Genomic DNA, 109,968 nt, shown 5'->3' with positions numbered 1-109,968 from the left:
GTATCTTATGAATAAAAAAAGAAATTATATTTTAATAGCGTTAAATTTTGTTAAATAGAATGAAAAACTATTATCATAAATAAATAAAGAATTTTGATGAAATTTGAAAATCTCCGAATCAATAAAACAATTAATTAGTAATATTTCAAAAACCCTTAAACTTATTATAGCAGTAGAATTTAAAAAAAAAATTAAAGTTCTCAAACATTTATTTGCCAATAACCATCCTTAAATCTTTGCTCATTCAAAAAAATAATATTCTTTACATAAATTGGAAACAAGTTTTGTTTTTTGACTAGAGATCCAAATTTAAATTATACCACTAAAATATTTTAATATTTAATTGTTCAGAAATAACAAGTTAATGTTCTTAAAAGAATAACCATCCTTAAATCTTTGTTCATTCAAAAAAATAATATTTTTTACATAAGTTGGAAACAAGTAAAATACATGTCAAAAGTTGAGAGAAACGGCGACAAAAATGGCGATTGCCAATAGAAGATGAATCTGTGTCAGTTTCAATTTTTTCTTTTGATTTTGGAAGATCGGAGGAAGGGTTATCATCAGGAGAGGGGGATCGGTTTGATTCTCAATGCGACGGTATATGGCGATTTGAATCTGGGGGAATCTTGGGGTTTTCAAATAATCTGGAGATATGGGGATCGTAAGGAAATTCCAATTTGGAATTTGAATGATTTTAGGCTGGCTAGCGAAAAACTTCTATCTTATTGGGATCTGCTGGCAGGGAAAAAGGAATTCGGGGATCTCGTCGTTATGGTAATTTTGTGGTTTCTGTACAATTATTTTTGGGTAGACTTTCAGCGAATTAATATTTTTCCTTTCTCATATGAGTTTGGTAATAGGAAATACGGGATGTGGATGTATGTAAAAGGGAGATTTGGGAGTATCTTAGAAGATCGTGATTTCTATGGATTTGGTGGAATTTCCAAAGTTACTGATCAATCTTTTCGATTGAGTGTTAGGGTGGATTATGGATACAAAATAATTTCGGTGGATCTCTTCGGTTTTAATAGATGCTCAATTTGGCTGAAGATTGATTTTTTGATATCAAAATGGATTGCAAATGATATTTTGGGGCATTTACAGCTTATGATTGATAGAAATATTGCTTGCTGGTTGTGTATATATAGAACACCTTACGAGCTTTTGTTAAGTCATATTCTCTGTTCACTCTTGACTTATATATCTTTATACTCTTGTTTTTTCTCTGGTTGTGTGAGGAGAATCATGTCTCAAGGACAATGGCTTGTGAAGTCTGGGGGCCAGAAGAAGCAGGCGCCAAGTGGGGGTTTGAAGATTTCGATCCCGAAGTTTGACAACTCCACGCTTATTACGGGGTATTCAAAGACTCTGATTGGCCGGTGCATGAATCCGCCGAAGCAGGAGATGAATGGATTGCTGTATCATCTCCCACGAATCTGGAATGTTGAAGAGAGGGTGGTGGGCGCAGACTTGGGTCTTGGAAGATTCCAGTTTGATTTTCAGGAAGAGGAGGATATCATTGAAGTGCTTAAGAAGGGGCCTTTTCATTTTGATAACTGGATGTTGTCTGTGGTGAGATGGGAACCTGTGGTGGAGGATAATTATCCTTCGAAGATTACTTTTTGGGTGAGGGCTATTGGAGTTCCTTTACACTTTTGGGCGGAACCGACTTTCAAGAGTATTGGTGATGCGTTGGGGGAGGTTCGTGGAGATGATGCGATTGATATTAATGATGGGAAGATTCGGGTGATTTTGGATGCGTTTAAGCCGCTGGTATTTTCTATCACTGTGGAGTTTCATAGTGGGGAGGAGACAGTGATTGCGTTGCGCTACGATCGTCTTCATGGCTTCTGCAGGACGTGCTCGAGCTTGAGACACGACCAATCAAGGTGTCCTACCACGAAAGGCGCAACGGAGGATGGTGATGTTGGTCCATCTGACAAGCCGGATCAAGGAGGGAAAGCGTTAAGCTATAAGGGGGCAGTGGAGTCTCAACATACGGAGAACACTTCTGGTGGAGAGAGTAGGAGGCAAAACCAGCAGGGGGCGGGAAAGCAGGATGTGAAAGGGAAAGGCATTGCTTATGAGGGAGGAAGACAAGGGGGGTAGCCAAATCGGGGCCAGGGAGAAGGTATAGAGAAAATGGGAGACCAACGGCGAGGTATGTTAGACAGGCTGGATATCTTCCACCTCACGAGCTGAATGATAGCTATGTTATGGCAACGAGTGGTATCAATGGGTTGAGGAATCAGGAGGTGGGAGGCCATCTGGATACTCAACAAAAATTAATGCTTGAGGCATTCAAGAGTGGGGCAAAGGGGGAGGTTTCAGAGTCTAAGGCCCGTAAAGCTTTACTGTTTGAGAGCGAAGTTCATGAGGAGGGACTTGCTGTAACATCAGGTGGGGATCCTGTAGAAACGGTTCAGAGGAGGGAAGAAGTTATGGAGAAGTCGGGATTCTCTAAGGAGGTGGCTACGGCAGAGACGGAAGGTATGGAGGGAAATAATTTTGTGGAGGGTTCAAATGCAGAGCAGGAAGGAATGCAGGTGCTGGAGATGGGAAACAAGGAAGAGGTGGTGTCGTCGGAGATGGTAGCAGGCCTGGATGAGGAAGATGGGCATTTGGAGTATGAGATGATGGAGGATGGTGTGGACGATGTGAGTTCTGAGCGAGAGGCGTCTGGTGATTTAAACTCCATGGATGTTGTGGAAGCTTCTCCGGTTGCTGAAAGTGAAGACTTAGTAGGAGAGAAAGAGCATCAGGTCCCAAAGAAGAAGAATGGGAAGATCACTGCTGCTGCCATGGGAGGAAACGCGAAGAAAAGATTGGTTCAGAGTCTCGTGTCTCCACGGAAGAAGGCAATGGCAAAACAAGGCAGTAAGGCGGGAGACAAGGGTCAAGTCCCCACCAGGAAGGCTTTGATTAAGCCGAAACCAGACCAGGATTAATTTCCTTGGTTTTTTTTCAATTAAGTTATGAATAAGTGTAGGGCTTTTGATATGAAGTTTCTGGTTTATTATATTTTGTTCTCTTGGTTTAAGTTGTCTCTGATAAAGTCAGGGAGTTGGAATAAAGGAGTTGGTTCCCGTTTTAATTTTCTTCGTCTATGTTGGAGTATAAAGTTTCATTTGGAAGTATGTATTTTTACTGTGGTTATGAGGTCAATAGGGTATCGGAGTAGCTTGGAACTGGTCTATAGGTGTTCGTATAGTTGTTTTTATGGTTTGTGGAAATGGTTAACGATGTGGATGCTGTTCTGGAATGGTTACTGGTCTAGTCCAGTTATAAGTTTGTTGGATGCTATTACAGGAATGGACAGTCAGGTTGTGGCTTGTGACTTGGGCTCAAAGCGGTACAATTTGTATGCAAAGTTGTGTAAGGAAAGAAGTTGGAAGAGTGGCTTTAATGTTTGGTTTTCCAGTTGGAAAATGTATATGATTTGGTCACGTTGTCATGCTGGGGACCGTTACTGGCTGTGTTGCGGACGTCACGAACATGCAGGTAGTAAGTATCGGGTTGAAGTAAATAGGAGCTTCAGTGTTGAGATCAGTTTATCTCTCTGGTTCAGTTGTATAAGTCAAGGCGATGATACAAATCTTTTGCTTATTGATGATAATGTGTTAATCTTTTGGACAGGTTTTTATTTTCATGAATATAAGTTCTATTCTTTTAATGGTTTCGGTGAGTTTATCAATTCTTTGTTTTTGAGGGACTGGGAGACTGGTGGAGCTGGAGTTTTGGATTTAGATTTTCGTGGATCACAATTGTTAATAAAGCAAGTGGCTGATGAAACTGGTTGTATGACTTATCCTTTAATTAATTGGTTTGGAAGGGACGTGTATTATGGATCTACAAAGGCTTTATTTTCTTGTTTTTTAAACACAAAATTCATCAAATGATTACACAAAAGGAAAAAGGGGGATGTACGTGGGATTTAGTTATGAAAGATCATCGTACATGGACACGATTTCTTGTAATGGATACAGTTATCGTGAGTAAGGTTTTTAAAAATTTATTAAAAATAATATAAGGACTTGGATATGAAAATATTGAGTTGGAATTGTAGAGGAATGGGGAGCAATTATACAATTAGTTATCTGAGGGATATATGGCATAAACATAAACCGGCGTTTCTTTTCTTATCAGAAACAAAACAACAGTTTGATTTTGTTCAGAATTTTCAATTTCATTTTGGGTATAAACACCTACATACGGTGGATCCTATTGGGAGAAGTGGAGGACTGGCTCTTTATTATGATCATGATTCACCGGTGTCTATTATTTATTCAAGTAATAGAATAATAGATATTGAAACCACATATAAAGGAAAAACAATTTTTATTTCTTTTGTATATGGGGACCCCGTTCAGGGTCTTCGAGACCACGTTTGGGAACGTCTTACTCGAATTGGGATAAATAGAGTGGACCCATGGTTTATTATTGGGGATCTAAATGAAATAAGAGGTAATCATGAGAAGGAAGGGGGGGTGTTACGACACACGTCCACTTTTGTCGATTTTAATAATATGATTGACAATTGTGGTTTTTTGGAATTTCCTGCTGTGGGAAATACTATGTCATGGAGTGGGACGAGGAACAAACAAACGGTAAAATGTAGATTAGACCGGGCTTTAGGGAACGTGGAATGGCACACCCTATTCCCGTCCGCATTTGTCGAGTATTTGGGAATGGTAGGCTCGGATCATAGGCCTATTGTGACGAATTTAGATGAGAAACAAGTAAGAACGAGAAGGCAATTTCGGTTTGATAAGAGATGGATTGGTATGGATGGGCTTATGGATTCCATTTCGAGAGGTTGGTCTACAGGAAGGCCAAGTCATAATTCGGGAGTGGTAGATAGAATTATCAACTGTAGACATGAAATTTCGGTTTGGAGGAAAAATAATCCACCATATGGGAAGGAAAAGATTAATTCTCTTCAGAAGGCTTTGGAGGACATTCAGTGTGATAATACCAAGACATATGAGGAGGTGCTAGAAGTTTCTAGGAAGTTAAAAGAAGCTTATAGGGATGAAGAATTATACTGGGAACAAAAAAGTCGAACGACTTGGCATGCAAAAGGGGATAGAAATACAAAATTCTATCACGCCCTAACTAAGCAGAGACGAATACAAAATAAAATTGTGGGTTTGCACAATAGTGGTGGTAATTGGGTAACATCAGAATCTGAGGTAGAAGGTGTTGCGATAGATTACTTTAATGACTTGTTCACAACGACATCACCTTCGGGCTATGAAGATTTTCTAAGTGAGGTGCCTACTTTGATTACAGAGGATCAAAACAGGTCTCTGACCTCTTGGGCATCAGAGGAGGAAGTGAAATCAGCTTTATTCATGATGCATCCTGAAAAAGCTCCAGGACCGGATGGAATGACGGCTTTATTTTTCCAACAATCCTGGTCGATTATTAGATCAGATATCACAAATATGGTTAACGAATTTTTTAGGACTGGATATTTGGAGGAGAGGATGAATATGACCAATATTTGCCTCATCCCAAAGACAGTGCGACCAAGTAGAATGACGGAATTGAGGCCAATTAGTTTATGTAATGTGGGTTATAAGATTATTTCGAAGGTGCTTTGCCAACGGCTGAAGAGGCTACTACCACAATTGGTATCAGAGACACAATCCGCTTTTGTTTCTGGGAGACTGATCTCCGATAATATATTAATTGCTCAGGAGATGTTTCATGGATTAAGAACGAATAATTCATGTAAGGAGAAATTTTTGGCTATAAAAACAGATATGAGCAAAGCATATGATAGGCTTGAATGGCCTTTTATTGAGGCGATGCTATTAAAGTTGGGTTTCGTACAAAGGTGGGTATCTCGGATAATGTCTTGTATTACGTCGGTAAAATACAAAATTGTGATTAATGGTCAACCAAAAGGACATATTATACCAAACCGAGGACTTCGTCAAGGTGATCCGTTATCACCTTATTTGTTTATTTTGTGTACTGAGGCATTAATAGCAAATATACGGAAAAAGGAAGAAAATAAATTATTGACGGGGTTAAAAATCGCGCGTGGTAGTCCGGCAATCACACACTTATTATTTGCGGATGATAGTCTCTTTTTTTGCAAAGCTAATAGGCAAGAATGTGAGACTATCATACAGATTTTGAAAGACTATGAGAGAGCATCGGGGCAACAAATTAACTTTCAGAAGTCTTCCATTCAGTTTGGTCATAAGGTACCGGATGTAGCACGTTTAGAGGTGCAACAGGTTTTGGGCATTACTACAATTGGTGGTATGGGAACATACTTGGGGATTCCCGAAAGTCTTGGTGGCTCTAAAACACAAGTATTTGGTTATCTTAATGAAAGGGTCAATAATAAGGTTAATAATTGGACTATTCGATTCATTACGAAAGGAGGAAAGGAAGTTTTAATTAAAGCAGTAGCATCCCCTATGCCAACTCATGTTATGTCCTGCTTTCGGTTACCAAAAACGGTTACGAAAAAAATTACCAGCACGGTTGCTCATTTTTGGTGGGGTGGTAGTGGTAATAAAAAAGGTATGCATTGGTTTGCATGGGATAAAATGTGCAAAGATAAACCGGACGGTGGTATTGGTTTTAGAGATATTCAAAATTTTAATACGGCATTATTAGCAAAACAACTATGGAGGTTAATCGATAAACCTGATTCTCTTTTTGCAAGAGTTTTTAAAGGAAGATACTATAGAAAATCTGATCCTTTGGATCCAATCAGATCATATTCTCCCTCATATGGGTGGAGAAGTATTACATCAGCTAGATCTCTGGTTAATAAAGGGCTAATCAAAAGAGTGGGAACTGGTTCAAGCATTTCAGTCTGGAATGATCCTTGGATCCCTGCTCCTCGCCCGAGGTCAGCAATACCAAAATGTTCGAATCAATATTTGAATCCATTACTTAAGGTGGAGGATTTAATAAATCCAGTCGATCTCTCTTGGAATCTGGATTTGCTCAAAGTATATATTCACCAGGACGATGTGGATATTATACGGAGTTTAGCTATTAGTCGTAACCCAAAACCAGATTCATATGGATGGCATTTTACGGACCATGGTCGATATACGGTTAAATCAGGTTATCGTACGGATAAATTATTTCCGGATATGGGATCTCATGATAGAGTTTTGGGACCAGATATTAAGCCACTGTTGGCTCACTCTTGGAAGCTTCAATGTTCATCAAAGCTGAAACATTTTGTTTGGCAGATACTTTCGGGTAGTCTACCGGTAACCAAGAATCTTCATTCACGAGGGATAAAATGTGATGTGAAATGTCAAATATGTGGTGCAGAGGAAGAATCTATTAATCATGTTCTGTTTGAGTGTCCATTAGCACTACAAACGTGGGCTTTATCTAATATTCCTTCATGCCCAGGTGTCTTTCCCACCCCGTCACTTTTCACAAATATGGACTATCTTTTCTGGCGGTTACCTAAGGAACCAGATTTGAATTATTTTCCATGGATATTGTGGTATATTTGGAAGAATAGAAACGCTAAAGTTTTTAAGAATCAGATAAAAACCCCTTTTGATATTCTTCGAATGGCGAAAATAGAAGGTGTTTTGTGGGCTGAAGCCCAGACAAAGGAACCTATAAACCGTGAATCTCTACATATTGCAGAGACCCATTTTCCATATGGAGTTAACAAGTGTTATATAGATGGAGCATGGAAGGAACATGATCTTTATACAGGGCAGGGATGGGTCTACAGAAAAGATGGATCAAATGATACTATGATGGGTGCAATGTCTATTCGCAGGAGTCTATCACCTTTACATGCTGAATGTGAAGCGTTGATATGGGCGATGGAGTGCATGAAGACCCTACAAATCTCAGAGGTGGTGTTTGCAACAGACTGTTCTCAATTGGTGAAGATGGTGTCTACACCAACAGAATGGCCGGCGTTCACTACACACATGGAGGAGTTTCTGCGATGTAAGGAATTCTTTCTCAACTTTACTATCCAGCATATACCAAGGGCGCAAAATACTCTGGCGGACAAGCTGGCACGAGGTGCTAGAACTTCGCCATCTGCTATGGTTTATGTTGACTCAGTTCCTCCGAGGTGGCTCTCGGATCAGGAATCTTCTTAGTTTCTTAGCCTTTTGTCGTAAAAAAAAAAAAAAAGTTGGAAACAAGTTTTGTTGGTTGAGCAGAAGGCACTCTTAGCTAAACCATAAAGGCAAAGCACAATTCTCACATAGAATTGCTTGCATTTGGTGACAACTGTATTCACAAAAGGCTCTCTGCATATGAAGCAAACAAGGGGAATGTATCTTTGTCTTCGTTGATGTTGTTTTCAGTACTCAGGTACTTACATTATCCTAATTTTCAACTCCTCCATAGTTTTATTTTCATTTCTAACTTTCTCTGCCTTTTTCCACTCTTTCTTTATCTTCATCCTGGTTTGTATCATTCCACACGGTCACGTGAGACTTACATCCACCCCCACCTCCGTATCCACATAATCGGTATCTTTGTAATCCTTGCAAATATCTGGTTAGTGATGAAAGGTTGAAGCCAGACACTTCTGCTGTCCCCTCTTCTCATCTGTATCTTCCTCTTTTTCTTCAAATAAATCTGCAGACGCCCTGTAGCTTGGCCAGTTCATTACATGGCTGTACTCTGTGGCTATCGCTGGCATATCTGCAGCTCTTGACCCCTCAGATCCCATGTTCCTCTGCTCTCTCGGAATCTTCTACATTTAGACATAGAGTTGTATGTATAAAGAGAATGTTTGAACATGTATGAAAAAAAGGAAAATACAATTGACCTTTGTAATGAGGATTATTCCCCTTGCCAGGGCTTTGGCTTACACAAAAAAGTGTGATCAAATAATTTTCGTATGAAAACTATAGATAACACCTGTACATATGAGTTTATAATATATATGCTTACTTTGTGGCCACTGAGCAACAATGTTCCATGTCAAAGAATTATGGATTTGTGCAATCGGCAACGAAAATATGAGTTGGGAAGAGGATGTGGATGACAGACATAACCTCAAATGTCTCTGGTGCGACTGCCTCGATCACCGAGCCAACTCAAAGGAGCGCGTTGAACAAACCCCTCCTTAACTCTCCTGCCGTGTGTCACTGTCGCAGAGCATCAGCTTCTCCTCCGCTAAGTTCACATGAACTGGAATTAGAACCAGAACGCCACGGGTACCATGGTTGTAAGGAAACTACAGACACACCATCCCTCAATTTTCAAATATATCTTAGAATGTAATCTTATAAACTGATACCTGAAAAATTACATCAAAAGTATTTTAAATATAATGGAACTGACTAAAATATTATAAATACACACAATAAGTCATAATAGACTTATCAAAGCAAATAATCATGGTGATCTAGAGTCCTAACGTCCACAAAAAATATAAAGAATACCAAAAACAAAAACAATCAATTAAAGAATTTTAACTGAGCTGGCAACATAGGACAAAGTAATTAACTGAATCATTATTTCTAAAGACTAAATTAGATAGATAGTTACAGATGTATCCAAACTCGATTTTCTAACAAAGCTAAGCGAGTAATTACATAGTTATGCTTATGGAGCTCCTTTAGCAACATATTCATAGCTAAAAGTGCATAGAAAAAAAGAGAGTATATGATCACTTACGTTAATTATTTCTTCAGTCATCAGATATTTATGCTACAATAGGCAAATCTCGTTCTGTTTCGGTGAAGCTTAGCTTACAACTCAGACCTCATCCGAATGATTTGCATCGTCTTCTTCTTCCCTTGATGAGCCATTACTTCTTGTAGGCCCATCAACCGAAGACGTTTCAGTTTTGGTGCCACTTACGGTATCGTTGCAAGACCAGATGAATCACATTACCGATTTTGTGTTTGTGTTGTTGGTTGGTGAGCGAGTGAGTGATTCATTGCTTTCACGGTGGCTGAAACACATGTACAAAGGAAAAAAATAAATAATCTGAATGTTAAAAAGAGAAGTGTGAGAGAGATAAAATCTTTAAACATGGAGAAAGACCTGAAGAAAAAGCATGGAGCTGCCTTGCACGATCATCGCAGCTTCCCAAAAAAGGCAAACATTTCTTTATATATATAGATATATAGATTTCAGGTTTAGAGGTAGTGAGATAAAGCGCTAACTTGAGGTGTAACAGGTTAGGCCCTAAGTGATGCTGCTACGATGGCGAGATAGTCAAAAGGTTAACAACTGGATGCAAACTACTTTGCGTCTCCATTTTCTTTAACAAATACTTCAAAGTATTTTATTGATTGCCAAACCTTAAATTTTTTTAATTGCTTTCGGTCTTTATATTCTGAAGGCCGACGCTGGATTTTGATATTCGTCTTTGTATCAATTTTTTTGTGCCTTGTCAATTATTTTAATATAATTTCAGATGCAAAAAAAGTATAGATCCACAAAGTATAGATCCACAATCCTACGTCATCTTTCTGAATCTTGTAATGAAACAATAATCAACAAACTCAAGCTTGCACGAGTTTCCACCTTATTTTGGTACAGTTTGGATTGATTGCGTCAATTGTATCTGGGCATCTCTCTTCTAGCCTACGGAAGTCAGTCTTAAGACTATAGCTGGATTTGCGGGTCGATCCGTCCCGCCTAGCCTGCAAACTTGCGGATTGATTCATTTTTTTCGAGTCAAAATTTCGATTCGCATGATCCATGAAGAAATAATTGTATATCCGCACCTGTCCCGTTTAGATTTGCGGGTAACCTACAGAACCCGTGAGTCATATAAATTTAAATAAAAAATATTTTAATTATATATTATTATTGTTTATTTAAAATAATTAATATTAAATATTTATAATTAAAATTATATAATTTTTATATTTATAGTTAAAATTATATAATCTTTTAATTTTATAATTAAAATTATATAATTTTTATATTTATAGTTAAAATTATATTATTTTTTAAATATTTTATATATTTTTTGAAATATTTTTTTTCTGTGAGTTGGCACGTATCCGCGATTCAAATTCAACCGATTCGCACCCGTCCTGCTTAAAACCGACTCGACCCTCTTTTGAATTGGCCATCCACACCGTCTCGCGGCGGATCAAACGGGGCTGGATCCGCGGATAAAGAGTTAAATTCCGAGCTCTACTCAAGACTCAGAAAACATCGAACCTATCTAATTTAATTCTTTTTAAAACCATAAACTTGTAGAAAAGAGAAAAATTTGCAATAATGATAAAGAGTTTCTTCAACTACTTCCCGTTAAATGGATCAGCCATTTGACTCATTTAAGAAGACAGCCATAAGTTAGATATCATCCTAACTGTCTCCATTTTTCAAATTAACATCTCAATATCCTCAACTCTCTCTCTCTCGTTAACGAACCAATTTCCCATACGTCTCTACTTTCTTCCTTCAACGTTTTAAACTAACAAACTTTTTATTATCATGATGTATCCTTTCTTTGTATCCTACTTTCTTTTTCGAGGGCTTTGTCATATTTTGTCATCCGATGTTTCATGGATCATCCAATTGATAGGAAGATTGAAAGTTTATTTTAAAACGATAACCAAGAACGTGACCTCTTATTTAATTTGAAGTGAACGTAATTATATTCACCATTTATTTTTGTTCGGTAACCAAAGATAACAAAACACACCCACGTAAAGAAATGATTATGGCCATGTGTTGTCCTTGCTTTGTCGAATGCATTAGTGGCATTTACTTTCTTTTTTGAAACATTAGTCGCACTTACATATATGACCGCTGACCTACTGAAAGAATTATATTTAGACAGCAAATTAACAACTGTACAATTGTCAAAAATAAACGTTTCTTTTTAAAGGCTTTAAAAATAAAAATTGTTATATAAATAATTAGTTGCAATGAACGAATCTATATTATTAAAACAAAAGTACATATTTTCAGCATTATCACGATTTTTTTTTTCAGAATCATTTTTCGTTTTTTTTTTTATTTTCTGTTGTTTTTAGTTTTTAGTAAGGCTTAAAGTTTTTTTTTAGTGAAATGAGAAAAATCTGCTAGGATCGTAAGTGGATGGCATGTTCTGGTTAGGTGGTTTCTTGTTTGAATTGGGACCGTTTTTCGCATTGTATTATTCTTTAGTGGATGTAACATCCTCCTTGTGGACTGCAAAGTATAAAGCTCAATGAAGGGCATCATCCAATGATATTGGTGCTCTCACTAACATCTCTTCTCTGAACCTAAGTGAGAACCATACTCCTTTCTTGAGGGCCGCAAAGGTTATTTTTTCGTTGAGGTCTGAGATTCGAGCTTTTATATCCTTGAACAGTGTGATGTACAACCTAAAAATTTGAATGGTGCTTACTTTAGGTTTCACAAATCCGTTTTTGAAGCTGCTGGTTTAATGAATACTGAGTATTGCTTTAGGATTGCGAATACAATTTGGGTAAAGTTAACAATGTAATTTCTTTTGAGTCTTGTGAACCACCCAAATGTCGGGTCGATTAAGTTATCGGTGAAGAAACATCAATAATTGACTTCTTTCTCTTTGTCAGTTAGATGAGCTCAAGAGACAGCTAGATGAGCTCAAGAGTCAGTTAGATGAGCTCAAGAGACAGCTAGGCAAAAAGCTTATGTGTTCCTAGAGTATTTTTGGGAACCAGATTTTCCTTATGTCATGCAGTCGTAGACTTTCTATTCAATTTGTGGAAGGAGTGCACCAGACTTCTTCTATGACGCGATCTATATCTGGAATAAATCTTGTCGCCATGTTTATGATGGCGTGGATTCTTGGTAACTAGTCATTATTCTTCTCAAACCTTGGAAAGCTTCAACATCAATCATACTTCTTGAGTCTACCCCTTCAGGTTTTGGGTCTGCAAAAACCAAAATTCATTATCCATAGCTCATGTTCTGTTTTGTTGTAATCTGGTTGTTTGATGTGGATGCGCAATTAGGATTCATGGGGTTACGTTTTCAGGAGCTCAAAAGCTCGGAAGTTCCCGTGTGGTCAGGTCATCCATCACTTAAGTTAAAAGGGGTTCGAACTGGCAGACTTCATGTTTGAGTTCTCTAGTTTGAATATCGACCAACATGTTTAATCTCAACTGCGATTGATTGTTCCATATCAAGGTGTTGTCCTAGATGCATGCTTCCTTGATCTCAAAGAGTACAAATCGGGAGTTGAGAAACTCAGAAGTCCTAAGATTCCCTGGGTAATTCAGCTGTTATCAAGGTGTGAGACTCGATTTTTTGCTTCAGGTCGGCTTCCTAAGTGTTCAAGTATTTTGGCTAGATGTGACGTGAGATTCTTTTCATTTTGTTATAAGGAACAAAGAATAGTTCGTTGAGCGAGCTCTTGGCTTTGAGATTCATCTATTACAATGGTATCACAACTCAATTATTTCTTCGAGGGTATGTGCCGTTGGCAAGGAAAATACTGATTCTTGATACCATGGTTTGAGGTCATCTCGTATTGGTCTGCCATTGTGGCAGAGAGCCCGAATAATCGGGGATCATAGAGGATTCTGAGATTTTAAAAGGGGTTGATCCATGTTGTAGTAAGCTCGTCCTGTTAGTTACATTTGATTCGGTTTGCTCTGTATCTGTGGGCAAGATATCAATTTTGTTTCTTATTTCAGATCTTATGAGATCGGCACCATTGATGCATGGTTTGGTTATACCGGAATCCGTAATAGAGAGATCTATTGTTGTGCTTACAAATCTTGGATCGGGTTTTTAGCAATGATGTGTTTTATTTATTGTCTTAATGGACGGCGCCAAATTGTAGATTTTAAAACCCACACTAGGTATTTGAAAGTGTTTGTATGTAAAATTTGGAAACAAAGAAATATGGCACAATCAAAACAAACAAAAAAAAATTTAAGCAAAAGCCTCGATTAAAAATATAAAATTCAACTTTTTGCTTTTTCTCTCCCAGACGACTTTCTCGAGAGCAGTCTTTACCCGATAGATCAGAGAATATTCCTTCCTAGAAACCTGCTTTAGTCCAGAAGTCAACAGAAAGTATTTTCGAATTCTTTCCCTCTTTTGGAATAACCACAGGGCAACTCGACGTTCTGGTCTATTACACATCGGGTTCTTCCCCCGACCATGGTCGGAGGGACCGCCGGAGACGCAACCTTGCCGTGGTACTCGTCCAATGGAGATTTCCAACCGGTCCGATCAATTCAAAGCTTCGCCCCTCACTGTAACGGACCTTCCCCCAGGCCCCAGCTCTGTTGAAGCTTGTCACTAAGCTTGCCAATACAACGAGGGGTTCCTCAAAACGGAGATTCGAAGATAGAAGCTCTGCTTAGAGCTTACTAGGTTCTTAAGGAGGTCCTGATATATACTCTTCTACCGCAAGCTAGTAGAAGATCTGGCATTTAAACCTCAACCACCAAGAAGTTATTGCTCTCAAGACTGATTCCACCAGCAACTATTTAAAGCCTTCAAAGCGGCTTCTCTAAAAAACTTTCTGAAACAGGGGTTCCTGTCTGCTAACGGAACTACCGTAACTATTACCGCGGTTCCACAACTCATTACAAAGAATGGCTGGTCGACTTAGGAGAGAGGAGAAAGGAAAAGAAATAGTTTCTGACCCCTCTCAAGCTCCAAGAACGGCTCGCATCAGAATCCAAGATCCGGATAATGCTGAACTCCTACAACGCCACTCTCTAACCCTCATAGGCCGTGTTACTAACAGGACGGCGCAACGAGTCTGGTCGCTGATTCCCTTTTTCACCGATCTCTGGAAGGCAAATACTAAACCGGTCGGATCTGAGCTAGGAAACGGAATGTTCCAGTTTCAGTTTGATAATGAAGAGGATCTGCTTACGGTCCTGGAAAAAAGACCATACTATTATGGAAGATGGATGGTGATTGTTCAGAGGTGGGAACCCACAGTCTCCAAAAATTTCCCATCTCTCCTGCCTTTTTGGATTAAGGTTCAAGGGATACCTGTTCACCTATGGACAGAGGAGACAATCCAGAAGCTTGGGGAAGACCTGGGCGTTTTTGAAAAGGCGGAAATCACCTCTACAACAGTAAGGATGAGAGTACAGATCAATGGTCTTCTCCCATTGATAAAGACTTCAGTTATCGAGTATGCGAATGGTGATGAAGTTACGGCGAGTTTTGTCTATGAAAAACTTGACAGACATTGCCTTAAATGCTACCGGTTGGATCATGACATAAAAGATTGCTTGGAGGCAAAGCATGAAGCAAGAGCTTCTAAAGCTCAGGATGCTAGCAGGGGAAATGAAGAGCAAGACAGAAGGGGATCACAACCTAAGCAGCAAGGGTCAGGGTCAAATATTTTCCACTTCTCAGCGCAGACTACAGAACACAGGGGAAGGCAAGACTTTAACCGGCGAGAACGCCAAATGGATGCAAGAGATGATTTGGAAGCTCGGCGTCGATCGCGATCCAGCCGAGATACCGTTTCTCGAAGGTACCTTAGCGAGGACCCTAATCGAGGAAGAGAAGATCACCACAGTCAAACTAGCCGTTCCTCCTACCATCGTGACACTAATCTACACCATCGTGAGGTTAATTCTGGACCACGAGACCTCCGAAGAGACTTATCGGATAGATATTTATCCAGGGAGCGCAGCTTGCAAGCCTCTAGACTTAGAGATAACTCAACATCTGCACGAGAAGAGCCAACCCCAAGGCAGTCAAGAAGCAATCAGAATAGGGGGATTCCCCTGGAAGAAATTCAAGCCTCGGTTCCAAAGGAGGTCTTTAATGCAGCAGTGGGAGAAGTTAGAGACGCCATGAGGCAATATACCCAATGCAACGACCCAACCGAGAGCGCTGCCCGCAGAGAACGTATGAGAAGGGCAGAGGAGGAAGGCGAAATGGAGGAGACAGCTGCACTTATGATTCAAGCAAAGATGACAGCCCCTACAGACACCGTGGAAAGCCCGGAGCAGCAACCTTCAGGGGAGAGAGTGCCAGCTACCCTCAGATTAGGACCCATTGCCCCACCTACACAAGAACCAGCTCCAAAGGTAACCAAAGAAGCAGGCAAGAGGAAGCCTGGAAAGCCACCGGGCAAACGTACAGTGCAAGGAAGTCCAAAGCTGCTCAGAGGATCCACTTCAAAAAAGAGGAAAACCCAAGATAAACCAACTGCCACCAGGAGAAAACTTAACCAGGACACTGCTCAAGGAAACCCGAAAAAATCAAAGGCCAAACCTTCCTCATCACGGGGTTCCAGAGGGGCGATAGGAAGAACAGAGTCTCAATCCAACTCGGAGGATCAGCCCATTTGCAATCTGATACCGGCGTCATCAAGACGGCGTAGGATGGATTTTCAAAATCCATCTACTCCCGTTCCTTAAAAGTGGCGAGCTGGAACTGTCAGGGGTTGGGGAATCCCCGGACAGTTCGACGTCTAAAAGAGATGAAGAGGGACATCTCTCCAGACATTCTATTCCTCATGGAAACTAAAAATCCCGACAGCTTTGTCGCAAAGAAGACGGACAAGCTGAAGTATGAAAACAGAGTTTTGGTACCGCCGGTGGGCCACGGGGCTGGGGGATTAGCGTTACTTTGGAAGCAGGAAATCAACCTTCAAATTATCTCTACTTCTGCAAACTGTATTGATACCTGTATTATCTTTGAAGGGAAAAAATTTTTCGCCTCCTTTGTTTACGGTGATACTGACAGAAACCAAAGAAAAGAATTGTGGGATCAATTGATCGACGTAAATGCGGCTCGAGAAGCACCCTGGTTTCTAACCGGTGACTTCAATGACCTACTCAACAATGCAGAAAAAGATGGAGGGGCGACTCGTTCTGAAGCTTCCTTTACAGACTTAAGAACTTTCTTCTCTGAAGGTGACCTATTTGATCTACAATACTCGGGAGATTTCCTGTCGTGGAGAGGGAAACGTGGGGATGATTTGGTTCGCTGTAGACTAGATCGCGCAGTAGCAAACAGTGATTGGGCTGAACTGTTCCCGACGGCAAGATCACTATATCTGGCCTTTGAAGGATCGGATCACAAACCATTACTATCCTGTTTTGAGCCAGAGAAGAGGAAGCGACGAGGCTTGTTCCGTTATGACCGACGGCTAAAGAACAACCCGGAAGTAAAAGACTTGGTAGCCAAGACATGGAAGAGTGGGTCTTTTAGAACTGTCAATGACAGAATCTCAGCAATGAGATCAGTCCTAATTGGATGGAGCAGGCAACAGGCCCTGAACAGTAGAGCCCGTATCGAAGAGAAGAAGTATCAACTGGATCAAGCACTATCGGATCCTGTTAATGATACAGAGCTGATAACAAAAGTGACGAAGGAACTTGATGATGCATATGCAGCCGAGGAGAGCTATTGGCAACAAAGGAGCAGGCAGCTTTGGCTAAGCCTAGGAGATAGAAACACCGGCTACTTTCACGCTGTGTCCAAGAACCGGAAACGAGTCAATGCCTTTTCGGTTATTGAGAACTCAGAAGGAGAACCGGTTTATCAAGAAGATCAAATTGGGAGAGTTATTGTAGACTACTTCCAGCGGCTGTTCACATCATTGGGAGGAGACAGAGAGGAAACAGTGATCTACGCCCTATCCCCTATGATCACGGCAGAGACAAACGAAGGTTTAATCCACATTCCGTCTGCACTGGAAATTAAGGAGGCAGTCTTCTCTGTTCACGCAGACAAAGCCCCGGGACCGGATGGCTTCTCGGCCAGCTTCTTTCATACGAATTGGGAAAACATAGGAGCGGAAATAGTCAAGGAAATCCAGGACTTTTTCGTGACGGACAAACTGCCTGACAAGATCAACGAAACCCATATCCGACTAATCCCGAAGATACAAAGCCCGAAGACGGTTGCTGAGTACAGGCCCATCGCTTTATGCAATGTCTACTACAAGATCATCTCCAAGATCTTGACCAAGAGGCTGCAGCCACTGTTATCGGGTATCATCTCAGAGAATCAGTCCGCCTTTGTCCCGGGCCGAGCAATATCGGACAATGTCCTCATCACCCATGAAGTCCTTCACTACCTAAAGACATCTAAGGCAGAGAAGAGAGTATCTATGGCGGTTAAAACCGATATGAGTAAAGCCTATGATAGGCTCGAATGGGACTTCATCAAATTGGTATTTCAGCGCCTCGGCTTTCATCCGAAGTGGATCAACTGGATCATGCAGTGTGTCTCTACAGTTACTTACTCCTTCCTCATTAACGGCTCGCCTAGAGGAAGAGTCACACCGAGTAGAGGTATCCGTCAAGGAGACCCTCTCTCACCATACATCTTCATTTTGTGTAGTGAGGTTCTCTCGGGTCTATGTAACAAAGCGCAAGAGGACGGAACCCTTAAAGGAGTCCGTGTAGCACGAGGGTGTCCTCGTCTCAACCATCTCCTCTTTGCCGACGACACAATGTTCTTCCTTCGAGCCAGCAAGGAAAGTGGAGAGGCCCTATGCCGGTTATTGAAGCGGTATGAAGAGGCTTCTGGACAGTCAATCAACACTGGAAAATCCTCGATCAATTTCTCTAGACACGCCCCGGTAGCTCTAAAGACGGCTGTCAAAGACGCTCTCTCGATCCAGAAAGAGGGAGGTATCGGAAAATATCTCGGGCTTCCAGAGCTGTTCGGAAGGAAAAAGAGAGATTTATTCTCATCAATAGTGGACCGCATAAAGCAAAAGGCCTGCGGGTGGTCAAACCGTTTCTTATCGACAGCCGGAAAGATGACTATGCTCACAAGTGTGTTATCCCCCATTCCGTCACACGCTATGTCTTGTTTTCAACTTCCGATATCTCTGTGTAAGAGAATTCAGTCAGCGTTAACACGCTTCTGGTGGGATACGAACATGGGAGACAAGAAGATGGCATGGATTGCTTGGTCTAAGCTGGTGCAACCCAAGGAAAATGGAGGTTTAAACTTCAGAGACATTCAGAGCTTTAATGAAGCGTTCCTTGCAAAGCTAAGCTGGAGGCTCATCAACCGCCCCGACTCCCTGCTTGGCCGAGTCTTGTTTGGGAAGTATTGCAACTCCGAAAGCTTCTTAGAATGTTCAGAGAAAACGGCAATCTCCCATGGATGGAGGGGGATCCTAATTGGTCGCGATATCATCATCAACTCTGCAGGCTGGGAAGTAGGCAACGGCTCCAGCATCAACATATGGGAAAAGCCATGGCTCAGTTGCTCCACACAGCTGAGACCTATGGGGCCACCACCAAGAGAATTCTCCCAGTTCACAGTGTCGGACCTCATGCTCCCGGACCGAAATGAGTGGGATACTGATATGATCCAGCGAGTGCTTCCTTTCGAAGAACAGAGGATCCTAGCCATTAAGCCAAGTTTAACCGGGGCTCCGGATAAACTCTCTTGGCTGAGCACGTATACAGGTGATTATTCGACAAAAACCGGATACAAAGCAGTCCTTTCATCTCGAAGTGTAGAGGATGCAGGGAGTTTAGAGGATGGCTCTTTCGACTGGAAGAAGAGTGTTTGGAAGCTTCAAACAACACCGAAGATCAAGTTGTTCATCTGGAAAGCTCTTCATGGAGCATTACCCGTTAGCGAAGCTCTCAAAGCCAGGGGGATCAACACCGATGGACAATGCAAACGATGTTATATGCCTGAATCTATTGATCATCTGCTCTTTCATTGCGCCTATGCTAGACAGGTCTGGGAATCAGCCCCTGTCTCCCCAAGCATTGAGTACAGTGGATCCATAGATTTAAGGAGCAGCTGGGTTAGCTTCTGCTCAAGGAAAAATTTGCCACCAACTGGAGTTTCTACAGGAGCTTTGGCTCCTTGGATCACATGGCAGCTATGGTTAGCTCGGAATAAGCTCGTATTTGAAGGGAAAATCATCACTGTGGAGGAAACTATTTCCAGAGCATCTGCCTGCGCCCAAGAATGGATCTCGTGCCAAGATCAGGTGAAAAATGCAAAGCAAGCAATACCAACTAGACCTCTCTTGCAACCGGATTGCGCCTTGGTGAGAACCGACGCGGCTTGGAGCGAAACTTTAAAAATTGCAGGGCTAGGCTGGACAACTAGACGCCAAGAGAGAGACTCTCCATTCGCGACCACAGTGCATCACGTGGAGTCTCCACTTGCAGCAGAAGGGTTGGCGATGAGGGAAGCTCTCCTGAAATGCAGAGAAATTGGCCTGTCAAAGCTCAGATGTGAATCGGATTCTGCTATCTTGATCAAAGCCATTAATTTGCGCTCCCCACTGGTTGGCTTGTATGGTATTTTAGCTGACATTTACTCTATTGCATCCTCCTTTGAATCCATTTCGTTTACCTGGATCTCGCGTGAGAGAAACAGTGTGGCGGATGGATTGGCAAAGAATGTTTTATCATCGGAGCTGACCATTATGGCAGCAACAAACTCTGTTTAAGTTCGTTTGATTTAATATAAGTCGTGTTTCAAAAAAAAAAAAAGAAATATGGCACAAACTCCTTAGAATAACAAGGATGTATAAAAGTTCAAGTTGGTAAAAATAGATAATATTGATGATACGTGAATTCGTCTCTTGTTTTAGAGATTTTATATGTCTTCTCATTTTTTTGGATATCTTCCAAAACAACTCGTTAAGAACTTTATGTAGTGCATCCCTAATCTTTAGGCTCAACACAAAACACCTTAATTGCCTTATTGGTCCCAAAAGTACAAGACATAAATTTTGCCCGTGTGTAGGATCCATATTTGGGATCGAGTGATCTCTTCTTGGAATTTCACCGAGAGCCATCCATCGAACGTTTCAATGCTTAATTTCGATGATTTTGATACGAGATCGATCGATCCACAGCCTAGCCTTTCACATAAATTTTCAGTTTAATTAAGAGTTTTTCGATTATTTCATTATTACGTATTCTGTTTCCTACACTGACACGTAACAATCATCCAGCAAAAAAAAATCAATATAACAGGAGTGATCCGGATATCAAAGTTGACAAATTGTCAACAGAAAAAAAGGTGCTCACCTAGCATAGTCCTTCCTTCACATACTACAAGATTGTAATAAATGCAAACATAAGATCCCAAACTACACCTTCTTTGAACGGAGGTATTAAGAGTGACATAACTCACTCCAACTACGACCAGTACAAGTAGTTGGCGACATTAACTACCTCTCACCTATCACCAAACCCAATCCAACCAATGTTACCATTACTCGCATATAACTACACAAACTCACATTTACATCTTTTTGCCAACACAACTCCTTATAAAAATATACCTTTCATCAACCACTAGATCTCACTCACAAAAACTTATCTCCAAAACAAAGAAGAAATGAGTAGGTCTACTGAACAAGATCTACTCTCTACCGAGATTGTTAACCGTGGGATCGAACCTTCCGGTCCAAACGCCGGTTCACCAACGTTCTCGGTCAGAGTCCGGAGACGTTTACCGGATTTTCTTCAATCCGTGAACTTGAAGTACGTGAAACTTGGTTATCACTACCTCATAAACCATGCGGTTTATTTGGCGACCATACCGGTTCTTGTACTTGTGTTTAGCGCCGAAGTTGGGAGTTTGAGCAGAGAAGAGATTTGGAAGAAGCTTTGGGATTATGATCTCGCAACCGTCATCGGATTCTTCGGTGTCTTTGTCTTGACCGTTTGCGTCTACTTCATGTCTCGTCCTCGATCTGTTTATCTCATTGACTTCGCTTGTTTCAAGCCTTCCGATGAACTTAAGGTACGTCTTCACGCATCAAACCTTGTCTTAAAGGAACTATCACGTGATATTATGATAACCGGTTTGACTTCTAATTTATTTTTGAAAACCCAAATTTATTTACAACCATATAATCAATCCATGAGTTCAATAGAAACCGGACTGGTAATATAATGAATCTGAACCAAACCATCAGTTCAGGTTATAACCGGTTTAGTTAGAGGGATGCTCTGAGACACCCAAAATGTTGAACCAAACCTTTTTTTTTCAGAACTTATCGATCTTGGTTAGGCTTTATCTAAAAACAAATCATTTAGCAGAATATTGACAAAACATACATGGGAAATACCAAATAAAACCGGTTTGGCATATATAAATACGAAGGCAAAACCGGACTGATAAATAAATGAGAATCTATTTCCGTTCCGGTTATCTCCGGTTTATATTTTGTTTTATTTTTTGGAAAAGTTAATATGTTTATTTTCCAAACTTGATTCCATACGTATTTGGTTTCAGGTGACAAGAGAAGAGTTCATAGATCTAGCTAGAAAATCAGGCAAGTTCGACGAAGAGATCCTCGGATTCAAGAAGAGGATCCTTCAAGCCTCAGGAATAGGCGATGAGACGTACGTCCCAAGATCAATCTCTTCGTCTGAAAACATAACAACGATGAAAGAAGGTCGTGAAGAAGCCTCGATGATGATATTCGGCGCACTCGACGAACTCTTCGAGAAGACACGTGTCAAACCGAAAGACGTAGGTGTCCTTGTGGTTAACTGCAGTATCTTTAACCCGACTCCGTCACTATCTGCCATGGTGATTAACCACTACAAGATGAGAGGGAACATACTAAGCTACAACCTCGGAGGGATGGGTTGCTCAGCGGGAATCATAGCCATTGATCTTGCTCGTGACATGCTTCAGTCTAACCCGAATAGTTACGCTGTTGTTGTGAGTACCGAGATGGTTGGGTATAACTGGTACGTGGGACGTGACAAGTCGATGGTTATACCTAACTGCTTCTTTAGGATGGGTTGCTCCGCCGTTATGCTCTCTAACCGCCGCCGTGACTTCCGCCATGCTAAGTACCGCCTTGAGCACATTGTCCGGACTCACAAGGCTGCTGACGACCGTAGCTTCAGGTTTTCATTTTATTTTATTTTTGTAGCCTGGAATTATTATTATTATTTTTGGATCAAAATAGCCTATTATTATTATTATTTTTCTAATATCAGGAGGTTATACGTTTTATTGCTAGATTTTTTTTTTTTAATGATCATAACGTAGTAAATTGCGTATGGTAACAGGAGTGTGTACCAGGAAGAAGATGAACAAGGATTCAAGGGATTAAAAATAAGCAGAGACCTAATGGAAGTTGGAGGTGAAGCTCTGAAGACCAACATCACTACCTTAGGCCCTCTCGTCCTTCCTTTCTCCGAGCAGCTTCTCTTCTTTGCCGCGTTGATCCGTAGAACTTTCTCACCCGCCGCCAAAACTACCACCACCACCTCCTCCTCAGCCACTGCCAAAATTAATGGAGCCAAGTCTTCCTCCTCCTCTGATCTGTCCAAGCCATACATCCCGGACTACAAGCTTGCCTTCGAGCATTTCTGCTTCCACGCGGCAAGCAAAGCGGTGCTTGAGGAGCTTCAGAAGAATCTAGGCTTGAGTGATGAGAACATGGAGGCTTCTAAAATGACTTTACACAGGTTTGGAAACACTTCCAGCAGTGGAATATGGTACGAGCTTGCTTACATGGAGGCCAAGGAGAGTGTCCGTAGAGGCGATAGGGTTTGGCAGATTGCTTTTGGGTCAGGTTTTAAGTGTAACAGTGTGGTTTGGAAGGCAATGAGGAAGGTGAAGAAGCCGGCGAGGAACAACCCTTGGGTGGATTGCATTGACCGTTACCCTGTCGCTCTCTGATCATTTATTTTTAAAAATTATTATTTCTTCTTAATTAAATCATCTATGATTTCTCTTCTTTGTTGTTGGATGATAGACGTTTGTTTGTTGGTCATTCGTACCTTAAGACTTCTATAAGAATGGATGGTTCAAGTCCAGTTCAGGTTCAATTTTTGTTTGTGTTGTATTCGGTAAACTTTGAAATTATACAACTCTCTTATTATTTCGTTAGAAAAGACAACATTAATGTGATTTCTTTGAACGTTCAAACTTCAAAATTGTTAAAACAATAATTTAACCCCCAACATTAAATGGTTAGCTGCGGATGAAGGAATTTATAAATGTTTTTAATGTTATAATCTACTAATGTGGTGTTATAATTAGTTTAGAATTTTATAGTGCATGACAAACACATTGAAATCCACACAACTACATTTTCCTGGCCATCAAAGAAGACTTCAGAAAGAGCTGATGCTAGACCGTTCAGAAAGAAAGAGCTTATGGTACTATAATGTCATTGAGATCTCCTATGAATAGCCTTGGTTTGTACTGGCACAATCCTGCTACAAATATATCAATTAGCTTTTGCCACGAGCATGCATGAACTCTAAGAGTGGATTAGTAAAATGTTTTACTGTCATCTTCAACATACATAATTACATTTTATAACAATGAAGCGAAGGGTTCCTAAAAAGTGAATCTTAACCTCTTCATTCCAAAAATGGTTAGTCCACGCCTGGGACGGATCCAGATATCCGGGAAATTTAGGGTATCTGGATCCGGATCCGTGGATTTAATATCCGGATCCGGATTCGTGGTTTTCGAATATCTAATTTCGGATATATGTCTTTATATTCTATTATCTGCGAATAGCTGAATCCGGATCCGTAAAAATAATTTAAAAAAATTAATTTATTTAAAAATACTAAAATTTTAAAAATAATACATAAATTAAATATTTATACAAGATTTATAAATATATATATATAGATATATGTCTATAATATTGTAAAAACTAAAACATAATATTATAAAATTAATTTATGTATAAATATTATTATATAAAATATAAATATTAATGAAATTTAAAATTTTAATATGTTTTAAAAGTTCGAATCCGGATTCAGTTTGGACGGATCTAAGATTTTACTATCCGGATTCGGATCCGGACATCCGGATATCCTATTTCCGGAGCGGAACCGGAACGGATCTCGGATCGAATCCGGATCTCGGATAATAAGTCCCAGACTTACCACCACTACTCCCACTAGAACTTATAACAAAAGAGTGGGAATGTCCTAGCTTCTTTTGTAGATTATAATATACCAATACTATCTACTTTTTTTAATTGTCCCAAGAAAAAATACTATCTACTTTTTAGCTTTTTACGAGCAAAATGATATCATGTTTATGAGTTTTTCTGATATTTTTAAAAGATTTGAAGTAGAAGTTGAGGTTGTGTTTTGTATCATAGTAGAAGTTGACGGTGCCATCATCGCTGAGCTGACCTTCGACCTTTTCTACTAGGTGCCACACATTGTGGCCCACACTTTTGGTAAAGTAAGTTTTATGCCCGCTGAATTTTGATGATCTAGGTTAAGCCTTTTTACTACCGAACACAACTTGTGATCTTTATCAAACTCTTGTTGTGCGCATATGCATGCACCGATCATGTATATTACTATATTTATTTTTGCCAAGCTCTGATCTTGCAAAGCTCTCTATATCTCGCCTTTAGAATCCGTTGGTTGATAAAAATTTTGATTGAGGTCGTTAGTTAATTCGTTAGATCTAGAATTGCCTAGCAAAGAAAGAAATTACTTATTTATTTATGTTACTATGTGCCAAAATTTATACATCACTGCAATAACTGCTGGGTATAAAATTAAGGATTCGATTGGTGAGCATTCTGTAAACAAAAGAAATGGATAGAAAAGGAACATAAATGAATAAAATTGTAGGAATGAAAAAACATCATTGCTCCTTCTCAAATTTAACAAAGAATATTATTTTTGTTCTTTATTTCTGTATAAAAAAATGAATGATAAGGAATGAAAAAAAAAATTATTTCTTGTGAATGGTTATTTTTTTTAAGAACGTTAGAGAATTTTTTTTTTTATGTTTTCTGGTCACCACATATCCAAATATGTCTTCGTACTTTTATTTTCCAATGGAACCCCAAGCAAAGCATAATGTAGTAAGGATATTTTGTAAGTATTGTAAACATATGGGGCCGAAAATATAATAACCAAAAAAGATTAAAGGGAAAGAAAATGTAGTTTGTTTTCTTTTATTTCCTTCTCTTGACTTCTCTAGATCGGTTCGTGTGCCCTGTCTGTCTCAGCTTCCCTCAACCATCAGGTTCGCTGATTCTCCGATTGTATTGTTTGATTTCATAGTTCAATTGTTCCTTTGCGATTTCATTTTAGTATCATATTTGTTTTGATTAAAATGAAGTATGTAATCTTGATTTTGGGAGAGGAATATGATTCACACAGGCAATAACTCATTTAAATGCATTCTTAACAGAGAAGAATGGGCCCTGGAGATAGTGAAGCAGTGGAATGCAAGTGTGGTATGCCTCTTTGCATCTGTGTTGTTGCTCCACCCAAAACCTCTAATCCACAGGTAATACAAATTTCAATGCATTGGAGTTGGGCTTATGGAGTGTTGTTCTCTGTTCTTGATTTAAGTTAATGCGAGAGAGAGAGAGAGAGAGAGTTTTCTTGCTTACTCTTCTTATATAATTTATGTTCCTCCCTTTTGGAACAACAGGCTACACGGGCTCCTCCTATGGCTCTTCCTCAGTCAGATCCCAAACCAAAGTCTGACACGTCAGCTAAAAGTAAAGGTTCCACTTCCAGCACCATTGCTAGGTCTGTTTGAATAATTTACTTAATAGTATTCATATTCGTTACAAAGTTTTCACATAAAGATTACTCCATAAGCTTTAGAAACTTGTAAGTACATTTTTGCATATAGATTTTACTTGATTAGTTGAATCAAATATGAAACTGAGTTGCTCTTGCATTTCATATTTTTATGAGTGATTAGTTGTGTGGAAAACTTGCATCCGGTTGTTTCTAGGATTAGAACATTCTGTTAAACTGATTTTTCTATATCTTTCTAGTAATTAAAGCTGTTGAAATTCGCAGACCAGACAAGCCCCAAAAAGAGTATGAAGTCAGTGGGGAGGTAACTATTTACATCTCATTCATGAGATAAATCATATTTTCCATCTCATCTAATTTGGCTGTAAAAAAGGGATTAAGAGAAGCAATTAAGAATGGTGACACTGCTGGTGTGAAAAAGCTTCTGAATGAGGTAATACTCATTGTCCAATTCAGCAACTGTGTGATAACGCACAAAATACAGAGAGACTAAAACTATTAAAAATTTCAGGGCGTGGATGCAAATTACCATGACAAGCAGGGAATGTCAGTGCTTCACCTGGTAATCTTCCTGCTCCTCTCTCTCTCTTTGCCACTTCTTTGCGTGGGTAATTACATAATGCTTTGCTTTCCACAGGCGGTTCTGTTCAACCAAACTGAAATTGCGTTGATGTTAATGGAACATGGAGCAAGCCTTGACTACAAAAATGCACAAGGTACCTCTTATGTGACACACGCTTGCCTTCATGACATGATAAACCATTTTGACTAGAGCATTTTTCTTTCCTTCCACATGGGAACAACTGCTTTTTGTTTTGCTCTAAGTATATTTAAATTGTTATCTGTCACCAGGAGAAACACCACTAGATTGTGCTCCTGCAACACTGCAATATAAGATGCGGGAAAAGATGAAGTCGGCTTAATATGAATTCAGGCAGAGTTACATATCTTTCCTCAAAAGTCTGTAAAGGGCAAATCAAGGGTCATGAATTTGCTTGTAAGACATCAATATTGACATTCTGTATGCAATTTCTCGTCTTCTGTGAACTTCGAAACGTCGGCTTCATCCACTCTTGTAAGTCTCTATGTGTTTATCCACTGGTTCATTGTTGTCAACAATTACAATATCGCAATATATACAGACAAACTCATCATCAATAGTTTTCAAGAAACAAGTGTAATCATAATGTAATTGGACAAATCTCAGACAAGTTAAGGTAGTACAGAACTTCACGAACCATTGCCTCGATTCTTATTTGAGCATAAAGGGGTTTTAGTTTTCATGATTGATATTTGTAAAATGGAAATTATATGTCAAAAACAAAAATCTTCCAAAATACCAAGTACAATATAACTAATCCGTGCAATTTTACTGCCACCTTTTGGAGATGTTGTAAATTAGAACTTGTAATCGTCACTCTTAAAGAAGGCCAGATTCTTGTAAGATAACAACACAAGATCAGCCAACGCAATCCACTCACTAATGAAAATTAAATAGAAAACTCATTGATTGAGATTCTACGAGAAAATCATAAGAACTTGGCTTATCAAATCTCCAAGGCTACTCCATCTGAAAGTAGAGAATATGCAAAGCCGAACTTGGTATCTCAGCGACCAAATCATTTTCATAAAACCAACGGTCAACGATGTTCCCAACAGGAGATTCCTTCGAATTCATAGCCCATCTGTCTACAAGCTTGAACCCAAACTTAGACGCAGCTGACAAGAGAGAAGGCTCATCAACCCTTCTGAAAACATGGCAAAGAATCAACGCTGGCTTCTCCTCCTCAACCTCTCCCACTTTCTGCAACATCAACTCCTTTGCAGTTTCAAACAAAGGTATAATGGCTTCAGCTACATAGGTAACATCTGTCCCAATGATAACTTCAAACCCTCCACAAGAAGCTAAACTTTTGATGCCTTCTATATGCTCTTTGTTTCCCCATTCAAGCACACCTGTTTTCAGTTTTCCAAGTAAAGAAGATTCGAGATTCGTTGTGATGTTCTCCGTTAGTAGTGCAAGTGCCTTTGTGTCTGCATCGGTAGCTACTACAAGGTTAGCTGATCTGGCGGCTACCATGGAGCAAATCCCTGTGCAGCCACAGCCTAGTTCCAACACCCGTTTTCCAGAAACAATGTTTGGGTTCCTGTCGAGAACAGAGGCCATGAACCGAGCTGACTCCCATAGCATCAACCCCGTAGATTTGCAAGTGTGTTGATATTCTTTGGACAAGAGTTTGATTTTGAAAGTAGAGTCCCTTAGCTTAAACTCGCTCATCTATTCATAGAAGAAAAAAGAGAGATGAACTTTACAAGTTTTGGACAAAATATGTGAAAAGGATGAGATATACTTAAAGTCTCTTTACCTCATGAGTAGAAGGGGAGGCTCCGAACATTTCCATTGCAAGACCATCTGATATGTCAATGTCGGTACTATCAACAACCTCTTTTCTCTCGTGCTCCTCAGATTGGTCCAGTTTGGTGCCGTTTGATAGACGGAAAGTAGCTTGGACCCAGCGACGATTCATGACCAGTTCTCGCGAACGATTCTCAACTTGTTTGCAGCAAACACCGATCTCTTCAACTTCAAAACCTTCTTCCCCAAACAGAGTTTCTAAGAACTCATTAGAGAAGTAGAATGCACGCTGCGTAGAGAGGTAAAAAATCATCACAGTTCTACCAAAAATAAATAATGCATACTTCAAAAGAGAAAAAGGAAAGAAAGAACTTACAGTGCCATCGCCTCTGACATAAAAGTTGTCGCTGATCTTCTGATCCTTCCCAGAAAACCTTTCCTGTTAAAACATACACTGAAACACATAAAAAACTGATTGTTCTTCTCAAAAGGCAAGCCAGACTACAAATTTAATATTCTCTTGTAACGTAACGTTCCAATGTTTATCCAATTTATGATGTATTGATCAGTGTTTTTGCTGAATTTCAATAAAACAACGATGGGAATAACTAAAAGGGATCAAACCTGAGCAAGATCACCAACAGCATAGTCACGGAAGAGTATACACCCATTTGGCTGAAAAACAAAAGAACAACAAGATGGTAAAGGAAGGGCATCTTCTCTGGGGATTAGAACAAATTTGATTGATACCTTAAGTACTCTCTTGATGTTCTGCAATACGAAAGGCATCTTCTCTGGGGATACCGCAGATAAAACAAATATCTGCTCAACACATGAGATGTAAATAGTTCATGATGAGAAAGGAAAATGCTCTAAGAAACAAAAAAAATAGTCAATCAATTAAGATATCTATAAAGAATATAAAATTCTAGCTAGTAAATAACACAGTAATATACTATATTTTTGTTATGAAATTACCATGGTCACAATGTCAACAGAAGATGGAGAAATATGCTTGTCAAGGTCATCCCCGGTCAAGTCGGAAGCAAATGCACACACGCGCGTCTCTGTGTATTCTTCATGAGCCTGAAGTTACATAACACTCTCTGATCAAGTTTCAACATATGCCAGTAAACAACAAAACTGTGAAGCATACGTCAAACCGTACACCATCTAATACGTTTAAAAGCTTACATCATTGACCTCACTAGCAAAGAGAAAAATCAATGAAAGAAAGGCAAAAACATAAAACGAAGAATGAAGACCGACCTTGACCAAGTCAACAGCGCGTGGCGAAAAATCACAAGCATAAACGAATATGTGTGGATATGTAGCAATCAACGGAAAGATGGTGTTTCCAGCTCCACAGCCAACCTGCAAATCAAGACCAGAATTACTCAGAATAATAGTTAATAAAACCTACTTAGATTAGGAACAGTTTGAGGATCTGTGAATTGTGATTACCTCAAGAATGACCTTTTCTCCACTAGCCTGAAAACAAAAAAAAAAAGAGAATAATACAAACTCAGGACTAGAATAGGTAATGGAGAAAGATACCCGAAGAATTGGTTTCACTACTCACAGAAAAATAGCTATTCCACTCCTTGTCCAAATAGTGCCGGTCTTTAAAAAACTGATAAAGAAGAAGAGAATGTCATGTAAACGACAGTAATATAACTTGCACAGTGAGCTCACACTCACGTTTCACAAAGCACCAACCAACTGCAGAAACTTTACGCAAGATCAGCTCAAAACATACAAACAAAGCAATGCCCTCAAACATATCAACAATCACCAGTTTCAGATCTTGAGAACCTTTAAATATCCACCACACATTCAAGAAACAAATGAATAAAGGGAAAATATATATGATCAAATATCCACCAAAATTAACCAATGTTGTAGTGTTATAGTACAAAACAATCTCTAGCTATTTAGTTCAGTTACATGTGAATTGAGATAGAAATGAACTATAAAAATAAAAATAAAAAAGGGGCTTACTCTATCTCCATGATGCTTGTAAAATATATCCCAATACTTTTTAGCATCTCTTTCATACTTGTCTGAGAGACAAGAAAACAGTTTAAATACAAGGAACAACAGTTTGCAAAGTCAGCTAAAGAGTTAAGCTTTGAGAAACCTCGCCAAAAGGGGGAAACACCAGCTTTAGAAGTCGGATAAATCTGCAGCTTTTGCTGCTCTTCTACGGTTTCAGTAGCAGAAGACATTATCACACACACCGTAATCTTCATAAGACCAAAACAAATCAATGATTTTAGTAAATTAGATTGCAAATTTGGAGAATCCAATCAGACAGAGCAGAAGAAAAAAATCAATAGTTGAGAACTGTAAATTTTACGGAAATATAGTTAGCGATGAACCGGACTTGAATGGTAATCTCCGACGGCGCACGGAGACGGAGTAGAAAAGATGCGATAGCGAGAAGGCGGAGAGATGCACAACGAGAAACGGAAACACTTTTCTTTTTTCTTACAGTTTTTTCAGTTATTGCATTTTGGCCCCTATTTTTAACATTTTCCAAATATGAAACCACTCATTTGTCTTTTAGTAGAGTTGCACCTCCTACCGTATGATGTGCAACTTCGTTATTTATTCAAAATTGATTTTCTAAAATGGAATTGAGTTTTACTACTATTCTATTTTACGATTAATAAATAAAAATATAATAAGGAATATGATTATTTCATTTTTTGGGTAAATCCACTTATTATTTCATTTTTCATTTTTTTTTTGCTAAAACAACTTATTATTTCATTTTTGAATAGAAAATAAAAGTAACAAACAGATTTTTTTTCTTCTTTTTAGAAGTAAGGTACATAGTTCATTACAAAGCCATAAGTTATCAAAACTTTGAAGACAAAAGCCAGGAGAAATACTAAATCATCTAGAAGACATTAAAGACGTCATATCATGCACCAACATTCAGTAAATCAGGCAAATCTACTCTAGCTCATATTTATCTTATTTGAAATATTTTCCATTCAACATCCAATTTTTCATAATTAGTTCATGAGTGATATCAGCATCTATCAAGCCACCAAAAAGATTTTTTCCAGGAAACTACCTTTTTTTTAGCAACTCCAGGAAATTACATATCTCCTAAAAATGTCCAGGTTCAAGAAGATTCAAGTTTCTTTTTTTTTGGCTCAAGCACAAAGCAAGTTTGACTGATAACTGTTTATTTTATATTTTTCATTTCCATGAACTTTATTTAATACTAAGTAACTAAATTATGTAAAAAAGCAAGTATTTGATAAATTTTAATAAACAAAGAATAATATTTCATTTATTGAAATAAGTATAAGATTTTAAAGTAGTATATGTGTTATTTAATGTTTACTCAACCCCTAAAGGCTAAAAGCCTAGGTAATCCAAATATTATTATACATAATTTCTGCGTTGATATAGATTTTATTGCCAATCCTACTATATAATAGCAGCTAAATTGTGGCTTTTTAAGCTATGCCACATAGGCACAAATATTCTCATCCAACCAAACTGCCATGTCATTCTGGACTGGGCTTGGATTTTAAAAAAATTTATCAGCTTTGCAGCCCTTTTGACCCATCGTGCAGCTGTCTCGATCCCGTTTCGCAGTCCAGCCCATTTGCCCAGCCCTTTGTCGATTCTATTTCATTCGCAGGCCCAGCCCATTTTTTATACATATAGCAAGTTTATTGTTCCATATATGATTCTTAGTATTTGAATATAACATATAACATATAAATCTAATAATATTAAAATATATTTTGTTTTTGTTAAGGGTAGTAGAACATCTGACCTGAAAACTGAAGAACTAAAATATAAAAAATGAAAATTATATGATATTCATAAAACTTTCCATCTGCTTTGTCTTAAAAAAAAAAATTACGTTACTAACATTGCATGATGTTACGTACAAACTTTTCTTAGCTTTTATTTTGTAGTTTTATGATAATTACAATAGTATACATAATGAGAATGAATAATATATATAGAAATTATGTCGTTAGTTATTGAAACTACTTTGAAAATTTTAAATATTTATTTTTTATTTTATACAATTTTAAATCTAAATCTCAAATCCCCACCCGTTAATTATAACCCTAAATAACCACATCACACTAAAATATTTCATTTTACTAAATTTAATAAGTAAAATGACACTAATACCCTAGATATATTAAAAACTACATTGAAAGTGGAATAAGCTTATATTGAAAATGGGTGCCCCTTTCATGCTTCTAAGGAATTTAAATCAAAAGAAAGGGTTATGCAATGGAACATGTCTGATTGTTCTTTACCTAGGTGAGCATGTTATTAGAGGTGAAATAGTTACAGGCTCTCATATTGAACATAAAGTGGACCTTCCAAGAATCATACTATCGGAATCAGTAACTAAACATCCATTCACCCTTGAAAGGCGGCAATTTCCAATCAGGCTATGTTACGCAATGACAATTAACAAAAGTTAGGGCCAGAGTTTGAAATGTGTCCTATTGTATTTGCCACAACCCGTTTTCATCCATGGACAGCTCTATGTTGGTCTTTACCGAGTTATTACCCAGTCAGACCTCAAAATTATACAAGGAAAAAATCAAAAGATAGGAAGGGTTAAAAACATAATCTACAAAGAAATATACAACGGTCTACCTCGCTCCCCTAAAAAATATTATTTTGCAACACAATTCACAACACAATCCAAAAATACTAAATTACTTTCTCTCTTTCCCAGAATCACGATCAGATGCTCACCCAGAGCAGATTCCTCGAAATCACGAACAAATTTCTATACCATAAGATGCAAGTAACCAGTAAGTCTGTCGACCAAAACTCTCCGAACTCAATAATGAATCTGTACTAACAAAATTCTTTTATAATAATAGGCCCGCTCGCCATAGAAAATGCCATCTCTACAAGACCATTCACAATATACTTCGCAGACATCCTCTACGTCTTATCTTATTTTTATTCCTTTTCGTTAGCTACCAAACTCTATTTCCTTTGGACAATTACTTATTTATACTGTCAAACTATTTAGTTTTGAACTGTGTGAACTGGATAACGTTCTCTTTGGATTGGAATGGATTGCGTTTACACAGGTACTAACATTTTATTAAATAATATTTGTTTTAAGCAATAAATATATAATACAATAATTTTTTGTAGATCCAAAATGGTACGTCTAACCATATGGGACAACGAGGCGGCTAATTTCAGGGAGTTAAATCGCATATCTACCAGGAAAAACCAAATCGTAATCATCACAAGTATCATTCCAAGGTTACATGAAGGTAATAAACTAAACAAAAAGTTTATGTCAAACTAAATGCTTACAAATATTACACTTTTACAGGAAAACTATCACTCACAACCACATCAGGATCGCACTTTTACTTTGACACCGACATTGATATCATACAACGCTTCTAAAAGACGAATAAACTGCTATCCTAAGCCTGATAGCAAACGACACCACTCAATACTCAAAAATACTCTTTTCTCCTATGAAATTTGATTGCTCAACACAATATATTATTCAAACTTACTTTTGTTTAGAAAAGAAAAACTGATCGCCGCATCACATTCAAACAAAAACTCTATGGTTAAATCTACGACACACAAAATTAACAAACACTTTCTTAAATTAAAAACTACTAATCAAAAATATAAATTTTCTTAATTTGAACATGTTATCCGCGACACCGAATCTAGTTCAGATAAGATTTGATAGAAACTACTAAATCCAGAAAAAGTAAACTGTAGACTAATAAATTGTCCTTTTCTTTTTCTTGGTCAAAATAAATTGTCCTTTTCTAAATAATAAATTCGGCGAAGCTACCATTGAATTACCCTGCGTCCCCTGTGGGTTCCCCTGTGTGGCCTCCTACTCCGTTTTCTATCATGTTTTTGTTATTTTGTTACGGAAAAGTAACAATACAATGGGTTAACAAACAAAATGAAATCTTCGTTCCTACAATATGATTTTAAAACTAATATGTTTTTCAGACGCACCATCTTTGAATCTTCTTCACTATAAGCTTTTTCTCATATTCAACAATTTGTAAAACAAAGACTCTACTTTTAGTCTTTTTTACCCCATTTAATACTCGTCAACTAACTACACACTACTACGCATATCCAACTTCGTATATATAGAGCTATTACTCTTCTACTTGGAAGTCGTATTCATTTTGTTTTCTCTAGAGTAGAAGATAGAGAGAGAGAGAACTTGACTTTTTTAGTCTTTGGTAACGAGTTTTCTTGTTCTTGGTGTATCTCTGCAATTCTTGAGGTACGTTAGATATCCTGATTATTAAAATTAATGTTTGCATCTTGCTTTGTCCATAGTGTTTGGATTTTTCTTAGTAAGTTCGTTGGAATGTCCGGATAAGATGATTTTATTTATCTCTATCGCTGGCACCAATAATTGAGTTGGTGATGATATTAGTGACCTCAGTAAAAAATAATATATTAAATGAAAGTTGTTGGTTGATTACTTTAGAGAAAGATTCGTTTGTCAACGTTTGATACTGATCTTGATTCGACTGCGTGCGTGCAGGTAATGGGGCTTTCTCTTTCACTTCTCGTGTCTGCTTGTAAAGAAGTTTTGTCAAACCAGTTCTTCAGTTTCAAGAACCCCGTCGAGAGTTTTCTTGGAGTCAGATCCTTCGGCTTGACATCAAGAACCAACAGTTTCAAGAGTGAGGCGCCGGAAAACTCTCCAAAGGCCGCCGGTATGGAGAGGTCACTGAGCTTCAACAGCTGGGAGATTCCAACAGAAGCCAAGACTGAGCCAACGACGAACCAGGCAGATGATCAAGTTGTCGACGTGAAGAAGCCTAAACGCAACAGTTTGAACGGACGAACCTGCGAGAGAATCCAAATAACGAAGCCCACGATTACTCCCCCTGAGCCTTTTGTGTTCTTCTCCCCAAGACCACTCGCGGAGCTTGACGCAGCTGCAACTACGCTACAGAAGGTGTACAAGAGTTACCGGACGAGAAGGAACCTAGCGGATTGCGCGGTTGTGGTTGAGGAGCTCTGGTGAGTCATTTGAGTTTAGAAATATTCTATCTGCATTATTTAGTAAGAATATTTGTTTTTATCTTAGCTTCAGTTAATAATGCGTTTCAAGTTGTTGATTTTTTTTTTTTTAATGTTTAAATAGGTGGAAGACTCTGGATTCTGCAGCTCTGAAACTGAGCTCGGTTTCCTTCTTTGAAGAGGAGAAACATGAAACAGCTGTTTCGAAGTGGGCACGAGCTAGAACACGAGCTGCTAAGGTTGGAAAAGGCTTGTCAAAAGATGAAAAAGCTCAGAAGTTAGCTCTTCAGCATTGGCTTGAAGCTGTAAGTCTCTACAAAAATATATCTGGAAATGAAACAAATCTTCAACCTTTTTTGGATTTAATCTAAAGTTGTGTCTTTTCTGCGTTTACAGATTGACCCACGCCATCGTTATGGACACAACTTGCACTTCTATTACGATGTCTGGTCAGCAAGCATGAGTGCACAACCATTCTTCTACTGGTCAGTCCTAGGCTATATAACACACTCTTTTTTTTTTATCTCTTTCTATAGTTATGGATATGTTCTAAACTATGTTTCCTATTACTTGAAACTAAAGGTTGGACGTTGGCGATGGAAAAGACGTGAATCTTGAACACCACCCAAGAAATGTTCTACAAAAACAATGCATTAAATATCTCGGACCTGTGAGTTCTTTTTTTCTTTCTCCTACAACTAAAAAGTACTCCAGCATACCTACTTTTTATCTAACTCATTCGTCAACTTGCAGATGGAGAGAGAAGCATACGAGGTGATAGTAGAGGATGGGAGACTAATGTACAAACAGAACATGACTCTGATCAGTTCAACAGAAGAATCCAAGACGATCTTCGTACTTAGCACCACTAGAACCTTGTACGTAGGTCAGAAGAAGAAAGGCGTTTTCCAGCACTCTAGTTTCTTATCTGGCGGCGCCACAACAGCTGCAGGAAGATTGGTCGCCCGCGACGGTGTCCTCGAGGCTATATGGCCGTACAGTGGACACTACCTACCAACAGAAGACAACTTCAAGGAGTTCATAAGTTTCCTGGAAGAGAACAATGTTGATCTCACCAATGTTAAGGTAAGGAAAACAAAATTTCTATCACATAATAAATGCTAAAATCTTAAGAATGATCACTAAGCTATAAATCTGAATGTAGAGGTGCACTGTGAATGAGGAATATTCGTCGTTCAAATACGAAGAAGAAACAAAAGAAGATGAAACAGAAAATAAACATGTGGAAACCAACATTACAGAGGACAAAGAAGAAGAAGAGAAAGAGACACAAAGACCGGTGTTCGAGCTGTCGAAGAGGCTATCTTGCAAATGGAACAGTGGAGTTGGTCCAAGAATTGGGTGTGTTAGAGATTATCCCATGGAGCTGCAGTCACAAGCATTTGAACAAGTCAGCTTGTCTCCTCGGATTTCGCCTGCTTCTGCACGTTTCCCCTCACCATACGGTCCAATTCCTTCACCAAGGCCTAGTCCTAGAGTAAGACTCTCTCCACGCTTAGCATACATGGGAATACCAAGCCCTAGAGTTCAGGTGAACTGCTAGGCTTTTGCTGTTAAATTGGTTCCACAATAAACGAGTCTTATGACTTTTAAGGTGTGAGAAAAGGCTTTATTAATTCTCACATCCTTTGTTCTTTAATTCATGTCAAATAAAAGTTTATTTCTTCTTAGCTCCCATTTTGTATTTGTAGTGGATCCTTTGGTTTGCTAAATCCGCAAGGCTGTAAATTGAAGTTCTTATTAGTAGAACTTTGTGTAATCTTTGACCTGAAGACTGAATTTATTATTTAAGAATGTTGATTAATAAGTTGACTCTCAACAGCTTTTTGTTTGATAAAGAGAATCTTCAGTGTTCCATCTGAGAAAATGATCAAATAACTAAACTGTTACATATATCCCAAAGTTTTGTTGTTTGAATATTAACAATAAAGATGTGAATCCATCAGTACATCCACCACCTGACGTGGACTTTTAATCTCTTTAATCGTCTTTGGTTCATGTTCTGGTCTAACTTCAATGTTGATGGCTGATTTAGGATTTAGGCTTTTCTTAAGTTGTTAGTAAGGTGTGACAACTATCTCAATCTTCTTCTAATATTGGTTTATTCTTGCAAAATTTTCTAATGTTAGTTTTTTTGGTCAAAAAGAGGTGATTTTCTTATGCAAAATAGAAAAAAAGATAAAAATGAATAAATTTTAGATAAGATTTCAAAATTTATTAGGAGAAAACAGTAGTTAATGACATAAATCATAATATTACTAGAATAATTCACCTTTCAACTTTGCTTTTGTTATATATCTAATTAGACACTCTATCTATCTTTTCCATCTAATTAACTAAAAAATATGCAGTATTTACACTAAAAATGCAGTATTTTAAAACAATTTCTTATGTGATAAACTAGGGTGTCAGTCTTGTTCATTTTACTCAAGTTCTAGTTAAATGCGTCATATGATTCATACAAATCACAAAATCCAAAAGGGCATTGCTTTTGAAAGAGAATGTGTTTTTCTTTACAATAGAAGATAATGTGTTCAAATCTGATTGGGACATTTTTGGGAGTTTAAATTTCGAATCCAATGATACAACAATAATAGCAATAAAACAAAACAGGGCATTACATGAGTCATGAGTCTTGTAGAAAAGAAAGAAGAATAAAAAGCCTAATCTATAAATAAATGAATACTATATATTATATATATATTGTGCCTTTTTATGGTATTTTTCTAATGCATGCAACTCTGGAGAAGGTACATAAGTGTGAAACACAATCAGAGACAAAAGCCTAAAGAGTCGAGCATACTTTAATTTTTAAAAATTAATAAACCTTTTCTCTTGTCCATTTTTGAAGTTTGTTCAAATTTCAAAAACGTCTCTTTAACCCACCACTCCCTCCATTACCACCACAAGCTCACGTTCTCCAATACACTCACTCTCTCTCTCTCTCTATCCCTCTCAGACTTTCTACTAAAAACCTGAAAAAATAAATCTCAGGTGTTGTTGTTTGTCTACGAATTCGAGCCAAAACCTTTTTTGCAATCTACGACTATAGATGGGTGCTTCAGGAAAATGGGTTAAGTCAATCATGGGTCTCAAGAAGCCAGAGAAAAATGAATCTGTAAGAAAGAGCTTAATTAACTGTTAGTTTTCCTCTCATAGAAAAGCTTAATTAAGAATATTTTGTTTGTTTACAGGAAAAGGGTAGTAGTGGAAAAAACAAGAAGTGGAAGCTATGGAGGAGTCCTTCAGGGGATTTAGCCTCGCCTTGGAAGGGAATCCGACACGGGCGGTCTGATTCGGTTTCTTACTCTGCAGCTGTTGCAACTGTGCTCAGGGCTCCTCCTAAAGACTTCAAAGCCGTTAGAGAAGAATGGGCTGCTATCAGAATCCAAACCGCTTTTCGTGGTTTCTTGGTGAGTTCAAAGCTTTGTGTTTATTAGAAATGATTTTTTTTTTTAAATTTGAATGTTTAATAGAATGTTACTGAGAGAACAATTAATTTTTGAGACTTTAGGATTTGATTTTGTTCGTTTTATCAGGCGAGAAGAGCGTTGAGGGCGTTGAAAGGGATAGTGAGGCTACAAGCTTTAGTGAGAGGGAGGCAAGTGAGGAAACAAGCTGCTGTGACTCTAAGGTGCATGCAAGCTCTGGTTCGAGTTCAGGCACGTGTGAGAGCTCGTCGCGTGAGGATGACTGTACAAGGACAAGCTGTTCAAAAGCTTTTAGATGAACACAGAAGCAAATCTGATCTCTTGAAAGAAGTCGAGGTCTTTGACTCTTTTTCATCCTTTTTTTTTTTTGAAAAAAAATGTTTAATTTGTTGTTTTTGAATTTGATAATATTCTCTCAGGAAGGTTGGTGCGATAGGAAAGGAACGGTCGATGATATAAAGACAAAGTTGCAGCAGAGACAAGATGGTGCTTTTAAGAGAGAACGCGCTTTGGCTTATGCTCTTGCTCAAAAGGTAACTAACTCTTTCAACTTTATTCATCTCATTTTTATGAATTTGAATTTTTGATTTTTTTTTTGTTGCAGCAATGGAGGTCGATTCCTAGCTCAAACCTTAAGACAAACAGTTCAATCTCCTATCTGAAAAGTCAAGAGTTTGATAAGAATAGTTGGGGGTGGAGTTGGTTGGAGCGTTGGATGGCTGCTCGGCCATGGGAGACTCGACTTATGGACGCTACGGATGCAGCCACGCCTCCTACTAAACACTTGAAGTCACCTGAGGTTGTTAAAGTTAGAAGAAACAATGTGACAACTCGGGTATCTGCAAAACCTCCTCCTCATATGTCATCATCGAGTTCTGGTTATGACTTCAATGTTAGTCCCGGTTCAACCACACCTGCTTCTGTAACCACTGGACTTGTTTCAGACAACTCTAGCAAGAACAAGCCGAGTTACATGAGTATGACTGAATCAACAAAGGCTAAGAGGAGGACTAACCATGTTATGAGGCAGTCCATGGATGAGTTTCAGTTTATGAACAACTCTGGATTGTTTACCGGGGACTTGAAGAGCAGCAGCCCTGTCTCCTCGGATCCTCCTTCCTATGTTACTAATTTCTCCAAACCTTTTGGTGTTTCTACACGAAGAGGTTAAATTGTTTGAGGAAAAGTTTCAACAGCTTGTTGTTGTCTTTTGTGTTGTGAGATAGTGTGCGTGTGTGTATGTTAATTCCTTCTTTCTTTCTCTTAAAACTACATTGGAGTTTTTGGTTACCATGAATTTAAATATTAAATTGATGTTTTCCTCTTAGTTTTTAAACATGAAACTCTCAGTTTTTATAATCAGTAATGTCAAGACAATAGGCTATGATTGTTTAGGACTTTGAATGCCAACACTTTTAAACTAATGAGTTCACAAAAATATTTAATGTGGATTTTATGGTTGTGGTTTTAGAAAGAAAAAAAACTAAAAACCACAAATTCTAGCTTTTATAAAAGGCTTATTTTGGTGTATATACAAAAAGTGGTCGGTAATTAGGCAGATGGTCATAAGTTTTTCATATTTGCAGATTTGGTAGGAGATTGATGGTGTAATGACAATAATATCCTTTTCATTGTGTGTAGAGATGGCAATTGGGTCTTCCCGTCCCGTCCCGTCCCGTCCCGCCGCGGTCTTCAGTTCAAACGGGTCTCAGCGGGACAGGCCCGCGCGGGATGCGGTCTTGTCGAGGGCTGACCAATCCCGCCCCGCATAGTACATGGGCTTTGCGGGTCTGCCCGCGGGATGTCGGTTCATCATACCCCCTGTTCGAAAACGCGCCGCCTAGGTCCGTAAAGTCGCCGGAAAAACGTTATACGGCCATCAAACGTGGCGATTTTGAGTAATTCGGTTAAGCAAAGATCTGCAACCAAAATCTTCATCCTGAAGTAATTGTCGTAACTGGTTCCTTAAATTGAAGGCAAGCAATCCAAATCTAATCTAGGTTCCATCCCAAATAGAATCATTTAACCGGATCACATAAACCATATATTTAGAAAATAAACTTAAGAACATGGAAAAAACGTTGTTTTCCCAAACAAAATCATAAATCCAAGATCTGCAACCAACAGTAGGGAGAAGCAAATGCCTAACAAGCTTCACTCTAAGAGGTACAGGCAGCAAACAGACCGAGCAAACTGTTGTTGTACAATTAAAAAGAGAAGACCTTGCAGCTGTTATGATGAAACAGAGACAGGTGGAGACGACAGATCTGATTCGCCGAACATGTCGGGAGGGTCAGAGGATCAGGAGGGTCGGGGGCAGGGATTCCACCAAACAGATCTAGAGGAAGAGCAGATGGCGGTGTTCAGGAAGTGGGGGAAGGAGCAACAATGATTCTGAAACTGGAGAAGTCACCATTAATCCCATGGAAGAAAGGAAGAGGAAGGAGAAGAGAGAGACGTAAGAGAGAGAGTTGGGTAGAGGTAGATATACAAGGGTACATTTGGGTTTATAGAATTTGCACAGTGACTTATCCATCTAGCTAATTATATTTTCTTTCATAGCCATCTAGTGCAAATTCCCTTTATAAAAAGCAAAGAAACATGAAGGAAAAACCAGAAGTTGAGGCTTTGAATGTTTTTAAGGACTTTGAGAGATTTAGATCATTACGAAGTCCTTAAAAACTTTGAAAGTCAAATCTCCAATCACAACATTAGAGCATGAGCAGCAGCGAACTGATGATTCCCGATTTCCAATGTTTTTTTTTATTATTTTAATTTTTTTTTCGTTTGACTTTAAAAAAAAATATATATATATATATATATATATATATATATAAACGAATCTATCGCGGGTTGCCACGTGTCGTGGGACCCGCGGAACAGTAACGAGACGGTATCACTCCGGCGAACCTGCACGAGCCGGTTCATTAAAATCTGATTATTTTAATATTTTTTCTTCTCAAAAATCGTGTGAACTTGATACTTCAATGCGGATGGTCTTAGAATCATTTGATGGCTCTGAGCTTAACACACCAATCTAGAAGCTGAGAATTACACCATAAATCAAGCTTGAAGTGGTTTCTCTATTTCAGGGGAATGTCTGAAAATGTAGAGATGAAGCAAGGTGAGCTTGAGCTCTTGCAGAGCACATAGCCTCCAAACACTTGTCAAGCCAAGAGCTTTTAAGCATTTGATTCTACTCTCTAAATTTAGTGGGCCGAAAGGAAAAGCCCACTAGATTTATATCACTTATGTCATTTACCAAAATCCTCCTCTCACGTGTATCTGTCCGGTTTCAAGACTAAAAAAATTGGTTTTTTTATTTCCGAACCTAAGAAAAGAGGTTCGTGTTCGATTTCCAAACATTCAATCACAACCAAGGTCGGGAAAAGGAGATTGATTGATTGATCGATCGATGGCTTGGAGGCGCATCATCACCAAGGTTCTTTTGGTTTTCCTCTCTTTTTTGGATTTGGTCAATTTTAGATCGGTTGTGTAACGGAGAAGCTGATGATCTTTTTGCAAACCCTAGAGCCCTTCGAAAACTTTCGTTGATGTGATTTGAAATTTAACCAAGAAAATGTCGAAAAGTGTAGTCTTGAGAACACATAAAGCAAAATCAGTTTCATCTTATTAATTATCTGTGACAGGTTTCGAGCCATGAACGGGAATTGAAAAGCTTACTTGTTAGAGCTTACCCTTCTCTTCCTAGAAGAGTTATTGGAGGTTTATTTTTCTTTTACTCAGCTTTTTTTTCTATTTTTCCAGAAGCATATATTGATATGTTAAATGTTTTTTTTTTTGTTTTGTTTATGTAGCTGCAGCAGGTGGTGGTGGTGGTGGAGCTTCTTCAAGGTTTCAATCGAGCTATGTTGGTAGCTTTGCTCGGAGAGTGCGTGAAAGAGATGAGTTTAACGAGGTTGCGCAACTCAGAGAACTGTTCCGCAGAAACGATCCTGAAGCAGTGATCAGAATATTCGAGAGCAGCCCTTCTATGCATTCCAATCCCTCTGCGCTCACCGAGTATATCAAGGCCTTGGTCAAAGTTGATAGGCTTGATAACAGTGAGCTCGTCCGAACATTGCAAAGAGGTGTGTGTATGCACTCTCTAAAGGACCCTAAGTTTCATATTGATTTCAATAACTAAAAGTTTAATGTTTTGTCTCTTAGGTATTGCTGGTGCTTCTCAGGAGCAAGAGAGTTTTGGAGACATTGCAGCATTTAGAAACTTAGGAAAAGGAACAAAAGATGGTGTTCTTGGAACTGCTGCTGCACCGATTCATACCATATCCACTGAAAGGAGTAGCTTCAAAGAACAGCTTTGGAGTACTTTCCGGACTATTGCTGTTGGTTTCTTGCTTATTTCTGGTGCTGGAGCACTTATCGAGGATCGAGGAATTGGCAAAGGTATTCATTTCTCTGACACAGTATCTGTTTTGGATGATTTTTTTCTCTAATTTAGCTGCGGTTTACATATGTTAGGACTCGGTCTGCATGAAGAAGTCCAACCTAGTATGGACTCAAACACCAAATTCGCCGATGTAAAGGGTGTTGATGAAGCAAAAGCTGAGCTAGAGGAGATTGTGCATTATCTCCGCGACCCCAAGGTTAATTTAATTCACACCTCTTCTTACTAATAAACATTCCAATGAAGTAACCATTTTCTCTCCTTTAATTACAGAGATTCACTCGTTTGGGAGGAAAGCTACCTAAGGGCGTGTTACTCGTTGGTCCTCCTGGCACAGGGAAGACAATGCTAGCAAGAGCCATCGCCGGAGAAGCTGGAGTGCCTTTCTTCTCCTGCAGTGGCAGCGAGTTTGAAGAGATGTTCGTTGGAGTCGGAGCCAGAAGGGTCAGAGATCTTTTCGCCGCTGGAAAGAAGTGCTCCCCTTGTATTATCTTTATTGACGAGATTGATGCTATTGGAGGAAGCCGTAACCCCAAGGACCAGCAGTACATGAAGATGACGTTGAACCAGCTTCTCGTCGAGCTGGATGGGTTTAAACAGAACGAAGGGATCATTGTGGTGGCTGCAACAAACTTCCCTGAGTCGTTGGATAAGGCATTGGTTAGACCTGGGAGGTTTGATCGCCATATTGTTGTGCCTAACCCTGATGTTGAAGGTCGTCGCCAGATTCTTGAGTCTCACATGTCTAAGGTAAACTTTAGATTATACTGGGCCAAGCCAAATGAAACATTCGCCTTAGCCTCCAAATTATGAATTTATTTAAATAAAAGTTCTTAAGAAATGTTTATGGCTCTTGTGTGTGTTTCAGGTACTTAAGGCTGAAGATGTTGATTTAATGATCATAGCAAGAGGAACACCTGGATTCTCCGGAGCTGACTTGGCCAATCTGGTCAACGTTGCAGCTCTGAAAGCTGCAATGGACGGTGCAAAGGACGTGACGATGTCTGACCTCGAGTTCGCCAAAGACAGAATCATGATGGGAAGCGAGAGAAAATCGGCAGTTATATCCGAGGAGTCAAGGAAACTGACTGCCTTCCACGAAGGCGGCCACGCCCTCGTGGCCATCCACACGGAAGGTGCTCTTCCAGTCCACAAAGCAACCATCGTGCCACGCGGTATGGCTCTCGGCATGGTCTCTCAGCTGCCGGATAAAGACGAGACCAGCATTTCTAGGAAACAGATGCTCGCTCGGCTCGATGTTTGCATGGGAGGAAGGGTCGCAGAAGAGTTGATTTTCGGGGAGAGCGAGGTGACTTCAGGGGCGTCTTCTGACCTCGAGCAGGCGACTAAGCTCGCACGAGCGATGGTTACTAAATTCGGCATGAGCAAAGAGGTTGGTCTCGTGGCGCATAACTATGATGACAATGGGAAGAGCATGAGCACGGAGACGAGGCTTCTCATCGAGAGGGAAGTGAAGCTTCTTTTGGAGAAGGCTTATAACAACGCGAGAAACATCCTCACGGTTTATAATAAAGAGCTGCATGCACTTGCGAACGCTTTGCTTCAGAACGAGACTATGTCTGGGAAGCAGATTAAAGAGTTGCTTGCGGATCTCAACTCTCCTCAGACTAAAAAGCGTCAAGAGGTTGCTGCGCAGCAGAGCCAGCCTGTTCCTCCTCCGTCAACTCCTAGCCCTGCTGCGTCTGCAGCCGCCGCGGCTGCAGCTGCTGCTTCTGCCGCCGCCTCGGCTGCTGCAACGGCCGCAACCAAAGGTAAAGACATGGCTCCTGTAGGGTCTTAAAAAAAATAAAGGTGTGTATGCTGGGGTTATTTTTACTGGGAATAAACTCTTTTATTTTGAGAGTATTTTAGAATCAGTGGAGGTTTGGCTGGTGAGAGATTAAGAATATTCAGTTTTTATTTTATCTTTACAAATGTCTTTTATCTCACACGGAATCTCGCTACAAAATGGTCTTTTGTGTTTACTCTCTCGTTCGTTTGTCTTAATGTATTTGGAACCTTGTGGGATGCTTCTTAGAAGTTTGGCTCGAACAGTTTCAGGTTACAACATAACTCTAAAGAACATACTTTTGTGAGACTTGTGTTTGCTGAAACAAAATAAGAAGTAATATCCATTGGTATCCATTAACTGCTGCTTCTTGTTCAAGGCCAGTCCTTGCAAGTATGGTGGTGGTATAAGCAAAGCAAAAGCAGCTAGCTTAGTTTAGTTTATATAATTCAGGCATACAGATATAGTTCGAAGTTTGTGTTCTTGTTTTATTCTGTTTCATAGTGTCGGTGTCAGAACTCAGAACTACTGTTCGATACACGCTTTCCTAACGAAGTTCATTAGCCAAGAGCGTACCACATATTTGGAACGAGATTACGTCGGATGAAGGATCCGTTGACCTGTTGGGACTTGGGAGGTTGTGAATAAGATATGTCATTTGGAAGATAAAATAGTGAAGGTGGGATGTATTTGAAATGGATGCAACATCTGTCAAGTTCAGGGCAGAGATGGTTAAGTCAGAGAGGCTGAGGTGATCCAAACAAAAATGGCTCGGACAGAGGTGTTTCAGACATAAAAGGGGGTTTTGAGAAAGGTGTTTAAGATGAATAGTTCTGAGAGGGGGGATTGCTCTACAAGTCTTATCAGAGGAAACAACTACAACGGTATAAACAAAGGGCTGGAAAACTTTATTCGGGTAAAAGAGGAAGATAGTTAGATTTTGGCTATCATATTGAATCCATAGTTAAGGAAAACAAGGCACTACTAGACATATCAAAAAGTCTATTTAAAGATTGGTCACTGTTGACGAATTATGAACACAACCACATGGGCCGTCTACGGATTGTGTGGAGCAGCAAGGTGCTGAATCCTCTATATATTAAAAGAGAAGCATTACAACATATTTTTGTAGCCACATGTCATCACCACAATCATTCTTAGAATCCTTAGAAAAATATGTTGGTCCATATAAATATATAATAAGCTTTTTATTAAACTAACCATAAATTAATCATAAATATTTTTCATTGTTTCCTTAAATAAAAATCACAGAATTATCTAATGTGGCTAAAGTATATATGACAATTAATGATTTTGAATAATAAAGATTTGATAAAAATTAGTCTATTCTCTATCATTTTTTAAAATTTTAACTTATTAAAATAAATTAAACAACCACATTAACTATATAATAAAAATTTAGATTTTTTCCTATATGTTATATTTTGAATTTTTAAAAACGAATATAAATGACTAAAGTTGTTAAAAAAACTCACATTGAAATTTTTTTGATCCATGGTTTAAAATTTATGTTATAACAAGATACAAATGATTAAGAAATTACATAAGTAGGAAATCTCATTTAATAAATATTATATATATATGTATATTAATATTTTTTTTAAATAAATTATATACCATATAAACTACATAAGTATTTTGAATTTGCTTTGAATTTTTTTGATAAACATTTTGAGCAATTATTAACAACTTAATATTTAGATTTTAAACTTTGCATTGAATGTTTTTAAAATTATAAATTACTAAAACTATTAAATATCCCACAAATTTTTTATTGTTATCATTGATTTAAAAAAATTGTTATAAATAAATACAAATGATCAAAAAAAATATGAGTATAAAATATTTTTTAACAGATGTCAATATTAAAAATGTACTATATAACTATGTTAATATCATTTAAACTTAATTTTATACCATGATTAATAAATTTTATTTAAGTATTTGTACCAATTTAATTATATACGTAATAGTTACTAAACTTTTAATTATACAATGTATATTTATTATTTAATAATATGTAAAAAATATATAATACTTAAAAATAATTTATATATAATGTTCATCCCGCGCAAGGCGCGGATCTTAACCTAGTTTGCTATTATAAAGAAATTCAGATTATAAAGAAAGTCATTCCGGATGAGATTAAGAAGATAATGATAAATCACCGGATCTGGATGGATACATTTTTGAAGTTCAACAAATATGTTTGGGATACTATTGGCTCTGAAGTTGTTATAGCAGTGCAGTCCTTCGAAAAAGGATTCTTACCAAAAAGGTGTCAACACAACTCTACTTGCTCTAGTTCCGAAAAGGAAATAGGCAAAATCAATGAAGGACTATAAACCTATCTCATGAGGTAATGTAATCTACAGGGTTATATCAAAGATCATAGCAAATTGTTTGAAAATGATTCTGCCAAAGTAAAAGAGGCTGCTCACTCTCCCCGGATCTGTTTCTTGTGGTTATGGACGTTCTGTCCAAGCTATTACTTGAATGAATCAACTAACATACAGAAATTATGTTACCACGCCCCCTTGTCGAAACATAGACTTTACCTATCTAAAATTTTGCTGATTATTTCATGGTCTTACCCGATGTTAAGTTGCGTTCTCTAAAAAAGTATAATGGCTGTGTTTGATGACTTTGAGAAAGCTTTGGATCTGCGAATAGATTTCAACGGTTTACTTGAGAGGAGTTTCTGAATCGATTGGAGATGGCTTGGGTCTCAATAGAGGTGCATTTACACACTTTGAAAGAGATGTGAACAGATGATGTTTTTCATTTGGAAGGGTAAGAGGATGTCTATAAAAAAAATACTTTCAGTACATGAGATACATGGAAACATATCAGACATGACAACACCAAGGTCAGTTAACTAGAGCTCGGAATCTGGTTCAGGCATAATACTCTTAAGTACGCAATTTTTTTTATTACCATTCCATTAAAAAAAATATATATTAACTGGAGCTAGGGAATCTGGTTCTTAACATTCGAAAAGGAAAAAAAAAGTGTTTTAGCTTAATAAACTTTTACTCCATCCATTTTAAAATAGACCTTGTTTATAAAAAAATTTGATGTTTCAATATAGATGATATTTTCAATGTAAATTTTACATTTATCAAAAACTAACAAACGATATTTTGTAGAATAATTAATAATTTTTAATGATATCTTTTTAAGTAAAAAGTGATTTTTTAATAGTTGTACACTACCTCAAAAGTTCATCCCCTATATATTAATAGAAAAACATTTAAAGTTATAATTTGTAGTTTGTACTAAATAAAAAAGTGTTCTGTTGAGTTGTCACGTAATTAGAATGTTAATTTTACTTACGTGGCGGCTTGAGAATCAATTAAAAATTTTGTTAGTCCAAAATTAAATTGTTAGGAAATATTATAAGTATGTCCATTATGGACCATTCATTTATCAAAATAAAATTATTATATACTCTTTACTTAAATAAAACATACGGAATTACCTAATGTGATTAATATATATATGTCAATTAATGATTTTAATTAATAAATATTTGCTAACAATCTATATACTTTATATTATTTTGTTTAATTATTTATTATTAAAATAAATTACACAACTATATTAATTATATAATAAAAATTTAGATTTTTTTGTATATGTTGTATTTTTATTTTTTCAAAACGAGTATAAATTACTAAAACTGTTAAATGTCTCACATAAACATTTGTGATCAAAGTTTAAATTTTTTTCTATAATAAGATACAATGATTATAAAATAATATGAATAAATAATTTTATTTTACTAGGTGTTTATGTTAATATATATATATATATACATATATATATTTCATATCGTTTAAATTAAACTATACATCATATGAAAATACATACTAAAATATATGCGTTGAACATATATTGAAAAGTTAATATTTTAATTTTGAAATCCTCATTGTTTTTTTTTAAATGATTATAAATTATTGAAACCACTAAACATTCCACATTAAAAAAAAATCATTGGTGTAAAATTTTGTTGCACAAATATGTAAATAATCATAAAATCATATGAGTAGAAGCCTCATGTAATAAATATCCATATTAAAAGTATACAATATATCTATGTTAATATCATTTAAATTTAATTATATATCATATACGATATATAAGATTTAATAAATATCCTTATTAAAAGTATACCCCTTAATTATATATCATATTCGATAGATAAGATTGATTGTCTTGATTTATTTACTCTAAAATGATTGCGAATAACAAGAGCGGTCGTTTGATTTATATGCACATGTCAATTTATTACATAACAATAACTGATTTCGTAGTTATTTAAAATATAATTATTATTTTATGCAGAAAAATTATATAAGTAATAAATATAAAATATTTATTCTGCACAAGGGGCGAATCTTATCCTAAGTATGTATCTCTTTAATAATATTAAATTTTAAATATTTTCTAAATCTCAGGCCAAAACAAAATAACAAAATTAGAATAAACTCAAAAATAAATATTTATATTGAGCAATATTCAAAATGAAAAAACGACACAAAATGAGAAAATATGGAAGATATATAGGATTGACACATGAACGTAAACTTTTCATAGTCATAATTAACTTTTAAATTGCTAAATCATAATATAAAACCGAGCTAGCATCGTTTTATTGTAAGTTTGTAACCAAATATTAGGTATGAGATTTTTGACCTAAATTATTATTAAAAATATAATAAGCTCATCAGTAAACAAATTATGTAATTAACACAAATGTTTTTAAAAAATTATTTAAGGGCCAAAAATATTAATTCGATGAAGAATATAAATTTTATTTTTATACCATATTTCATAAATAATTTTCATATAAATTTACTCTGCGCAAGGCCGCATGTCTTATATCATGTGTATAGATATAGTAAAAATGCCTAATACAAGTAAAACAATGATCAAAACTCCACGAGTCTCCGCCGCAATTGTCCTTTTTCGATGGGGGCAACCTCCTCGAGTCCATTGAGCTCCACATTGGTAGCAAAACGAATACCCACATCTATCCATTAACCGTGTTAATTTTCCGCGAAAATATAATCGAATTCCAAATTTCCAAAAAGATAATAACTATAATAAAAAGCTAGAGAATGCGATTCATATAAGTTGATGACGATACCTGCAAACTACATTGCTGCATCCATGATTTCGTTCGATCATGTGTTGGCATCTTCCACATTGACGCCACATTTTCTGATTGGCTAGTGCTTTGAGCTTTATATCATTCTCTGTAGGATTCGGACCCAGTCTCTTGTAATCTGCACATGACAAGTTACTATGCCATGCAACTCTGCAGTTGATGCAAAAGGGTTGATCGCATTTGATGCAACTTCTCATCGACTCAGATGATTTAGAGAGCTCGGTTTCCGACATGAAAGCCGAACACCTCGGGTTTGGGCAGTAAACTCTCTCCACAACGGGAATCGATTCCTCATTGATCCTTTGTTGCCACATCTCCCTTAGTTTAGGTGTCAGAAGATTGTAACAACTTGTAAGTGTAAGCTTAGACTTGCATTTAAAATGAGGACATCCCAATGCTCTTCCCTCCATCAGTCCCACGTTTATATATCGTCTCACACACTCGAAGCAGAACTGATGGCAACATAAAGCAACAGAAAACATCTGATGAGCTTCCAAGTCATCATCAAAGCAGATAGGGCAAGTCATCTTCTGAGCAAGAGGCATACTAATGCTGATTTCCGAAACTACAGTTTCCATTGCAAGTTTATAAGCAAACTTAGTTTGGTCTTCGGTCACCAGAACAGGGATACTAGATGTCAATTGCTGTCTGATGCGTTGCACATCACCCATTAGCAAGGCAATGTTATCTTGCTGCTCCGGCACGGATCTCCCCATGACCTAAGACATTCAACGTGAAACATATATATATATATTGAAAATAAATATATATATATTACAATATTGACGTAAAGACATGTGAAACCTTCCACGGCCAAGAAAAAAAAAAACTAACCAATTCGAAAATAGTTTGATAATCACAGTAGACTGAGATATGAGTGATCCCTAAACGCACAGCTTCAATTAGTCCTCGTCTCAATGCCATAAGCTCAGCCTCCAGAACTGTAGTGGCCGAGTCATGATGTGATCCCTTCATCTGAAACAACAGTTTGTTGTCTTTGTCGCAGATGGCAACTTCATATCCGGCCAAAACAGTAGTTGTTTCCTTCTTGATCAAGCCCTTGAAGTAAAGACGGCAGGATTCAGATGACTTTGGGTCATCTTCTCGTACTAAAGTGCCATCTTCCTCCATGTATTGTATCTGTTGCGAGTACTTTGTACTTCTTAGTGGGTCTGATTTATATATATAGAGCAGAGTTCCAATATAATTAGGATTAGAATGTCATCTGGATACTTTTCCTATTACGGTTCTACTTTACGAGATTCCCGAATTTAAAGGAAAATATTTTCCTCCTTGTTGAGATCATCGTTATCTTATAACCGTGTGTTTTTTTGGGTCTAATAAACATTATCTAGAAAACCTGATTATGTATAAAATTAATGAATGCAACAATTCAATATGTTCAAGGCTGCAATAACATGGGTAGAAGAGAAATATGAGAACATGTGACAACAAAATCCAAGTATGACATGAAGAATCCTAGATTAATTAATAATTTTCGATTTTTTTCAAAGTTCTCACCAATTTTTTTTCTAAGATTAGTTTAATGTCATTATGTGAAAAACCAAGTCAAATAATTAGTTTTTGTTTTTAAAATTTTAGTTTTTGGTTTTTAGATTTGCTTTTGATTTCTAGATTTTGGTTTTATAAAATCTTGATTGGTAATTTCTTAGTTTCATGCTTCATCTATATAATTATCTTTCAAAATTGACTTATAAATTAAGTTTTTAAAAGATAAAGTTATTAAAATAATAATTCAAGAGTCCTGTAAATAATACAAATCATCGATATCAAGATGTATTTTTGATGTTGTAAATAGTTAACTTTAAATCAACTAAATTAATTTTACTGAAACTTAAAAATATTATCAATAACATGATGTATTTTTGCATTTATATTACATATTAGATGCAAGGAAAATTATTATCTTTAATGATTCAGAGTATTATCATTCAGTTTTTTTTTCACAATATTAATATCATTAAATAAAAACAATTGTAAAAAAAAAAACAGTTATCGTTCGTTATTGTGATGAAACATGGATTTTGATTTTTATTTTAGAAATATGTATTTTTTTTTTCTAAAACTTTCTGTAAAATTTAGGGAATCAATTTCTCAGAACTTTTTCTTAACTATTAAAATTGTTTTATACCGTATTTATTTAATCAACTGGTGAAATAATACTTTCTCTGTTCATGAAAATATGATTTTCTAGATTTATTTTTTGTTCTAAAATTATAGATTTTCTAAAATTTTAAGATACTTTTAGTAGTTAATGTTGAAAAGTTGTATACTTTTAAAAAACATTAATTGAAAATATTTGAATTGGTTGAATTATATTAGTTGATATTTATTGAAAAATGTATAGTAAAATAAATAATAAATTTAATTGTAAAAAGTTAATTATTTTTTAAAAAATAAAATTCTTTTTCCAGGAACAGAGTGAATATTCAATTGTAGTTTTCTTCATTTATTTCGCCGGCTAGCTCCAGAATCTGATAACAATAAAACGTAGAGAATAATGCACAAGAAAGAAAGAAAAAACAACTGCACTGAACTGAACTGTACTTGGATGATCGACGGGGGAACCAAGAATGACGTTTTCATTATACAATATTAAAAAAAAAAAAAGAACCTTTCACGTTACATCAAACTGTGAACTCTCTCATCCACAATACAACAGACGAACTCTCTCAAACTCTCTCAAGTATACAACAACAATACACATCAAATGAAAAATTCCGATTTTTTTCCTTTTGTATACTAAAAAAAAAATAGAAAGTATTTAAAGAAAAATTAAAATGTCCAATTCCAGATCTTGATCCTGAGATCAACCTTACACTTGGACTTATCAGTGGACGCCATCGAAACGGCTTTACCTTTAGGCAAGCTCCCTCTAATCTCGCCGCAAGAAACTCTAATCCCAACTCTCTTGCTTTTCAATTTCCCCATTCTAATCTCCACCTTGGTGTCCATCACTATCTTCAGATCCAATCCACTCCTCCGCTTCAAATCCGATTTCAATCCCAATCCATCGCCGAAATCGAGCTCGCGAGCCTCCGTGGACGTCAGCACGACTCCTCTGAACGAAGTCAGATTCCTCTCTCCGCTCGAGAAAGCCGGAACCGTGCCGTTTCCGAGGAAGATCGCGTCCGGATCAGTCACGACGGAGAGTACCAACGGCTCGTAATCGAAGACGAACTGGGAGTTAGGGTTTTTGGTGATCAGCGTCAAGTTGAAGAGGGAGGAGAGGTGCGCGGCGGAGGAATCGGGGGACGCGGTGAGATTGAAGCGGTGGATTCGGAGCGAGGCGACGGTGAACGACGGCGGACGAGGCTGGTAGACGACGTAGAGTCCGATTGCGAGGAGAGAAGCGACGAGGAGGGTGATGAGGAGGATTAGGATCGACCAGAAGCAGCAGCAGCAGCAGATCCGGCGGTTGCTTGGCCGCTGCCACCGTCGTTGTTGTTGTTGACGGGGGTCGGAGTAGAGCTGTTGACGGATAGGCTGACGTGGCGGGAGGGGATTGGGTTTAGAGTTTGTTGATGATCCATTTGGGATCGGCGGAGGAGGAGGAGGAGCGGTGGATGGTGGCTTTGAAGATGGGAAATGGTTATCGTTTGGTGCCATGTGTTTGTATGTTTTGCTCAGTTGCTCATTTTGTTAGTTTTATTCTCACTCTCTCTCTCTTTTCCTTTTTTTTTTTGTTGTTTCCTTTTAAATTTCTGGTGACGGTTAGATCTGGAAGATGATGAAATCTAGATCCAGCGATATATTATATTTGATGATATTTTAGTATTATACTACTAATTTTTTTTCGTAAACCAAAAAAAAAAACAAAATATATACTATAGCATTTTAAAACCTTTTCTAGAGAATAATTAAGCCATTCTTCCTTTCTTAGTCTTATGCATATATATAAATGTTCACAATATATAAAAATTGATTTGTTTTATAAGTTAAGTATTTTATAATTTCTATTTATGAAAAATAAACCTTTTTAAGATAAATATGTGATTTTGCTTATAAAAAAATCTGAATGATCCACTTCTTCTGGAAAATATTGAATTACATTTTATTCTTCTCAATTGAATTATATTTGTTGTATGATTTAGTTGCACTTAGTATTTTTAATTATTATATATTTATAAAATATTTTCATAAGCTTATGTATACTGAGCTATTTGTTAGTTTCGGAAATAAATTAAAAAGTGTTTATTAATTCAAAGTTGCATGAGTGAACATAAATGATAATCTTTGCAAAATTAATGCACATATACAAATATTGAGAAGGTTAAATGTAATAATTTGTTAATATATCGTTTTCAGTTATTCATTAAGTTTAAGTAGTTCGTAATTTATACGTATGCATATTAAACAGAAGAATACTAATCTAAATTAATAATTTGTTGCTTACATCTGTTTTAGTATAATAATTTGGATCACTTCAATTACTCATTATTTATGTCGAGTTTCATGTATTAGCCTGAAATATTTCTTTCTGATCTAACTAGATTTAAAATAATTATTTTATTGCATTTAGTTTTATTCTTATTTTTAGACTTTTTTTATATTTTGATATATTTTAATTTCAAAGAGAATATTGGAAAAACCTAAAATGATAAATGGTACAGTATTGCATAAGCAAACATGACCCTTAATCTTATTATAAAGTCATGCATGAATGTGAATAAAAATATAAACATATTTCATTTTCTGAAAATAATGATTTTACATAATCAGTTTATACAAATATTATTTATATTAAAATATTATATTATCTTTTGAAAGAAGTATATTTTTTATTCAAAAATATGTTAGTATATATACACTAAATATATGTATATTAAAACTTAAAGATGTTTCCTTCTTTTATTGATATTCTTTTATTAAAATTAAAAAGAAAAGAACATTTAATTTCATCTTGTTATAAAACATATAACTTATAGACATTTCTTTTATTATTTATGTGATTTTATAAAAAAAAACTGAAAAGAAAAAAAAGTTCTAATTACAATAAATAAAAAGAAAACGATCATCATGAAAAAAACAAGATTGATCATTCATGCGCCACTCATGAACCATCTTTACAAACTAAAATCTATGAAGGACTCTTGACTAACTGGTTACTTTAGAGGAATTTTATTTTGAATTTTTTGATGTAAAAACATATCGAATGAATGAGAGACGACTTATTTAAAGAAGAGACAAGAAATTTTACATATTAACGCTGCATGCGAGCATGTTAGCAAAAATCTAGCGGAAATTTTGGGAGTTGAGCGTTAAAAAATTGGGAAAATTACATGTTTACCACTTTCATGGTATCACTTTTCATTTTTAGCACTACTAATGAGACATTTTCAAAAATACCTTCTTTATTAAGTGGTAAAAGACTCTTATGCCCTTGTTATTTATATATATAATTAATTATTATTTAAATAAAAAAAAAATTAAAAATAAAAAAATAAAAAAATGTGGAAGCACCGTAACCTATTGGTTAAAGTTTAAAGACTATATCATAATTGTAAAATCGTAATAAATCAGTGTTAAAAAAAAAATCTTTCATTTTTACCTTTTAATCTTTGGCTAAAAGGTAAAAATAATTTGGTCTAACAAACATCTTCGCCCTACATTCTCTGAAGCCCCAAAAGCCCCCGAGCCCAAGCCAAGTCAGCAACGCGGGTGTGGGGAGCCCATCTTTCTGCCAATACACACAGTATTTTGGTCACTTAAACTCAATATTGTGTTGTGTATAATTGTACTAGTTGAGAAGTTCTCCAACTTCCATTGTAATATTACTAAATATCTCATAAGCCCATCTGGCTATCCAATTATTTGGTCCAATAGTTCTTACTGGTCAGGTTTGAGCTGATTTAGAAGGGGAACTTGAAACCACTAAGCAGAGAAGCAAAGAGAATTTGGAGCAAGCTATTTTGACCGAGGGGGAAAAAAAAATTGGATACAGTGGGATATGAAAGAACTTAGACAAAAATCTTACGAGATGAAAATGAAGTTAAATCGAGAGAGGTATAATTTGAAAGTCTAAAGGAAAATGTAACTGGAATTTATGTCACATTAACGTTAATACTTTTGTGTAATTTATTCTTCTGTCTATTGTTCTCTTGCACAAAAAGTAATATTGGTATCGAACTCTTTAATAAAGGATGCTGCTATATAAACTGATTTATAAAACATAAACAATGGGGTTTAGACTTTAGAGAGGGTGGTTCTGGTAACATTTAGAAGTCTTCTCTCCATTTTCATAATGTTTCTTTTTTAACTAGGGAATAGAGTGATAACTAATTGCGTGAAAGACATTAAAAGTTGGGGACTAAAAAATTGTCAAATAGTTTAATTAATAAAACAGAAGTCTATCTGATGGATGGATTACAGTCACATAATATAAAAGAGATAATAATAGGTGGTGCCTAGAGTCTCAAACAAGATGCTGAGCCAGAGAAAGGATCTTGAGCTGCTTCTTGAGGCGCATCTCGTGCGGGACAGGACCAAACACTCGGGTACCAAGCGGTTGGTGAAAACCACCCGCATACCTTTTCTTTTTTTCCTTACCATTTTCATCTTTCTTTTTCTCCTTAATGCCCAAAATAACGATGGCGTTGTCGTCAAACCTCACTTGGCTTCCATCAACACGCCCTTTCTGCATAGCAGCACGCACAACCACACCGTACACGACGTTCCCTTTCTTCACTTTACCCTTTTGTATGGCATCTTTCCCTTTCTTTACATCGACTTTATGTGCAGCCTCTTTCACTGAACCGATGACGATATCGCCAAGTCTTGCTCCTTTCTTTCCCCTTAGAGATTGAATGCACGTCACCTCTTTTCCACCAGAGTTATCCACGACTTTGAGAGTAGTTCCCATTTGAATGAACGTCCTTTGTTGCTGCTGCCAAATTGGAAATCAATCATCAGGGGACACACAATTCACGGGGTTTTCTCTCGTTAATGCAAAATATATTGACCTGAGAAAGGATGCTTCCACTGGATGAACTCATCAAACCGGAGAAAGCATTGGTAAGACCTCCAAGCAGTGAACGTCCTGTTCACATTGTGGATCAATCATATCAAGACAACATGTTCAGCAAAAAGTTCGACTCTTTGATGTTCTAAGTTCTCAGAGATTGTTTTTTCTGAAACCGACAAACAACATATGTTCTAAAAGATCTTATTTTTTATTTTGCCGACCAAACTCAGAAGATCTAATGAACTATAAACTGTAGATTTTGTTTTTCTTGGAAGAAGTCAACTTTACGAGAAAAAAATAATAATTAAAAAACAATTATCGAATTAACGCGTTGGTCTGTAAAAAACGAAAGAGATGAGTACGTTTTTTTTTTTTACCTTTGGTGAGTCTGGAAGCTAAAGCTGCCGCCATTTCTGCAACTAGAGAGGTTTCAATCTAAGAGTGTGTGTACACACAATTGTGCTCTACTACTGCAACGAGCACCGTGAATCTAGGGTTCTCTCGTCACAACGATCACAGGTAGGCTTGTGCGTAATTGTGAAAGTGTCGTAGTGGTTATTGGGCTTTCCTAGAAATTAAGTGGGCTTTGCCTGTCCAGGTTTGAATCCTGGCGCTCAGGTTGTTTTCATTTTTTTAATTTACTCTTTACTCTAATTTCTGAAATAGAGATTATGGAAATTGTTTCTCTGAGATTTGTTTCTAAAAGGCAATCTTTTGTAAAAACATATAAAATCTTACAAGATAAGTACAGATGCATGATGCATCTTAGACATATTCATCTTATTATTGACGTGGAAGATATAATTGTCTACATAGACATCCAAATCCATTTAGAAATTATCTTACAAAGGTAAAATACTTATATGTTATATTTTAAACTGATACTATTTTATATGGTTTACACGACTGGTGATCAATATTATAATTTCTATGTTTTCAGCATATTTCTTTGTACTTTGATTTTTAGAAACAAACAAATACTTAAGTGTGGTAGAGTTATATTGCCTTTCAGTGTGAGTGAGAATGAATGCATTATCGTCACAATGAAAATCTAAAATATGTATATTATGATGGTGGTATATTATTTAATTCCCGGACGGTATTATTTATGTTGTAGTCATAGAAAACCTCAACACTTAGACATATTACAAGTTAATCCAAATTAGGTGGACCAGCTATTACAAGTTAATTGAATCAAATAGACAAAACTACAGCTGAAAGTGTACATCAAACAGACAAACAATGTGGTTTTTTATTCAACCTTTCACCAGAAAAAAACTATGTGGTATTTAAAACCGGTGAACTTTTAAAATTTACTTTCACTGACAATTACAATAATTTAAAACCGGTGAACTTTTTAATTCAAATTCAAATTTAAGGTAAAACATGATCAATACTTGATCTTCTATCAGACCAGAGAATTCCATTCCACTGATAAATTGTTATTGGGACTATCTAATTTATTTGGGAAGTGCGACTTTTCTCTACCGCTTCCATACATAATTGGTTAGACAGCTTTTGTTTCATTCAGATGTTAGCTTTTTGCGTGACATTTAATTTTTTTATAGCAGTTCTATAATAGTTGTAGCGATTGATTTTGAATCTCGTAGATAGTCATGTGAATGCATTCATTGCCCTCTTTCTTTTTATGCCAATAAATAAAAATTATTATTACATAGCAAAAAGATTGTCGTGTAAGAAAATTAACAAAAGAAGCATAAAAAGTGGAAAATAATTAGATTCGCAATCAGAAGCCACACTTCACCACCGTCACTACAGATCTAAAAGAACAAAAACCTCCCAGTTTATCTCAAAACCCGAACTTGCCCTTCCACCACCCTCAGATTTACGATAATGCCACTCTTCTCCCACCGCTTCACCACCGCATCTTCCACCGGCCCTGCAACTCCTTCCTACTACAGCAAACCCTCGAAGAGCCACAAACACAGCTCTTCCGCCTCTCGTGTCCACGTGGCTATCGTACTCTTCTCCCTCGTCTCTTTGTTCATCGGACTCGCCGGAACCATCTTCGCAATCACTTCCTCCGGAGGTCCTTCCTCCGTGTATCGATGCGGCGGATCTAAAGACACTTCACGAGTGTTCGGTTCAAGAAAACTCGGTGGGAACGGCGGCGTATTGCCGGAGAGACGAAAGGTTATAGGATTGGTTGGGATCCAAACTGGTTTCGATTCTGGTGATCGTCGTGCCGCTTTGAGAAGCACTTGGTTCCCTTCCGATCCTGATGCTCTTCTAAGGTAATCTTATTGGAATATAATACATTGCTTCGAGATTGTTAAGTAAATTCTGAAATGCTGGTTACATCTCCATCTTGTTTGGTAGATTGGTTGTGATGTAGTGTTTACCTCTTGAAGCTAAAAAAAAAGACAATATGTAAAACATGTCATGATGAGATTTTGTAACCTTTTGATGTCATTACGGTTACTTTAGCTATCAAGGTCTAAGTTTATGTGGAAAAAGTAAATGTTTAACCGGAAATTTCGGGTTAGATCAATGTTCAAGAAATTGCTTGGCGACGTTTTATAGGAGATTATTGATTAGACGGATGCCTAGACCTACTTTTCTTAGAAAAATTGTTTTGTTTTTAGCGCGATTTGTCGTCTAGACCGATTTTTAGAACACTGGGTTGGGTTAGATATTTAAAGACAATGAAGATTAATTGAGATTACTTTGCTTGACTCTATTTTTATCTGTTTATTTGGGATTTGAATCAAATATTGGTTTGTTTGTTGACTGGGAACTTAGGTTGGAACAGGCGACTGGATTAGCTTTTAGATTTGTGATTGGACGGTCAAAGGATGAAAAGAAGATGGCTGAGCTTGAAAAGGAGATAAAAGAACACAGAGATTTTGTGCTTCTTGATGATGTTGAGGAAGATTATCTACGACTTCCTTATAAAACGTAAATAAAAGAATCCCTCAGTCTACATTTCATCAATGACTCTCTGATTGGTTGATTCATTCATCTCTCCTCTCTTTATAGGTTGGCCTTCTTCAAAGCAGCTTTTAAACTCTTTGAAGCTGATTATTATGTCAAAGCCGACGACGACATTTACTTGAGACCAGATCGCCTTGGGACGCTTCTTGCCAAGGAAAGACTTCACTCACAGACGTACATTGGCTGCATGAAGAAAGGACCAGTTATAACTAATCCTAAACTCAAATGGTATTACTATTAGATAAGCCTTCTCTTCATTCTATGTGGAAGTTTATCAGCTTTTTTGTGACAGATATTGAATTTGTCAGGTACGAGAAACAGGGGAATTTGATTGGAAATGAATATTTCTTACATGCTTATGGACCGATGTACGTTCTTTCAGCCGAGATAGTGGCTTCACTTGCATCAGCTCGGAACGGCAGGTTCTACTAAATGCTTTCTTTTTTATTTATCTTATTCACACTTGCAGATTCTGATATACACAAATCTCTTTTTCCCTTTCAGCTTGAGGATGTTTAACAATGAAGATGTAACCATCGGATCTTGGATGCTTGCAATGGATGTACATCATGAGGACAACCGTGCTTTATGCGAGCCTCGTTGTTCCCCAAAGTCCATAGCAGTATGGGACATTCCCAAATGCTCAGGTAAACTTAAATATATGGTTTCTTTCTTCACTTAATAGGCTATTCTCACAAGAAACTAACGTTTTCTTCTAAAATCTTAAAGGGCTTTGTAACCCGGAGAGTCGGTTAAAGGAGCTTCACAATATGGAAATATGCTCCAAGAGTCCGACATTGCCTCCCGATGACTTGGACCAGTAGTTTGTGTTGCGAACAATTCTACAGAATATATGATCTCATAGTTCCAACATCCTTGGAGCTGTAAAGGGGGAAGATGACTTCATAGTTCTTACATTATCTGATTCTTGTTGTAGTTGTCTCATGTACCACATTTATATTGAAGTTATATATATATATAGACCAGATACCACAAGATTATTTTTCTGTAAAATTAGATTTATGGGGCCAGTGGTGTAGGCACTGGGAGATGATATAGTATTAATCATGTTTGATTTTGTAAAAGAGATCTCATTCAATGTATTATTTGTTTTGTTTTTGTGTCGTAGATTCATAGTAGTGTTCCACAGTTAGTATCTAGCGGGGAAACAACAACATAATTGAATGCTAAATTATGAGAACTACATCTTAATGTGAAAATTACTTTGAAAGACACTTTCTATCTTGTGTAACATAATAAGACATTTTTTTTTTGATATCTAAACACTTCTATAACTAATTTACAAATCAATCTTCTAAACATGAGGTATATTTGTCATTTTTAAAGTACTAATGGTTCATAGATTCATTCTTATAATTTATATAAATCAATGAATCGATTTAGAGCATCTCCAACCCCACTCTATTTTTTACTCTAAAATAGAGTTTAGAGTAAAAAATGCTCCAATGGTACTCTATTTCTCACTCTATAATAGAGTGAAAAATAGGTTTACTCCAAATATAAAGTAATTTGTTTTTTTTTTGTTCATCACTCTATTTTCTACTCTAAAATAAAGTACCATTGGAGCAAACTCAAACTCTATTATAGAGTTACTAGTTACTCTATTTTAGAGTAAAAAATAGAGTAAACCACTGGAGATGGTCTTATATACAAAGAAAAATCATTCGCTTCTTTTATCAAATTGTTGTGTTGATGATTTTGTGTTTTCATAGATGGAGCTATCAGAGCCATCCCAACATCTGTGGACGTCTTAGGGAATAATAGTTTTTTGGGCTCTTATTTATAAATAATACCAACATGTTAAAGATCTTTGTTTTAAAGAAAGCTAAATTTTGATCATTGCGACCACACAAATATTTTTTTATTCTAAGTATTTAATTTATGAGTGATCATATGTTTAATTGTTGGTAAACTATGTTGATCTTTCTAATCATTTTGGATGTTGAAACAATGAAATGATGTATTAGATAACTCATTTATCATTTGATACTTTTTACAAAATGGACTATTTCCTAATGTAATTGTTTATGAAACATACAATTTAATATGATTCGGTTTTAAATACATATTTTAAAGCCGGTTATGATATGCAATTTTTTTTTTGCTTTTATATAATTCACAAATTGATTTATATGCCAAATAGGTCTAACACTTATAAAAATACAATTATTTTTAAAAGTAAAAGAAAGGAAAATTAAAGTAGAAATAAAGTAAATTTGAAGTAAAACAAAGTAAAAAGAAAGGAAATCTAAAGTAGAAAATGTTTTTTTAGCACACTTTAGAATTTAATTTCTATATATTACTTTACAAATTTCATATTACTAATATACTAATTTAATTTGGAGTAAAGGCTGCAATAAGCGTGTGGGGATCCAACCATTGAACAAAGAGATGCTCAGCTTATCACAAATTTGGGTCACCTCAGGAAATTACGATAAGAAAGATCTACGATTAAAAAGTATTGTCTTGTATATATATAATGACTAATATATTTAAAATTTTCATTTTAGGTTTCACCAAATAGGTAGCAGGACAATAAACCAAGGCTTTTCATGTATTGAAACAGTATGTATGGTTTATAAGTTTTTTGTCTTTTTATGTCATTTATCTCATATCAAGAATAACATATATTTATTTACAAACTACACACTTCCATTATAATCACCTTAAATTTCCATATGCTAATATTTTTATTCTACATTAAATATAATTGGTTTAAGTTTTTTTAGTTCCTCTTTTAGCACAAATAAAATAAAGACCTTTTGTACATTGCAAATTACTTTATTTAAAGACTTGTAAAATATAAAATCATTTTAATTCAGTTCTGATTTTAAATATCAATAATCAAAAACTACAAAACATGATTTTGATAATTTTACTGATAACAATAATATCAATTATTATACGTACGGAGCAAATGTACAACCTAACCGGATGTTAGAATCTTTGGTTTTGGGGTTTGTACAAATCAATAACAACATGATAACTTGAGGTATCAGACTTCTATATCTGATTTCAAGGACAACCAATTTGAGATCACTATTTTATTTATTTATTTATTTATTTATAAGTTCATACTCTTTAAATAAATAAATTGTAGGATCGGAAAATTGAAAATTGGTAATTAAGTTTAGGATCCAACCATTCATTAGTTGGACATTGGTCCACTGAAATATTTTCAATATGCGGGTGAGGCCCAATGGAATGGTGAAGTAGTAGACTTGCATAGTTTTGGATGACACACAACAACATGTATGGGCATTTGCTAGATGAAGGTTTTGGCAAAGTTGACTACGTTCGCTGAAATTTTTTTAACTTTAACAGACATGGAGTGGTGAAGTAGTAGACTTGCATAGTTTACAATGACAGATATGTGCTCTAGTTATTTGCTAGACGAAGGATTTGTCAAAGTTGGCTACTTCCACAACCTAGAGATCGTAGACAATCACAACACTCTCCAGGCAGCTCAAGACATATGAGTAAAATCAATTAAGCAACCATGCGCAGAAAAATTTATTGGTAATATATGTTAGACAAAATTTGGTGAACAAAATCAAATGATCTACAATTGATATTTTATGCAAACATTTAATTTTAACTTAATTTTGAACTTCTTATTAGGATCAAGAGTTTTCTGCGCCATACGCATAAAAATAACTTTAAGTATAATATTCTTTCTATTTCAAAATAAAATTTTAGTTACATTGTGAAATTAATATTTTTCATATTTTTACTTTATCAGTTTGTAAAAATAAAATCATAAATGCATTTTAAAGTTTTGTTTCTTTTGATTTGGTTTAACAATTTCAACTTGATTTTATTTAAATTTCAATAGAGTCAAATTACAATTTATAAAAATATTTTTTTGAGCAACTTTATAAAAATAATTGTTAATTTAATTTATATTATATTATATTAATGATCATTTATTTTAAATATTTTTCTTATCACCTAGTTTTAAATATGTCTATTTTTAGATATACTAGAGATTTTTTCCGCGCTTCGCGCGGATTGTGTCTTATAAATTTATTTTATTTATAATATTATTTGTCGGTTTTTTTATTTTACATTAACTTCTTATTTTTCCAATGTTATTTTTTCTTAATTTAAATTTATATGTTTATAATTTTTCATTTTTCTTGTTGTAGATGAAGAATTATATTTTTTATTGATGGTTTTTTGTATGTGATATAAACTTTTTGATATTTTAAAATAATATTATATATAGTACGATTAACACATTAAAGAAGAGAAACATATTCAGGCACATTTTACACAGGTTTTATATGCATAATTTTAAACATTATATATGTATATATTATAAGTTTGAAACATGTAAATGTTTTCTGAAGCTAAATACTTGTTCTGAGTTTGCATAACTTATCGAAAGTTTTATCCCTTTTTAAATTCAAATCACAGAAAAAAATATTAAAAAATCAGTATAGATGGGTTTTTTTGGGCTTTTAAATCAACACTGAAAAATTACATGAATCAGATAACAACAGTTTTATAAACAACTGGATAAAATTTGACCGAGCCAAAGATTTTCACACAATATGTTCTTTCTTCTTCAAATTGCGAAGAGCCTATAGGCACAAGAAAAAAAATCACAATTTTTGTTTTCACTTATATAACATTTTTTCTCCTTTACACACGGAGTTTATTACACTGTTATAAGCAATGAAAAACTCTATTCATATAAGATTCACATCTATGCATTTTGACAAAGAAGAATTTTAGCCATCTTTAGTTTCAGAATGGACCAACTTCAGTCATATACACTATATTTTCTCTATGATTCAAATCTTATGATTTTAATATATGTGCAGATTTTCATATGAAAAAGCACGCACGTCATCTATCATTCAACCTATTACTTTTTTCAAAGTAAATACTATAATCCCCATTTGGTTAGCTCCACAAATTAATCTATTTGGATCAGTTTACTAAAAAATATAGATACTAATGTTAGAAAAGAATATAGACACTATCAACAACAAATATTGGCACAAGTTTAGATTTGCTGCTGAAGTTTGGATTTCTTCTCCGGCTGATCTACACTCTGTTGCAGCCTGGATCAATCAACCTCGCGTCAACGCAGATACGCATGCTACTCCAGTCATCAAGCTCTACTTTCAGTCAGCCATCTACCTGCTGTGGAAAGAGCGTAATGCTCGTGTGTTCACAGCTGTTTCCTCACCTTCATCAGTCATCTTTGCCTCTCTCGACCGTATGATGCGTGACTGTCTCCTCTCTTACCCGGTAAGTTTTTCTTTCTCTTCTTCTCTACTTCTTTTTATCTTTCTTGTATAAGACTTCCTTAAGGCTTTTTTTACCTTGAGTTGTTGTTGGTTGTTTTTGTTTCCTTGCTGTAATAAGTTGTTTAAAAACAATAGTGTAACCTTTCAAAAATTGATAATCTTAGCATCTTACCAAAAAAACAACAAACATTGACTTATTTATGTGAATATGTATTTTATTTTAAATCATTATAGTGGACGAAGAAAGCACCATAATTTATACAACAAATTTTCTTAGATTCACGTCATCATACTCACCATTTTACCATTTTAATTACATAATTTTACATGAGCTTCTTCACCTTTCCCGATTATTTTCTCTTTATTTATAACTACAATATAAAGTTATAAACTATATATATTATAAATTAATAATTTATTTACCCTTAAAGTTTAACGATTAAAAATAGAATATAATTCAATATAGATATATGATTCTATTAATAAATTAGTAGTTACAAATTTGAAATTTCTAGAAATATCAAAAGTTGTATGTTAGTTAATTATCTTATAAATGACATTTATTTTTAATTCTTTTTGGATGAGAATATTTTGGCTGAGGTGGATAGTCTCAAAAGCTTTGAATTTAGTCCCTTTTATATAGTAGGATAAATTCCAATAAGATAATATTCCTCTACCATGTACATAAATAATAATTTAAATATAATATGATTTTATTAAAAAAATAGTTTACGTTTGTACATTATTACTTGAATATTTTAACTTCATGGTATAGAATAAAATAAAACCATAAACGTATTATTTTGTAGTCTTCTTTCTTTTTTTTTTTTTTTTTTGGTAGGATGCAGGAGACAATGTCTCCTACTATTTATTCAAAACAATAAAACCCAATCACAGGCAAACTTGCCTAGTTCTTGACACACCATTACAATCATCCAAAAACACATGAGCAACAGGCTCTGGAATCACTTCAAAGTAATGCAAACCAAACGGTAAAGAAAACGCATAGTTAACTAACCCATATGCTAGATGATTAGCCTCCCTATACACGTGAGAAAATTTGACTAACCAGTCTCTTGATATGAAGCCATAGCACAAACGTACTAGGAAGGACAGAGGATGAGAATCTTGAATCCCTGTCTGAAGAAAGCCCACCACACACTCCGAGTCCACTTCCACCTCCATTCGTCGAAAGCCCCGATCCCATGCTATGCATAAACCATAGTACACTCCCCACAATTCTGCCAAAGGAGCTGAGCAAATGCCAATATTAATCGCAAATCCCCTTCTCCACGTACCATATTCATCACGCACCACCCCACCAGCAGTGGCCAGCCCCGGGTTCCCTCTAGCTGCTTCGTCCGTGTTCAACTTAACCCAATTACTTTCAGGTCGATGCCATGCAATTTGCTTCTCTACCCTTAACCCACCAGGAGAGTGAACACGCAGATTCTTATATGCAGCTAGTACTTCCTTGGCCTTGTCTCTCACAAATTCTACTCTGTCCCGACACTTCCCTACTTCACCAAACACATACCCACAACGCCACTTCCAACACCACCACACCGTAAGAGCAAATAGCGTTGGCCACTGGTCTCCACTAACTGAGTTACCACTCGCAAGGTTCTCATACAGCCATTCTAGTAGAGGTAATTCAAAGAACCGATGTCTCCTACTAGGGATAACAATTCTAAGCCACAAACCTGCAGCTGCCGGGCAGTCTCTCAGCACATGTAGGATTGTTTCATCTCCGTTTTTATACAACTGGCAGACACTGCTATCACTCAAGTGCCTCCGCTTCCGTTCCATGTTCGTCATGATGACTTGGTGAGACACCAGCCATAGAAAGACTCGGGTACGTTCTGGAACCGCAACTCAAGTGCCTCCGCTTCCGTTCCGTTCTGTAGTCTTCTTTCTTTTGATTTGGTTTAACTATTTTATTTTATTTAAATTTCAATAAAACTAAGATTAAATCTTATAAAAATAAAATTTTAATGCTAATTTATTTAAAATATACTATCTCTTATTGCCATGGTTTGTCGTAGTGAAATTTACTATATATATATACAAACGCGTGTGTATTTTTAAGACCTCACTCTTTACTTCTCCTTATCTCCGCCTCTTAGGGTTTCTATCGTCAACCATGGCCGACGAATCTCAATACTCCAACAAGCGCAAATACGAAGAGCAAACCGCTCCTCCTCCTCCTCCTCCGTCGACTCGTCGACCCACCGGCTTCTCCTCCGGTCCGATCCCATCCGCTTCTCCCGATCCCTCCGCCGTCCCCCCGCCGTCTTCCTACAACAGCGTCCCTCCTCCCATGGACGAGATCCAGATCGCCAAACAGAAGGCGCAGGAGATCGCCGCTCGTCTCCTCAACAGCGCCGACGCGAAGCGTCCCCGCGTCGATAACGCCTCCTCTTACGATTACGGCGGCGACAAGGGGTTTAGCTCTTCGTACTCTTCTGGTACGTTGAATCAATCTTCCTCTCATCCCTCTCTCTCTAATTGGATTTGATTTTGTGATCTGATCTTTGGTTTGCAGAGGGGAGGCAGATGTCGAACACGTCTTCGATACCTGTTTCGTACGGTAGCTTCACGGCGACTACGAAGAAGATTGATATTCCGAATATGAGAGTTGGAGTTATTATTGGTAAAGGTGGGGAGACGATTAAGTCTCTTCAGCTTCAGTCTGGAGCCAAGATTCAGGTTACGAGAGATATGGATGCTGACCCTAATGCTCCTACCAGGACTGTTGACCTTACCGGCACGCCGGATCAGATCTCTAGGGCTGAGGAGTTGATCAATGAAGTCCTTCAAGATGTATGACTACTATTACTACTTGTTTATTATTGTGATAGAAAAGTGATTACTAATGGTTAAATTTGTTCTTTTTCAGGCTGAGACAGGTGGCGGAGCAGGTTCAGGTGGAGGCGGCTCTCGTAGGATGGGTGGACAGCCGGGAGCTGATCAGTTTGTTATGAAGATTCCTAATAACAAGGTAGTTAGTGCTCTGGAGATTGAGATATTTATTGTAAGGTGTGTCTTGTTTTGTAACCCCACGAACTGCTCTAGGTTGGTTTGGTGATTGGTAAAGGAGGTGAGACAATCAAGTCTATGCAAGCTAATACTGGAGCTCGTATTCAGGTTTGTGAAACTGCCTCATATAAGCAAGCTTCTGTTTGTGTCCTGCAGTTGTTTAGAGCTGTTTTAATTGTTTGCAGGTTATTCCTTTGCATTTGCCCCCTGGAGACCCTACTCCAGAGAGAACTTTGCAGATTGATGGGACCACCGATCAGATTGAACATGCTAAGCAATTAGTTAATGAAATTCTCAGTGGCGAGGTATGTTTGATTGTTTTGTTTGCTATGGACTGTGTCTGGCTTCTGCAGTGTCTATTTTTCTACATATTGTGTTGTGATTGCATAATTTATTTGTCATCAGTTTTAGGATTATCTAGCATATTCCTTAATCCGTAAATGTTAAGCATGGGATATAATTCTAGGTGATGGGTGATATTGTTTAGACTAGTGTCACGTAGTAAATGAATGTATCAGCAGCTAAAGTACTCATTGTTCTCATATTCTTCTTATGCCTTCATTTCATGATAACTGCATCTACTATAAAGTCCGTAGTTCTTCTCTTCCGCTTATTTGCAGGGGAACGTTCACAATCTTGTGATTTTCTTGACTTGCAAAATGATAATTCATCTTGATAATCCTTACTTTCACCTTGTTACTGGAGTTGTAAGCGATTATATGTTGCTTCTTCCGCTGTTCATTGTTTTCCAGTACCTTCCTTCACTAATTTCTTACCACTGTTACTATCTTTCTTTTGACAGTTTTTATCGCCCTTTTCTTGCATCCACTTTTCAATTTAAATTTTAAGAATCCAAATGTACAATGTGCGTAGCATCGTTCTTTCTAACTTCCATTGTTACCAAGATATTTATACTCTCGGCATTCTCTTTTCAAATGATGTTTTCGTTACGGAGAATTCTGTTGTCTATGTTATGGTGTATATGCAGAGTGCAGACATACTGTGAGGTTGCTGGACAGTTTCAGTCTGACCTGCTGTGATAGTATTTATAAAATAGTTATCTATCTGATAATTTTTTTGGGTTTTAGGTTTGTATAATATATATTATATTCTTTTTGTTACACTGCGCCAACTCCGTTTTATCAATAATCAGTTCCGTTCAGGTGTAACATCTTGTTACAGTCATCAGGTTATCACCAAAGGTGGGCGACTAACCTTTGAAGACCTATTAGCCATTTTCTTGTGTCAAATATTTTGCTAACCTAGAATTCTTTGTATTCTGCTTGCCTCTAACTCTTCCTGGATTTGTTTTTAGTAGAACCATCTAGCCATAATGTACTATACCCATCCCATAGACTCTGCTAATACGTTTCCATGAGTATTTATATTGTTTAAACACTATTCTTTAGTCTGTGTTACATTATCTTGCTATGCAAAATTTGCCTTCAAGAATATAGGTTTCAGTTATATATATGTTGCGTTTATCTGCAAAAGCTTGTATAGTATTTGTGGTTTCTCTTGCACCTATTTTACCTCGGATAGGGAAAGGGATGGGCTTCTGCAGGAGTAACCCAATAAATTCACCAATCAGTACGGTATGTAGGCATCACCATACCCTTCTAGAGTATGATATGATCTTGGTTGATCCTGTATGTACAGATATTGGTAGATGACAACTGTGTAGGCCTCTCTTGATCTAGCATTTTTATCCGTTTATATGTCTCTGCATCTCTGTTCATGTGTTTTTACACTGTATTGTTGCCTCTCTTTTTTGCCTGAAGTTATCTATGATTATTTCATTGGTTTGTTTTATGCAGAACCGTATGAGAAATTCATCAATGGGTGGAGGCTATCAACAACAGGGTTATCAAGCCCGCCCACCATCAAGCTGGGCACCACCTAGTGGTCCGCCAGCACAGGCTGGTTATGGTTACATGCAACAGGGAGCATATCCGGGTCCACCTCAGTATGGTCAGTCACCTTACGGAAGTTACCCTCAACAAACTTCAGCTGGCTACCCTCAACAAGGTGATTATGATTATTACGGTCAGCAGCAGTCACAGGCACCAAACGCTGGGGGAAGCTCAGCTCCACCAACAGACCCGTACAGTTACTACCAGAATGCTTCTGGTTATGGCCAAGCTGGTCAGGGATACCAGCAAGATGGGTATGGAGGTTATAATGCCTCGCAGCAATCAGGATATGGCCAAGCTGGGTATGACCAGCAACAGGGTGGTTACGGCAGCACCGCGAACCCGGGTCAAGAGGAAGATACATCTCAAGCCGCTCCGGCATCGTCGGCTCCAACTGGTGAAGAGCCTACTCAAGGTAGCACTGGTCAAGCAGGGTATGGAGCTGCTCCGACTTCTCAAGCTGGTTACAGCAGCCTGCCACCAACGGCGTACAGTTCTGGATATGGAGCACCACCACCGGCTGGGAAACCACCGGCTTATGCTCAGAACCAGCAGTCTCCTGGTGCTCCTGGAAGCTATGGGTATGCACAACCAGCTGCATCGGGTTATGGACAGCCTCCAGCATATGGGTATGGCCAAGCACCTCAGGGATATGGGTCTTATGGAGGATACGCACAACCTCCTGCTGCTGGCGGTTACTCTTCTGATGGATCTGCTGGAACTACTGCCCCTGGTGGTGGTGGTGGTACGCCGGCTTCGCAGACTGCTCCACCTGCTGGACCGCCTAAGGCATCCCCAAAGAGTTGATGATGTTTATGGATAGATTCCACCTGTTATACAATACATGCTTCCCTTCTCTTTTTTTTTTTTTTTGGGTTTTTCTGAGGATTTCATAATGTTTGTTCTTGACGTTTTTAGTTTAAACTTTCCTTTTATGTTTGAGATAATGGTTTATGTTACTTTGGGTCCGCTGTCTACTTATAGTTGATTACACAAACTATTCCTTGTATCCAAATATACACTCTGAGCGAGTTTGTGTCTTGCAGTAGTATCTGCTTCACAAAACGTACATACATGTTCAACCGTAAAACTAGGTGATTTTCCGTTTTATAAATATTTATAAAACTATGATAATGAAATATTTGATTTATCTTTAGTTATACTTTTCATTCTTTTAGAGTTGTAAATATATTATAATTTACATATGTTTTAGGGAAAAATAGAAAACTAAAGAAACTGTGTATGTGGAATTAGAGCTGCATTAGCAAATATAACCTGGAAATTCTAAAAAGTTAAGCACATATATGAATATTTATAAAATAACTATATTATAGTATTAATTAATATTTCATTCTTATAGTTTTATAATAAATATATAAATTAAGTTAAAAATATGTTAAATAATAAATATTATTATATTTGTTATACATATAATCCTAGGTATAAAAATTCAGTTTGTTTTTTTTTTGTTTATTAATAAACATATTGAGTTGTAACAATTTCTCTAAATTAAACTACAATTGTTCTTCTGATTTATAGTTAGGCTAAAGTATGATTACTTTTGTTCATTTCATTTCATTATTCTTTGTACATTTGTAAATATACGTTTATAAAATTATGTAATTTGATAAGTGGTTTGGACTAAAACTAGGAGAAATAAAAAACTGAATTTTTTATCAGTCCAGAATTATATAAGTGAATCAAACTTACAAGTTACAACCTTTCTTATATAAATCAAAAGCCACTGAAAGCTTACAATGAAAGTAAAACGTAAAAGGAACAGAAATAAAAATGAGTAACTAATCGAAAGAAGAACCATACAACAATAATACGATAGATACAAGGGAATGTAGTCCACGATATGTCTTGGGTGAGATGATGCTTAGGCCTCACTTTTAAAGCCTTAATTGCTTAGGCCATCTTTAAATAAAGAAAGAAAAGTATTCATCTCGCTCTTCGTCGAGCACATTCCAATCTCCACACCACCACCTGACTCATCCCTCCTTACCAACATAGAGAATGATCCACTTCGGTCAATGGACACAAACTCGGTTTTAACAGGTCTGCCCCATCCAAAATCTGTCCCGTTTATCCCTAACCGGGTTGACCCAGCCACCGATCCGAACTGTTCACCCGGTTTAATTTTCTTCGTTCCCTCCACATAGTTCTCAAAGAGTGACTCTACCCCTTGCGAAGCCAAACCTTTGACTGAATCACTTAGAATCTCGACTGCTTTAACAAAGCCATCTTCTTTCAAAAACGCTCTCGCTTCGTATTGGAACCAACCTATAGGAAACACGCATGACCCAAAGTATGTAGCAGGAAGTGGCGGGTCTAACCGAGCCAACGAAGAAAGTAACGCGCTTTGGTAGATGATTTTAGGCATAAAATAAAATAGAGTTTACTCTTAATAAAAGTTCGAAAATATCTCGTCGGTTCAAGTAAAGAAAAATATTCCACTCTTGACAAGTCTCCGTAATTTTATTCGATACATATATGTTTGTTAATAATATAGGCCAAAGTTTATTGAGGAAACATAAGATGTGAAAAGACTAAAAGGAGTGTAAGTTGGAAGCAGATAATGTCTTCACTCAACTTGTGAGAAACCCCCACCAGTCTCAGCCTTTGTCCTACCAAAGAGACAGTGTTTGCGATCAAGTACGAAGATAAGAATATTTATATAAAAAAAGAGTAATGTGGTTGAGATTTAGGACTACTTGTGATCTGAAGGATTCGGTCTTATCTCATATACAATCGTTGCAACAACATCCCTTTTCAACTGTTAAGACCAGAGAAGCCAACCGTAAACAACTACCAATACCATATTAATAGTAGGCACTAGCAGCATTTTTTGAATCCACACTTACCTGGGTTGCTTCACCTTTAAAACCGATATAGCGTATTTGGGTTGTGTCACCTCCAAAACTCTCCGGGAAATGCAACGTGATGTTCCCAACACTCTGGAATTTCGAATACCTAATCACATTATTACACGGTTTCAACTGTAATCAGACCATATACACTTGTAACCAGTTGATGAAACAAAAAGCATTCAAAGGATAATGCTCAACTTCTTAAGATTCATTACATAAGTCTTCAGAGTCTATTACGACAGATGAAATGCGAAGTGAAAAATATACCTGGTTTGGTATTCTAATACTCCTTGCAAATTTTCAGCTAACTCCCATTCCTTCAAAGAACTCAAACATAAGTGCAAATGGTTTTTGGCATTTTGGTTAAGCAAAATAATACTCACAAGGGGGATGAATATACCTGAACGGCTTGCATGCTCTCAGCGTCTGAGAAGTCAATCCCTTCACGATTGATGAACCTACAATTTTGAGACATTAATTAACTATATAGTTTTCCCAAAACGAAGGAAAAGTATGCAGTATACATGAAATGTTTTGTGGAGTGCTATACACTTACACTCTCAACTTAGAAGGACTTGTACCATCAGGACCACCAACAATTGATATGCTCTTGATCTTGACGTCTGATGTAAATCTACAACATGGACAAAATTTGAGCTACACAACCCAAAAGTACTTAAAACTTTTAATCCTACCAAGTGAACAATCTAAATCAAAACCAAGAATATTCGTACAAACTTGAAGCTTGTGTGAATTAAAATAAATAAATGCCAGACTGAAGAGGAACAATGACTTACGGTACAAAGACAAGCAATTCAGGGTCTCCTTCGTTGCTCTCCAAATGCTCCTGTAACCAAAGACAAACACACACAATTTCATTCCCACATAAGCCCTATTAACAAAACAAGGGTAGATATAATAAGTACATAACTAAGGATCCTCCATCATCACCAAGGTTGATACAAGTTTGATGACTTATAGATAAGTTGGCTCTATAAGTTCTAACTTAATGGCTTATTATAAGCCTACAAGCCAAGATTTTTTTATTTTAACCTGAACTTCTCAAACTCACACGATCTTTAATGATATGTTTTGTTCATTAAAACCAATGTTCTTGAAGAAAAGATGCAAAACATAAAAGTTTGTTGTGAAGTACCCCAGAAGAGTGTAACCGCTGTTCCCATGCTTTGAAGACTGATTTAACACTTCCCGAGACAGATTCGTTCAGAGCAGACACCTGAAACCAAGTGATAGAGCATACGATTACATGATATATCATTCAGATACGAATCAATCGGAGGAGAGCGAAGAGAGGGAGAGAGAGACCTTGGGGAGATCGATGTGCTTGTAGAGTGACCAATCGGAGGAACACTCGTGATCCTCGCAGTTGTGATCATGCGTACACGACATTTGAGCAAATCGGCGAAGAAAATCAAATCAGAAAATTGGGGGAGACGAAGAAACTAGAACACCAGAGCCAGAGCGCGTGCGATGAAAAGAGGAACGAAACAATCAGAATTGAACCCCGAAACTCAGCGTTTTGATATATAGGGATAGGTTCAATAATTTTTGTGGTGCCTTAATTTTGATCTACTGTTAATTTTAGTCGAAACTAAAATTTAGAATAATACATTTAAAAACATTAAAATGATTTTTAATGTTAGAATAATACATATAAAGAAAAACTTCTAAAAAACTTTTATTAAATAATAAAAACATAAATATGTCTGTATTTATAATTGTACTAGATTTGATCTGCCCTGTATACAAGATATTTTTTTTATTTCTTTTTAGATGTGATTAAAATTATAAATTTAGAGAAAAAGATTAGGATAGCACCAAACCAAGTTTTTGTTCCCAAAGTAGCAAAAATAGGTTTCATTAAAGAGGTAAATATACACTTATACCCCTTGGGTTAATTAATCCAAACCTTAGGGTTTAGAGTTAAGGGGTGGGTTTTTGGAATTAGGGTTTAAAATTTTATAAAAAATAAATAAAAAAATAAAAATAAAAATTTTAAAAACAGTTTCAAAAAGTATTTTTAAATTATAAAAAGAAAATTTGAAAAAAAAATTAAAAAAAAAATTTCGAAAAAAAAATTTCAAAAAAAAATTATAAAAATTTCGAATCTGAAAACATATAATTTGAAACTATAAAAAAATTTTTTTTTCATTTTTTTCATTTTTTTTATTTTATTTATTTTTATTTATTTTTGTTTGTTTATTTAATTTTAAACCAAGGGTATTAGAGATATTTTACATTTTAATGAATGTCATTTTTGTGACTTTCTTCTTCTAATGTCATTTTTGAGACATAAACTTTAAAAGGTGCTATTATTGACAATTGCCCATAAATTTATTATGAATAAATTTATTTTAATATAATTTATCAATATTTTATAAACAGTTATCATTTTTATAAATTTGGTATTTGACAAATGTTATAAGTTATAAAACTGATATAATTAAAAGAGCATATCTTTGTAAAAAAGGTGGAATGAGGCGCCTCTTACCATTTCAGATGTTAATTTTTTTTTCTGTTTTTATCCTTCAAAAGTGGCAATTTTCTCTCTCTTGTTTCCGGCCACTTTATTCCTAGGAACGGCTCTGCATATATATACACATAAACCAGTTCATTGGACAGATGTTTCAGTGGGTTCTAAAAAAAGAAAAATAGTTTATAACAACTATTCAAGTCTTTAAATATTTGAATTTCATATAGTTAACATTTTTAAAATCGATTTTTAAACGGAACCTTATTTTGCTGAATCCAGTAAATGAGTGTTTTATATAATCTAGTACATAAACCGGTATTTTAAACAAAAACTCAACCTGGCATGCAGGGCCTTGCTTGATACTAAGAAGATCAAGTATTGGCTTTGAGGCCAACGAGAAGTATTTATTTTGGGGGGGGGGGGGGGGGGGCAACAATACACGAAGTTTCTCTCAAGTTTTGGTGGCAAAGACCAAGAATGTACTGTTTAGAAGTTCTGGGTTTGAATTTCATGGGAACACTTTTTAATATTTTTCATGTTTTATTTAGATCATGGGCCAAAATATTTTTTTGCTTCTGGGTCGGAAATTGTCAGGTCCGGCCCTGCTGGCATGAAAAGTTTAAATCGTGTTGGTGGAACCGCAGACTAGTATGAAAAGTTGTATCATTCATCTGTTTCGCAGACTAGTATTTTGGGGGGGGGGGCAACAATACACGAAGTTTCTCTCAAGTTTTGGTGGCAAAGACCAAGAATGTACTGTTTAGAAGTTCTGGGTTTGAATTTCATGGGAACACTTTTTAATATTTTTCATGTTTTATTTAGATCATGGGCCAAAATATTTTTTTGCTTCTGGGTCGGAAATTGTCATGTCCGGCCCTGCTGGCATGAAAAGTTTAAATCGTGTTGGTGGAACCGCAGACTAGTATGAAAAGTTGTATCATTCATCTGTTTCGCATTTTCGCATATGAAGATTAGATCATTGTCAAGTCCCTATTTAATGTCTTTGTTAAACTACCAAAAGCGAGGAAGAATTCAAATTTGATAAACGCTTGTTAGATAATAAGGAGATAGGACAAGTGATCTTTAAAAGATGGAATTTGTCAGATCTTTCATCTGATGCGAATATAATGACTTATATTTCGAGTTACTGTAGAGCTTTAAGTCAATAAAAAATTATATGAATTCAAAAAAGAAGATTCATATTTCTGAGTTGCCGCAGAACGTCGAGTCTACTACTGGAAGTTTGTGTTCTAATAATTTCAGGTAATATTAATTTTTATTGTGTTATGATGTTGTTAGGTTACATTAAAGTAGACAATACTCTACCTAAAGGATTAGGTATGAAGAGGAGAGAGGACTTCATGTATTTGTATTTTGTGTGAAAATATTGTCAGTATTTTATTGAACATGCTATAGAAGCAAGTATTGGAAAGACTATAAGTATGAATGGTGATCAATGAACGACAAAGAATAATGCATTCTTTGGGGGGGGGGGGGGGGCAACAATACACGAAGTTTCTCTCAAGTTTTGGTGGCAAAGACCAAGAATGTACTGTTTAGAAGTTCTGGGTTTGAATTTCATGGGAACACTTTTTAATATTTTTCATGTTTTATTTAGATCATGGGCCAAAATATTTTTTTGCTTCTGGGCCGGAAATTGTCAGGTCCGGCCCTGCTGGCATGAAAAGTTTAAATCGTGTTGGTGGAACCGCAGACTAGTATGAAAAGTTGTATCATTCATCTGTTTCGCATTTTCGCATATGAAGATTAGATCATTGTCCAGTCCCTATTTAATGTCTTTGTTAAACTACTAAAAGCGAGGAAGAATTCAAATTTGATAAACGCTTGTTAGATAATAAGGAGATAGGACAAGTGATCTTTAAAAGATGGAATTTGTCAGATCTTTCATCTGATGCGAATATAATGACTTATATTTTGAGTTACTGTAGAGCTTTAAGTCAATAAAAAATGATATGAATTCAAAAAAGAAGATTCATATTTCTGAGTTGCCGCAGAACGTCGAGTCTACTACTGGAAGTTTGTGTTCTAATAATTTCAGGTAATATTAATTTTTATTGTGTTATGATGTTGTTAGGTTACATTAAAGTAGACAATACTCTACCTAAAGGATTAGGTATGAAGAGGAGAGAGGACTTCATGTATTTGTATTTTGTGTGAAAATATTGTCAGTATTTTATTGAACATGCTATAGAAGCAAGTATTGGAAAGACTATAAGTATGAATGGTGATCAATGAACGACAAAGAATAATGCATTCGCTGACATTCCTAAAAAAAATCACCATTCACAAAGAATAAATTTTCCTTCTCATTCTTTTTCTTGTACATAAATAAAGAACAAAGTTATTCCTTGTTAAATATGGGATGGAACAACCATTACTTTTCATTCCTACAATTTTGTTTTTCTAAATTTCTTTCCTATTCGTTCCTTTTATTTGCAGAATGGTCCAGTCGGATCCTATGACCTATGTATATTGTTATGTTCTATGAGAGGAAAATTTAGATTTGAAAATATATTTACTATCTTAACATAAGGATACAGATGAAAGGTTGGACTATACTATATAGATCTATGAAATATTGTTTAGAACATAAAAAGTTCTTCTAAGTTTTGCTAAAACTCATTCTAAGGCTACAAAAGCCGTGTATAAAAGTAAAGTGTTAAAAATTCAGTAAAGTACAAAATATATTTAATACAAAATTAAAAGTTACTATTTTTTTTAAGTATCTTCAAAGATAAAGCAACACATATGACTTATAAAGAAAACACATACAAGCATAAACTATAACAAGAATGGCATTGGTTTATAAATGTCGAGGTGATCTCATCAAAGTGATCAAATGATTTTCTCTCTTTGGAACAAGGCCAAATCAAAATTGCCGACCAGAAAATTTTAAACTCAGTCGATTGAGTATGTGGATGAACCATGAGTTTATAATAATTACTGTACTAATATCAATAAATAATATTTTACAAACTGTGAATCGATAATAAACATGATCCAAAAAATGATTGAATAGAGATTAAGTTCACATAAAAAAATAAAAAAATATACTTCTTAACTCAAGATCAATAGAATTTCGTATTGATAACATTTTGTAACTTTTTTAAAAAAGAGAAAGAATTGGTGTATCTTATTAAATGAATAATGAATCCTTTGTATAGGAGTTAATAGTTTGGAAACTAACTATAACTTGGAGAATAAGTAAATATTGGAAAACAAGTATATCTAAGACTTTCCATCATATAACCGAAATAAACCATATATTTTATTGGTGTAAATGGAAAGAAATCTATATCATATAGATAGTTTAGTTAATTTTACATAATTGCGCTATAGATAGTTTCGTTCATTTTCCATAATACCTTATGGAAAAGTTCCTTAGCGATATATTGCTGCCGGTTTGTGCAAGTTAATCGTTTAAAACCTACTCGCAATTGCTTAAACCCTCTTGAACCCTACAATCAAGCATTAACTGCTCAAGATGTACCGCTCTGTCTGTACCATGTCCAGGTTCTATTGCAACTCGAGCGGTCTTGTTCCTCGATTTCTTGTTGTTTGTAACAATTCTGCCCCGAAGACTGCAACGCTGAGATACGTTTCATCTTCTAATCTGCGCTGTTCTTCTAAGACATCAACGCCCGCACCATCTGGCACTGCAAAAGATAAGATAACCCCGGTGGTGGACAACTTTTTGTTCTCTAGCATCTTTCAAGGTTGGATGAATGGACTTTTTCAACAAGAAAAAGAACAACCCGTTGTGAATGAAGCGAACAACACAACTCCTTCGGTTACTCATCAAGAGAAAGAAGAATCTTGTGTGGATGAGGCAAAAAACACAACTCCTTCGGTTACTCATGAAGAGAAAGAAGAATCTGTTGTGGATGTAGCAAAAAAGACAACTCCGTCGGTTAATCATAACGAGAAAGAAGAATCTAGTGTGGATGAAGCAAAAAAGACAACTCCTCCTTCTGCTATTGATTTAGCTCTTAACTCAGTGGTTAAGGTCTTCACCGTCTCTAGCAAGCCTAGACTTTTTCAACCATGGCAGATTAGTATGCAGAATGAATGCTCTGGCTCTGGTATTTACTAATTTATTTTTTATATATATTACAAAAACTCACATTAATTGATTAATACTTCTAACTGTAAACATGTAGTAATAGCTTGAGTTGGTTTGATACTTGGAATGGAATTGTTGTAGGATTTTTAATCTCGGGAAAGAAGATTATTACAAATGCGCATGTGGTGGATAATCACACATCAGTTAAAGTACAAAAGCACGGTTCAGCCACCATGTACAAAGCAAAAGTTCGAATGATTGGGCATGAATGTGATTTAGCCATCTTGGAGGTCGATAACGATGAGTTTTGGGAGGGAATGAAATTCTTGGAGCTTGGAGACGTACCCAAGCTGCAGGAAGAGGTGCACCTTGTTGGCTATCCTTGTGGTAATTGTTTCCTTTTAATATTAGATTATATAAATCTTTTTTTTTTTTTTGCTAAGAAATATATAAAATATTTCGAGAAGAAACTAGAAGATATAATAAAGGCAGGAAATTTATATAGAAGCACACAATCAAAGCTTTCAATAAGAAGTCCTTCTCTTATTAATCAAACTCACAACTCACAAATCACAATATCAAAAGTCACACATATGCATCTCAATATGCCTCAATATATATATGACTATCTAACTCCTAATCTTAATAGGATTAACACAAATTCATATTTTCCTAATCCTAATAGATATCCATAACTAGATAGGATTAGGTAGCTTCTTCTTCAAGCTACTTTCAAGCTGGATCCAACATTCTCCCGCCTAAGCTTGAACTCACTCTCGCACACGTCATGAACGCCAACTAGAGTCCTCATCTCGACAAACTTTGTTCTACCAAGCGACTTGGTAAGTATGTCAGCTCGTTGCTCAGTTCCTGGAACATGTTCAACTTCTACTTGATCATTTTCAACGCATTCTCTTATGAAGTGGAATCTCCTGTGTATATGTTTGCTTCGCCCATGAAACACCGGATTTTTTGTCAACGCAATTGCAGATTTATTATCCACTTTTATTGTCACCCGTTTGCAGTCTTCACCCATAACTTCACTAAACAATTCTTGAAGCCAAATTGCTTGTTTTGCAGCTTCCGTAGCAGCCATAAACTCAGCTTCACACGATGATAACGCGACAATCTCTTGTTTCTGTGAGCACCAGGTTATAGGGCTCTCACCAAGATAGAACACATGACCAGTGGTGCTCTTTCCATCATCAGCGTCGAGGTTATGCGAGGCATCACTATAGCCTATTAGCTTTACGTTCTTGCTGGCTTCAAAACGAAGCCCTAGAGAACAAGTTCCACGCAAGTACCTCAAAACTTGTTTCAGAGCTGCAGCATGAGACTCCTTGGGCTCTGCCATGTACCTGCTGAGAACTCCCACTGAATAAGAAAGATCGGGACGTGTATGCAACAAATATCTCAAGCATCCAATGTTCCTTCTGTATTTCTTTTCATCGACATTCTTCTCCTTAGAGGACTTGGACAAACTCACATTTATATCCATCGGTATGTGAGTCAAGTTACACGAACTCATACTGGTTTCCTCAAGTATTTTCATTGCATACTTCTCTTGACTCAAAACTATGTATCCTTCACATTGCTTCACCTCTATTCCCAAATAGTATGTCAATCTTCCAAGGTCACTCATCTCAAAGTTCTTTGACATCTCCTTTTTAAATTCTAATATCATCGCAAGTGATGACCCTGTTACTAATAAATCATCAACATAGACCACAATAATCAATAATCCTCGCTTTTCTTCCTTCCTGTATAGAGAGGGCTCCTTTGAACACTTAAGAAAATTCAAACCGCGCAGGATAGTATTGAGTTTTGCATTCCATGCCCTTGGTGCTTGTTTTAGGCCATAAAGTGCCTTCTTTAACTTATAAACCATCTTCTCCCTTCCTGCAATAACAAATCCTTCGGGTTGTGTAACAAACACTTCTTCTTTTAAATCTCCATGAAGAAAGGCTGTTTTCACATCAAGATGATGAACCTCCCAATTCCTTGCAGCTGCAAGTGCAATGATCAAACGTATGGTTTCAATTCGTGCTACTGGCGCAAAGACTTCGTCATAGTCTATACCATGCTTCTGAACATACCCTTTAGCCACCAACCGTGCCTTGTATTTGATGACACTTCCATCAGCGTTACGTTTTATCTTGAAAACCCACTTAAGGCCTATAGGTTTTACTCCAGACGGCACTTCAACCAGGTCCCATGTGTGGTTTGCTTCAATAGAAGCTATTTCATCTTTGCACGCATCGATCCAGACTTCCAATTCCTTAGCTTCTGTAAAATCCCATGGCTCTTCATTGATCATCATTAGTAACTGCTCACACTCTGTTTCCGCAAGTAGTATATAGTCATTAAGATAGGTTGGTGTTGTAGTTGATCTCGTTGATCTTCGCAACTGTGGCTGCACGTCTTCACCATCTTCTTCTTCATTACTTTTATCAGAATAAGCTTCTCCGGTAGCTGGGATCTCGTTCGTAGCTTCACCAGCTTCACTCGGCTCATCGTTCGATCCCTTTATCATCACAGAGAACTCCTCTGTTTCATCGTTTACCGTCTTATCCCAGTTCCATTCTTTCTCTTCCAAGAAACAAACGTCACGACTGACCACTATACGCTTGCTTGTGGTATCAAGAAGCCGGTAAGCCTTGGTTCCAGGTTCAGTTCCGAGGTGTACTAGTGCTCTCGACCTGTCATCAAGTTTCTTTCTTCCTATCGTATCAGTCCTCGCATAGCAGACGCATCCGAATACTCTAAGATGGCTGAGGTTTGGCTTCCGTGATTTAAGCACTTCGTATGGTGTTTTTCCGTCCAAAGACCTCGTTGCTACCCTGTTGATCAGGTAGGTAGCATGTCTTACAGCTTCTCCCCATAGATAGTTTGGTAGATTCATGTGTTTCAAGATACTTCTTGTCATCTCCAAGAGAGTTCGGTTTCGCCTTTCAACCACTCCATTCTGTTGAGGTGAATAGGGTGCCGTTAAATGTCTGTTGATGCCATGTTTATCACAGTAATGTTGAAACTCATGTGATGTGAACTCTCCCCCTCTATCCGTTCTGAAAGTTTTGATTTCTGTCTGAGTTTCTTGCGTAACAATCTTCCTGAAATTTTTGAATTTTTCAAATGATTCACTTTTCTCCTTTAGCAGCACTGTCCACATATAGCGTGAGTAGTCGTCGATAAGAACAAACACATAACGCTTCTTGGCCGGTGTAGACGGTGTGATCGGTCCGCATAGATCACCATGGACGAGTTCTAGAGGTTTTGAAGCTCGATATGTCGTTGATTTTGGGAATGAAGATCGAGCTTGTTTCCCGCGTAGGCACGTCGTACAGGTCTCTTTGTCGATGCTCAGCTTGGGAATACCTAGGACCAGTTCCTTGTTGATCATTAGCTTCATCGACTCTATGTTGACATGTCCGAGACGTGCGTGCCACGTAGACGAGACACTGGTTATTACTTGCAGACAACGGACCTGTTCAGCGTGTAAGGTCACTTTGTAGAGACGGTTGCTTGATCTTGTAGTCTTCAACATCAACTCTCCTGATCGATCAAACAACGAGAGAGTATTGTCTCGCATACAAACTTCACAGCCAGCCTCAGTCGCTTGTCCTAAACTAACGATATTACTCTTTAAGTTTGGTATGTAATATACGTTGTGAAGGATTTTCTTCTCTCCACCTCGGAATGTAAAACGTATGGAGCCTCTTCCTACTATATTGATCCGCGAGTCATCTCCAAATCTTACTTGGCCAGTAATGCTTTCATCAAGGTCTTGAAAGAATAGTCGGTTCCCACTCATGTGATTGCTTGCGCCATTGTCGAGATACCACGTGTTCTCCAGGTTAGTCTCAAAACTCTTTGGATTTACTTTCCTTTCATTTAGATATACTACTTCATTCATCATCAATTCATCAGCCTCATGTGTATCATCTTCCTTCTTCTCAATGGCTTCTTGGAGTTTCAACTCCTTGTCTGGACATTCTGATGCGTAATGACCAAGTTTATCGCACTTGAAACATGTAATATGAGAGATGTCTCTGTTCTGTCCCTGTCCTTGTTTGTACGCCTCTCTCTGTCTCTCAAAGTTACTGGAACGACCGCGACCTCGTCCTCTCCATGATGACCGTCCACCACGTCCTCTACCACGATTGTTTCCATAATTGTTGTTGTAACCTTCATAGTTTGATCCTGAGTTAGCCGCATACATTAATTTTTCTTGATCATCAAGTTTTTCTTCTTCCTCCGCGCATACTCTTTCTTCATAGGCCTTTAACCTGCCTACTATGTCTTCGAAACTTGTAGTGTTCAGGTCAAGGACTTGCTCGAGGGAAGCAACAATCTGGATATATTTATTCCTTGGCAAACTTTTAAGAAATTTCTTTACAAGTTTTGGTTCTTCTAGGATCTCTCCCAATGATGCTGATTTTGATGATATCTCAGATAATTTTCCAGCAAACATATCGATAGTGTCATCATCTTTCATCTTAATTCTATCAAATTCAGCCATTAGAGTTTGTAGTCTAGCTTCTCTTACTCTTTCAGCCCCAACATGTCTTGATTTTATTGCATCCCATACTCCTTTTGCTGTATCAATCTCCCCAACTTGTAAAATTAGAGCTTCTGGTATGGATTGGAACAGAAACGCGATTGCCATATTATTTTTCTTCTCATCTTTAGCTCCAGGATCTATTGTTTCCCAGACCTCACTAACCTTAAGAGCTATCTTCATTCTCATGGCCCATACAGTGTAATTTGAAGAAGTTAGCATAGGAAATTTAATGGAGGCAGGGCCGTTCTCTTTGTTGATCACTCCGGGTACGTCTTCTTTGCTTTCTGCCATGGTTGCTGTCGTAGTATCACAGTCGGATGATTTAATCGGATGGTTTTATATAAGGCTCTGATACCAAAATATAGAAGCACACAATCAAAGCTTTCAATAAGAAGTCCTTCTCTTATTAATCAAACTCACAACTCACAAATCACAATATCAAAAGTCACACATATGCATCTCAATATGCCTCAATATATATATGACTATCTAACTCCTAATCTTAATAGGATTAACACAAATTCATATTTTCCTAATCCTAATAGATATCCATAACTAGATAGGATTAGGTAGCTTCTTCTTCAAGCTACTTTCAAGCTGGATCCAACAATTTATGCGTGTAAGTTTACATGATTATGTTGCAGGTGGTGACAGTATATCCGTTACAAAAGGTGTTGTGTCGAGAGTTGAACTAAAAGAATATAGTCACAGCTCGACAGAGCTACTCACAATACAAATAGATGCAGCTATCAATTCTGGAAATAGTGGTGGTCCTGTATTTTTGGGAAACAAAGTGGCTGGTGTAGCATTTGAAGGTTTGTTCTGGTCCGATGGTATTGGGTGAGTCCAGTTGCAGATTTCAAGATTGAATTTATCTACAGTTTATTCCTAATAAGCATAACTATATTTCAAAAAAAAAAATTGTTTCTTGACCTTACAAATAAAAGGTCTAACTAACTATATTATTTTCACCTGCAGTTACATGATTCCAACTCCAGTAGTTAAGCACTTTTTAGACTGTGTTGAAGAAAAACATGTTAGTTTCGGCTCAATGAATATATCATATCAGACGATGGGGAATGCACAAATTCGTGACTATTTCAAGATGAGCAAAGATATGACAGGGATTCTTGTAAACGAAATAAACCCGCTGTCCGATGCTTACAACTTTCTGAAAAAGGATGATGTTATTCTCGCCATTGATGGTGTTCCTATAGGAAATGATAGTAAAGGTACTAGTATATTACATATATAATTTTTCTCCATTTTTCAATGTGTTTTACTGAACCTTCCCCATGTGCACAGTTCCGTTTCTTAACCAAGACACTGTAGATTTCAAGCATTTGGTCTCTATGAAGAAACCATCTGAAACAGCTCTAATTAAAGTATTAAGAGAGGGGAAAGAGTGTGAGTTCAATGTCGGTCTAAAACCTGTAAGTCTTCCTTCACATTTTAACAAAACAGTTTTGTGACATCTACTATAGTTTAATTGGTGGTTCACATTTTTAGACACTATCATGTGAACAAGGTTATGGATTATCTATTGTGCGCAGGTGAAACCGCTAGTTCCATTGCATAATTTTGACAAGATGCGAAGTTACTATGTATACGGAGGGTTTCTTTTTGTACCTCTATCTCAACCATACATTGATGGCTCTGATATGTGCGAGTGTTCTTCCAAAAAGATGCCCAAGAAAGCCAGTGAACAGATAGTAATCATTTCTCAGGTTTGTCCTTTTTATGCATCCCTTTTCTAAGCAAAGTATTTTACTGTAAAAAACATAACCTGTGAATGAGGATAACTTGAACTATAAGTAATGAGTTTTCAGTTATAATAAAGTTTTATTTCCTGCTATAGATCTTAGAGGATGACATCAATGCAGGATACGCCAGTTTTGAAGATTTACAGGTAATGTATTTATTGCTTACTCTTGCTCTTAAGTCAGACTAAAGCTTATTTCAAAACAGAAATTAAATCTTAGTTTGCTAGAAGAGTTCATCTGAATAAAAGTATAAATAAATACATTGGAAATGGAAACAGGTGAAGAAAGTGAATGGAATTGAAGTGGATAATCTGAAGCATCTATGTCAAGTCATAGAGGAGTGTAGCACCGGGTTTTTGAGGCTGGATTTGGAAAATGAAAAGGTTCTCATCCTCAACAATAAGTTGGCACGAAAAGCAAATTCTACGATCTTGAAAGAACTCAAAATACCGTCGGCCATGTCCGATGACCTTCAACCTAGACAGGTGAACAGGAGCCGCTTAGTTAGTCCTCGGCATAGCAAGAAAAATAATTAGTTTCCGGCCACTAAGTCAGCTTCAGCTGCAGCTTTATCCCTTCTAATGTAGTAGGATTTTATAATGTCATCAATAGAACAAAAATTGTTGACTTTTCATATTTTTTGTGTGCCAGTTTAAGTGACTTTTATATTATCTATATTCAATACTACAATTTTGAATGTTACTTGCTCTTCAACACTATATTATTTATTATAAATGTATACCAATGCTAGTATGTTTGATTCAACAATAATGCAACGTTATGAAAGGCACGCCGTCGCCATCTAAAAAGGTTATTATCAATACTGTATAGACGTGTCTCAGAAGTTGGTTCACATGAAGAACTTTGTTTTTAAATTTTTTTCTGTAAAATGGTTACATTCCAGTCCAAACCATTTTAAAATGACTATTTTTTAACAATGTTATTGTATATTTAATGTCGATATCAACAAAATTGTAATATCTGGTATAACAGCTGATATATGATTTCACCAAATAACTATATAAAGTGTATAATACTTTTTTAATATTTAATTATTTATTTGCACGGTAATATGAAACACATATGTTAATGTTTTGAACATGATTTTATAATTTCACATATTAATCAAAATACACCAAAAATATGCGGCAAATACAAAAAAAAAATAACGAAAATGTGAACAGAAGATTGGGAAAAAGTCATTGATATATACATGTGTTTCTCTGACGTTTCAAGGCTTGAAGAAGTTTACATTGTAAATACTTGGAGAATAACATGTATCACAATTTTCTACTTTTTAAGATACATATAGAGAAGTTGATCAAAAAAGAAAAAGATACATATAGTCAGTCGCAAACACAGATTACGAAAAGGACAAAGCTTAAGAGTGGTTAGAAAAGGAGTCGTAGTGTTTACGTTCTTCTTGTATCGACCGGAAAATCCTAGCAGCATTCTCACTCGCCAGCTTGGCGTTGTGCGGAACCACCTTGATCACTCTCGTCACCGCACCTCCATCTCTTGTTGTCTGAGTAACAGTTGTTCTCGTTGTTGTTGTGGTAGTCGTCATCATTTGCTCAGGCTCGTTGTTGTCATCATCATCAACCACTGAAAATGGCCGAAAGGAGTTCGTATCAGAGATCCCCTCTGGACCCCTTGGACTGCTTCCTGTGCTCCTTTGCCTGCTCTTTCTAGCCCGTGGATAAGATTTTGTTGGCTGTTGTTGTGAGATCGCTTCATTGACGGAGCTCTGTTGTTGGGTGTTCACAGGATGCACAAACTGATTCATTTGCTCACTGGGCTGCTGTTGTTGTTGATGGCCTGAACCGTAAGGGTTCATCATACCATAAGGAGGGAAGTAGCCATTGCCAACGCCCGGGTGAAACGGAGGTGGACCACCGCCCATGAAACTACCCATCATCATCGGTGCAGGCATAAAATGACCATAATAGCCTCCACAGACGGGCGGCCCTGGACCAGGGTGAGGCTTGTATATTAGTCCTTCGGAAGGAGACATTACAGGGATCAACCATTGCTGATTTCCTCCAGAGGGAGGAGGAGGATAGTAACATCCATTTACAGCTGTTGGTGGGTTGCTCGCAAAAGGCATGTAGTTGGACGGTTGATGCTGCTGACCTTGGTTTGACGACTTCCCGACTACGTTCTCAGCTGAGCATTCCATTTTATCTTGGTCAGTCTTCTCCGAGTCGCCCCTTCTGTGTTTGGTAACCTGTGGTAGAGGAGGAGGCTTTACTATAAATTCAGAGGGAAGAAGCTTCTTCACTGGAACATTTCCAAGATAACTGATCTCATCGAGCAAGACATCCGATGATGAAGCAATAAGTCTTTGAACCTTGATTATGGTGAAAACAAAGTACAGTTGCCTAGGTTTGCACAAAACAAATATTCATGAAACGTAGGAGAAGTTTTCTGAATGTGTTGTTTACCTTAATCAGCCTGTGCAACTCAAATAGCTGAACCGCAAATATTCTTTGTTGGCTGTTACGGAGAAACAAGGTCAGATCAAGAAGATGACCCATAAGAAAAGTTTCACAAAGAGAGATAGATATAGTTTTCGGTTGAACAGATAATAGAACAGTAGAATCGAAAAAAAGAAGCAAGAAGCCTCTAACCAACAATGATGAAAGCAAATCAATGCGTCAAAAAACACAGAGAAAGGCATAAATAATAGAAGAAGTAAAACTGAAGGCATTATGCAAGGGGTGGGTTTTACTGATACCTTACCATAGCGATAAGAATACACAGAACCTTAAAACCTGAGTAACAGAGTCTAAAATCCATAGAAAACTCCATAGTTTAGAACCTCGCTACTGTAGTTCTGCATTTTCATAAGACACATAACTAGCTTTTATGTATGGTTAACTAAAAATTTAGATCCCGAGGTCCTCAAAAGCAAGTTTCCCTACCTGGTTCAATCCCTTTGAATGACAAGAAGGGAAAAATGCCCAAGAAGACAGTGCAGAATAAAAGCAAATACCAAACCGAGACAGAGACATGTTCCAAAAGGCAGATACAAAGAAGATTCAGTCTAAATCCATGTACTGTCTCGGCGGGAACCTTGCACAATGTACGTCAACAGAGAATGTTCCCCCCTGCTAACACGATCCAATGCGTTAAATGCATGTTAAAATGTTACCGAGGTTTTTGACTAACATATTTTGGGAGGACTCTTCACTATTGAACCATCATTTCTCAATAAAAAATAAACCAAAATCATTTAAGCATTAAAAATCAGGTATGGCAGCAATCCATTGCATCGTTTAAGCATTCAAAGAAAAGCTGAGGAAGAGATGGTTAAAAAGAGCGCTGTGAACTAAAGGTATAGTGGAACTTACTTGGCAATAGCTTTCCTAGCTCTCCAGAAACGTTTTTGACCTATTACTCCCACAACTTCATCGGGAGAGACGTCTACGCTGGATATCGAATCATCAGAAACATCATCATTGTCCACGTCATTAGGATCGCCATGAGATTCAACTCCATCATCAGTTTCCATCACTCCAGTTTCATCACCATCTTGGTCTAACTCTAACCTACTACTTGTAGACTCTTGTCTCAACAAGGAAGCATTAACTCTTTCACAACCCGATGCTGACTTTTCAAGATCCATTCCATGCCTTTTGCTGCTACTACTACCCTTAGCCTGGTCTCCAAACAAAGTGGTGCGTTTTTCACCGTTTCTTCTACCAGGAGACTGAAATCTTGTTGAGCTATCATTATCATATACAGGAACCGCAAAATCATCTTCCTCTCTTAGCGTTTTCCTTTGATCACGACGACGATGTGCTGAAGTTGTCACATATTCCATGGAGGACATTTGGGTTACATGGCCAGAAGCTGAAGAATCAAGATGCTGGGAAGTCAAGTTTCTCTCCACACCACAAGGCTGCAGAATAAAAAGATAATTATTTCCAATGTCCCACATACACTATATAATCTTCTACTGAAACTATTCAGCATAACAAGAAGGTTATAGCTTTAAAAGATAATCATTCAGACCATCTCCAACAGAACTCTATTTTTTCATCTATAATTTACACTAAAATAGAGTAACTTCTATTATAGTATAAGCAAAAATTACACTAATATATTTTTTAGTTACTCTATTTTAGTTTAAATTATAGAAAAAAAAAATAGAATACTAGAAGTCCTCACACTACTATATTTTTTTCTGTCCGCAAACAAAAAACTGAAAGATGGTAATAAGACAGAGCAAGAAATTAAGATTTGCTGTAATCAATATATATTACTAAACTCAGCAGTACCTGGTTAGATGGTACAGGAGGAGGAGGAGGAAAGAGAGTGTTGGTGTGACGTGGCGAGGAACTATGATGATCAGTAAACCTGTGAGAAGGGATGGTGAGGTGCTCATAGAGAGCCATCTTGTTTCTAGGAGGAGCTCGAGGTCCTCCTCCTTTGTCTGCATCGTTCACATGAAGTCGAGGAAACATTGGTTCCAGTTTCTTCTCCTCCTCTTCTTTCCCTCTCTTCATCACCCCTCAAACCCCTAATAAAACCCCTCCCAGTAATATAATAAACCTCAGAATCCTATGAACTGAAAGAGCCCACCAAACCAGGCTCCACCGACTACGATTAGATCTCACCGATCAAAGAAAAAACTCAAACACCGACCTCAAGATGTATGAAGTATAGATGTAAAAAAAACGCAGAGGAGCAAAGGAACAAGATTCGAGAGAGAGAGGAAGACGAAGATGACTTGTGAGAGAGAGAGAGAGATAGGATACGATGAAGGGGAAAAGAAGAAGAAGAAGAAGAAGAAAATGGGGCCCAATGAGATCGAAGAACAAGATAACATTTCACAGCATAGTTTACTACTTGGAAAGTGCTCGACACCGAGGACCCGTTTTATGATTAAAAAACACCTTATAAAGTGTAAGAAATCTTGAAAGCTAATCTACTTTTTTTTTTTTTTTTTGGTAAATCATGTACAAGTTTCTTTCTCGTATTATATCACGAACAAAACTTAATTAAGACCTTTTCCAATCTATACCTATTTTTTTCATTATAATTCCCACAAAAATAAATTAACTCTATTATAAATTAAGTTTTGCTCCAATAATTTACTCTTTAATAGAGTTACCGAGTTATAGAGTGAAAAAATAAAATCCCTATATTTTCTCTTTTATAATATAGTACATTTATAATAGAATAAACCATTAAAACAAAACTTACTCTATAATAGAGTTATTATATTCTTATAGGAATTATAGTGGAAAAAATAGGTATTGGTTGGAGATATTCTAAGCAAATCTAATTTTCAGGTTTTTGAAATGGTTTCTCACAACTATCATTTTATCTCGCCTAGCTCATTTTAGCTTTGAAATTATTTAGTTATGTTTTACTGATTTCTCTCAATGTTTTCTACACCAGGATACACAAAGCAAAACAATCATCATTCTGGTGATCGGTGTGACATCCCGAAATCAATATTTTGATGCTTTTTCGAGATTGTCTGAATCAATTATAATGTAAGAGAAAGAATTGTAGGGACTTAGATTTATCTTGTTGAAAATAAAGTTAAGTTTTTAATATTTCTAATTATTAATTTAATAATTATAACATTGTAAACATAATATATATATTTCTTTGTATAATATTACTATCCGCGAGATAAATACCTAATATTAATGTATTTTTCATGATTTTTAAAAAAATATTAACTTAAAATTATAGTTTTAAGAATTATTTTTTAATTATATCGAAAGGGCCGGATCATTAGTTGGGCTTAGATTCAAGTAAAGCCCAGCCCAAATACCGTCCATTACCACCAAACCCGAATCCAATTTGGCGTTGACAGTGAATAAAAAACAAACAGGTGAGTCGCTTCGATGCTGTGATCGAAATGGCGTCGTCTTCTCCAACTCAGCGTACTCACGTCCCGATCCCTCCCGAGCCAGGTGCCTCTTTATTCCCTCCCCCTCCGATTCGCTTTCTCCTTTCCCTTGATCCTCCGATTCTCACTCTGCTTTCGAATCACCCCACCAACCAACCAAACCCTTCGCTACTGATTCTCCTTTCTGTTTCATCGTATCTCGATCTCCTTATACCTCCAAATGATTTCCCCGTTGATCAATTGATTGATTATCAAACCGATTAAATGTTAAAACGATACTTACTCTGTGATCGAAATGTAGCGCATACGTTTCTTGATTAGAACGATTTGATTAACAGTATCTCTGTTTGTTTAGCGATTTGTTTATTGTCATCCAACACTATTGCTCTACAGTGACTGACATGATTCATTTTTAACTATCCAGGAGGAGGAGGAAGGTCACTGACGCAAGATGCTAATGAGCCACCTGTTCCTATTCACATAGTGACAGAGCCTTTGCAACTCCCTGCTGATTTCTTAAACCCTTCTCCTGAAAAGAAGCTGGTCATTGGTTTTGACTGCGAGGGTGTTGACCTTTGCCGTCATGGCAAGCTTTGTATCATGCAGGTCTGACTCATAGAGACACCACATACTGTTTATTTTGTTCCATGTTGTTATATGATTGAGATTTTGTGTTTGGCAGATTGCATTCCCTAATGCGATATACCTGGTTGATGTCATCCAAGGTGGAGAGGTGCTTATGAAAGCGTGTAAGCCTGCACTCGAGTCTGCTTACATCACAAAAGTCATTCACGATTGCAAACGTGACAGTGAGGTGTCTCAACTTTTGACTTGTTGTTGTAGTACCTCGTGGGATATCTTTAGACTTCATCACAGCATGTCTTTTAACTATTATTTTGTTTTCCGTACTACAGGCCTTGTACTTTCAGTTTGGGATAAGGTTGCACAATGTTGTGGACACTCAAGTACGGTTTAACTCTCTTGCCTCTAGGCTATATTCTTGCCTTGGAAAAAACCTTGATCTTGTTTTTTTTTTTGCCTTCTACTACAGATTGCTTTTTCTCTGATAGAAGAACAAGAAGGCAGGAGGAGACCTCTAGATGATTACATATCGTTTGTTTCCCTCCTTGCTGATCCACGCTACTGCGGTACATTTTATTATTATCATGTTAGTTTTGTTTATGATTATCTTATTATTCTTGTTATGAGTATGGCTATACTGGTTTCAAACGAGCAAATGTTGAGACTGCTTTTCTGGAAGTTCTTGTTCTGGTCCATTACTTGCGCCTTGGAATAATGATAACAACACTTTGGTGGTGGTGAATAAATCCCTTTACTTTTCTTTTTTTCTTTTTGGTGTAGGCATATCTTATGAAGAGAAAGAAGAAGTTCGTGTGCTCATGCGGCAGGTTACATTTCTTCTGAATCCATTCTTGACTTTTAAATTCTAACTATGATTCCAGAATGGATAAATGAGTCCTTAAAATTTTCAAAATTTAGGACCCAAAGTTCTGGACATACAGGCCAATGACTGAGCTCATGATCCGTGCAGCCGCAGATGATGTCCGCTTCCTTCTGTATCTCTATCACAAAATGATGGGAAAACTGAACCAGCGGTCACTATGGCACCTGGCAGTTCGTGGTTCTTTGTACTGCAGGTGTCTCTGCTGCATGAATGATACTGATTTTGCTAATTGGCCAACTGTCCCGCCGCTTCCAGGTTTGTGTGCATATATGACCACTTCAGGATAAATTAGTTAATATGAAAATGGGTGAAGCTAGCTTCAATGGGTTTAACTGTTTCAGATAACTTGAAGATCGGAGATCAATGTCCTGAAGAAGAAATATTGTCAGTGCTTGATGTTCCACCAGGAAAGATGGGACGCGTGATTGGAAGGAAAGGAGCATCTATCCTCGCCATTAAGGAAGCTTGCAAGTAAGTATATACTCTCTCCTTCATGTTGTTGTAGCTCAAACTTGAACACCACATCTGGTCTCTATATAAGTGATGTTTTTTTCTGTGTCATGCAGTGCTGAAATTCTAATCGGAGGGGCAAAGGGTCCACCTGACAAGGTTAGCCTTAAGTCCTTTGGACATAAAATATGCTGCATTAAATGATAGAATTGGCGGAAACGAAAGATGTAATTAATGTGGGTTTTGGTGCAGATATTTGTGATTGGACCGGTGAAGGAGGTGCGTAAGGCGGAGGCGATACTGAGAGGAAGGATGATAGACTATTGAAGGGAGATGAGAGGGTCATCTCAAAAACCGATTGTGATAAAAACACTTGAAACCCTTTTTAAAACTTGGAACTCAATGGTTCGGATACTGAGTACGACCTGAGAGAATCCCTTCTCCAATAAAGTTACATCTATTACTGGAAACTATCCTTCCATTTTACCAAATTATCTGCAGTAAGTTTTGTCTCCTTTTCTCTTTCTAGACCGTCTAACACAAAGCAAATTATCGAAACTGAATCAAATCTAAACTCATCAACCGAATCAAAACCAAAATTTAACCATAACACTAGATTCTAACACGCATTAAGCGCAGTTTTTGTTTCTAGTTAAGTAATTTAATATTTAGACGACATTGGTGTTTTTGATCTGGCATTTTGAAATTTAAAAACTCAGATGTTAAGACTTTGACCTGAAATTCATTCGCTTGCAAATTTTTATTTTTGATCTGCAAACCCCTAACAAAAATTACACTATGAAGTTCATTATGCAAGGTCCAAAATTTATAACATTGTCATTATCTAACTTTTCTTCTACTAATGGGTCTGCTGAAGAATAAGAGTTATCGTTTACGTGTATGCAACAATGAAGTATCTGGATCCCATGCCCAGCAAACGCAGAACCGTTTTTTTTAAACTAACGCAGAACCGTTTTCTTGCTTTCTGCTCTGAATTTTCCAAGAGCTCCATTTGCAGTGGCTGCTATATCACTTGCTAGAGTTGGGAATCAGTCAGCTCTAGAAGAAAAAAAACGCACACACACACAAATGTTATTTTAGCGTTGAAACATAAAATAAATAGCTAGGACAGAGTTCTCACAATTGAAGACCGCAATTTAGTGAGTCTATGTCCAATTCTATATTGTTTGATTAGTACGATATTGTCCAATTTAGATTTATAGAGGTAAGCCATCATAGATTTACTTATTCTTTTTTAAAAGGCTTCATATTAATTAGAATTGGACATATATTTATAGATTAGTCACTTCTTATCTAAACTTTCGATGTGGAACTTAGATTGACATCTCTCAAAGACCTCTTCTCACACATGTTTTTGAAATCGACTCCAAATGGATCTTTGTAATAAAATATTATATAAGGTAGTGTTATTCAATCATGTTTTTAATAAAGTTTAAATCCAAACATAATTCACTGTTATTCGAATGATGATTATAAGTTTTATTTTAAAATCTAGTGTTATTCAATGAATTATTTAAATTCAGTTTTTAAAATCTAGAGTTATTCAGCTTTTAAGGATTTATTTTTTTGTATTTTAAATTGATTTCAAATCATTTTTTATAGAGTCTCGTGAATAAATGATTGAACTCAAAATCCAATGCATACTCCAGAGATTTTAAAATATATCGACTTAAACTTTCTTAGAATTTTAAAATTTGATAGACTACAAAACATTAATAATTGACTTTAAATCACTAATTGAATAAATAATTCATGAGCTGTACTACTTAGAAGTAGAATAACCAAATCACTTATTTTAATTTTATTTTTAGTAATGTTTATAGATAAAAAAAAAATCTAGTTAAAATATACTTATTGTACATTTTTAATTATGATAATTTGAAGGCATAATGTTTGAATCTGGAAACTTCTTTAAAATGGTATGTATTCGAATATAATTGGTGATCATTTGTTAATAGAACTAAAACTTTTACGATAGATAATACTAAAATAGGTTAAAGGCCTATTAAATATATATATATTTTTAAATGAAGGATTGTTATCTAGCATACATAAATTGTTTTTTTTTTTTGAGAAAGGGCTTAGCATACATAAGTTGTTTAGTGTGTATTATTGAATATTTTAATATCAATTACCACATATAGTTTTTTTTTTAAGTTTAAATTGATAAATTGTTATTTGTGTTATAACATGCCACACAAGAAATTACATGGATTGATTTTGTTATCAATAGATACTGCTATGATTAAATATTTGATTATGTTCGTTTAATGAATGATTTTGCATGGCAAAACGTACAAAAATAACTATACTTTTAGTGGTTTAAATTTACTGTTCTTATAAACAATTGATATGATTCGACTATTTTATTCAAAATTTAATTACTTTTATATTAGTGTTCTATAGTTTAGACAAAATATATTAAAAGACATAGTTTTAAAATTAGATTAGGGTATTGTACTACCATCCATCCAAGTGCTAAAAACGATAAAATGCGCGTCCAAGTCCCAAAATTGTGTAACTCTGGGCCTGATTAATAAAAAATGGTAAATTCAGTTCTGATGCAACTATGAATAGTGACAAAGATGGTTTAAGATCTTTCAACACTGTTGTCCACACAAAAAGAAAGATCTTTCAGCACTTAATATTTTTACTCTATAATAGTTCTGGTTAATAAAATTTAATATTATATCTTGTTGCATTAATATTTTTATTTAAAAGTTTTATCACTGCAGATTTAAAAGTACAATTGAATTTTATTTTAAGATTTTACTAAAACAATTTTTTTATAAACTTAGTAAATAGAAATAGGAATTATAATAATTTTTTTTATTTTATATCCAAATTAAATAAAAAATATATCTATTTATAGAATATGAAAAATGATAAATTTTGATATAAATAAAATTAAAATAAATTAAATTTATGATGGAAAAACTGACTCTTTATAATTGGGATGAAAAATTTATAACTATCAATAGCCAATAACATTACAAAACAAGTCTTTATTTTTGTTATCTAAAAGCCAGTTGAATTTATTCAACATAAATTTAATCTACTTAGATTTTAATTCATTATTCAACATAGCACTTAAGCAACTAATCTGTTTAATTTATTTTTTCAACAGATTCTCTGTAAATGGTATTAGTTAATTTACAGATTACTTCTTGTCAGATCCTTTCTAGATCATGTCTTTAAATTACTAGTAGACTAGTTGATTTTTTAGCATATATATATGATTGTTCATGTGTACATCCTCATCATTCTCATTACTCTCATTGTCATTTTATTTTAAATTTTATTCTTCTAATATCATTAAAATGACTAGACCCATCATTTGTGTTATTCTTATGGTCGTCTTTGTTTTAGGTGTGCTTTACACAAAATCTATTTAAAATCAAGTATTTTTCTCTTGTATTTTTTATTTAAAAAAAAAACTGAAATCATGTTTTAATATATTTATTTTAGGTATGGTGGCGAAGGAAACACAAGGAGAAAATATGTGTCATATAAATATATCTTATGGTAATGAAGGTTGTGAATCTATGGTGTGCAATTTTGATTGTGCTTCAAAGTGGAAGGGAATAGGCGAGTGTGTGAGTTCGAAAAGTCCAAACTGCATATGCGCTTATAGTTGCCCAAATTGATTTTCTTTGTTATCCATAGTCTATAATCAATCGCATTAATAAATTAATGAGTGGTAAAAATTGCAAAATTTGATTTGTCTTTTTTTTTTGAATGGATTCTAATTAAAATAATTTGGTGTGAACTTTAAACTGTTACATTTGAACATATATATAGAAGTTTGCACAAAATATATAATTTTGAATAATATCATTTGTCAATGTGTCGTATTATCTTCGAAAACTACCCTTAAATCTAATATTCAACAGCTTCGCTTTTTTGAACAAAGCATGCCATATTAATCTCAGTTAATTTAAAAGTAGGTTTGGAAAAAAATAGTCGACAGATGACAATCCCATCACGATCATGAGCCGATTGCCGGAAATAAAATGGTCATCGACTGAATTCTAAATAACCTGCAACATTAGCTCTTATTCATGTCTCATCCTTCGATCCTAGCCTCATCGTTTCCCTCTCATTCTCCATTGCATCCACCGTCCCACCAACTTCTCTAGCTAACTAACTGGCTCGCGAGTTATGTATTCTCTTAGTTTTGTTGTTTACTTCCAAAACGTCTGAATCTGAGTGTGCCTACAAAAGACTATATATCTCTTCTAAACTATCGATATATTGCTGTTCAAGTATTCATACGATAAATAAACATCATTGAATTATAGTATGTGTACATAAAGTAGTCATGAGTAATATAAGTTTGCAATTGAGATTACGTTTCCTATAATCTTACTATTGTTCCCCGTTAGTCCTTTTACAGTTTAAACTGGGACCGACCGTTTATCGAGGAATATCTGACAACAAGCCACGACATGTTTTCCATAAAAAAATTAGAGTCAATTTGCTCAATATACCTAATATGAAGCAAAATTAAGAAACTACCCTGACACACGTAAAACAATATTGAGATGTAGGAAGTGACTTTAGCTTTAATTTTCATCTACAATTTTAAATATTACCAATTATGCTTTATCTTGGTTTTTAAAGGTACAACCAAAAAATTAAAACTACAGCAAAAACACACAAAAAATGGTTGTAAACATCTTATTTTTTAAAGCCCCATTTTTTTAGTTGTAGTAAATTTTAAAACTACATCACTTAAAGCTAAATCAAAAATCCTACAGACAAAATGCTAAAGTAAATTTTTTATAGTTATAACCCAACCAATCACCCCTAATATTTCCTGTAGCAAAAATAACACAACTTGACTATATTATCCCTTGATTGATCACGTGACAATAAGTAAGAGAAAGATCCAACACCATCTTCATTATTTATCTTCTTCTTCATCTCTGACAATAGTAATCTCTTCTCTTACCATCGACATCATTAGCTTCTCCTCAAATTCACATCTCCCAATCTTTTTTTTCTCAATCCTTCAACAATGGCCGATTTTGTTACAATCACCGTCATACACACTTCTTCGCGTCGCTTCGTCATCGCCGCTGTCACAATAAATCATTTGACTCTGGATGTGCCATATACTCCAGTAAATCTTTGACTCAAAAAGAGGTGCCTCCCAAAAATATCTCCGCGTTATAGAACATCAATCTGAGATCGAACAAAATAATTTTCTCCAATCTATGGACTTGCCCACTAGATTTCTGAAGTTGAATATTAATGGATGAGTTGGAAATTGTGATTTCTAGAATTATCTTAGAAAATTGGCAACTGCAACTCATTCCAAGGAGAGAAAAGCACGGTACATTGAGGAACTTGGGCGTAACTACTAGTATGTTAACAAAAATGTTAAAGGCTACACTTTAACGTGAAATGATATATAAATTGTTAACCGATAACTTATCCATTTGAAAGTATGCTCCCAATGAATATATCAATGTATATTAACATACTACATGTTTTGTTAGCGAGTTATATTTTCGTATTACACGTTAACATTTTTTTCACATCTAACAAAGCATGTTTCAGTTAATGGAAGCTATCTTTTAACATTTTACCAACTATTTTATAAAGCGGCAACATCCTTTGTAACATCTAATCAAATATGTATCAACTAATACTTTGTAAGATCCTATCAACTATTTATTAGTTAGCGGCATCCACGATTTGGTAACATATAACCAAATTTGTATCAGCTCACAATGCTTAATTTGGAATGACTTTAAATTCCCCATACTGTTCAGCTTTGATCAAACCGCCAAGCGGTTACGGTATATAATCTTGTCGACAGAGAAACACTAATTGGAGCCATGGGCTGCTTTGAATGAATATATCTAGCCAAAAACAGATTCATGGTGGTGGAACGTTGAAGACAAGCTTTAGGCCGAATGCTATCCAACATCGATGTGACGAGGCTTGATGACTGTCTGAATCGGGATGATGTTCTTTCTGTTGGACCATGGAGGTTTCGTTTGTGATTTTCACAAAGGAGGTATGGGAAACGACGACGGCAATAGCATATGGACGAGCAAGAGATGACATCATATGAAGTTTTGTTTATACCTGAAGAAAGAGAGAATAAATCAATTACAGAGATGATAAATAGATGTAAAGTGGGGCTGAAATATTCAAGAAGACACGTGAGAGAGAGATAAAGAAAATGTTGAAAGAGGGCAAAATCGGATTATCAAATAATGAACAGTGTAAAATACAGTGAAGTGGTAGATAGTTAATTATGAATTATTGTAGGTATAGAGAGCCTAAATACTCAAAAAATTAACTGAATTTCCCGTGAGTTTGGCAAGTTTTTTTGGTGAGGTTTCAGTTAATTCTTCAGCTAAGTTGTGTGATACACGAAAATTGAACGAGCTACCGGTAGTTGATGTAATATTTGAGGTTTAATTCCAAATGACTATTCTTACACTTTGTTTCTATCATGAATTCAATATCAAGCTAAGACAAATCGACTTAAATAAAATAAAATAATTAAAATAAAGCAAGTAACATAGTTAGTTTGGTTTCAGATTATAAAAGATGCTAAGTCTAGGGTGAAGGATTAGGTGTCAAGCGATCATAAGCCAAATAACTATTCAAGGAACAATTTCAAACAAGTCTAGAACTCAAAATACACATATAGATCGATCCACTCTCGTGGCATCTCACCTTTTATCAAACAATTCTAACACCTAAACTGTCGTTTGGATTATAATACGAAGACAAACATTAAGTTCAAATTCGATTTTTTCACAAGTTTCCCTAATCTACTTTCGCTGGTTAGGAACAAGTTGTCCATTCATATTGTTTCTAACAACCTAAGCACTTTTGATGATTAGATCGATTAAACCTAGTTTCAAACACTAATGGTTAGTTAAATGTAGACAATAAGCGTAACCATGAATGGAGACAATCACAACAATAATCCTTATTTGTATTTAGCTCATGGATCTAAACACCCTAACACCCTAGACCTAACAATTAACTACTCAGCCATAAACAGAGAAACTACAAAGATAATAGATGAAGAAAACATGTCTGAATCAATAATAATAAGCAAAAAAGGTTTAGAAAACTTCTCCAAAAGATGTAGATATTCTTCTCCCTTAACAAGGTTACAAGTTTTTTCTCTCCAAAATCTCTCTAAAAAGTGGTGTAGTCTTTAAAAAAATAAGAAAATGAATTTTTGCATGTCTATGGCGGCCCATTAGAAAAAAGGAGATCCCTAGGTAAAATCCCAAAATATTGAGAGTTTTTTTAAAAATCTCGAGCAGCTAAAGCATGCACTCGGGTGATCTGCTCTGTTAGAACACCCACCAGGCTGCTCTATCCGGTTTTCAAACGAAAAAAAAAACTCCAATTCTGATTCTCTTCCTCATGTGTCTCTCCAAGAGCCTCTATACCTACTCCAGACCAGAATTGACTCAAAAAGATTTAGAAATACTTGATAAAGACTCAATAAAGACTCTAAAACAATTTAGAAAACATATATACAATGTGTCGAAAACACAACATATCAGTTTTTCGCCCGTTTCTCTTTTGTATTTCGTTTTTGGTTAGCCAGTCAGTCCGACCCGGTAAAGAAGAGATTGAATCGTTTCGTAAGGTTCGTCTAAAGAACAAAGTAAGACATAGCAAACAAAGTAAGACAGAGAAAACTGCTAAAGCTAAGTTCGCTAAAAACTAAATTTCTAAGTGTCAAGTTCGCTAAAACTAAGGCTTCGAATGGTGTAGTGGAAAATTAACAGTTCATCTGCACATATATTCTTCATGTATTAAAATCATTATTCAATTTGTTTGTTTTTCAAATTTATTTAGTAGGAGATCAGCACAAAGTTTAATATATATAAATATATATTATTATTTTTTGAAAAACGTAGATAGATTGCATACAACTTTTGTACACCATACATTTGATGATGTTCACATGTCTAAGTCTGTCCACAAATTTTCCTTACCAAAATCAGACGACCACTCATGCCCAATCATACACTACTGTATATATCATTTGATTTGAAGTATACACTTTGATTAGTTCTTTGAAAACTCGGGATCAGCTGGTTTATGAGGTATAAGGGGTAACATATGTGGAGACATGGAACCATTTGCTGTATTTTTCTGTCGATTTCGCAATGCTTTGGATACAGATCTCGACACATAGAGAGCTGATCCAAGATTGAATTGTGTTTATTAAGAAATCAGATTCATTTATCTGAGGCATATGTTTTTTTTCTTTTTAATTTTGTTAGATTAAAATTTATTTTTTATAAAACTACCTCCAATTGGTTAATAACAGGTTTTCAGGTTTTATCGGATTTTATCGGGTTTTATAGGATTTTTAATTAATGATCTACCAGTTGCACAATGCATCTGAGTAGGATATGAAATTACTACTTGAAACTCAAAACATAATAATAGAACACCTTTTAATTGATTATTTTCTAATAAATTAAATATAAATTCATGCAATTTTTATCAAAATGGTCAACAAAAAGATATATGCGCTTTGAAAAAGCGGATCAAAAATAGCAATAGCTTCTAAATCGTATTGAAACAAAAAAATGTGTAGATTGATGGTTAAAACTATGATACAATATATAGCAATAAAACTCATCTTCAATTTAAAAAAAATGTGTAGTTTGTCTCATTAAATAATTATTATACATCAATATTGTTAATTGTAGTATTGAATAATATTATTAGCTGTTGCTTATTAAGGTTCTTATATGTTTTCTCTCTTAATTAATTTACAGATTTTGTTTTTGTAACTGATTTTTTTTCTACAGTATCCCAACACCTTTTCAAAAACATAGACTTAGGATTCGACTGGTGACCATTCTGGAAACAAGAGGAACAAATAGAAAATGAACGTAAAGGAATAAAAACGAATGATTGTTCTTTCTCAATAACAAGGAATAATTTTGTTATTTATTTCTCTAAAAAAAGAATGGTAGGAAATGAGAAAAAAAATTTATTCATCATGAATTGTGATATTTTATACGAACGTTAAGTAATGCATTATTCCTCATCGTTCTCTAGTCATAATTCATAACCTTAGATTTACAGATTATTTCCTATCAGATCCTTTCCGATCATCTCTTAAATTACTAGTTGACTAGTTGATTTTTTAGCTAAATTAGATTTGAACATTTTCTAATATATAAATATGATTGTTAGTGTGTGCATTCTCATTACACTCTTTTGTCAAAAACATTCTCATTACACTCGTTGTCATTCTATTCTTCTAATATCATCAAAATGACTAGACCCATCATTTGTGTTATCCTTATGGTCGTCTTTGTTTTAGGTGTGCTTTACAAAAAATCTATATTAAAATCAAGTATTTTCTCTTGTATTTTATTTATATAAAAAAAACTGAAATCATGTTTGAATATATTTATTTTAGGTATGGTGGCGAAGGAAACACAAGGAGAAAAGACGTGTCATATAAATATATCTTACGGTAATGAAGATTGTGAATCTATGGCGTGCAATTTTGATTGTGCTTCAAAGTGGAAGGGAATAGGCGTGTGTGTGAGTACAGAAAGTCCAAACTGCATATGCGCTTATCGTTGCCCAAATTGATTTCCTTTGTTATACATAATCTTTCATCAATCACACTAATAAAGTAATGAGTATTAAAAATTTCAAAATTTGATTTGTCCTTTTTTTTATTATTTGAATGCGAGCTCTGATTAAAATAATTTGGTGTGAACTTTAAACTGCTACTACTTTTTAACGTATAGTATAAGTTTGCACAAAATATATAATTTTGAAAAATATCATTTTTATCATTGTGTGGTGTTTTCGAAAACTACAATTTAATCTAATTTTTAACAGCTACCACTTTTTTGAACAGATCATGAACATATTACTCTCAATTAATTTAAAATTAGGTTTGAAAACAAAATAGTCGAGAGATAACAATCCCATCACGATCATGAACAGCTTGCCGGAAATAAAATGGTCCTCGACGGAATTCTAAATGAGCTGCGACAGTTGCTAGTATTCATCTCATCCTTCGATTCCTAGCCTCATAGTTTCACCCTCATTCTCCATTGCATCCACAGTCCCCGCAACTTCTATGGCTAACTAAATGGCTCTCGATTTATGTATTCTTTCAGTTTTTGTTGTTTACTTCCAAAACGTCTGAATCTGAGTGTGCCTATAAAAGACTATATATCTCTTCTAAACTATCGATTTGTTCCTGTTTTATTCATATATAAATAAACATCATTGAATTATAGTATGTGTACATATAGTAGTCATTAGTCATGAGTAATATAAGTTTGCAATTAAGATTATGTTTCCTACAATCTTACTATTGTTCCCCGTTAGTCCTGTTACAGTTTAAATGGTGACCGTTTATCGTGGAATATCTGACAACAAGCCAAGACATGTTTTCCAGAAAATTTTTAAGTGAATTCCCGTGAGTTCTGCAAGTTTTTTGGTGAGGTTTCAGTGAAGTATTCAGCAAAGTTTGTCGCCCGTTTCTGTTTTGTATATCGGTTTGGTTACCTGGTTGACCCAGTTTGAGTTTGGTTGATTTGGTTTAATTGATTTACCCTCTTTGGTTTGCTTTTTATTTTGTTTCTTCCGAAACGATTATAATCTCATGTTTTCTTTTGAGTACGAGTTAACTCATTGCGAGTAACCGAAATGACATAGAAACAGCAATATGTGAAGTTCTCCATGGATGATTATATTCTTGTCCATACCTAAACAATATGTTCACATTTCCAAGTCTGTCCACAAATTTTCCTTACCAAAATCAGACGACCACTCATGCCCAATCATACACTACACTATATATCATTTTCTTTGAAGTATACACTTTAATTAGTTCTTTGAAAACTCAGGATCAGCTGGTTTATGAGGTATTGGGGGTAACATATGTGGAGATATGGAACAATTTGCTGCATTTTTTCGTCGATTTCGCAATGCTTTGGATACAAATCTCGACAAAGAGTGAGTTGCTCCAAGATTGAGTTGTGTTTATTAAGAAATCATATTCATTTATTTTAGGCCATGTGTTTGTTTCTTTTAAATTTTGTTAGATCCAGATCATTTTTAACAAATATTATCTCCAATTGGTTAATAGTAGATTTTTGGGTTTTTACCGGGTTCTATTAGTACCGGGTTATATACAAAACATCGGATCTATTGGTTTGACAATATGCGTCTGGGTCGGATATGAAATTGCTACTTGAAACTCAAAACATAATAATCTAACAACTTTCAATTATTAATTTTCTGATAAAAATTATAAATTCATGCAAATTTTATTAAAATAGTAGACAATAAAAAGATATCCGGGCTTTGAAAGAACTTATCAAAAGATAGCAGTAACTTCTAAATCAAATGGAAAGAAAAACATAGTTAATGATTATAACTATAATACAAACATATGAAAATAGAAACTCATTTTCAATTCAAAAAATACAATTCATATCGTTATTACATCTCAATAATGAGAAAATGATTCTTCAATATAAAAATATATAATATTAAATCATACATAACTTCTTAAATTTTTTTTTGAAAAATTGACAAAAACATTAAAACTAAATTGTTAATATTTAAAACAAAATAAAATAAAATATAGTTTTTAAATCAATTTTGAATCAATAAATGAAAAAAAAAAATTTACGCTTTCTAAGCACAAATCAAAATCTAGTCTTACATATTAGAAGTCATGACTTATTTCATATGTAATTTTTTTTATATGGACTATCCCTTAGAAAATTACTTTAATGAATTTTAAATACATATTTTAATTATTATAAAAAATCAAATAGATATTCCCATATTTTCTTTGAGTTACATCTGAATAAAATCTTTGCATGTCTTTTTATTTACGATATACTTCATTTTTCATCAAAGCAAAAAAATTAAAATACTTAATTACTTTCATATTTATTTAAAATATAAATGTACTTTCCTGTTTCAGTTAAACAAACCTTTTAAATATTTAATTAATTTCGTAATTATTTAAAATACAAATGTATATTCATTTTTGCTAAATTAAATATTTTAGGTATCTAACTAATTTTGTAATTATATTAAACTCATTACGATTTTGTATTAAATTTGTGATATTAATTTAGCATAATACTTTGTAGGAAAATAAAAATACCACATTCATAGTGCCATTTTTTATGTTTACATTAACTACTTTTACCCTCACTTTTAATGAAGGGTAAAAAATATTTATAACCCTATGGTTATCAAATCTAGACTTAGGGTTTAGAGTTAAGGGGTGAGGTAGGGTTTTTGAAATGTGAAATTTAGGATTCTAATAAATATATAAATAAATACTCAAAAATATTTAAATTTTTAAAAAATAGTTTCAAAATCATTTTTGATTTTCAAAAAGAAATTTTGAAAAAAAATTCGAAACAAATAATTTATTAAAAAGTTTGAATTTGAAAAAAGTATAATTCGAAACACATACAAAAATTTATAGTTTTAATTTATTTAAATAATTATTTGTATATATATAAAGAACAAGCGTATAAGATTCTTTTGCCACTTAATGAAAAATATATTTTTGAAAATGTCTCTTTAGTGATGGTAAACATGAATAATGGTACCAAAAAATGGTAGACATGAAAATTCCCTTATTTTTTTAATTATTTTTTTTTCTTAAACACTTTAGATTTGTTAATTTAGAATTTTTACCATACTGTTGAAAATATGCTATCAATATGAATGATCGGTCTACAAAAGCTATTTTGAAAATACATTTTGTTTTTGTTATTAAATATAGTGGTTGGTTTAATTTTATATTTCAATAATAGAAGTATATGATTGCTTTGTTAACGGAAATATAATCAAGCTTATTTTTTATAGAACATTTTCATATATTATTCATTAATGTAATTGTTTTGTTTTTTTTTATCTTGTGCAATTTTGAAAGTGCAATAGATAGTGTACCAATTTATTTCATTAACATAAATGACAGATAAATGATTGAAAAAATATATTTCATATGAATAGTTTTATTTTCAGTATGTTTATTATTAAATATAATATATATTAACGTGATGTAAGATAGATGTAGAATTCCAAATAAAAGTTTTTAACATTTAAATATTCATTGTATATAATTCAAGAGTTTTGGGATAGAAAATTCTAAATCATCAACAGACAACATAAGAAATCTCAAAAAACATAGATAGAAAAAAACAAGAAAATTCATGTTTGAAAAGACAAAAACAAACACAATGCATTACAATTTATGTTTTAATAAGTTAACCGAAGCAGACATTTAATAAATTACACTTATAGGTTATTCAGTCAAAAATAATAATTTATACAAATAATTCGATTTATTATGATCGAAACCTAAAAAATACAAGTATAATCTTAAGGAAACTAATATCTAAATTAATATTAAATTGAACAGAATTTATCGTAAATATCACATAATGTAAGGTTTTAGTTACTGTTCATATTTTAATAAGAGAGATATCACTAATAATTTGAAACATTAAATTGAATTACTGCATGCATACTATAAAATTGTTGTGTTTGAAAATATTATATTAAACTATTAGTAAAATGATAAATATTAATATTATACACCACTAACATGTAAATCAAATATTTATATGTATAAATGAAAAAATGCCAGCACGGTTTTGCGTAGCATTGCGATTTTTGTCCGGGCCGAACCGAGCCAAACCGAATTTTTTAGTTATCGGTTCGGTTTTGGTTTTGAGTTTGGTTTAGTTTGGTAGGATATTGAAAAATAATTCATTTTCGGTTCTGTTCGGTTTTTTATTTTCAAAAATAAAATAAAAAACCAAAAAAAAACCCTGAAAATAACTGAAAATATCCGAAAAACCAGACTGAATTTAACCAAAACCCCAAATATATCCGAATTTAACCGAAATAACCAAAAATATCCGATTTTTTTTTTGGAAAATTAGACCGGAATGAACTGAAAACAAAAAAAATGGTTATTTTTGGAAATAATTTTGAAAACCGAAATTAACTGATAACCGAACCGAACCAAAATTTAATTCGGTTAATTTCAGAATTGGTTTTCACAATTTTGGTTAACCAAAAACCGATGGTGCGGTTCGGTTTCGGAAAACCAAAATTGCAGACCTAGTTGCGCGGATCAAAATCTAGTATACTATTAAAACAAAATCATTATTCGTACCTAAATTTAACTTATCGTGTGATATTATCCAATTCAAACTCTTATATTCACTATGCATCATAATATGACTCCATCCAACTTACTTATTTAACTAAATATTAAAAAAATAACTAAAAAGTTGTTTCGTTCAAATTTTTCTAATATTTTAATCTAATAAAAGTCTACTATATATTTTTTTATAAAAACTAGAAATCCACGGTTTTTTTAAAGATATTAAATTTGGTAAATATATAAATAAGTAAATAATTTCGTTATTATTATTAAATAATTATTATATATCAATATTTAATTTTGACTCATTACATGATTATTATAGATCAATATTGTTATTCGTAGTTTTGAATAATATTATTAGCTGTTGCTTATTAATAAGGTTCTTATATGTAATGAGTCAATATTTAATTTTGACTCATTACAGATTATATCCTATCAGATCATTACAGATTATTATATCAATATTAAATAATTATTATATATCAATATTTAATTTTGACTCATTACAGACTATATCCTATCAGATCATTTTCCGATCATGTCCTAAATTACTAGTGGACTAGTTGACTTGTTGATATTTTAGCTAATTTGGATTTGAACATTTTTTAATATTATATATATACATATGATTGTTCATGTGTGCATTCTCATTACACTCTTTTGTCAAAAACATTCTCATTACACTCATTGTGATTTTATTTGTGATTTTGTTCTTCTAATATCATTAAAATGACTAGACCCATCATTTGTGTTATTCTTATGGTCGTCTTTGTTCTAGGTGTGCTTTACACAAAATCTATTTAAAATCAAGTATTTTCTCTTGTCTTTTATATTAAAAAACTGAAATAATGTTTTATATATTTATTTTAGGTATGGTGGCGAAGGAAACACAAGGAGAAAATACGTGTCATACAAATATATCTTATGGTAATGAAGGTTGTGAATCTATGGTATGCAGTTTAGACTGTGCTACAAATTGGAAGGGATTCGGCGAGTGTGTGAGTACAAAAAGTCCAAACTGCATATGCGCTTATCCTTGCCCAAATTGATTTTATTTGTTATCCATAATCTATCAACAATCACATTAATAAAATAATGAATAATAAAAATTGCAAAATTTGATTTATCTTTTTTTTGTTTGAATGCAAACTCTAATTAAAATAAGTTTATGTGAACTTTAAACTGCTACTTTTTAACAAATATTAGAAGTTTGCACAGAATATATAACTTTGAATAATATCATTTGTGTCATTGTGTGGTACTATTTTCGAAAGCTACCATTAATCTCATCTTCAACACCTACCACCAATTTTAAACAAATCATGACCATATCTATACAAAAAAA

The 109,968-nt window shown here is 35.6% G+C and overlaps 17 protein-coding genes and 2 long non-coding RNA genes across 24 annotated transcripts; 13 read left to right on the top strand and 6 right to left on the bottom strand.

The window, feature by feature from the left end:
- The first annotated feature begins 4,054 nt into the window (after positions 1-4,054).
- On the top strand, positions 4,055-8,591 carry LOC125608034. The gene has a single exon (XM_048777768.1). It carries the CDS (start codon positions 4,074-4,076, stop codon positions 8,118-8,120), a length of 4,047 nt encoding a protein of 1,348 aa, XP_048633725.1. The 5' UTR covers positions 4,055-4,073; the 3' UTR covers positions 8,121-8,591.
- A 2,353-nt stretch (positions 8,592-10,944) lies between these two features.
- LOC125608033 lies at positions 10,945-13,633 on the top strand. The gene is made up of 2 exons (XR_007339056.1): positions 10,945-12,839; positions 12,930-13,633. It is a non-coding gene; the product is annotated as an uncharacterized LOC125608033 (long non-coding RNA).
- Positions 13,634-16,377: 2,744 nt separating this feature from the next.
- LOC125608032 lies at positions 16,378-20,410 on the top strand. The gene has a single exon (XM_048777766.1). The coding sequence runs from the start codon at positions 16,385-16,387 to the stop codon at positions 20,345-20,347; it is 3,963 nt and encodes a 1,320-aa protein (XP_048633723.1). The 5' UTR covers positions 16,378-16,384; the 3' UTR covers positions 20,348-20,410.
- A 447-nt stretch (positions 20,411-20,857) lies between these two features.
- LOC106446788 (3-ketoacyl-CoA synthase 10) lies at positions 20,858-23,758 on the top strand. The gene is made up of 3 exons (XM_013888578.3): positions 20,858-21,654; positions 22,150-22,775; positions 22,941-23,758. The coding sequence occupies exons 1-3, from the start codon at positions 21,247-21,249 to the stop codon at positions 23,554-23,556; spliced, it is 1,650 nt and encodes a 549-aa protein (XP_013744032.2). The 5' UTR covers positions 20,858-21,246; the 3' UTR covers positions 23,557-23,758.
- Positions 23,759-25,708: 1,950 nt separating this feature from the next.
- On the top strand, positions 25,709-27,584 carry LOC106446790 (protein phosphatase 1 regulatory subunit 12A). 2 transcript variants are annotated; one of them, XM_013888581.3, is made up of 8 exons: positions 25,711-25,896; positions 26,065-26,163; positions 26,311-26,411; positions 26,691-26,730; positions 26,800-26,859; positions 26,938-26,988; positions 27,064-27,142; positions 27,279-27,584. In XM_013888581.3, the coding sequence occupies exons 2-8, from the start codon at positions 26,071-26,073 to the stop codon at positions 27,347-27,349; spliced, it is 495 nt and encodes a 164-aa protein (XP_013744035.2). In that variant the 5' UTR covers positions 25,711-25,896; positions 26,065-26,070; the 3' UTR covers positions 27,350-27,584. The 2 variants fall into 2 exon arrangements, with proteins under 2 accessions (XP_048633722.1, XP_013744035.2); XM_048777765.1 differs by having other exon boundaries at positions 25,709-25,896; positions 26,938-27,142.
- Positions 27,585-27,733: 149 nt separating this feature from the next.
- Positions 27,734-31,348, bottom strand: BNAA04G15360D. 2 transcript variants are annotated; one of them, XM_022718202.2, is made up of 12 exons: positions 31,169-31,348; positions 30,923-31,028; positions 30,784-30,845; positions 30,365-30,415; positions 30,247-30,273; positions 30,052-30,156; positions 29,761-29,868; positions 29,533-29,604; positions 29,407-29,457; positions 29,159-29,221; positions 28,793-29,071; positions 27,734-28,704 (listed from the first exon to the last, which is right to left on the bottom strand). In XM_022718202.2, the coding sequence occupies exons 2-12, from the start codon at positions 31,008-31,010 to the stop codon at positions 27,988-27,990; spliced, it is 1,623 nt and encodes a 540-aa protein (XP_022573923.2). In that variant the 5' UTR covers positions 31,011-31,028; positions 31,169-31,348; the 3' UTR covers positions 27,734-27,987. The 2 variants fall into 2 exon arrangements, with proteins under 2 accessions (XP_022573923.2, XP_022573922.2); XM_022718201.2 differs by having other exon boundaries at positions 31,142-31,303.
- Positions 31,349-34,729: 3,381 nt separating this feature from the next.
- Positions 34,730-37,664, top strand: LOC106446791 (IQ domain-containing protein IQM4). The gene is made up of 7 exons (XM_013888582.3): positions 34,730-35,077; positions 35,345-35,829; positions 35,954-36,134; positions 36,226-36,314; positions 36,412-36,499; positions 36,583-36,915; positions 36,995-37,664. Exons 2-7 carry the CDS (start codon positions 35,348-35,350, stop codon positions 37,391-37,393), a joined length of 1,572 nt encoding a protein of 523 aa, XP_013744036.2. The 5' UTR covers positions 34,730-35,077; positions 35,345-35,347; the 3' UTR covers positions 37,394-37,664.
- A 983-nt stretch (positions 37,665-38,647) lies between these two features.
- LOC106449981 (protein IQ-DOMAIN 6-like) lies at positions 38,648-40,617 on the top strand. The gene is made up of 5 exons (XM_013891636.3): positions 38,648-38,968; positions 39,045-39,263; positions 39,390-39,617; positions 39,701-39,814; positions 39,886-40,617. The coding sequence occupies exons 1-5, from the start codon at positions 38,903-38,905 to the stop codon at positions 40,450-40,452; spliced, it is 1,194 nt and encodes a 397-aa protein (XP_013747090.2). The 5' UTR covers positions 38,648-38,902; the 3' UTR covers positions 40,453-40,617.
- A 1,884-nt stretch (positions 40,618-42,501) lies between these two features.
- Positions 42,502-45,722, top strand: LOC106446792 (ATP-dependent zinc metalloprotease FTSH 4, mitochondrial). The gene is made up of 7 exons (XM_013888583.3): positions 42,502-42,723; positions 42,932-43,007; positions 43,100-43,372; positions 43,452-43,688; positions 43,764-43,888; positions 43,963-44,439; positions 44,558-45,722. Exons 1-7 carry the CDS (start codon positions 42,697-42,699, stop codon positions 45,488-45,490), a joined length of 2,148 nt encoding a protein of 715 aa, XP_013744037.2. The 5' UTR covers positions 42,502-42,696; the 3' UTR covers positions 45,491-45,722.
- A 4,159-nt stretch (positions 45,723-49,881) lies between these two features.
- Positions 49,882-52,462, bottom strand: LOC106448682 (E3 ubiquitin-protein ligase RSL1-like). The gene is made up of 3 exons (XM_013890536.3): positions 51,507-52,462; positions 50,652-51,391; positions 49,882-50,534 (listed from the first exon to the last, which is right to left on the bottom strand). Exons 1-3 carry the CDS (start codon positions 51,801-51,803, stop codon positions 50,381-50,383), a joined length of 1,191 nt encoding a protein of 396 aa, XP_013745990.2. The 5' UTR covers positions 51,804-52,462; the 3' UTR covers positions 49,882-50,380.
- A 1,006-nt stretch (positions 52,463-53,468) lies between these two features.
- On the bottom strand, positions 53,469-54,302 carry LOC106448683 (NDR1/HIN1-like protein 6). Its single transcript, XM_013890537.2, has one exon. It carries the CDS (start codon positions 54,300-54,302, stop codon positions 53,469-53,471), a length of 834 nt encoding a protein of 277 aa, XP_013745991.2.
- A 2,709-nt stretch (positions 54,303-57,011) lies between these two features.
- LOC106446793 (50S ribosomal protein HLL, mitochondrial-like) lies at positions 57,012-58,213 on the bottom strand. Of its 2 annotated transcripts, none has more exons than XM_013888584.3 (3): positions 58,035-58,213; positions 57,656-57,732; positions 57,012-57,579 (listed from the first exon to the last, which is right to left on the bottom strand). In XM_013888584.3, the coding sequence occupies exons 1-3, from the start codon at positions 58,066-58,068 to the stop codon at positions 57,109-57,111; spliced, it is 582 nt and encodes a 193-aa protein (XP_013744038.2). In that variant the 5' UTR covers positions 58,069-58,213; the 3' UTR covers positions 57,012-57,108. The 2 variants fall into 2 exon arrangements, with proteins under 2 accessions (XP_013744038.2, XP_013744039.2); XM_013888585.3 differs by having other exon boundaries at positions 57,012-57,576.
- Positions 58,214-59,363: 1,150 nt separating this feature from the next.
- Positions 59,364-61,737, top strand: LOC106446795 (probable beta-1,3-galactosyltransferase 12). Its single transcript, XM_013888586.3, has 6 exons — positions 59,364-59,912; positions 60,421-60,576; positions 60,658-60,840; positions 60,921-61,034; positions 61,117-61,259; positions 61,342-61,737. The coding sequence occupies exons 1-6, from the start codon at positions 59,512-59,514 to the stop codon at positions 61,434-61,436; spliced, it is 1,092 nt and encodes a 363-aa protein (XP_013744040.2). The 5' UTR covers positions 59,364-59,511; the 3' UTR covers positions 61,437-61,737.
- A 6,238-nt stretch (positions 61,738-67,975) lies between these two features.
- LOC106448684 (far upstream element-binding protein 1-like) lies at positions 67,976-71,846 on the top strand. The gene is made up of 6 exons (XM_048777762.1): positions 67,976-68,362; positions 68,440-68,717; positions 68,794-68,895; positions 68,970-69,041; positions 69,119-69,238; positions 70,751-71,846. Exons 1-6 carry the CDS (start codon positions 68,038-68,040, stop codon positions 71,651-71,653), a joined length of 1,800 nt encoding a protein of 599 aa, XP_048633719.1. The 5' UTR covers positions 67,976-68,037; the 3' UTR covers positions 71,654-71,846.
- A 1,415-nt stretch (positions 71,847-73,261) lies between these two features.
- On the bottom strand, positions 73,262-75,297 carry LOC106446796 (PITH domain-containing protein 1). The gene is made up of 9 exons (XM_013888587.3): positions 75,046-75,297; positions 74,876-74,956; positions 74,517-74,566; positions 74,276-74,353; positions 74,120-74,177; positions 73,987-74,036; positions 73,714-73,822; positions 73,564-73,625; positions 73,262-73,476 (listed from the first exon to the last, which is right to left on the bottom strand). Exons 1-9 carry the CDS (start codon positions 75,127-75,129, stop codon positions 73,434-73,436), a joined length of 615 nt encoding a protein of 204 aa, XP_013744041.1. The 5' UTR covers positions 75,130-75,297; the 3' UTR covers positions 73,262-73,433.
- Positions 75,298-79,373: 4,076 nt separating this feature from the next.
- LOC106401207 (putative protease Do-like 3, mitochondrial) lies at positions 79,374-87,611 on the top strand. Its single transcript, XM_048777761.1, has 8 exons — positions 79,374-80,316; positions 80,439-80,684; positions 85,503-85,698; positions 85,837-86,090; positions 86,164-86,291; positions 86,412-86,585; positions 86,717-86,767; positions 86,900-87,611. The coding sequence occupies exons 1-8, from the start codon at positions 79,719-79,721 to the stop codon at positions 87,155-87,157; spliced, it is 1,905 nt and encodes a 634-aa protein (XP_048633718.1). The 5' UTR covers positions 79,374-79,718; the 3' UTR covers positions 87,158-87,611.
- Positions 87,612-87,809: 198 nt separating this feature from the next.
- On the bottom strand, positions 87,810-91,492 carry LOC106401205 (protein EARLY FLOWERING 3-like). Of its 2 annotated transcripts, none has more exons than XM_048777759.1 (4): positions 90,905-91,492; positions 89,975-90,525; positions 89,066-89,117; positions 87,810-88,971 (listed from the first exon to the last, which is right to left on the bottom strand). In XM_048777759.1, the coding sequence occupies exons 1-4, from the start codon at positions 91,130-91,132 to the stop codon at positions 88,003-88,005; spliced, it is 1,800 nt and encodes a 599-aa protein (XP_048633716.1). In that variant the 5' UTR covers positions 91,133-91,492; the 3' UTR covers positions 87,810-88,002. The 2 variants fall into 2 exon arrangements, with proteins under 2 accessions (XP_048633716.1, XP_048633717.1); XM_048777760.1 differs by having other exon boundaries at positions 87,810-88,848.
- Positions 91,493-92,401: 909 nt separating this feature from the next.
- LOC106446798 (piRNA biogenesis protein EXD1) lies at positions 92,402-94,878 on the top strand. 2 transcript variants are annotated; one of them, XM_013888591.3, is made up of 10 exons: positions 92,402-92,557; positions 92,921-93,099; positions 93,176-93,307; positions 93,408-93,458; positions 93,545-93,641; positions 93,856-93,902; positions 93,994-94,213; positions 94,300-94,429; positions 94,525-94,567; positions 94,661-94,878. In XM_013888591.3, exons 1-10 carry the CDS (start codon positions 92,503-92,505, stop codon positions 94,733-94,735), a joined length of 1,029 nt encoding a protein of 342 aa, XP_013744045.1. In that variant the 5' UTR covers positions 92,402-92,502; the 3' UTR covers positions 94,736-94,878. The 2 variants fall into 2 exon arrangements, with proteins under 2 accessions (XP_013744045.1, XP_013744044.1); XM_013888590.3 differs by having other exon boundaries at positions 92,423-92,557; positions 92,918-93,099.
- Positions 94,879-106,962: 12,084 nt separating this feature from the next.
- LOC111215368 lies at positions 106,963-109,740 on the top strand. Its single transcript, XR_002664356.2, has 2 exons — positions 106,963-109,401; positions 109,494-109,740. It is a non-coding gene; the product is annotated as an uncharacterized LOC111215368 (long non-coding RNA).
- The last annotated feature ends 228 nt before the right edge of the window (positions 109,741-109,968 follow it).

Source organism: Brassica napus, chromosome A4 (assembly GCF_020379485.1).
Source record: "Brassica napus cultivar Da-Ae chromosome A4, Da-Ae, whole genome shotgun sequence".
Taxonomy (NCBI): Eukaryota; Viridiplantae; Streptophyta; class Magnoliopsida; order Brassicales; family Brassicaceae; genus Brassica; species Brassica napus.
This window is presented reverse-complemented; position numbering and strand designations above follow the sequence as displayed.

What these genes read in the sequence shown, in the direction of transcription:
- LOC106446798 (XM_013888590.3), top strand. Translation starts at nt 92,503, where the DNA reads ATGGCGTCGTCTTCTCCAACTCAGCGTACTCACGTCCCGATCCCTCCC. An exon ending in TGCTGATCCACGCTACTGCG is followed by an intron (nt 93,642 to 93,855) that starts GTACATTTTATT and finishes TTTTTGGTGTAG; the next exon opens with GCATATCTTATGAAGAGAAA. An exon ending in GCCATTAAGGAAGCTTGCAA is followed by an intron (nt 94,430 to 94,524) that starts GTAAGTATATAC and finishes TGTGTCATGCAG; the next exon opens with TGCTGAAATTCTAATCGGAG.
- LOC125608034 (XM_048777768.1), top strand. Translation starts at nt 4,074, where the DNA reads ATGGGGAGCAATTATACAATTAGTTATCTGAGGGATATATGGCATAAA.
- LOC106446795 (XM_013888586.3), top strand. Translation starts at nt 59,512, where the DNA reads ATGCCACTCTTCTCCCACCGCTTCACCACCGCATCTTCCACCGGCCCT. An exon ending in CTACGACTTCCTTATAAAAC is followed by an intron (nt 60,577 to 60,657) that starts GTAAATAAAAGA and finishes CTCTCTTTATAG; the next exon opens with GTTGGCCTTCTTCAAAGCAG. An exon ending in GGACATTCCCAAATGCTCAG is followed by an intron (nt 61,260 to 61,341) that starts GTAAACTTAAAT and finishes AAAATCTTAAAG; the next exon opens with GGCTTTGTAACCCGGAGAGT.
- LOC106446788 (XM_013888578.3), top strand. Translation starts at nt 21,247, where the DNA reads ATGAGTAGGTCTACTGAACAAGATCTACTCTCTACCGAGATTGTTAAC. An exon ending in AGCCTTCCGATGAACTTAAG is followed by an intron (nt 21,655 to 22,149) that starts GTACGTCTTCAC and finishes ATTTGGTTTCAG; the next exon opens with GTGACAAGAGAAGAGTTCAT. An exon ending in GCTGACGACCGTAGCTTCAG is followed by an intron (nt 22,776 to 22,940) that starts GTTTTCATTTTA and finishes GTATGGTAACAG; the next exon opens with GAGTGTGTACCAGGAAGAAG.
- LOC125608032 (XM_048777766.1), top strand. Translation starts at nt 16,385, where the DNA reads ATGAAGAGGGACATCTCTCCAGACATTCTATTCCTCATGGAAACTAAA.
- LOC106401207 (XM_048777761.1), top strand. Translation starts at nt 79,719, where the DNA reads ATGTACCGCTCTGTCTGTACCATGTCCAGGTTCTATTGCAACTCGAGC. An exon ending in GAATGAATGCTCTGGCTCTG is followed by an intron (nt 80,317 to 80,438) that starts GTATTTACTAAT and finishes GAATTGTTGTAG; the next exon opens with GATTTTTAATCTCGGGAAAG. An exon ending in CCTTGTTGGCTATCCTTGTG is followed by an intron (nt 80,685 to 85,502) that starts GTAATTGTTTCC and finishes ATTATGTTGCAG; the next exon opens with GTGGTGACAGTATATCCGTT.
- LOC106401205 (XM_048777759.1), bottom strand. Translation starts at nt 91,132, where the DNA reads ATGAAGAGAGGGAAAGAAGAGGAGGAGAAGAAACTGGAACCAATGTTT. An exon ending in CTCCTGTACCATCTAACCAG is followed by an intron (nt 90,526 to 90,904) that starts GTACTGCTGAGT and finishes TTTATTCTGCAG; the next exon opens with CCTTGTGGTGTGGAGAGAAA. An exon ending in AGTTGCACAGGCTGATTAAG is followed by an intron (nt 88,972 to 89,065) that starts GTAAACAACACA and finishes ACCATAATCAAG; the next exon opens with GTTCAAAGACTTATTGCTTC.
- LOC106449981 (XM_013891636.3), top strand. Translation starts at nt 38,903, where the DNA reads ATGGGTGCTTCAGGAAAATGGGTTAAGTCAATCATGGGTCTCAAGAAG. An exon ending in AGCCAGAGAAAAATGAATCT is followed by an intron (nt 38,969 to 39,044) that starts GTAAGAAAGAGC and finishes GTTTGTTTACAG; the next exon opens with GAAAAGGGTAGTAGTGGAAA. An exon ending in CCGCTTTTCGTGGTTTCTTG is followed by an intron (nt 39,264 to 39,389) that starts GTGAGTTCAAAG and finishes TCGTTTTATCAG; the next exon opens with GCGAGAAGAGCGTTGAGGGC.
- LOC106446791 (XM_013888582.3), top strand. Translation starts at nt 35,348, where the DNA reads ATGGGGCTTTCTCTTTCACTTCTCGTGTCTGCTTGTAAAGAAGTTTTG. An exon ending in TTCAGCATTGGCTTGAAGCT is followed by an intron (nt 36,135 to 36,225) that starts GTAAGTCTCTAC and finishes CTGCGTTTACAG; the next exon opens with ATTGACCCACGCCATCGTTA. An exon ending in TTGATCTCACCAATGTTAAG is followed by an intron (nt 36,916 to 36,994) that starts GTAAGGAAAACA and finishes ATCTGAATGTAG; the next exon opens with AGGTGCACTGTGAATGAGGA.
- LOC106446793 (XM_013888584.3), bottom strand. Translation starts at nt 58,068, where the DNA reads ATGGCGGCAGCTTTAGCTTCCAGACTCACCAAAG. An exon ending in AGCTTCCAGACTCACCAAAG is followed by an intron (nt 57,733 to 58,034) that starts GTAAAAAAAAAA and finishes CAATGTGAACAG; the next exon opens with GACGTTCACTGCTTGGAGGT. An exon ending in GTGGAAGCATCCTTTCTCAG is followed by an intron (nt 57,580 to 57,655) that starts GTCAATATATTT and finishes CCAATTTGGCAG; the next exon opens with CAGCAACAAAGGACGTTCAT.
- BNAA04G15360D (XM_022718202.2), bottom strand. Translation starts at nt 31,010, where the DNA reads ATGTCTTCTGCTACTGAAACCGTAGAAGAGCAGCAAAAGCTGCAGATT. An exon ending in GCGCTGTTGACTTGGTCAAG is followed by an intron (nt 29,869 to 30,051) that starts GTCGGTCTTCAT and finishes ATGTAACTTCAG; the next exon opens with GCTCATGAAGAATACACAGA. An exon ending in ATGTCAGAGGCGATGGCACT is followed by an intron (nt 29,072 to 29,158) that starts GTAAGTTCTTTC and finishes CTCTCTACGCAG; the next exon opens with CGTGCATTCTACTTCTCTAA.
- LOC106448682 (XM_013890536.3), bottom strand. Translation starts at nt 51,803, where the DNA reads ATGGAGGAAGATGGCACTTTAGTACGAGAAGATGACCCAAAGTCATCT. An exon ending in ATCAAACTATTTTCGAATTG is followed by an intron (nt 51,392 to 51,506) that starts GTTAGTTTTTTT and finishes TGAATGTCTTAG; the next exon opens with GTCATGGGGAGATCCGTGCC. An exon ending in TGCAGCAATGTAGTTTGCAG is followed by an intron (nt 50,535 to 50,651) that starts GTATCGTCATCA and finishes GTTAATGGATAG; the next exon opens with ATGTGGGTATTCGTTTTGCT.
- LOC106446796 (XM_013888587.3), bottom strand. Translation starts at nt 75,129, where the DNA reads ATGTCGTGTACGCATGATCACAACTGCGAGGATCACGAGTGTTCCTCC. An exon ending in AGCACATCGATCTCCCCAAG is followed by an intron (nt 74,957 to 75,045) that starts GTCTCTCTCTCC and finishes ACTTGGTTTCAG; the next exon opens with GTGTCTGCTCTGAACGAATC. An exon ending in TTAAAGGTGAAGCAACCCAG is followed by an intron (nt 73,626 to 73,713) that starts GTAAGTGTGGAT and finishes TGGTCTTAACAG; the next exon opens with TTGAAAAGGGATGTTGTTGC.
- LOC106448684 (XM_048777762.1), top strand. Translation starts at nt 68,038, where the DNA reads ATGGCCGACGAATCTCAATACTCCAACAAGCGCAAATACGAAGAGCAA. An exon ending in TGAAGATTCCTAATAACAAG is followed by an intron (nt 68,896 to 68,969) that starts GTAGTTAGTGCT and finishes GAACTGCTCTAG; the next exon opens with GTTGGTTTGGTGATTGGTAA. An exon ending in ATACTGGAGCTCGTATTCAG is followed by an intron (nt 69,042 to 69,118) that starts GTTTGTGAAACT and finishes AATTGTTTGCAG; the next exon opens with GTTATTCCTTTGCATTTGCC.
- LOC106446792 (XM_013888583.3), top strand. Translation starts at nt 42,697, where the DNA reads ATGGCTTGGAGGCGCATCATCACCAAG. An exon ending in GGATCGAGGAATTGGCAAAG is followed by an intron (nt 43,689 to 43,763) that starts GTATTCATTTCT and finishes TACATATGTTAG; the next exon opens with GACTCGGTCTGCATGAAGAA. An exon ending in ATTATCTCCGCGACCCCAAG is followed by an intron (nt 43,889 to 43,962) that starts GTTAATTTAATT and finishes CTTTAATTACAG; the next exon opens with AGATTCACTCGTTTGGGAGG.
- LOC106446790 (XM_048777765.1), top strand. Translation starts at nt 26,071, where the DNA reads ATGGGCCCTGGAGATAGTGAAGCAGTGGAATGCAAGTGTGGTATGCCT. An exon ending in AGTATGAAGTCAGTGGGGAG is followed by an intron (nt 26,731 to 26,799) that starts GTAACTATTTAC and finishes GCTGTAAAAAAG; the next exon opens with GGATTAAGAGAAGCAATTAA. An exon ending in TGAAAAAGCTTCTGAATGAG is followed by an intron (nt 26,860 to 26,937) that starts GTAATACTCATT and finishes TAAAAATTTCAG; the next exon opens with GGCGTGGATGCAAATTACCA.
- LOC106448683 (XM_013890537.2), bottom strand. Translation starts at nt 54,302, where the DNA reads ATGGCACCAAACGATAACCATTTCCCATCTTCAAAGCCACCATCCACC.